This window comes from Curcuma longa, chromosome 13 (assembly GCF_044706935.1).
Source record: "Curcuma longa cultivar G26 ecotype Majalengka, Jawa Barat chromosome 13, ITB_CL_G26_1.1, whole genome shotgun sequence".
Taxonomy (NCBI): Eukaryota; Viridiplantae; Streptophyta; class Magnoliopsida; order Zingiberales; family Zingiberaceae; genus Curcuma; species Curcuma longa.
In genome coordinates this window covers 3,973,155-4,082,126 of record NC_133873.1, presented here as the reverse complement: position 1 = coordinate 4,082,126, position 108,972 = coordinate 3,973,155, and the positions used below count along the sequence as shown (strand labels likewise).

The window sequence follows — 108,972 nt, the reverse complement described above, 5'->3', positions numbered from 1 at the left end:
GAAAGGTAAGAAATTTGCTATTCCATTGCCTTTAAGATCGGTAACCCTCACCAGATATCATTCAGGTGCTTCATATATCATTTTTCAGGTCTACAAAGGAAAGCTTTCAGATGGGCAGATAGTTGCGATCAAGAGATCTCAGAAGGGTTCCAAACAAGGTGGACTTGAATTCAAGACTGAGATCGAGATGTTGTCCAGGGTGCACCACAAGAACCTTGTGGAACTCGTAGGATTCTGCTTCGAAAAGGGCGAAAGGATGCTGGTGTATGAGTACATCTCCAATGGAACTTTATCTGATAACTTGTCTGGTAGAATCTCCAAACACTGCCTCTGATGGAATTTTAATCTGCCATGGCTGTTTTCTTCCACCCTCACAGCAGTAACTTCTATCAATTGCAGGAAATAATATTCTGAAATTGGATTGGAAAAGAAGACTAATATAGCTTTGGACTCAGCTAGGGGATTGGCTTATCTCCATGATCTCGCTAAACCTTCGATAATCCACAGGGATGTCAAATCAAGCAACATTCTGTTGGATGATAACTCAACTGCCAAAGTTGCTGATTTTGGTCTCTCAATGTTGTTGTTGGACAGCGATCGAGGCCACGTCTCTACTACCGTCAAGGGAACACTGGTAACATCTCTACCTCCTGGTGTTCTAACCAAATTAGCATTCCTAACAATGATGCAATATTCAAAGAGCTAGGTTGATCTCCACAGGGTTACCTTGATCCTGAGTACTTCATGACCCAACAATTGACAGCCAAAAGTGATGTTTATAGCTTCGGGGTCGTAATGATGGAGTTGATCAACTTGAGGATGCCGATAGAGAAGGGCAAATACATTGTTCGCGAGGTGAGGACACGACTGGACAAGAGTGAGAAAGAACTCTATGGCCTGAAAGACATACTTGATCCAGCTCTTGTTGAAGATGGATGTCTCATTGGCTTCTGGAGGTTTGTGGAATTGGCTTTGCAGTGTGTCGAAGACTCATCAGAGGATCGTCCAACGATGAACGATATAATAAAGGAGATCGAGAACATACTGAAGGATGATGAACTGAAAGAGAAACCAAATTCAGCATATTTATCAGCCACCTCTGTTGAACATGCAAATGGTGCTCCCATCCAAGCTTACGATGAGATGCTTCTTAGTAGGGAAGTTAACACCAGAAGTGATGCCACTCGCAGTGATAGATACACGTACTCAGAGTGAAAAAAAAAAAGAACAAAAAAACAAAACCACTACTTGCAGCATTTGTATTTTCACTGACTGCAAATTGCAGTTCAAGGATGAATCACATGTACTTGAAGAATGCTAAGGGTTTGTATTATGATTTACAATGGCAGCAGCAGCTAATGTCGAAAAACAAGTCGAGATGTAATAAGAGCAAATTATGAGAGGAGCCAAGTGTAAAACTATGAAAATTAATAATGATAAGCTCTGAATATTAGTTTTTTAACCTGTAATATGTTATATTACATTATTACAATTTAAGCCCCAGAGAGTAAAATTTCTTCTCTGCAGGTTTAAGTCGTGTGGGGGATGTAACAAGCATGCTATACAGGAACAAAATAGTGTGATCTAAGGCATCCAACAAAAGAATTGTCATGGAACATTTAGATCATACCTTGACATTCTGTTTCGGAGTTGAATGAAGCATGGTATCGAATGCTAATCAAACCTCAACTACCATATGCAGATCAAATTTTTAACATGGCCATATAGTTTTGGGTCTACAATTCAACAACTGTACAAAGATGAGAAGTGGGCTTTCTTTTTTACAGGTTATATGGGTATACTAGAAATTAAAATTATATCGATGCCTGCACATATCATTATGCAGAAGCTTTTTATTGGATTTAGAAACTTGGAAGATACAGCATATTTTGGACAACACAGGCGGCCACTAGATGATATTGAAGTGGATATTGTAGAAAAAAGATCAGTTTACTGCCAACTTCCGCCGGCGGGTATCAGTTTCCAAAAATCGTACGTATTCTTTCTGTAACATCTGACCGCCATTCACTAGGTCGAAGCTGCACCTACGGAAGCTGGAGGAAGAAAAAATAGAATAAGGAGAGATCTTAGCACAAAGAAAATAAATCATTTGACTGACTTTTTTGATATAAAATGGTGAAATTAGAGGACATATGTAGAGTTCATAATAAAATTCAATCCAATACCAGTATAATTAACAAAGATAAAATTTAAAAGCAATATAATACAACCCAATAAAAATAATTTAAAATTTTCATCTTCTAAATTTTTATTTTTAAAAAAAAACTTAATCATTATGATTCCTTCAGCAAGCAAGCAAACATTTAATGAAACTTTTAACAAGACATTACTTGGATGTTGCAACTTTAAAAGGTAACAAAACGATTCATAGATAGATTGTTAAACCACATTATTTATATTTTTGTGAGACAAGAAATGGTACAAACCAATAGAAGAACTAGTCAAATTCCTAGTCTGCCCACTCTTTAAGCAAGGTGTTGCTGTAATGGTTATAGTTTAAGGGAGGGACGCAAGCAGATTGGTCGAAGGTTATCATAGACGAGTCAAGTGTAGTTGTGATAGATGCAAATATTGTATCCAACCATTAACTTAATGTGTCTCTCAATGCCAAGTGACATGGCTAGAGATGACAACAAAACTTCATCATATTTCTACACTTATGAGTGAAAATCTATTTGAGGAAGAACACAAAAATGAGGAATAACAAGATGTTTTTAATTTCTCTCGTTTCTTTTCCTTCTTTATATAAGGTAAGCATTTACTTTTTCATTCAACGCTTCCTTCTCTCAGTTTCCTTCCCTCCTTTCCTTTCTTTCTCTCTTACTTCCATCTAACTCTTGTTCTAGCTTCTCCACAATATCTGAAGACCTTCTTGTCTCCCAGGTTAGAACTGTATCTTATTTAGGTGACTTATTTCCATAGTTGCAAATAAGAAGGTGGCACCCTCCCTAATTAGCCATGCAGTGTGTTCATAAAAGCAATGTGTTTCCTTAGCTGACGCCTTACTTTTAATATATATTATTCTTCACCTAACCTTACCTTTAGTGGTGTTGAATTGTCAAGCACCAACAAGTGTACGAAATTGCCTACATCAGTTACAAATTACAATACCATTTTCTCAGTTCTAGATAAACTTCTCGCTTTTCTTACACCTAAAAGTTAACAGACATAATAGACTATAAGTTAAACACTCAAGAAACAGACTCAAAGACAAGCACCAAGATCTTCCATTCAAAAAGACAAAGGACAATTTGTAATGAAGAAATTTTGTTCTTACAAACTACTTATTCTAAGAGACGCTACATGAAATCTATAACAGAATGGTCCATAAATTCAACTGTGCCATGCAAGGATAAGATACATGTACCTATCCCAAATAGCTGGAACAAATTGACGCTTAAGAAATTTCAATACGATGGATACCATCAAACGACGATCAAACGGAGTTTTGGATCGTAGTTTTAGATTGTATGTACTGGCAAAGTTTAAACTTAAATTTGATATCAAAACAGCATAAGTAGTTCACAGAACAAGATTACTTAAATTGAACTTGGCAGAGCCATGTCAGGAATAAAGAAAATTCATGTTGCTGTGGAGAAATCAGCATGATAAAAAAATTGTAGGTTAAATCAAGTCAACTATACCTAAGAAAGGTTATTGACCTTTCGTTCACCTATCTCCTTTGTGTTCTTTCCACTTATTTCTTCTAGCTAGTATTCTTATTTTTAAGAAAACATTTAATTACCCAAGAATGTCAGGCAATAGCTTTCAGCACAATATCAGATAAGTATGCTGAGATATCATTCATCTGGAGTTTATTTAACCAAAGGATAACATACAATTGGTAATATTTCATTAAGTGGTGTATAAAAATATCTTAGAGAAGATAAACCTGACATGCAAATGGAAGAAATCCACCAATTTTGCTTTTAGTACAAGGTAGCATGATTAGTACCTGCCATCCATGCCAACAATCATAACTGAGTTTTGTGATCCAAAAGCAGCAATATAACGGGTGACCTCTGGCAAGTGAAACTGAGCAAAAGACCATTCGGAACTGAAATACTTAGGCAAGACACCTGATCAAACCACCCAATTAGAGAAGGCATGAAGACAGGCATCCTCGACAGATTAACAAAAATTCAAGTATCTAAAAATCAGTTTTTCATATTAAAAAACAAGGTAATTAAAAGTAAGGCTCGAATCATATAGAAGAGCATAGTCAAATAGTCAATCATTTTGGTGATTTTACAAATCATGAATTGTAAGATTAATGTTCAAATGATAAATAAGAAGAAAAAATATCTTACTATAATTTGTAAGAATATCATATTTAACAATTTTTAGCATCTACATTAATAAACAATGTCACAAATAATAAAATAGTCATATTAACTCTAAAAAATATACTAAAGTTTTATCTATCTTCTATATGACTGAATTACATTTACAAAAAATCAAAAAGACACATGTCACTCCATATCCTGTTCACGTGGGATATTATTATTTACATCAAGATATCATTATCTGGATCTATCATAGTCTTCCTTTTCCTCTTCAGCTTCTTTCTCAATATTTGCCTTCACTAGTAATTCACCCATATGGTTTGAACTTTTTCAATGCTAATCAAATTGAATAGTTCAATTCGAATCGTGAATCATACAAGTCTAATAACTATGCTGTTTATTGCATACAGTAGAACCGTTTGGTCAAATTCCTTTATGAACCAAAAACTCAATGTAGAACAATGGTATTATTTTTTAAAATTGAATGGGTGTTAAAGGCACACAATCAATCACCAAAATCATTGATATGGTTTTTATGGTATGAGTATCTAAACTTCAGCCCTGCGAATGCTTTGACATACAGTTTCACTTACGGTCGCTAGCACTCAGCAGGTTCACACCTTCTGGCAAATTGGTAATGTGGTCTTCCATACAATAATGATCTGAAGTTTCAAATTAAATATTCACATTGTCCTTCTCTTTGTTCTAGTGCTGTCTATTACTCTTCCACAAGTATGGACTTATCTAAACAAACTCTTTCGGTCAATCTTTTTTATCTAAAAAGGTTAGACAGTCAATATCTGAGTCCTATCCAATGAGAACTCTAGGCCTGAATTTTAAACCCAAAGTCAAAAAGACACTTTGCGCCATTAGGATTGAATAATAGTTTAATTCAAGGAATTGTTAGTATACCCTTAATAGATGTTGAAAGAAGTAAACGAAAATCAGATCAATAAATATGATTTATATTTTTAAATAGCTATTGAGCTGTAACACACAAGTCAGAACCACCACAAATCAACAATTCTTGACACATTCCTGGACTATAATAGATATTCTAACAGGTTTTTTTGCGTCTAAGAAAACAAATCAAACCGAATCCATTAATCAGTGGAATTATTCTAATAGGTATTGTTCCCATCATAAACAACACAGAAAAGAAAAAACAGTGGCCTAGGCATGAATGGCATACTTCTCATGAAATAAAGTGACGAGTTGGTATTTGTTCCAGTGTTTGTAGATACAAGGGCATTGAGACTACTAGAAGAGTTCTGATGAACAATTCCTGGAGCTTGAGCAGATGCAAGCTGGGTTGAAGCATCTTCTCCAGCCACTCTAACTCGAAGACTAAACACATGAATAGTTCCTTTGTCACTTGAAACAACCAGCCATTGTACATTTGGAGAAAGGGCAATGCTATATATTTCAGCACTATCTAGTCCTCTGCGTACCTATACTTTTATTGACAAGAAATATATAAGTACATAAAATGAGTCAAAACACAATTTAATATGGTTACCAGTCAATAAGCAAATATTCATCACAGACAGTATTAGTCTAAGATGGCAGATTGTTACAGAATGAAAGAAAATGCAAATGAATAAATAAATAAAATAAAAACATATAACTTCATAACACTAAGAAGTGACGCATTTATACTCTCATACTCTATGCAGATGACAGGCTTTAAAGCATAGTTAGAAGTTTAATATCCTTAAAGAAACCGGAGGGAAGCAACTTTAATGTAGTCAACTGTGAAATTTTAGCAAGCATTTTCCCAAAATTAGAAGAAAAAAAAGGAAAAATAAGACATAAAGTAAGCTAAACAACCAGCTAATCTAACTCACAGTCTCACACTAGACTATTGCAACTTTAAACACACTAAAAATCCAACATTTAGATAAATCAATTACTTAACTCACTCTATAAAATAACTTAGCTCTAGTAAAGTCTTGAACATGTAAAAGAACCCTTATGCTTTTTTTCACAAAAAAAAACCCTTAAACAACTAGCAATCATTGACTAATTTGTGAGCTTGTAAGAATGTGGATTATACATTCAAAACCATATGAAAGATACAAGGTTGATTATGCAAAAAAGGTTGAGCAAGATACTAATGGATATACTTTCCTAAGAGAATAGCAAAAGCATTGGGAGCAAGGAAAAGAGTTGGACTTTTTCTAAATATCTCACAGCCCAAATGTTTCCAATAAAATTTGAGCACTGCAACCAAAATAAGGAACCTGTTCTACTTCGTATCAGATCAGTAGCATAAGGCAAAGCTTGAAGTTCTACCTCTTGCAGTTGTGTACCATCCATGGTGTTGAATATTCTGATCAATGTGCCTTTTGTGCTTGCAGTGGCTAGAAGTAGCCCATCCAAGGTAAGAGTCATACAAGATATCTGAGAATCATGAGCACTAAAAGATTTTGTCATCTTCAAACCAAAATGTTCAACTCGGACATCTCCCTGACGCAAACCAGGGTATGCCAACACAGAGGTGCTGGAATGATGTGAGAGACAACAAAGTCCTTTAGGATTAGATAGAGTCTCTATTTGATGAAGTAGCTTCAAGTCTGTGAAATCATATACATAAATCTTATGCTCAAGAACTATGACAAAACGATCTCGTCTTAGTTTCACTCCTCGGACATCAGATCTATATGTAAATTCACCAATGCAACGACTCTGATGATCATCCCAGATCACTACTTTGTTAGGTGGATATTGAGTATTGGTACCACTGCCTACAAGAGCTAGGATATTGGAACGAAAAAACATTTCAACAATGCCAAAGCCCCCACTTTTCAAATCTCTCCTAAAGGTTTCTTTGAAAGTGTTGCAGTTATAAATCCTGAAACCATTGCTTGTTCCAACTGAAAAGCATCCATAGTCTTGATTCCAAGTCACTGATAGCAGCTCACTTTGATTACTATCATCACAGTCAGTTGGGTCCATTTGACTAGGAGTTGAAGATAGCCATGACTGTGGTGGTTCTGATGAGGCAATCCTCATTGGTGGATTAATGTTCCTTGTTGAAATTGTTGAGCTCATTGAGGCTGTAGACAAGAATAAAAAATGACAAAAGAAGTCAGGTCATTGTAAAGTCAGTGAGTCAACTTGGACTATACTGGATTTGCCAGCCTAATGTGAGAATGTAAAGACATTAGAAGTTAAGACCGCCTAAAATCAATTAAATTATCCTCAGTTAGTAGACTATAAGGAAAGATCAACACAAACAAATAACAAGAGAAATGGAGAAGCATGTTGTAGATATTTGCTAATTTGTTAAAGAATATTAAGTTGTATCATTCTGCCTACTGAATTAAACTTCAGTAGGCAAAAACGCTAAGAAACACTATGTTTAGGAATTAGGATTTGTGCATGATCCTATAAAGCACTGAAAACTAATGTCTGTAATCTGGTAGGTGAATTTAGCATGAGAAAGAAAAAGAAAACTAATCATAGAGAACAGAGATGTAAATGTGAAAAAAGGAGAGGGCATAAAAGCTGTTTAACTAGATACAACAATATCATTCTCTGAGATGAACTTAGCAGCTATCAGTTGCATCCAACATTGTGGCACAAAAATAAGTAATGGGAGTTTCTAAAGAAACTTGGGTATCTTGACTAGCCTGCAAAAGGGTCTACCATACTCAGAGGAAATAATCTAGATTATAAGGAAGACAGGTAAAATATAAATATACATGTACGTGAGTTGTTTCCTTGAGAGGATATATACATGGGAGGTTAGATAATTTGAATATTCAAATGAGAATTATATCAAAGATTTCTTTGCTCTTCTTTTTCACCGTTTCTCTTTCAGACATCTTCAGCAATCTATTTGCAACCATAGACTCTAATGCTGACACCCTCCGGTTGATGATTTGTCTTGATAAGCTACTACACACCTTCATATTGTTTCACAAGGAATTCCAGGCACTCATCATCGAACATGACACCCTTGTTACTCTATCACAGCTGGACCACCTGGTGATGGATTGACTGATGAGTGACAATCTCATACCGCAACCACTTGTTCAGTCACAACACCAACAACACCACCTCCTCGAGCCAAGGACCACTTGTCAATTCTTTAATTTATCGATCCTTCTCCTCTAGATACCTAATTGTGATTCACAGCATGAAAACCAAAGCAAGCCAACCTTGATGGTGGATGTAGGAATCAAGGAGCAACATGCTCACCCAATGCAACCACAAGGTTATCGCTACAATTAGGATCATAGTGCTCGTGTACACCATATAGTGAACATGATCCAATGTCAGTACTGCCACTATCGCTATTGGAAGAAGAATGATGGGAAAGGGAGCAACAGGAAACCAAATTAAGCACAAGGATAGAAGTAAAAATTTTGATTAGTTTTGATCAGATTTTGAGTGGATGTTATGAAGGATGGATGCTCAAATTCAACCCTTTGAATAATCCTCTTCCCCCTTCACCAATTCAAGGAAACACAAAAATGATGATCCATGAGAGCAATCCATAGCCAACATAATCCAATGTCAAGATTGCTTCTATCTCCACTGAAAGAAAAATAATGGGAAAGGGAGAGCAACAGCAAAATCAAATTAAGCACAAGGATAGAAATAGAAATTTTGATTTGTTTTGTTTAGATTTTGGGTGGATGTTATGAAGGATGGATGCTCAAATTCATCCATTTGAATTAATTGTCTTCCCTCTTCATCTATTCAAGGAAACAGCAAAACGATCATCCATCTGTTAACTTATCCACTGCTCAGTCATCCATCAAGTATCCACTGAAGGAAACATGGACTTAGTCTCCATTTAGGATTTCTAGCTCATACTTATGCTATCAGTTAACTTTTGTTTCGTTTCAGTAAAATACAAGTCTAATAAATAACATATTAGATGCCAACCAAATTTGACAAAAATACAGAAAATTACATTCTGTTTACTAAATTGAACAAAACAAGTATTCTGTTTTGGATCTTCTTCTCATGACAGTTCAAGACAGTTTTTTAGACATCCGACTCAGAAGCTAATAGTGATGAATAGAAAAACAAATTCTCTTTAGTGTGGTGAACACGAATCCTCTAGAGTAGTCAACACAGTGGCAAAGAATACGTAGCAAAACGTAAAGGCTATGATTTGTTCGTTTCCATGAATCAGATAGCAAAGTGAAAGATAAAACTTCGACCATCCAACTTACTCAAGGAGCTAGCGTAAATAATAAGAACATAAATCAGAACAACCAACATTCGTCTCCCAGAGAAATCTTAACGCGATTACGCACCAAATTTTTTTGGAATAAAGACAAACGACCGACTCCAAAACGAACGAGTCGGTCAGCAGAAAAAAGCTTCACTCTAACACAAGAATGAGGAAGCTATCTCTCTACCTGGCAACATTCCCAACTTTCCAATCGACCAAAGTTGGAAGTAAACAAATCAAGCAAGTAGAGGGAAACAGAACCTTGCAGATCGAAGTCGAATCCCCAAGAGAAAACCGGTCAGAGCTCCACGGGAAGCATGATTCCACCAGATCAGGGACAGTAAAAGGGGTAGTGAAGCAAGAGACAGAGAGAGACGCAGAGGACCTTGGCGAAAAGATCCAAAAAGACCTCAAGCTTTCCCACCATCCTCTCCCCCCATTTTTATTACGCCCGAGCGAAGGAAGGGAATGAGAACGAGGTCGAAAGAAAGGGCAAGATCCGACGAATTATGGTGCGGAGAGATCCTGTACAGCGTTCCCTCCTCGTTCTGGCAAAACTCGTCGTTTGCAATTGTGACGCCTGCCGTCCGTTCCTGTCACTATCACATGCACGCCGTCAGTTCATTTGCTCGGCTTGACCGAGAAGAACGGCGGAGATGATGGAGTTTCTCGATGAACGGATGTGATGATGTAGAGTTCGGCATGCGTGAGTAGAAATTTATTTTTTATCTGTAAATATAAATTTATTTTTTATCTTCAAAATTAATCCTGAATTATTTTTAAAAATATGGATTTCTTCCTCTGTCCCACGCACACTGAGATACATTCTACCTCATCAAATATAATGTACTAAAAGATCAAAATAAATGATGCACTTGGATTATTTCCGATTTAATATATATAATATCACATGAAAGAGGAACAATCATACGCTGTTGATCTACAAATCATCCAGAAATATCCTCAACTCTCTGACTAATGCATGTGGCTGCCAAAAGGTTAGGTGTCCTGACAATTTTTTTTCAAGGACATGCCAAAATGATCCAGCAATTTCACGAAATGGATCTAATCATAAAGATAGTATGTTTCAGACTCCCCTTTTTATAGATTTGCTTTGATATTCTTCATAAATCATGGTTTATCTTGGATTCTAATTAATGACTCATCAAAACTTTTATTTAGATAATACAGGTCCCGCAAAGAATTCCTTTTGTTATGCTTGATGCATGTGTTTTACCTTAGCAGTCCTAAAAATTGTAGTGGGTAAATTTTTTATAATGATCGGTTCCACCGTCGAAACGATACCATATCAGAAAACCCTCTTAAGGATTTTTTGGAAGCACGGTACCACTAGGTTGATAAAAGTATACTGCCTCAACAGCACCTCAGCCAACAAATACATGTTGCTAAGACTTGAATCGCGCAGTACCTCAGTCAACAAATACATGTTGCTATGAGGATTCGAGATAAGACACTTCAACAAAAAAATTATAGTGGGTAAATTTTTTATAGTGATCGACCCCACCGCCGAAACGGCCCCATATCAGAAAACCCCCTAAGGGATTTTTTGGAGGCACGATACCACTAGGTTGATAAGAGCATACTACCTCAACAGCACCTCAGCCAACAAATACATGTTGTTAAGACTTGAATCGCACAGTACCTCAATCAACAAATACATGTTGATATGAGAATTCGAACTCGAAACCTCAAGCAACATATGTCTCCATGCTTACCACTTGGGATAAGATACTTCAACAAAAATTGTAGTGGGTAAATTTTTTATAGTGATCGGCCCCACCGCCGAAACGGCCCCATATCAGAAAACCCCCTTAAGGATTTTTTGGAGGCGCGGTACCACTAGATTGATAAGAGCATACTGCCTCAACAGCACCTCAGCCAATAAATACATGTTGCTAAGACTTGAATCACGCAGTACCTCAGTCAACAAATACATGTTTCTATGAGGAATTCGAACTCGAAACCTCAAGCAACACATGTCTCCATGCTTACCACTTGGGATAAGACATTTCAACAAAAAATGATAAATCTCAGTCAGTCTCATGGACTCAATCCCTGGGGGTGGCTGGCCCGGTCCAACGGAAGTTTCCCACAGACCACCAGGGTAAATCGGGAAGCGCATACGACGGCCAATCTAGATGCCCAACATCCTTTGATTGCGTTCTCCATTTGGAAGAAAATTCTTACAAATACGCCGTAGCTGGGGATCGAACCGCGAGTCCCTGAGTCACAACTCGGATGTCCTACCGTTGCACTATTGCCCCGGGGACAATATAATGGTGTTTTCAGTATAATGGTGTTTTATCTTTAAACAATATAATGGTGTTTTCAGTAAAGTTTTATTTAAAGAATTTCTTGCTCCTGAAACCCCACTATTTCGCTTCTTAGATGCTCGTGACACCCAAAGCAGCAACAAGTAAGCAAAGCAAATGTAAGATCAATTTCGACTGGAAAAGCATCAAGAGTGAGTTATATTCTTCAAAATTCTGAACTCTAATCCTTTGCAGTCTTTAAATTAAATATATTGATCGAGAGCAACTACACAGCCAGCGCAGTGTTCATCGTACGAGCTAACTGAGTGCCGAATGGGCTGAGCTATCAAATGTCCGAATCAATCGAGTACCAAGTGGACTGAGCTATTGAGTATCGACCTTGTTGAGTGTAGAGTAGACTAAGTGTCGGAGTTGTCGAGTGGATCAACTATCAAGTGGCTTGAGTAAGTTGAATGTCGAGCAGTCTGAGTGGGTTGACTGTTGAGTGATCGGACTAAGTAGATTGAGTGTCAAGCAGTTTGAGTGGATTAACTATTGAGTGGTCCAATCGAGTAGGTCGAGTATTGAACAGTCCTAGTAGGTCAATTATCAAGCGATCTGAGTGCTAACTGAGTGTCAATTGTCAAGTTCGAATATCAACGATCGATTCTGAGTGTCGAATTGCTCGAGTGTTAATTGCCAAGTTTAAGTGGAAATCTGAGCTGAGATTTGTCAAGGTATATATTAGATATAATTTTTTTTGAAATAGATTCATTTCCTCATGTGATGCTTTGAGGTTATATTAGACATTTATTTTTGATGATATAACGGATTGACTACAATCATAATTTAGCATTAATTGTTTTTAATAAACTGAGCATGTATCTGAATACTATCATAGGGAAATGAAAAATATTATCACATTGGAGATTGTTGGAGAAAGAAGATGGATGAAAATTTTCATCCTTTCTGTCCAAAGTAAGAGCTTCGACTCAGGACGATATTACACCTATTGATTAATGACCGAATAAAAGTATTATTTGTCTTCACCCGCTTGGCTTGAAATGTAATAGTCAAACATCAATAGTAGGTCCTTATGCCTTAAAAATGATGATAAAACAATCCTAAGCTCTAATATCAATTAAAAGCAATAAGATACATCAAACAAAATCAATGACATGACATAGTTATCATCATCTATAAAGCAAAATAAAACTGAATTGAAACAATAACATTCCAAATACTGATCTGAATCCAGCACTAAAGCTATTGTTCCTTATTTATCACGAGAGAAGTTTAATAGAGTCTTCTATAGGAATGGACAACAACTAAATTAGTTCCCCCTCAATGAGGAAGAGAGGAGAAAGAAGAAGAAAGAAATCCATATAAGTTTGACTTCCTCCTTATATACCCTGGTCCATCTTGGGGAGATCATCTACTTAAAAGCTCATAAGCCGTTAACTATCTATTAGTTAACAAATCAAATTATTGAATCTACACATTGAATCCATATCCAATAATATAAATCCTCTTTCATGTAATATGCATTAGATCGAGATTTAATCTTAATGGTAATTATTCTGTTAATTCAAGTATAAGACTTGCGTTTATCATTCTGTGCAGGCCGGACTTCAGGTCCACTTCAACTTCAGCATCCACGTCGTCGACCGATTTCAGCTTCATCACCAGGGAACACACGATAAGCAAACATGAAATTAACCATAGATTTTACAACATGCTTGTAAATACAAAATACAACCTACTATTAGTAGTGCATATGGTTCAAAAGCTTGACCATATAGACATCCTTTTTCTTCTGTAAAAAAGGTGGAATCCGTTATAGACATCCTTAAATCTAGTGAAAAAGCGTAAACACAATGAAAAGTAAATTGCACAAATTGTATCATTTGTATCATCTCACGCAGTTGGAGTCAACTTGAGTACCAACTTCGATGCATAGATAAAGGCTTATCCATTTGTGTCCTCTATGTTTAATCCAACAGTCAAGGATAAGAATCAGCTCTTATCAGAGACTTGTGAGAAGACAACCTGTGGGATCTCTTAGACGGCAGCGCCTCGCTAGCAAAGCTCCTTTCTCTGATCATTTTGGAAACAGTGGTTGTCGTGCTTGATTCCACCATTGAAGTAGGTATTGCATTTTCAGTTGTATATTCCTGGAGCCGGAGGGCAAATTCAAGGTTCTGAAGGACATCGCCCATGGAAGGTCGGTCCACCCCAGCATCAGCCACACATTTCTCCGCAGTCTCAGCAAACTTGTCAAAACTTTCTGGAGCCATTCTACCCTTCAAATAGGGATCGATGATGTCGACAAGGTTGCCGTTCTTATGACAGTGAACTGCCCAATCAGCCAAGTTCACTTGTTCATCTGGAAGCATGTGCATAAGAGCAGGCCGGGCACAGAGGACCTCAAACAACACAACCCCAAAAGAGTAAACATCAGATTTCTCAGTGAGCCGGTGACTCCAGGCGTACTCAGGATCAAGGTAACCAAAGCTTCCCTTCACCATTGTGCTGACATGGGTGTCATCCAAGGTCAGGAGAGTTTTCGAAAGTCCAAAGTCTGAAACTTTGGCGACCCATTTTTCATCTAGCAATATGTTTGTGGTCTTGACATCTCGGTGTATGACGGTATGCTTTGCGCCTGTGTGAAGGTAATGCAAGCCTCGTGCAGCCCCGATGCAAATCTCAAGTCTTTGTTTCCATGAAAGTGGTGGCTTCTGAGAATTATAGAGGTGATCACGAAGTGTACCACGAGCCATGTAGTCATAGACTAAGATCATTTCACACTTCTCCTGACAGCAGCCGATCAAAGAGACAAGGTGTATGTGCCGGAGCTTTGAGAGTGTATCAATTTCAGTATGGAACTCATTGACACCTTGCTCGGCCCTTGGGTTACTACGCTTGATTGCAACCTTCATGCCCATGCCATTGATCTCCCCAAGATAGACCTTCCCAAACCCACCAACCCCAAGAAGAAGAGACTCATCAAAGTCTTTTGTGGCAGCCTTGATCGTTGCAATGGAGAAATCTCGACAAACATTAGAAGGGATTGGCGAGGCATAGCAACTAGAAGTTTCCTGGTAAGTGATGACTTTCTTCTTCCTTTGGCACCTGCAGAATAGAATTAGGCAAAAAGCAACAAGCAAGACAACAACCCCACCCACAATAGCAGGAACAACCTTATGATTCTTCCTGCTCATATCCCTGTTAGGATCGTCGACAATTTGATGGCTAACCGATTCTGGATTAAGACCAGCTAAACTGTTGCTGCCGATGTCTTGCAACTTGAAGACCTCTAGCCCATTTAGGATGGCATCATAATACTCTGGTTTCGTTGCAACGTTAGGATGAAGAGCAACCCACATGTCCATCTGCCCGCTTCCCATGGTGAACGCCACATAATCCTTGTACGCTGGGACACCTATATTGCCACTCCAAGCAATAACATCAGCATCTTTCTGCATTGTCTGGTTATTAATGAAGATATCAAAAACTCTCTGGTTTATCTTGGTCATGGGATACTGTATCTCACAGAAATGAAAGCGGACAAGGTAGTAGAAGCCAGCATCCACTGGAAGAATCCATGTAAGATTGTACTGCAAATTCACTCCTGCATCTGGACCCATTGACCTAGCTGTGCCATAGACTTCAGTCGGCGCAATGTAAGTCGGAACTTGAGGGGGGTATGCGATGCTCACGTTTGGATCATTTGAGTATGTCACGCCAAAAGCAGCGCCGAAAATATACTTTGAATCATCTTCCCAGGAGCGGAACAGTTCATCTTCGCCGGGGGATATTGCGCGACCACCCACGTTGAGCCGGTGAACAGTTTGAATAGCCCATTCTGGATCAATCTCATAAGGGATAGAATTCCCATAATTATCAGTGATAAGGATAGAGTTGGCGGAGCCAAAGATGTCAGGGATGGGCACAATCTCGATACCGTTTATAAAGGCAAAAGAATCGGAACTGGAGGAGGGGGTGAAGGTGAGGTTCAGGACGCCGGCGGACACATTCAAGGAAAATTCGCGGGTGATGTAGTCGAAGTTTACAGCATCAGCGACAAGAGAAGCACTGAAATTGTGAAGGAGGGTGTAAGGGCCAGCCGTGACAGAGAAAAAGGCGTCGGTGGCGGTGTAGTTGGCGTAATTGTAAGGGTAGAAATAGAGGCGGAGGAATACCCGACCGACGGCGAGAGGGAAGGAGTAGGTGGAAGGGGAAGTGAATACCCGCGCCGTCAAGTACGGAACTTTGGGCACCGACGAAGCTTGCTGTGGAGCTGCGACACTCTCACTGCTCGAGGGGAGAGCGAACTCGGAACCGGAGTCAGGAGTCCAACTTCTTCCGTCGAGGTCCGAGTCTGGCGCTGGAGCTCCGCAGTTGAGGAGGATTGAGGATTTACGGTCCGCAGCCACTGATAGCAGCATTATGAAAGCAGCACAGACGAGGGTGCGGGGAGGAATCAGAGGGTTCTTCATGGCAGAAAAGAAGCTCAAAACCTCGAACAAGATTTGGTCTTTGCACTACTCTGCAACGAGGCTAAACGAAAATGTTGGAGAAGGCGGGTTGATCGTTTTAAATTGCCGATGATGATGATTTTTCCAATTTTAAATATTTTTTTTTATTAATACCGCGGGCAGGTGGCAGCAGGACGACAAGGGAAGACTTGGAGATTCCACGCTGAATGCTTTTCTGTCTTTTTACCAGAAAGATCCTTGATGACTAAAACAAGTAAAGAAGCAAGAATGTTTTTTCCTTAAAACAAGAACCTTTTTTTCCTGATTTAGTTTCATTTATAATGTCCCATTCAAGGGAATTGTAAAAAAATTCTCATCATCTCCAAGTCCTTTTATTTAAAAGAAAAAAAGGAAAATATATATGATTTCACAAAATTGAGATGGATTTTATTTGTATAGTTTCAATCAATTTGACTTCTCCTCAAACCAAATCCCACTCCTTTGAATTTTCACCTGTCGGCCACTTTTACTTGAAAGGACAAGAAAAACGATCGACATTAAGATTATTAGTTCACACAATAAAATCCCCACGGAATAAAATAAAAATAATTAAAAGAACAACCTGTTTGTTTTCTTCTTAACAAGAAAACAAACAATCTATTTTTTTTAAAGAATATGATTTTATTTTATGGTCTAATGAATAATAGTTTATTATTTCTGAATAATTTTAGAGATCAATTATTTTTAATATGAAAGTCATAAAATTTATTTCGAATGATTTTTTTATTTAATTGGTTTATCATCTTTTTTTTCTCTTATGGTTTATGGCTCGTTTTGAGGAAGTTGCTTCCATTTGGAAACACAGGCTTAAATGCCAGTTCTCATTTGGAAACACAGGCTTAAAGAACAAGATATTTTTTAATTTAATAATTGAGTTCTCATATATTTTTAAAATTTGAGATTCATATATAAAAAACTCATATGCACTATATGCATATCTAATACATATGTATTCCGATCAATATATCATGGATAGGTTTCAATACCGATTCAAGGATTACTGACATACATGCTCCTGAGATGAAGTGATGGGGAGAGGAAAAGTGACCTGTAAAGTATTCAAAAAGAGAGTTAGAATGACACCGAAAGTGGGTCCCGGTAAGTCACTCCGACGCTCAAGTTAGGGTTTAGCGCGAGAAAGGAGATTAATGACTTGGGGAAGTTAGGGTTTATGCGTGCGTACCTATACCCATGGATATGAGTTACCTTTTTATAGTGGTTGATCTCTGAAATATTAGTATCTGTTTGAGAAATAGTCTGACATACCTCCTCTGTCCTAGAAAGATTCTGTCAGTTTATATATAAATTTGAGAATACGATCTTACTTCTATGGGAGAATTGGCTCTGTGCTCCCTAGTTTAGACGGGATGACCCTGTCTCTAGATAAGAATCACGTGCCACAGCTGCCCACCGAACATTGCGGCTTCGACCCAATACTAACACGCGGGCACAGGCCGAGATCGAAGCAGGAGGTTGGCTCACGCTGCCAAGAGCATGCTAAGAACAGAGCAGGAGGTTGGCACATGTTGTAGGAAGCATATCGAGACCGAAGTAGGAGGTCGGCTCACGCTGCCAACAGCATGCCGAGACCGGAGCAGGAGGTCGGCACATGTTGTAGAAAACATACCGAGACCGGAGCAGGAGGTCGACACATGCTGCAGGAAGCATGCGGAGACCGGAGCAGGAGGTCGGCACATGCTGCAAGAAGCATGTTGAGATCAGAGCAGGAGGTCGGCACATGCTGCAGGAAGCATGCCGAGACCGGAGCAGGAGGTCGGCACATGCTGCAGGAAGCATGCCGAGACCAGAGCAGGAGGTCGGCACATGCTGTAGGAAGGATGCCGAGACCGGAGCAGGAGGTCGGCACATGCTGCAGGAAGCATGCCGAGACTAGGAGCAGGAGGTCGGGACATACTGCAGGAAGCATGGTGAAACCGGAGCAGGAGGTCGGCACATGCTGTAGGAAGCATGCCGAGACCGGAGCAGGAGGTCGACACATGCTGTAAGAAGCATACCAAGACCGGAGCAGGAGGTCGACACATGCTGTAGGAAGCATGCCGAAACTGGAACGGGAGGTCGGATTTTTATATTCATGGAGAAATAAAAAATTAAATTGATCATCATGCTTACCCTACTTTCCTACATTTTTTCAACCCCATCTTTATAAAATATCCACGTCATCGTCCGAGACCCATACCAGATCAATATGTAATCAATAATTTTTTATCCTATCTTGATCTTTTTTGGATTATGCACCAAAACTTAGTTAGACATCGCTACACTCGTAAGTATTTGTAAAATGATTGTCTTCTTTTCACAACTATAAGGGTTTTTATCTATTATCTTCTCGGGTATCTTATTCAAAAGGTAATTAGTTGTTAACACAGCTTCCCTTCATATGTACTCTAGTAGTCTAGAGTTCAATAGAAAAAAGAATTCGTCATCTTGTACCATTTTAATTACTCCGAACTACTTTAATGATTCTATTAAGTTAGTTTTCAATCTCATTCTGATAAAGAATAAAATTTTTTATAATTTTATCAATAAAAATGAAAATTTATTTATTTCTACCACATGTCGATATACCCTTTAGATCGCACATAATATGGATTATATTACGACCCGTGCAAGCTAAGGGATAAATAACTTCTTGTCATTTGAATGTTAGGCTTGGATTTAAACGTGATTTTACATACACAATTTTAGAATTTTAATTGGTATATATTTTTTTTAAACAGCTAATCTAAAGGTTTATTCCGAACTCATTATTTTAATTATGAACTCCTCTTTTTCCCGACAACAGACCAAGAAGTTTTTTTTTTTTGTCTCAAACTTCTTAACACTTTCTTCCCAGGTGATTATATTATTTTGAGCACTTTCTTCCCAGGTGATGTAGGCGGATCTTGCAGCATCCCGCAAGAGAAGCACTGAAATTGTGGAGGGTGTAAGGGCCAGCCGCGACAGAGAAAAAGGCGTCGGTGGCGGTGTCGTTGGCGTAACTGTAAGGGTAGAAATAGATCAATCTTAATAAATAAGATTGCTTAATGCGTGCCAACTGGATTAGTTTAATTAAAAATATTAAGATGTATATGTATTAAAAACTAAAAAATATTAAATTAAATATATAAATTAAATTCACTATTAAAAAAATTACACCATCCCGTTATAAAAAAATTATTCCTTTTACATTTATTATGCCGATGTAAAATAAAACATTAAACTAGTAATAACATTCCATTATTATAATCAAAAGTTTAAAAATAAATAAGTCAATCTAATTATAATTATATTCTATATTTTATTCTACCATACCAAACATAATCTAGTGAATAAAAGTTTATATTATATAATAACTCCGTTGGACGCACGTTGTTAGCCAGTGTCGGTGCCAATGAGAGTTATACAGGCAGCTCTTTGGCAAGGAATGCTCTAGTAATAAATAATGTCGTTCTCTATCTATCCCTAAAGCAAATCATCCATTCAATCTACGGCTTGGATTTAATCTTAACTCTATCGTGAACAATCATAATTTTTTTTTTTAAGAATTAATATATAATATAAAAAAGTTTAATATGAAATCAATATGACACGCTCAATTGCATATATATATATATATACTGTATATGGATGTGGGACCTATTATATAGATGTGTCATGTTAATTTCATATTGAACTTTTTCATACTATCTTTCATTATTTTTTTTAATTTACTTTTTTATAAATAATTATAGAATCAACCATGAGACTGTTAGAATGATAAATTCTATTGATAGAATTAAATATTCAATTAAAATCGAATCAAAATAATCAAAATTGAACTAAATCAATTTTTTTAAATTAATCGAACCGATCAAATTTTTAAATAAAAATCAAACAAATCAAATCAATAAAATATCGATTAATTTAATTTTTGATCGAATTAATCAAAATTTTAAATATTATAAATAATTTATTAATTAATTAAGAATTTATAAATTTACTAATTTAAAATTTTAAAAATTATTTTTTTTATTTTAATTAATTCAGTTTATTTAATTTATTCGATTTAATCAAATAAAAAATTTTAAAATTAAATCAAATTAACTGATTTTTTAAAAAAATAATTAAAATTTTAAAATAATTAAATTAAAATTTTAAATTCGATCAATTTAATTAATTTATTCGATTTAATTAAATTTTTATTTCAAGAAATATTCTAGCGGATATTAATAAAGGCTATTTTAAAATTTCATAAATTTAAATAAAAAGGATATTAACGAGGGCAAAAACAAAACCAAACTCTTTTTCGGGCTTTTCCCAAAAATAAAAAAATTGAGGATTCTCTCCCATCCACTGTCACGTGAAAGGGGTCAGGAGAAAAGCAGCAGCGGGCCGGCTCGAGCGTCCGTCGCACCGAATGATTCACTTCTGGTTCTTCCTCCCGAGCGAGGTGGTGCTTCCGTCCCCGGCCCTTGGTCGCCTCCGATCGGAATGGCCGTCTCCCTCTCCCTCCCGTCTCCCCGGTCGCTGGCCCACCGGAGGAGGCCACCGCCGACGCTCCACCGCGCTGCCATCGTTAGGGTCCGCCCCATCTCCGGTACTAAGTCCGACGCAGGCGGTGACGGAATCAGAAGAGGCGACCAGTACGCCGTCCAGCTAACGTCGAAATCCAGGACGCCGTCCGCAGCCGTAAACGTTGATCTCCACGCCCGTCTCTCCGTCCTTTCGAAAGACCGCGCCGAGGACATGCAAGCGGAGGCGCGAGCCCTGGCCCGGGCAGAGAATGCTACAGCATATCACCCCGAGATCATCGCCGCGAAATACTCCTCTCGTCCCTTCAAGGTAAGCCACTGGTTGGAGGGGGCTTTTCGTCGTCTCCCGTTCGTCTAATGTCGGTGGCGTTTGGTAGTAGGTGGTCTCGAGGATGCTGGAGATCTTCACGGGGTTGGGATCCTTCGCGTTGAAACTAGCCGTGGACCAGAGGCGAGGGCAGCTCGAGCTGCGGAAGCGGCAGCGGGCGGCGGAGCTTACGGAGATCTTAACGCGATTGGGGCCGACCTTTGTGAAGATCGGGCAGGGTTTGTCCACTCGGCCTGATATCTGCCCGCCAGAATATATCGAGGAGCTCTCACAGTTGCAGGTTTGCTTGCCGGATAAAAGATTGCACTCGGTCCTTTTTCGTGATTGTTAAACCGTAATTATCAATCAATTCAGCTGTTTGACATTGCCCGACAGAGCAGGATGCACTTCCTACCTTTCCGAATGAGAATGCATTTGCCCTCATCGAGAGTGAACTAGGAGCACCTCTCGGTTCCATGTTCTCGGCTATATCACCAGAACCGATTGCAGCTGCCAGTCTAGGCCAGGTCTACAAAGCCCAGTTTAAGCACTCAGGTCAGGTTGTAGCCGTCAAGGTGCAAAGACCAGAGATTGAAGAAGCCATTGGATTGGATTTTTACCTTCTTAGAGGTCTAGGTTTTCTTGTGAACAAGTATGTTGATTTCATCTACACTGATGTTGTTGCTCTAGTCGATGAATTTGCAAAAAGAGTCTATCAGGAACTTAATTACGTTCAGGTGAATTTCATGAACTTTTTTTTAAAATGCTATCTAATCAATAGAAAACACTCAATTTCCCCATTTAAGAATTTACTTCTTGATTCAGGAAGGCCAAAATGCAAGGAGATTTAAGAAGTTATATGCTGACAACCAAGAAATCTACGTTCCAGATATATATTGGGATTACACCAGTGCAAAGGTACTAACAATGGATTGGGTGGATGGCATTAAGCTTAGTGAGCAAGAAGCTATCGAGAAGAGAGGTTTGAAACTGTTAAATTTGGTTGACATAGGTATCCAGTGTAGCTTGAGGCAGTTGCTTGAATATGGTTATTTTCATGCTGATCCGCATCCTGGTAATCTCTTAGCCACACCTGATGGAAGATTGGCTTTCATTGATTTTGGCATGATGAGTGAAACACCAGAAGAAGCGAGATCTGCTATAATTGGTCATATTGTTCACCTTGTTAACAGGGATTATGATGCCATGGCCCGTGACTACTATGCTTTAACTTTTCTAACACCTGATGTAGATGTATCTCCAATTGTACCTGCTCTCAGGAATTTCTTTGACGATGCACTGAACTCAACTGTAAGTGAGCTCAATTTTAAGACCATTGTGGATGGTCTAGGAATTGTTCTGTATCAATATCCTTTTAATGGTGAGTTTTCCTTGCCCCTTGTATCTGAATGTAAATCTCATTTTCAATATGCTACAGTGAGCATTTAGATATTCATAAAACTAGACATTTTTAACATTCACAGCTTTAGTAACTCTATGGTGCACTTTCTTGCAGTTCCTGCATATTATGCACTGATATTGAGGTCGCTTACTGTGTTGGAGGGCCTAGCACTTTATGCTGATCCAAACTTTAAGGTGCTTGCTGCTTCATACCCATATTTTGCTAAAAGGCTTCTGACTGATCCAGATCCTTATCTTAGAGATGCTCTCATTGAATTGTTGTTCAAAGATGGGAAATTTAGGTAGGCGCCAGCATTTCTTGTTTATCTGTTGGAATAATCTTTTGCCCAGACCTTTCTGTATCAGGTGTCTTGTCTGATTAACTTGCTTGGTATCTCTACCTAACATGAAGATGGAATAGGCTTGAAAATCTCCTTGTTCAAGGCCGCAAAGATCGAGATTTTACTACCAAAGATGCTTTGCAACCTGTTTTAAAGCTACTTCTGGGTCCTGGTGGTGAAGAATTACGAGCTCTTGTTGTGAAAGAGGCAGTTCGGGTTACTGAAGTGATTGTCCTTGGCTCTATGATAGATGCATATGATTCCATGCCGGACTTTATTAAGGTTGTGGTCCGTAACGGCAATGCAAATGGACCCTTTAAGCTAAGTGATGGTGAAAAAAGAAGTATGCTAGAACTTCGAGATAGAGTGCTCAGAGTATGGAGTCTTTTGAGATCCTCAGATAGCTTTGATCCAAGCCTTTTGCAACCACTTCTGCAGGTACTGCACAATGTATCTTTGATGTTTTTATTGCCTTTACAATTATAAAATGATTTAGATGTGGGGTTAGTATTGTATGTTTTATAGTACTCGCTGTAGTATTATTACTCAAAAAGGTAAAATATATGTATCTTTAGTCACATCTCCTATATAATCTTTTATATAGTAATGATATACAGCAATTTGAATACTTACCTAGCAAGCGCAACATTCTGTATTTGCTATTTGAGAATTTTGAAAGCCTATTCAACAAATAATTTTAAAAATAGCATTTGAAAATCTTTAAATATCTAAGATAAAATACTGATGGTGTCAAGATTTTTATCATACATTGTGTAAGTAGAAGTTGCGAAGATTTAAATAGTAAATAAGCAGAAATATTTGTTACAAGTAAGCTATCAATTACTGAAATGAAAAGCTTAGGCACTGAACATTGTCTCTTGCTACTAGATATAAGTCCTAGGAATGGATGGAAAAATAAATATTGTAGTTTACATCATTAAATTGTGCTAGTTCCAACTATTTGAGGTTGGTTACATATCTTATCCCTCCAAATCACTTTTAATTTTCATTAGCTAAAGTTTCTCTAGTCCCTCTATTGCTCACACCTTTTAGTTCTAACTCATCCAACTTATCTATTGTAAACTTTATTGGTAGTCTTGGAACATGTCCAAACCATCTTGGCCTTCTTTTTTCCTTCTCATTCTATCATTTGTTGGCGATTTTTTATTTTCTTGTAACTCAAAATTTGATCTTAGTTTTCTCATCTCTCTTCTATTACTGTCCTATTTTTGTTTGCTCACTACCTAATTCTTTGATCTTCAAATATAATAGGTTGTGTCACCTTCTTATAAAATTTGGAAGTTCAAGGAATAGCAGAATTATATGTTTTGATCAAGGTTGAGCTCCAAGTCATTATCTTTTACATTTTGCATTAGCATCAAATGAACTTATTAGTCAAATTCTAGATAAAGTCCATTGTTGGAGAATAAATAATCTGGTGATTGGATCAGCAATCCAACAAAGAATGAAATACATGCAAATTTCCCACTTTTTGATGTACAATCGTTTGTATGGACTTGTGCTCTTTCTTACCTTTTCAAAAGGTTTACTACAAGTGTTTGGATGCAGTCACTGAGAATACTTGTTGTTTAGGTTTTGGAAGAACCAGAAGCTCGTAACCTTAGCGGCCGCATCGTTGGAGGAATTACTCAACGTCTATCGGCCCGATTACTACAACAGATTCTTAGATCTCCTGCCACTGCTGTTGCTCCAAAATGACCAGCTGAAGCGGCTAAATGGTACATCTACACACAACGTTTTTATATATATATTTTTCTTAAGTTCATGATTCTGAAAAAGTCCAATTCTATTTATCATATCTATTCTTTGAAACTCTGTGTAGCCATATTGATCTGCTTCGGTTACTAAAAGAATGATTTCAGTTCTGGCTATGAATTTATTTGTCATAACCACAAATTCTTAGTTAACTCTGTTAGCTTTTTTAATTGAAAGTTTCAGATAGGCACAAACACATGCATAACCTGTGTTCTATTTCCTACCTAGAGATCTTATATTTATCCAAAAAAATTATTTATTATTTTCTGATGTCGAACTAATCTCACTAATTAGCAAGAGATGGAATTAGTTTTCTAAAAAAATAGAGAAATATTGTCGTTAGATTATTTTTTTTATATCAATTTGTCTTTATTTATGATTTTTTTTCCTTGTATAATAGATTAGGCAAATATTACAAACATAAAAAAGTGCAACAAAAAATTAGAATCCGAAACCAGTTGGAACTTAAAAATGCACTAGTGTTTAAGTAATGGTCATAAAGTTATTCTAAATGTACAATTCTAATTTATATTTTTAGCATTAATTGTTAAACCTAATCTTAAACTTTATATATAAATTTAATTTAAACTTTTATTTTTATATGTTCTTTCGATTTTATATCAATTTAACATACTATATGATATATTTTTAATTTTTAAATTAATAAACATGTTAGATTATAAAAATCTCATTTTTATAACATAATTATTTGATTATAATATTTTGTCACTTAAAAATTATAAAAATATCAATTTAACAAATTAGTTAATATTTTGATGACACATTTACATCACATTTTTATTGAAAATCTTAAACAATAAAAATATTAATATGTTAATTTTTATATTAAAAATATTTATTTATATTGTGATGTTCAAATAACTCAAACGCCAATAGCTAATTGATTTAGAAATATAAAAATATATTATGTAGCATATTAAAATTATAATATATTATATTTTATTATAAATTAATGTTAAATGAATAAATTTAAAATTAATTGTTAAATTTATTAAATTATTGAAACTTTATATATATTAGTACTTATCTTTACTTTTATAACAATTTTTTGGCGACGGTTTCACACTTTTTTTTTCCTTAAAAATCCCCATCTAACTTCCAAGGCCCTAATTTTTTCCTTCGTGTTTTATGTAATTATAAGTTATTGTGTTCAAGTGTATCGATACCGTTTAAATAACATTATCATCATTTTAATTAACAAATTATTTTTCAAGCTATTTAGTGAAATAATTCAACGGGAAAAAATTTATCATTTTAAATTGTAAATCATTTATCCCTATGTTCAAGTGTATCGGTATTAGGGAGATCAATTTTCACATAATTTCCATATAAATATTTGCACTAGGAGCATATTTTAATAAATGGTTAGGGAGAGCATCAAATGCATAAATAGCAGCGGAAAAGAATGTTTTCACAATCTTATTTGATTTAATTTGAAAATAGGATCATTAGGAGCACTACAGGAGGGTAAATAGCATCCATAAAACTTATATATATGAAACAGAATATGTAGCGGAAAATGACATAAGTACACGATTGTTTTACTTAGTTCGCAGCTACAGGCTGCTACTCTAAGGTTCACGATCAGAATCGTTTTCGACGGACAATCCACTAAGTAATTTCCTTCTTACGAAAGGGAGTTAAGCGCTTTACAAAATAAATAGGATTGGTAACAAATATACCATCCTAAAATGTAAGTACAAAAAGTAAAGTACTGAAAATTATATCGACAGAGTATGGATGCACAGATTTCAATTCAGCTCCTCGGTGTGACGATAGCGTTTCGGATGGAATCTCTTCGTATAAACGGTCGTCGTTAAGTCGTAATCAGATGCCTCGAGGGTTCCCCCTCGAGGCTGCTTTTATTGAGTGATCTAGGTGCCTGGAAGTCTTTCTGGGCGCCTCCACATTGTCCCGTCGCTTCATTTTCGACGCTGCTGATTTGACACTTTTGGGCGGTTGTATCCCTTTCCGGGTGCATATATGCTGACGTGCAGGTTCTGGATCAACCTTGACTTTGCAACGCCTTATCCAGATATGGACGCTTGGAACTTTTTCGAATGCCTGGAGGTTGAGGTGTCCCGACCACTGGGACTTTACCACCTCATCGCCTCGCTGGCCCATTTCGCTAATGTCCGATCGCTTGAAACCAATTCGGGCGCATGGATGTCCGATCACTTAGATCCAGATAAGGACGTCTAGAATCGAAAGTTCCAACTCTTCTTTTCCTATATTACAAGTTAGTGCAAAACACAAAAGTAACAAGAAAATGAACAGTTTTTCAAACTGTATGGTCTTAACTTCAGGTTTCTAGTGAAACTCTAGGTCAGGCCGACATTTACTGTTCCCTTTACTGAGAACACATCCTCATCCACTCCACTCAGGAGAATTTACTTTGTGTCAACCAAGTCCTTCAGATTTATTGGACTTTTGCTTAGTTTCAATCCTCGGCCCTCAGGACTTCCACGGCTAGACGTCCAGTCCTCCAGACCCGCCTAGACTTCCGCCTAGTACACTTGTTCCGTCAAGATTTCCTACTTAGTCCTTCTGATCAGGATTTCCTTGTCCAGTCCTTCAAACTTGGTCTTCTACATAATCCTCCAGATTAGGCCTTCCTGTCGAGCTTCCATCTAGGACTTCCACCGTCTAGCTGCAACTAGGGCTTTCTTGTGCCTAACCACAATTAGGACTTCCTATGCTACCTGCACTTCCAATTTAGCTCATTAGATTACTTCACACATTTAATTTGAATCCTTTGTCATTATCAAAATTTAGGTTCGATTATTTGATACTTTCTGCCCCAACACTTTTGAATCCTAATTAAAGATACTCTAGCACTTCAATTACCAACAAAGGCAAAGAGAATAACCAAATTTGAGATTACCAAATCAAATATATTAGTTTTGATATTTGAAAGGTATACATGAACGAGAACTTTGGTGTAATAGTAAAGTCATGATCGTGAATTCAAATTGTGGAAGCCTATGGCAATACAAGATAATAAAATAAATAATAGATGCCGATCATGTGGGACCATTGGAATGTCAGATTTTATCTTTTGCTGAAGTATAATAGATCACTCTCCGAGGCCCATATATATATTTTTCCTTTAAAAGGTATACATGGTGACGAATCAACTTGCCGAGGAGGTGATGAAGAGAAAACGTAGAAGAGGATCCTCGCAACCCTTACTGATCATATCACACAGTGAGTAGAGGGTCACTCTCAGCTTTCCCAAGTGCGTGTGGGGAACAGTAGTTGGTTTCCTAAGTCTTCCTAAGAATGATTAAACAAGGCAATGCAGGCAACCATCACGTTCTAAAAGGTCCCCAAGAAGGTTTCCTTTATGCACGATTGTAACAAAGACAGGAACGAAACCTTACCGTCCTTGATGAAAACTGCCTCCCACCTGAACCAGATAATGGACCAGACTAGCCCGGTCGATCGAATATCGAATATCGATCGGTTCGTGCTCAGACGATTTGGTTCTTGTAGCTCTCGAGTCGACTGAAAAGCAAGCATACCAATTAAATTGAGCTGCAGAGTTGCCTGACCATTAGTGTGTTTCAGTTGAACGATATTCATCTGTCTTCATGGATTTGCGAGGCACCTGTAGAGGAGGAGGAAGAGGAAGAACGTTACTGAGGTTCAACTTAAAGTTGGCTGTCGTCTGCTCAATTTTCTTGGGCATTGGCTCTGTGCTGTTCTTTGTCGCTAGAGGAAGCAGCAGCGCCGGCACCGGAGCTTGTTTAGGTGAGCCAGTTAATTAGAACTCTAATCTTTATATTAAGAAGCGTTAATCAATATTTGTTTGATTAATTATTTTTCATAACACATGGATCTTCCATCGCAGAAATCATCAGAAGCTGGAGCGAAGAGATGGAAGCCCTTCCTTTCGGCACTCCAGTTCTTAAACTTCATGTAATTAAGCTTTTACAATCTTCTATATCAAAAACATGTTTTATTATGTAAACAAGTTCATTTTCAATTTTTTAAAAATAAAAAAATAAAAACTGAAAAATACTGTTTAATCCTTATCGAGAGGTTGAAAAAAGTTAGGCTGGAAGCGCATTTTAGCAAGAACAGGTGGCCTCGTACTAAACTTAGCCGACTGAGGCGCAGATAAGCATATATATTTACGTTTGTGCTAACATGCGCCAATGTTTGGAATGTTATATTTTTTGCTGCAGGAGCATCTGCGACGGGGGGCGGTGGCGACGGGGCGGAGGGAACTGGCGGAGGAGGCAGGGTCGAGGCCTCCGATTTGCGCTTACAAGTGCGGGCGGTGCAGCCCATGCTCGCCGGTGCACGTGCAGGTGCCACCGAGTAGTGCGGCGGAGGGGGACGGGAACAGGAACAAGAACAGGGACGCTGCCGAGTACTTGCCGGTGGCGTGGTGGTGCAGGTGCCACGGCCGCCTCTATCAGCCGTAAACAACCACCTCCTCCATTGCCACCGCATGTACATACATACCTTTGTATCATTGTATGAGTGTAAAATTTATCACTGTAATGTTGTATTATTGTTGAAATAGTATTCAAATATTCAAGTTAATAATTTCAGAAAAATATGTTAAAGCATCAATCAACCTAATCTATCTTATTATTATTATTATTATTATTATTGTTAATAAACCAATAAACTAATCAAAATTATGATAAATTTGGTATTGTTTTGTATTTAGACTGGATATTGATGCCTTTTGTTGTCACTCTGAATAGTCATAATTTAAAAAAGCTGTAAATTTAACCCCTTTCTCAGTACTTTTTGCAGCAGTAAGGCATCTAAGCCCGAAGAAATTTAAACCCCCGACAAGCCAAGTCAATCTTCAGTTCGGTTATGTCTGACTTTCTCGGCTCGTTCATGCTTGATGTCCTCAGTTTGGTTATGATCGACTTCCTCAGCTCAACTACGACGTCCTCAACTTGACTGTGTCCGACATCCTCAGTTCGGCCATGCTTAACATACTTAGCTCGGTTGCACTTAACATCTCAGCTCGAGCAATACTGAGTGATTTCAGATCTTATCATTAATCCTCACAATAATGAAGAACATTGATATTGTAATAGACATAAAACACGAACTAACATGGGGTTCAAACTAGGGCATGTGGGCCTATGTGATAACCACACGATCTGAACGTAAGGATTAATATACAAAGAAATTTGTTCCTACGGACACAAGTAGGCACACAAGCACAACCTCTCCTCTTTTAACATTCTCATCTTTAAAATCTCTTAATTTGAACATCAGAGTGACTCCGTCAAGACACCTCTTGATCCAATTTTAATTCCTTCTCTAAGTTTTTCATATTCGTGAATCCTCATCGTAGTCCAAATCTTAGAAGTCATCACATCAAACCTAGCTCCATCATCGACGGTTTATTCATCCACATTTTTTAGCGGCCTTGTTCAGTCACTGGTGGTTCATTCATCCATGGTGCCAGAACACCGAGTGTTCAATTTGCATCTCGAAGATGGAACTTATCAGTTCTCCTTTTAATGGTGATTTGGGCAAGTATAGGAGGAAAGAGTTTTTTCTAACTGTGGCGTGTCAATTTCTCCAGCAGAATCTTGACAGATGAAGAAGGAAGACAACAGGGGCGAACTGGAGTAGCTTCTACGTAACAAGCTTAAGCAAGTGGCGGAAGTAAGCAGCTGTTGTTTTTGAAATATAGTTGAATTGATTATGATAAAATAGAATTATCGATAAAGATAAAACAATACTCTCATTGTGGTTAATTATAATTTTTCAATCTTTACATATAATTATATCGATGATATGAAACTGTTGAAATGACTAATTCGAAGAACAAGTAATTTGAAAGTCCCATCACATTTTATCAGTTCTCCGTGGACTAGGTTGCAAACAGAAGTTTCAAGTAAAGCGCACACCACGAAAGCTCGATCTGTCAGAGTTGGCAATCAAATATTGGATCTTTCATTGGAATGGTTGATAATCGTCGAGTGGGTGAAGAATTTAGTCACAAATGCGGAAGAATTTCAGTGAGAATTTCTAGCTTTGGAACCAGGAAATTGCTTTCTTACCTGCAGAAGCGTGGGAATTCGTTCACGGATGCTGGTTGAGTTCGATTCCCGGTTTCTCAGCAAAAGGATGTGCTTACGAGCGAATCGCGACGCTAGGGATCGAGGAAGGACTCGAATGCAGAGGGCGGCATCTGCTTCCCAAACCCTAGACTTTAGGGTTCGAGTCGCTGTTGTGTCGGAGAAAGAAGAACGATGAGAGGTTGGGGTGAGTATTCGGTTAAAATTGAATCGAATTAATCGAAAATTGAATAAATCGATTTTTTTTAACCAACCTAATTGATCGAATTTCCCAATAAAAATCGAACAAACCGAATCGAAATTTTATCAGTTAATTCGGTTTTCGATCGAATTAACCGAATTAATCAATTTTTTTTAAATATTATAAAAATTTTACTAATAAATTAGAAATTTATATATATATTTACTTAAAATTTATAAATTAATTTTTTTAATTTAATTAATTCGGCTAATTCGGTTTATTCGGTTTAATCGAATAAGAAAATTTAAAATTGAAATCGAACCGAATTAACCGATTTTTTTTTTAAAAAATAATCAAACTTTCTGAAATAATCAAACCGAATTAAAAATTTAATTTAATTTAATTAATTTATTCGATTTAATCGAATTTTTGTTCATCCCTAATATTAGGGAGGAAGCTCTCCAATCGCTCTATCATTTAGTATTTACGACTAAAGATACTGGACGATCATAGCCGTTCGTTTGATGGGCCCCAAGGTATTGAACGGTTAAAAGCAACTGTGCCTCCCATACATCATCAAAGAGGTTGTATGAGATCGCACCGAGCAGCGCCGAAACGAGAGCAAAAGCTGCTCTCGCTCACTTTGTCTTGCTCTTGCGATGGTGGCGATGCTTTCGGGTGATATCCCCCCGAATCAAACAATATACATCAACAATTTGAATGAGAAGGTCAAGAAAGAAGGTTAGCTCCATTGTATTGCACAGATCTTTTGTCAGTTTTGCGTTTTCCCAACACATGAGTTCTTCGGTTTAGGGTTTTTTTTTGGTTGATTTTTTCTTGTTTGTGAATGTTAACGGTGTTTAAACAGATTCAGTGGGCATATGAAAAGTATGTCTAATGGGTTTTAGAATACGAGATTTAGAATAAATTATATTTATTTCATACCTGAGCGTTTTGTTCCTCATAGGCAAAGATATAGTTTTGAAAGTACAAGCCCTCAAAGCTCTCTTGTCGCTCAGGAAACAGAACTCTATTGGGCTTTCTTAATCTCTGATCTAAAATTGCATCATGTGATAACGTATTTTATGTTCTTCCATAGGCTTAGCATTTCGTTGCTATAAGGGATAAAGGTGAATCTTAAATATTTTTAGTCTGCTTTGTGTTGATGAAAGTAATGAAGGAAAAGTTGGGTATGAATGTATTGTTGTTGTAGCTTACTTGTTTGCTAGGAATTTAATTGTATTCAATTGGTAGGTTTGGGGAATATAAATGGCATGCCATGGATAAGAATAGGTAGGGAGATTTGTAGTTTGCTCGTCATATGTACACAACTGTTCACAGATCTGTTCCGTTGTGATGCTATTACATTGGAGTAATATGTGCGTAACTTGCTATTTTCTGTGTTCATTTCCTTTATCAGGTAATTTCATAAGAAAAATATAAGGATTAAAATCAAACTCAAACTTATAGTTCATAAGTGTGACACAATTGCCTGGATTTGTGAATTTGAGAGTGATTAAGAAATTTGTTTCTATTTTTCCTTACTGCATTGTCCTGGTTTTTGTGCTACAGAACTTAAACGATCTCTCTATGCTTTATTTTCACAATATGGAAGAATTCTGGATGTTGTGGCCTTGAAAACACCAAAGCTGAGAGGCCAGGCATGGGTGGTATTTGCTGAAGTTACAGCTGCTAGCAATGCAGTACGACAAATGCAAAGATTCCCATTCTATGATAAACCAATGGTGAGTTTTATTTATCTCGAAATTCATGTTATTTTTTAAAACAGTAATTAGTTATCTTTTAGATAAGAGAACACTTAGTGATGCACAATTTTTTTTTCGTGTTGGTAGTTTAATTCTGGAGTGAGGCTTGTTTTCTGCAGTTATGTACAATTGATGACAGATATTTGCTTATATATTTTGTGCAGAGAATACAATATGCAAAATCAAAGTCTGATTGTATTGCAAAAGAGGATGGGACATTTGTTCCGAGAGAAAAGAAGAAGAGGCAAGAAGAAAAAGGTAAGCCCCTTTTTTCTAAGTTAATTGTGAAAATTTGATACATTGTGGAACATGGACTGTGCATTGTAGACCAAACATTACTGTTTTTGAGGTTCTCACTAACAATGCAATTTAATTTAATATGTAGAAAAGTGGTGTGTTGGTAAAGATAAGGAAATAAGAAAAAAAAATCTAAGCATGAGGCTTGCTATGAGGGAACAAGAGGCAGAGATGTATAGGAAATGAGTGTTATGTCAATACACTAGTGGTAAAAAAAGAGTTCAAAATATTGTTTGTAGTTGCTCAAAGATCATCAACTTTGATGATATCTTTGGGCCCATATGAAGTAACAAGTGAACTGCTTTGCATGATGAAACATTATCAATTGGGCTACAAGATTTTATGGATGAACACAAACTTGATCATCGGATTCGTGAATAAATAACTGAATATACAGTTGATTAGACTGAGAGAACTTGAATAGTCAGAATAAGTTGATAAGAGATACTTAATTATCTCAGCAGTGACTGTTTCAATCTTGCTTGATATCTTGAACAATGAACAGTCAGAATCCGGTATGGCAGTTCCAGCTGAAGTAATTCCTATGATTGAATTGATCAGATATTGTAGGAACAACTTGGAGGTTCTTGGTACAAATCCTTCTGGAAGAGGTTATAGGATAGTGACTTAACTGAGTGTCTTATCTGAAGTGATGGTTAGCCTTTGGTTATGATTGATCCCTGGTTTGATGATCAAACTCATTCTCTTGTCATGTTGGATTCCCTCAGTTAAGATCCGAAGCAGAGTTTGAAAGCTAAAGGATAAAACAGAAAGAAAGTCTCTGAATAGGCCTTGGAGGGTGATGCACCTGGTTGGTCTGTCGAATGGGCATGTATCTCATCCCTATTGGGCTGTCTTTGTCAAGTAAAGATTACTAGATTAGTCTATCCTCACCAGAGCTAAGATTAGCCTATCCTCACCAGAGCTACATCGATTCACTAGGAAAAGCATTAGCCTCTCGAGATAAATTTCACAAAGTTAACTTATGATCACAAGACAACTTCTGCTGCAGGAATTCTTGGTTGCAGTCACTAGATCTCATTTGACATCAAGTACTGAACATTTTGTAGTTATGGTTTCATCCCTAAAATATGATCACAAGACAGCTTCTGTTTTACATATGCAGGAATTCTTGGTTGCACAGTAGATCTCATTTGACATCAAGTACTGAACATTTTGTAGTTATGGTTTCATCCCTAAAATATGGTAGCTCAAAACTTTTCTTCCCATCATTTGCCCTATTATGGGCGTCAGGTTGCCTAATGGCAGTAACTGACCCCAAATAGCTGAGACTTGTTAGTAGGCTACCTATCTGATAAATTGAAGATCGTCATCTAGTGATTTGTCTTTACAGGATATTTTTTTTTTATTACCTTTTCAAGGTTCTTCTTCTTTGGAAATATAGTCTTTCTGCTGGCATTATTATTTCTGCATCATGAACATGATCTATCATTTTATTCCTTTTCATTAGCAGCTGAAAAGAAACGTAGAGCTGAGGAGGCACAACAGTCTGCAGCAAATGCTCAAACCAACGGAGGGCTGTCTGTAAGTTTAATTTTATTTATCAAATTCAATTTCTTTCATAAAATAAGTAATGTTGACTTGAACCATATAAAAAATATATGGTAAAAACATCTTCCTTTGGAAGCTATTATTCAGTTTTATATGGTTCCTTTTTACTTGCTATATGGTAATTTGACTAAACTTTTCCAGAATACAAATTGATTGTTTTCCCAATTAGGTATCTAGCTTTGTCTGTATTTGCTGAACTTGAATTAGGAAAAAAAATTAAAATGATAACAATAGCCTACATTTGTTCTTTTAGTACTATCAGATGCACTTAAAAAAGTTCTAGTAATGATTAATCTACTTATCTTAGATTGATCTCATAACTTAGCCAACCCCAGATACATGGAACTAACACCGCTTTGATGATTGTACAAACTGTGAAGATTGGTCTTATTAGTCACACCAAATTATTAGTATGGATTTTTTTTCATGTCAAGGGATATTTATGACTTCTCCTTGTTTTGTTTCTCAGTCTGCATTGTATGCACCATGACTGAATCTGGCCTACTCATGTCTTTAAGGTCATGATAACTAAACAGTCTCCCATCAGTACGGATTTGGTTCATTTATAGGGCAAATTTTTTTATTACAATAAATTCTATTTTTACTAACATAATTAGTCCATACAACCAGATATTTAGGTTTGAAATTAGAATCCCCAGACTCTTCTTAAGACGTGAAATCAAATATAGAAAAGCCAATTGAAAACATCAATCGCCAGGTAAAAGATCAAATGAATTTATTATCCTCAAAAGTATATGTGACGGATACTGTTTTAAGCATGAACACAATTTATCTTCATGATTTTACATGCCTTCCATATGCAAGTTGGATCTGGTTTCTTGATAGGTACAGAAATGTCTACTATACAATTTTAGAAATGATAAAGAAAAAAGGAACCCTCAAGTGTTTGATATATTGCAAGTAGAGGTGCAGATAAAGATTGGAGATATAGTGTAAAGTTAATTAGCATAGAAGATTGAAATATTATAATGATTTGATGGAAAGGCTAAATTTAATATCACCTTTCGTATAGGCAATAATCTGTTTTGATTACTTTGATGACCATATTTTGTATTTCTTTTTATTCCATGTTATTATTTCCGTTAACCACCCACATGAGTGAAAATTCTTTCCTGCCTCTTGTTGCCACAGGCTCAACATGAATGTATAACTGTTATTATTGGCATGCACTATAATCTCTATTGTATTGACAATCGGAAGAAACATGTTTCCTTGAATTCTGCTAAAGCAAACTCCATGTGTTTGAGAATTCTTTAGTAAGGGAAAAGAGAGAAGAGGAGAGAAGTGGACAAATAGGGTATTTTCTTGTTGGGATGCCAACACTTAAACTAATTGCATTTTTATTTGCAGGAATAGCTATTCCAGATGAATTCCAAGGAATAGTTATTCTTGCATTGAATGGCTTAATGAGTTTGGAGTAGTAATTCCATAGAATTGTTCTCCCTTTCAATCCTTATGATGTTCTATTATGTTGCAATAGCTATTCCATGAACCAAATTAAAGAATACTTATCGTATTCTATTCATATTTTACTACATCCCTAAGAATAACTACCATCTTTCACAAACCAAATATACACTAAAAGACTCTTAAACAAGGGCCAATCCTTCTCTATTGTTTTCCCTCCCGTATGCCCCCCCCCCCCCCCCTCTTTGGGTGCTTGTATTGTCAAAATCACATTGCTAACAACAAATAAGGGGTAACAACTCTTTAGTATCAATCTTATTACTGAAGTATGAAAGGATATACTTACTTGATTGTGCATGTTTTTTTTTTGTTATTGTTTTATTCCTTAATGCAGCTTTTATCACAAAAAATTCCGTGAGCATAATGGTAGCAAATCTTGCACTACTAAAAGTCTGAAATGGTTTTTTCTGAATATATTTCTGAATCTAAAGGGACGCTCACCATAAGTTGTTCACATTCTAGACAGTGAGTTCACATTTTAAATATTTTTGGCAGTCTTCTCAAGTTCCCCGCCATGCAAAGCCCGGTTCTCAGGAGCCTGCTGCTGCACCTAACAATATCCTTTTCATTGAGAATTTGCCGCATGAAACAACAAAGATGGTGCTTGAGATCCTTTTCCAGCAGTACCCAGGTTTCTCCGAAGTACGGATGATCGAAGCGAAGCCTGGTATTGCCTTTGTGGAGTTTTCTGATGATGTGCAGGCCTCCATTGCGATGCAGGCTCTCCAAGGTTTCAAGATCACTCCACAAAACCCTATGGCAATCACCTATGCAAAGAAATGATGATGATGTGTATTCCGTCTGCAATTGTCTCAATACTTGCGAGGTTTATTGATTTGTAGGATTTCAAGTGCTAACATGTTTTACCTTCTACAATGGATTTGCTTCCATGGATTGATCTTCTAGCAATATCCTATTAGCTGCCTTGGTTGATTCAATGGTGTGAACAACAAAACTGAGATATTAAGTTGGCATTCTGCCCTGGTCAAAGACTTGTTATAAGTATTCTTTTGCATGAAGATCTTCATGTAGTAGTTAGTTCAGGCCGTAGACAATTTTTTTATAAATAGATAAATAAATTTACATGTGAATCCTTAAACACCTAGTTCTTATCGTTGATGTTTGATTTCATTCAAGCATTTAGGGGGGATTTTGTGCTCATGATATGAAAGTACTTTTGGTTACAAAAATGACAAAATTAAATTCCTTATAATTATATGATATTTGACATCGACCTAGAATGAGCTATTTTCATTAAAAGATTTTTGTACCCTTAAAATTTCAAGAGAAAGATATTTAAGCAAAGATAGAAATATGCAAGAAAGGACGTTGAGCAAACATTTAGGATACTTCAATCTTGTTAGTTAATGAACAGAAATCTAGGACAATTTTTGGCACAAGAATAATTTGAAGGATATATATATATATCGGTGGGTCTATCCTGAGCACCGTTCGGTGAGCACCTGTGAGCACCGCCTGACGTGGCTTTTCCACGTGGAAATTCCATTCCTTCGCCGTGTAAAGCTCCTCCGCTCTGTTGCTCGCTCGATCCGCATCCAAAATTCGCCTCTTCACAGCGCCGCTACGCTAGGGTTTACTCTCCGCGCGCCGACGCTGCTCGATCCGCTATTTTCTCTCCGCCGTTGCTCCCGCCTCTCCTGTGTGCTGCTTGCCTCCCCCCAAACTCTCCTCTTCGCAGCGGCGCTAGGGTTTACTCTCCGCGCGCCTCTTCTCCGTCGCTGCTCGCCGAAGCTGCTCTCGCCTCTCCTCGCGCTGCTCGCCGAAGCTGCTCCCGACCCTCTTCTTCCTCGACAAAGCCGAAGCTTCCGACCTCTTCATCCTCGACGAAGCTCGGCGTCGTTCGAAGAGACCAACGCTGCTCGCGAGTGCCGAAGCTCCCGACCCTTTTCACCGAAGTCTGCTGACCAGTATAGATTTATCATCCCTCTGCCTTTTCCAGTATGAAATTTGATCATTAACCTGCTATTTTGGCTTGTTCTGAGTGTTCCAATCATCCATCTTAACCTTTTCTTGCGATTGTTAATAACTGAAAACTGTTTAATATTTAATTACTTGGCATTCATTCAACCATTATTGATTTAGGATCAGTTTACTCGAGGAGTGGAAGTTGTGATAGAGTGGAGACCAACGCTGCTCGAGAAGCCAAAATAGGTGATTTCATTCAACACCTAGTTCTTATCGTTAATGTTTGATTTCATTCAAACATTTAGGGGGAATTTTGTACTATATATTGCTCGTGCTATGTGACAATATAGCCAGTTAACCAGAAAATTCAACTCTAGCGGCAGCATCAGTGCTACATCGTTTTCTCACACCATGAACACACACATTCCTATCTCCAGTCCAGAGAAACGATAATAATGAGCTGTAAGGAAATGAGATGAGATTCCATCAACACCAGTCGTTAAAAGCACTACTCAATTCTTTAGCTTATCAACTTGTGCACAAATCACAAATCACAACTCTATCACAACTTCCACTCCTCAAGTAAACTGATCCTAAATCAATAATGGTTGAATGAATGCCAAGTAATTAAATATTAAACAGTTTCTAGTTATTAACAATCGCAAGAAAAGGTTAAGATGGATGATTGGAACACTCAGAACAAGCCAAAATAGCAGGTTAATGATCAAATTTCATACTGGAAAAGGCAGAGGGATGATAAATCTATACTGGTCAGCAGGCTTCGGCGAAAAGGGTCGGGAGCTTCGGCACTCGCGAGCAGCGCTGGTCTCTTCGAACGACGCCGAGCTTCGTCGAGGATGAAGAGGTCGGAAGCTTCGGCTTTGTCGAGGAAGAAGAGGGTCGGGAGCAGCTTCGGCGAGCAGCGCGAGGAGAGGCGGGAGCAGCTTCGGCGAGCAGCGACGGAGGAGAGGCGCGCGGAGAGAAACCCTAGCGCCGCTGCAAAGAGGAGAGTTTGGGGGGAGGCAAGCAGCACGGAGGAGAGGCGGGAGCAACGGCGGAGAGAAAAGAGCGGATCGAGCAGCGTCGGCGCGCGGAGAGTAAACCCTAGCACCGCTGCGAAGAGGAGAGTTTGGGGGGAGGCAAGCAGGACGGAGGAGAGGCGGGAGCAACGGCGGAGAGAAAAGAGCGGATCGAGCAACGTCGGCGCGCGGAGAGTAAACCCTAGCGTAGCGGCGCTGCGAAGAGGCGAATTTTGGATGCGGATCGAGCGAGCAGCGGAGCGGAGGAGCTTTACACGGCGAAGGAATGGAATTTCCACGTGGAAAAGTTACATCAGGCGGTGCTCACAGGTGCTCACCGAACGGTGCTCAGGATAGACCCACCGATATATATATATATATATATATTTTTGCACAATATGATATTAATGAGAAAGAGGATGCAACAAATGAAAATTAATTTTTTAATTATCTTATATTTTTTATAAATTAATTATTTGTAAATAATTCATTGCTTAATATGGTACTCCTTTTTAAATTTATAAATTTTCAACAAACTTTTTAATAAATTATTATTTTTAATAATAATTATATATCTGTTATATATAAAATATAAATAATATATATTAAATATACATCATGCTAAATTATATATATATACATATAAATGAAGATATGTGATATAAGAGTGAGACCCATTAAAAACTGATGGAGATTCTTTAAAAATATGTGAATTGTTTTGGGGTGCATAAAAACATTATTGGGAGGAAAGCGCAGGCGAAGCATGGCCACAATTTCACTTTGAACCCATATATTTTTTTTCCCATTTTCACTTAGCATCACTTTTTATTTTATTTTATTGTTAAATTTCCATGTTTTATATTCTTTCTTCTAGATTCACAACCCAACGTGGGTTTGAAACTTTCAGGGGTGTTTTGTTAACATATCAAAACCTTGAGAGGCAATTAGGAAAAGCAAAAACGCTCTGTGGGCTTCTTTGAAAAATTCCCATTTAAAATTGCCGGTGTTGGGCCTTCGAGAAATCTTCATGTGGTAGATATTTCTGTGTGATTATACCTTTTAGATTATTAAAGATTTAAGAAAAATATTTAAAATGATAAATAAACATTTTTACATTAAATCGTAAATCATTCAAATATTTACAATTTTCCATCGAATTGATTCATATTTTGATTTAATAAATACCTTTGATAATTGGATAAAATCAACATTGCAAAACGTTAAATGGAAAATACTTGGAATTATTATTTCAATTATTATCCATGATTTACAGACCCTTAACTTTGATATTCAAATTTGATCACTGAAGTTTCAGAATTACTTCATTCATGTCAATTAGATTTTACTTACCAACAAATAAACTGTTTAAAGATTCATCCATATCTTCACGTTAGCATATACTAATGATAATCTCAGTTAATCGCATTGACTCAATCCCTGAAGGTGATCAGTCCAAATTTCTCCATCGGCCACCAGGATAAATCGGGAAGCACACGACCGGCCAACCAAAATGTCCAACATCTTTTGATTGCGATATCCATTTGAAAAAAAATTCTTGTAAATACGTCGTAGTTGGGGATCGAACTCTTGTCCTCTTTTACAAATCTGTTCCGTCGTAACTAACTCAGTTATACCCTGAGCATACTAATGAACAATCTCGACGTCACGTTTAGATAACTAATTAATAAAATGATTAAGCAGGATGATTACGCCAACATGGATGCTTAGTAAATCAAATACAATTAATCCAAAAGCCAATCACCAGATTGCTAAAAGAAAAACTTTGACATGACGAATTTCTTCTCATGTCCACTGGGACAGTCAGTTATATCCTTGTAAAGTAAAACGAAATAAACTCGAGCAGTATGAACAATAATTTCATCAAGGATCATGATACAAGTAGACAAGTAACCATGTTTTGATTGCGAAGGAATTAATAGAACATTAAAAAGGTTATTATCATATCACAAACATAAAATAATGTATATGCCTCTAGCAACAAGAATTTAACTCTCCAAACTTTTGATAGAATAATATGTATAAAACATTGCAGTAATTGTAATGCTAAAATTTACAATTAACAAAGAATATGAAGGTAGTACAGATAATATGTATAGGTAGAATTCCGTAATAGATATACAACACAAGAATAAAGGATATTCAGAGTAGGAGGGTGATAGGGTATGTCTATATATAGGTTTGTTTAGAGAGCTTGAAGCCGGAAATCAATGCAGATAATCCACTAGAGACAAATGCAAAGAAGGCCATACTGATTGCAGCAGACGAAGAATCAGTGAAGATATTATCTGATCCTTCTCTCATGCGATTGGTAAGGGGAATAGCCGCAGATGCTCCAGAGATCAATAAGTAGGCTACCACCTATTTAAGAAAAAAGACAATTAACTGAGTTAATCAATAAAAAAAGACAGTAGAATGCAATGAACATTTTGTAGGCTTGTCATCAAACGTGATAGGTTTTTCCCAAAGTTTGCATGTAACGCTAGATTTGTGTATATAATCTTATCCTCCGAGCATCTATGCATTTTAATTAAATTGAAATTTTCAGCGTGAAGGATACAAGTTTTTAGTGACGCATAGTTCATGATTTTTTTACTCCTTGTACTCTCATGATAAATAAGGGCACTCCTTTATAGTCTTTACCGTGTACCCTACACACTTCTCGCGCATTAACCCATGTCTTTAGAATGCGTCCATACCACTCCTTCCACTCACCCGTCCACCTGGCCGAGTCTCTCCCTCAAGCTCGGTGCAAGTCAGACCATAGCTATGCGACTCCACCTTTAAGTCTATTGGCTTAATCCGAACTCGGTTTCGGATTGGACCTACATGGCTTTGCATTGACCAAGTCCTGAGCCCACCACATGACTCCTGCCATCTCCACCACATCACTGACCTTCACCAATCCCCACTGTTCATCTCCTCTCTTATCTGCTTGGGTTGGTTTCCTTTCTTCCCACTTGGGTGTGACTTCATATCATCTCATCATCTCTATATGCCTCTGGCGATATCATCCCCTTGTGCCTCTGATCTTCAATCATCCCTGTCCGTCTCTGTTGATAGCGCATTACATAACTTCTCTTTGGCCGCATCCTAGCCAAGATCTCCACATGCAATATTCTGTCATGTTGTTAGTCGCTGACCATCCCTACCCGTCTCCGACAATATCCAAGCACTTCCTCCTATTTACCCACATCACAACTGGAACTTCGCTCTATACTTTTTGTAGAATATATCTTCTGGAACCAACAAAAAAAAAAGGTGGATGGGAGTATGTTCATTCACTGTGTCACTTCGAAGATCAAAATGTGTACATAAAACAAAATCTCTGACAAACAAACATATAAAACCAATTGAAATTCCTTATATAAATGACAATTAGCACGAAAAAATAAAACTTTATACTGCTTTTGGCCCCCAATTGTAGTCATTCAATTACTCAATACTATCTGCAAAAGTTACTAATCCTTTGAGAGCTATATAATTCTTTTGCGGAAATAAAATAGCACAAAAGAAGATCAATAGAACCATCTTATTAGATAATGAGTTGAATTATAATCACTCTTTGCATCTGAAACAGATTTAATTTCTTCACTTCAGTTTACCACTAAATCATGAAGTTGTAGTGAACTTTTCATCTCATCTTTACTAATTCGAACCAACCAACCATAATTTCTTAAACCTAAAAAACATCTTAAATGCTAGACTCCAAGAGTTTATCTTTATTCCAAAAACACTTATGTTCAAGGTCCCAACTAGTTATCAAATAATTCAAAATTGCATCTTCTAATTTAACAGAGGGAAGCAATCTGAAATGACCAACCAGAATTTCTTCAATCAATATAATCATGTGTTGCTCAACTGCATTTTGTTCAAGAATTTATTGAGTGTAGTAATCAAACACTGACTCTCAACACATAATTTATATAATGAAAACTTTGTCCTTGAGTTAAACAAATTTTCCTTTACTACCTTTTATAGCTTTGTTTGTTGTGGTTGCTACCTGTCTCCTCAGTATCTTCTATTAGGAGCCATGAGTCATGGCTTCAAATAACAAAATTATATAAAAACTTCTATAACAAATTAACCAGAACATGCTATCATTCATCAAAAATAAAAAGTAAACAAGATAGATATTGACAAAAATGGGAGAAGTGATGTACCAAAGTAAAAGCAAGCACAAACAAGGGAGTTGGGATGCGAATAAGCAAAGATCTTGGTTGGGATGCAGGAAAAGAGATGTTAGGATACCACAATGGATGGGTAGGGATGATCAAAGACGAGAAGGGTGATGACCTATCAACAAAGAGTTGAACATATCATTGCAACAAGAGAGCTGACAAGCAAATATGGGAGAAGATCCTGATTGGGGTGCAAACAAAGATGACAATGCAGGGATATTGACAGAGACAAACAAGGATGGTAAAAAAATTGAAGGCACAAGGGGATATCGATTAAACAAAAATTCAAATTGAGCTACAGGCTGAGAGGAGGAAAGTTCGGATATGGACAGAGATGGTTATGGATGGGATAAAGATCAGAGGCACTAGGGATTTCGACAAAGGCAAACAAAGAAGGTAAGAGATGAGGCACATAAGCATTAATAAAGGAGACAAGATCACAGATGAGACGAGCTTGAGCAAAGAAGAGAGGTGATGGTGAAGAGTGATGGTGATTAGTGGTGATTGTTGACATAATGGGAGATCAGTAGCAAAAAGAAGACTAAAAAAGACACAAACGAGGTGAAAATGATTTGGGGTGTGGGTTGGCTTAGGGTTCTCGAAAAATTGGATAGAACAAATGGAGAAAAGATCATGTTTTGATTTTGTCTTGAATAAGGAAGTCTTACATGTGAAGTCATTTTTGTCTTCAGAATTACCAAGAATTTTATATTTGGTTGTGATGTGCAAGTGCAAAGTAATGCGGGCAGGCTTACTCAAGTACCATTATATATTATCACATATAGCACAATTTGTAGAAATGTGATCTTTCTCTATGGGAAATTGCAACATAGAACACAAATTGAGCTATGGTGGAGGGTGTGAAAACTCAAAGAGATCCAATCCAATTCAAAAAATAAAAGCAATTAGCTAGGTGATACCTTGTCTAAATGACAATCCCACTTGGCCAATGTGAGATTAAGGGGATTGTCTTGCTCTCTGATGTAATCATAGTACCATAAGCATCTTTTACCATCAAATGTGGTGGCAGTTATGCCATATACTTGAATGGTGAGAGAGACAATAATAGGTTTATAAAACAGAAATTAGAGCTAGAAATATGAAATGAGTCTGAAAACCCAGTTAGACACAATACTAGCTAAATCACAGTAGTAAGACATGTGATTCATGCACCTGCAACCCATAGACGATCTCATTTTCAATTTTACCGATCAGTTTGATTCTTTTTCATGAGAAAAGCATAGATGTTATAATTCTCACCACGAATTTATTTCCTTAATAAGATAATCCATTTGTTTGGAAAAAAATCTACGACGATGATCGATGATTCATATAACATAGTACAACAATGAAATGAGTTTGATTGATAGGATGATTGATTTGTTTTTCTTCCCTTTAGCGAATAGTATTAATTAGAGAGTAACTGAGGCATCTCTAATTCAATTAGACTCGGACGATAAACTTCAGCGTAAACATTCACGGCGAAATCACCACATTGAACATTCCTTCCATCAAATCAATACGTAAAAAATTGAAATTTCAACTAAATAACACCAAGAAAAATACCAACCTGATCTCCTGCAAAATCAACAATCCCAGCATAGTTTCTCGGTACCAAATCCCTCCCCGTGCTGAACCGATGCGCCTGCCTCCACACCTGAGCCGCCGAATACAATAACGCGAGTATGGAGACACCCAAGAGGTACCTGCATCCCCAATCAATCAGTAACCAAACGATTCGAATCGGAACCCCCACCCCCAACCAGAATCAGCTCAGATCAGAAGCCCCACTTGTACTCCTGATAGTGATCGAAGTCCTTCCAATCGCCGTGCTTGTTGGAAGCCGTGATTATGGAGGCGAGCAGCGAGAAGAGGAGGATAAGCGCGCGGAGCACCAGGCCACCTCGCTCCAACAGGTCCTCCCTCCGCCACCTGTCCACCACCGCCCTCACCACGCTGCCGCCCTCGTCCGCCGCTGGGGGGGCAGGTGCGGCATGGGCGGTCGACGGATCGCCCTTCTCGAGATCGGCCGGCGTAGGGAGGTTGCCCTCGGCGTCGGCGGCCATGGTGTTCGTTAGGCGAGTGGACAGAGAACGTTAACGCCGGAAGAGAAGGGGACGAAGGTAAAACAATTAATCAACAAACTGCTGAGCTGTCGTTACGTACGCGTCACGTATCGTGAGCTTTAATTAAATTATATATTTCATGTTTTATTTTATATATTAGCAAAATATGTTGCGCATATTTATCCTTGGAATAAAAATAAAAAATATATCTTATGAAAAATGATTGATAAAAATAGAACGTAATCTTCTAAATTTATGGTTTGCCAAGCATAATATTTTCTAATTTTATAATTAACTGATTGCCAATTTTATAAGAAGGGATTTAAAAATTAAGAGTAATCTATTTTTAAATTTATTTAAAATTTTTCAAAATCTTATGGAGCTATCCGAAGTTTTTATAAGATCAATAAAAGTATTGTTATATTTAGAATTCAGTACCAATAAAATATTATTTTTTATTTTGAATAGGGGTGTAATTGAATCGAGCCAAGCAGAACAGTAAGAGGCTCGAGCTCGAGCTCGGTTCGTTTTTCCTAAGCTTGAGTTTGACTCGAGTTCGATTCGAGCTTTAATTCTTAAGTTCGAGCTCGGCTCGTAATGAAATTAAATAGTTCACGAACGGCTCGAGCTCGGCTCGAAAAATGCTCGTTTTAAAGTTAAAGGAATTCAGTTCGAGCTTGGTTCAAAAATAACTCATTTAAAAGTTAAATGAGTTTAGTTCGAACTTGGCTCGTTAATATATAATATTTATAATTCATGTAATATATATATATATATATATATATATATTCGCGAATCTCTTAACAAACACGTTCATAAGCCTTTAAACGAACATGTTCGCGAACATATTCGTGAGCCTTTAAACAAACATGTTCGCGAACTCACGAATCAAATACTGTTAAGTTCGAGCTCGGCTCGATAATATTTTCGAGCTCGAAATCAGGCTCGAGCTCGAGCTCGGCTCGTTAACTTAATCGAACGAACTCAAACGACTTTTTTTTCGAGTCGAGACTCGAATAACTCGTAAGCAGCTTGGCTCGTTTACCCCCCCTAATTTTGAATGTAAGGTATATATTATTTTTTTACTTTGGTCGATCAAACAATTTTAATTTGGTAGAATAAAGAACGTAACTACACGGATGATAAAATGGCTATCACGATAGTTGTTAATTAATTAAACTTTTAATTGACAAATAATTTTCTTTTGGCCGATCAAAGATCATGAACTAGCACCCATTCGTATTCTAATTGTTGGAAAGGATGAAGATCGGATCAATTTGAATTCTGAAAATTATTTTCTCTATGGACTTTCTGAAAATATATCAAACCTTTTCTCTTTAACTGAATGTTTTTTTGTATATTAATTTCACATTGTAAAGAGAAGAAGAGTGTGTTGAAGTTTTTGTGAGATTTAGATGAACCTTCTATTTAACTCTTTCTCCCTCTAATTTGGTCCTTTAATCAATTCTTTTTAATAAGACAAGTGTCCAAGATTTCATTTCAGTAAAAGGTGGAATCCGCCATCCAGCGGTCTCACATATTCGGTCACACGACTATCTGTGAGGAAGTAAATCAAAAAACACATTCAATTTTCCTTCCAAAATTGAAACCAATACCTCATATCTTGTTCTTTATCAGCTGCAGATGCATACACTTTCTTTGCGAGTTGGTTCGAGAGGTTCCTCAATATATGCACCGTGAATTCTATTGGAAATGTGAATGGAAATAAGGAAATGGAAGGATGGAGAAGGCCCTCATATGGAGGAGTTTAGTCCCACATTGATAGTTGATGGGCAACTTGGTTGATTTATAATGTATCATAAGCATTAATGTTGTGAATAAATGCATGAGGAGAGGCTCTCTCTCATGTGTAGGTGCTTAGCGAGTGCAAGGACTTGAATTGCAATATAATTTATAATCCATTAATTACATCGTTAATTGGAGATTAATAGGAGATTGTTTTACCAGTCTTGTTGTTGTGTCCTAAAAAACAATCATCCATCACCTTCGAAAGCACTTAAGAGGGGACACCAAGTAGTGCTCCGAATCGTCCGAGTACTGCTGCTCCTCTTTCTTGCCCAAGTACTGCTCCGACTCGGCCCAGTACAGCTCCGACTTGTCGGAGTACCGCCAAGTACTCTTCTTTTTCGTCCGAACATCATCGAGTTCTGCAGCAACTCGGCCAAGTATCGCCAAGTACTCTTCTGCCTTGTCTCATTGTCTGAGCATCTCCTAGTACTGCACCAACTCGGCTGAGTACCGCCGAGTATTACTCCGCCGAATACTACTCTGCATCGTCTGAGTACCGCCGAGTACTGCTCCGATTCGTCTGAGTACCACCACGTACAAGTACCACGTCCGAGTCTTTCCGACGTCACGGAAAGAGCTATTGGAAGCCATTGCTACAGATCTCCCCTCAGAAAGAAGCCAAATTTTCTAACAAATTCTACATCGCCGGAGAGAGCTATGCTGGTGAGCAGAACACTATGATCGTGCTTTTTTGTTCCAAACTACTGGTGACCGAAATTGATCGTTTCTTAAATTGTAAGGCATTATGTTCCTCAACTTTCTCATCTTGTTTACGAAAAGAATATCGGAATTCAGAATCCCACAATCAACTTCAAGGGATTCATGGTAAGATCTGCAAGTGATCTGCTAATTTGTCCCCTTCTTGTGACTAATGAAGCATGAACTCTAAATGCAGGTGGGCAATGCAGTTACTGATGACTACCATGACTTTGTGGGAACCTCTGAGTACTGGCGGACTCACGGCCTGATCTCCGACTCGACTTATCGAACTCTAAGGATTCAGTGCGATAATGAAGTTTCTGAACACCCTTCAAATGCGTGTGCACAAGCTCTTGATGCTGCCAGTGCTGAGATGGGAAACATTGATCCTTACAGCATCTACACTCTTCCTTGCAATGTATAGTACTTATCTATCTTCATAACCCCAGGCATATAACAGTGATACCGTAGGAGCAAACTGGGGAGATGCACCTAAATCCATGCTTCCTATTTACCAGGAACTCATTTCAGCTGTTCTAAGGCTATGGGTTTTCAGGGGCATTTAAACTCTGATACATAAGGAACAACCATACATAATCTTCATGTTATGGTCAAGAAAGACCATTTGGTGCAGATTTGTATCTGATTTCAACTGAACAAAACCTTCTCGCAGTGGAGATACTGATTCTGTAGTTGTTCCCCTGACTGCAACAAGATACTCCATTGATGCTCTCAAATTGAAGACTGTTAAGAATTGGTACCCTTGGTATGACAATGGAAAGGTTAGTCACGATGATCCTTTTCTTATGCTACTTTAGTCATGTTCAAGTAGAAGTTTCTTAGGATCAATTGAGTTTATTTTTGTGCCAATTTCTTAGGTTGGAGGATGGAGTCAAATCTACCAAGGCCTGCCCTTTGTGACGGTAACAGGTGCAGGACATGAGAGGTTCCTCTTCATCGTCCCCCGCAAGCTCTCTCATACTCTTCAAGCATTTTTTGAAAAATAAGTCAATGCCTGAAGGTTAGCCAAAAGAAAAATAGTATTTTATTCAAGATTGCCTTGAATAAATAGGAAGAGTATGACTTATGTAGTTAAAAACCATGGAATAAGTCGACAAATGCTATTGAACATTAAACTTTAGGCCATGATTCAAGAATTATACCATGAATTATCTTTAAACTTTGATAATCAACAGTGTTTTTCTTTTTCCAACTAGAATGGTCGTTGGGGCGCTTTTCTCCTCCCCTTCCGCCGTGCTTCAGGGGGCAGGGGGTGCCAGGTTGCTCGCTGCCCTTCCTAATAGGAACTCGTAGTAAAGAAAAGGATAGAAGAAAAAAAAAATGAGAAGATCACTTTGAGAGCATCATCGATCTTTAATAATTAAAATAAATTAATTATTTAATTAAATCATTTCATTATTTATCTTCATTATATAATGATTTTATATATAATTCTATAATAATATCTAATAATCTATTAAAAGATAAATATTAATAAATTTAATGATTTTATTTAAATTAATAAATTTAATAGCATATTTTAAATGATAATATTTTGAGGAGTTATTTGGATAAGTCTGGCATATCCCATCACTTCCCGCTTCCCCATACCTCGAACCTCGACATCGCCAACCCTAGCACCCCCTTCATGTCCTTCGACATTGGAAGGATCCATCGCCACCTCTTCCTCCTTTTCTACCTCTATCTATGCCTCCTTCGGCGGCCCTCCTCGAGGAGTTTGGCATAAATAGCCGCCAGATCCGATCATTTCCTCTTCCTTGTGGCATTGTGTCTCTAGTAAATCTAGACATATACGTCGTAGATACAATATCATTAGACAATTACTCTTATCGGAAGTTATCACTGTTGATTATGTGAAGTCAAAAGATGCCTAACAGATTTCTAATCAAACGATTAACTAGAGATTTAGTTGCAAGTTCATTGTGAGAGACGGGCTTGATGTTGATGGAAAATATTGGTGCAAATGAAACACAACCTATGCAGACTAAAGATCTCGAAAATTAGGTTCAAAGGGACAACCTAATTGTACCAACTAAGTAGCTCACTGTGGAGGAATGACCTAATGGATCAGTGAAATGATGAAAGTTAAGCACACAACTTTTAATGATCCAGTAGAGAAACGTGGAATATTCTTGAGAAATCACCTATGTGAGAAAAAAAAATGAGGTCACTTCAAAGAGAATTAGAAGTATAATTCTTAGAACTTCTCACAGAACTAGGCATGTTCATGGCCAAGAACGAATATATCCATAAGAACTGAGTTGTATCAGGGAAAGTCCTAGGTGAGATATATCAATGCTTACCCAAGGAAGAACATTTCAAAAATATCGTATCTACTGTCAGCCAGTAAACAAACATATCTTCACAAGGGAAAGTTCAAAAGGTAAAACATGCATGTCCTATATTGAACTTAATTAATTGTTGAATGTTATCACATACTATGTTTCTTTCATGTAGGGGATTGTTGAAATTTTAAATGGAAATAATAAGAGATGGATGAAGAAGACTCCATTATGCATGAGTTTTTAGTTTCATATTAGGAGTTTCATGCTCTTATTATTGATTTATATTGAATCACATGCATGTATATTGTAAACAAATGCATGGGGAGAGACTCTCTCTCACGTATGAGTGCGCAAAGGGATGCAAATTCAGAGTCCGAATTGTATTGAATCAAGTTGACGACTGTCGAGGCAAAATTAAGCTGTTAATGGTGTATCCGTAACCTCCCGAGTGAAATGGTCTTAAATGGTCATTTTAAATGGCCATTTAACCTTACCTAAGGTTTAACAACCTCGAAGCACTACCGGCGGTGGGATGAATCTATTTTAAGGAAATTGCATTGAACACAAACAATTCGGCTCTCTGTTTCAAAGCACTTGGGGACTTAGAGTCGGCTACTCGGACTCAATGGCTCAAACTCGAGGATTCGGACTCGGCCATACAAGGCGGTCTCCAGTCTTCCAAGCAACTCAGCAACATCCAAGCAGCTCATCCAACATTATAGAAAATTTTTTACAAAATATTTTGATGGTTGTATATTATTGGTTATCTTTATTTAATTCTCAGATTGTTGCTGATCCTTTGCCTATCTTTTGTCTCTCTTTACTTTTTCTTCGATTCCTAGTGTTAGATCCCTGCCTGATTTTAAAATTTTAAAAGTAAAATCCAATCTAAAGATTTCTTGGCAAAGAGATTTTACTTTGTTAAAAAAATTTATTGATCGTCTGGTAATAACTCATTTTTAAGTATTTACAATCTGATGTCATTCCTCTTAGAGAAGAACTTTGTGAAAATCCCTAATGCTCCTTTAATTTGATAATTATGAATCTCTTACATGCTTCAACATGCCTTTTTCAATTGTAAGTTCAATGCCAAACATTACTTTAACCTGAACTCCATCAGCAATTTCTCGAAGATCTTGCCCTTTAGCCTCATAGATATGATTCCATACACGTCGCCCACATATTATAGTTTTGATGTTTGAGCTTCTTTATGCGTTCGATAACTTAAAGATCACCCATTATGGTCGGCTTGCCTAAACACTCTGCGATACAAAATTGAACCACTAATGACAAGCCTAAACAAACTAATGCTTTGCTTATTAATTAAGCATGATATTATGACCTATTTATACTATTCAATACTCGATATCCATTAATTACTCCTATACTTTACAAACTATCCATTAGGTACTAGCTAGCACTACAGTTCTGTGTTTCACTAAATAATTTTTCAGTCCTAGCAAAAACAAATAAGAATCAGAAGAACAGAACAATTGAATTTGTCACTACATGGATCTTGTGTCCCACTTAAGATCAAAGACAGTGCATGCTTTTGTCCAATCCTCAGCCACTGCTCCATAAATTATTATCTCCTTCGACTGAACTCCACACGCAAGCAAGGAATAGAAAAAATTGAGACATCAGCATCATCTGATTTACCTTCACAGTACTCGGCCCCTTCAGCCACATTTAATCATTGATAAAGTCACTTTCAGCATGCAGGGCTTGGATTTGATGGATTACGAATACCTTCTCACTGTTCATTATTCCTTAATCACTACGTTGCAGATTTCTTGTCAGAGACGAGTACAGTAGCATAGTGTTGCATGCTTCTATTTCTGCTATTATTTTAAATTTATCATCCACGGGGAGTTGGATGATTGCTTGGAGCCTTGAAACTCTCGTGTTGCTTGAGTCCAAACTCCAAATGTCTTCGACGCGTGTGATATCTGATCTCTCTCCGGACGATGATATATTTTTGATGTCTCTCTCTGCATGTTGGTCACTGACACAAGCAAGGTGGTGGCACGCGTTTAGGTTGCTCTTCTAACGTAACTGTGCGAATTGGAGAAACAACGCGCTTGCTTGTGCGCCTTTACTTCTGGGAATATGAAACAGCCAAATCAGGCAAAGCTCCATGATCAGTTCTTTGTTTGCTTATCAAAATTCCATGATCACTTAACAGTTCTGTTTATTTGTTGGAAGAAAATTAAGCTGTGTTCTTTCTTGGGCTGTTTATTTTGCTGTGTTGGCTTCGATCGAGCAATCATGAAAGAGATGGTGGGATAAGGGAATATAGTACGGAGTGCTGTCGATGGAATTGAAGATTCACGGGCTTCCAGTCAAAAGTCACTGATTGTACACATGCGCAAGGGCCATTTTTCAACAAAGTAAAGTTCACGAGGGTAATAAATGTATGCATCGATCGTATATACGTTGATTTCTTGATTTGAATTTGAGCGAATTCAAACTGATATGAAAGGGATTCGCACGAAGCTGAGAGTTCATTTGTCAGCGGTGGAATTTGAACAGATTCAATCATTCAGTCGAGGTTGGAGATTGAATTTTACTGGAATGACTCAGATCTGATAACTGAAAGAAAAGGATGTTCTCGGTTCATAAGCTGGCAAGAAGGCAGGCGTCGCGTCTACATGAAACTACGGCTGAAGAAGAAGCACTGAAACTGAGGCTGCTGGCTGCCGTCGTAAGCGTGATGGCACCCTCACGAACGCAGCTCTCTGGCCCTGCGCTTCCTATAAAAGCAGTGGGAAACCACCACCTTGCCTTTCCGCGTTGACAGATAGTCGCCGACCCCATCAGATCCTCACTCCTTCCCCATATCTTTAATCAATACTATTCAATTCACACCTTGATCAATTCTCTCCCCCATCAATTCTATCCCCTGCTGCTGCTCCTAGCTACTTCTAGTCGCTTCACTTGATTATTCCATGGAGCATCACCTCCGCCACCTCCTCAACCCTTACCAAACTCTGAATCCCGGCACAGTGGCAGCGGCGCAAGACCCCGACGGGGGCGGCGGAGGTGGCGCTACGGACCAGCGGCTCCCGCAGTGGAGCCACGAGGAGACGCGGGAGTTGCTCGCCATCCGAGCGCAGCTCGACAAGAGCTTCACGGAGACGAAGCGCAACAAGCCGCTTTGGGAGGCCACCTCCTCCTTGCTCCTCCTCAAGGGCTTCTCCCGCACACCCGACCAGTGCAAGTCCAAGTGGAAGAATCTCGTCACCCGCTTCAAGGTCTTCATTCTTTTGCATTTAATTAATTGCCTCAGTTAGTTCGTCGTCGTCCTTTGTTGGTTAGTTGATGTTTATGTGTTGAGTAATTTGGTGCAAGTGAGTAGCAGGGGAGCGAGTCGTTGACGGAAAGCGAGAAGCAACACTTCCCCTTCTACGAGGAGATGAGGAGAATATTCTCCGACCGGGAGGCGGCGCCGCCGCCGTCGGAGAAGGGGAAGCAAGCGGTACTGCAAGTGGAGGAGTTGGACGAGAAGGAGTTAGCGTCGGAGGAGTTGGAGGAGGAGGAGGAGAGCGGGAAAACGGGGAGGAGGAAGAAACGGAAGCTTGATCGCCAAGTGGCAGCGGAGAGGTCGAAGCCCACGGAGGCGATCAATGTGGCGGTGCGAGAGTTCATGCGGCGGCAGATGGAGATGGAGGCGCGGTGGCTGGAGGCGACGGAGTCGCGGGAGGCGGCGCGGCGGGCGGAGCAGGAGGAGTGGCGGCGGCTTATGGAGGGGCTGCGGGCCGAGCGGGCGGAGATGGACCGGCGGTGGCGGGAGAGGGAGGAGGAGCGCCGGGCGAGGGAGGAGGCGCGAGCCGAGCGCCGCCACCAGCTCCTGGTGACCCTCCTCGACAAGCTCATCTCTCAGAAAGATTAAGATTGCTCACGATAATGGAAAAGTGCGAGATAAACTGACATTGGATGAGCAAGTATATTGAGAGAGAAAAGAGAAAGATAGAAGAACGAAGAACAAGGTTAGTTTCTTCTATAAACACACACAAGAAGCTTTACTCCTTGCTAAACATCTTACTTTTTTGAAGAAATGCAAATGAAGATTTTTGATTATTCTGTTCGAGAAAGAAGATAAAGATCTTGAGTAGCTTTTGAAGATGCTTTGCTTTCCAGCTTACGATAGGTATCAGTACATTAGCATGCAAGAAAATGCTTCATCTGGCAATGTAATTAGCTATAGCTCTTTAATTTTAGCTATAGCTCTTTAGTCTCTTCCCACTTTTTGCCATTACTTTTGGAACCATAATCTAGGGGGGATCTGAAATAAAGAATCTAAATCTTGTGATCACAATATGTGGCATTCCAAGGTTTGTAAAATAGTTCAGAAAAACTTGAACTCAACTAGGATATATTACATGAATACATATTATAGCTTTAATATTGAAAGAGTTTTTTGTTTGTTTGCTATTGTTTATTGAAGACTAGAATCAATTGCTCGGTTCGATCCGTAATTTCAGTGGTAGAGTACAAGGAGTTAATGATCATTGTCTCCTTGTCTAATTGATCATTACTGTTCAATATTAATATCTGTTCCAATTTTAAAAATGAGTAGATAGATCCCTAGAGAGCCTACCTCCATAATTAAGATCTGTAACTCTCAATTCAAGCTGGAGATTCTAAAGGAATCTAATATTTCTTTCCTTTACATCTGTTCATAGAGGAGAGAACCAGATTCAGTGCTGATCACGCAAGACTTTTGCAGGCTCTTTGCTATATCTTCATTCTCAATCCTGTAAATATCATTTTACAGGATTGCATTTGGGGCTCAGTCCTGTTTTTCGTCAGTAAGAGTAAACCACATTACAATGATGAAGCTTCTGATCATCTGACAGGTCGAAGAGCAGCAGCTTTAAAGAGAATTAAGGAACTTGTGATCTGTGAAGAATGGAGCAACACAGAGGGAATGCTTTCGTAGGCTTTTACTGCAAGTTTCAGAGCATTTGGCTCACCATGGGAACTTCTTGGAAGTTAAGTATCACATGTGGTAAAAGTCAAGGAATTGTACAAACCTTGATTATTGATCCTGTTGTGTAAGAGGTGTATTTTTAATCCTTCAAGATTAATGTTCAACTTTATTGATGATTGCAAATGAAAAGTATTAATCAACAAGAAAAGAAATATAGACTGCAAGTTTCAATTGCTCTAGAATTTAGTTTGTTATGAGGCACGCAAAAGGAATGAGGGACAAGTGATCGAGTCACTAATCACTAGTTCTTGTAGCAAGTGTTGGTAACACAAAAGGAATGAGGGAAAATATCTTTGCTTCTTCATTATTCATGCATATAACCATTTTTGATACATTCTTCTGTATAAATTATGAGTAATAGTCAATAAGAACAAACTTTTCTTTCATCTGCACTCTCATAAGGAGAGCAATAGGTTCGATGAATGTGGAAGAAAAACATAAGTAAAGGTGGACTAATTAAAGAGAGAAGAACCATGAACAGATAATCTGGCTCTTGTGTGATATAGAGCTTGTATCATCGCCGCAATGATCAGTCCTCTGTCACGCTGCAATGATATAGAGCTTCGGGTTGTTGGAAAAATTGCCGTGGCCACTGTCAAAATTCCGAACTTTGATGAGAAAAATCAGCTAAAAGATTAGAAGGAAGAAGCGACAAAAGATTCCTGTTTTGATATGCAGATAATCATACCAATCGTGGCCGAGAACGAAGAGGGCCCAGAACATGGTCCCCTGAGCTACCCAATAGAGCGGCCATGCGAACCAATTCTCGAGCCGCGCCGCCGCCACGGCGAGCCCGAGCACGATGGCTACGTCGCGGACAACGTAGCTCATCGACCTCCAGGGGTCCTTCACCCAGCAGTACTTCGGAATGGAGGACGGCGGCTGCATCCCGGGGTCGAAAGCCTCGCTCGGCTCCCTGTTCGCCACCGCCTCCTTCACGGTCGCCATCCTCGCCGGTGCGCTCACACACAGCGCCCATCCGCTGAGGCGGCCGAGTCCGACGGGGCGAAAGGAATCAGGAAATCCGTCACCGCTGGAGACGCTCCTCAAATGCGTAGTACCAACGGGAAATCGGAGATCGGATCTAGAACGATGGAAGGCGGCACGCGGGAAGGGGTCTGAAGCCACTGCATCCGAAAGAAATGACCGAAGTCGCCGTCCCAAGATCTCTCCTTTCGGTTCGCCCCTTGCGTAGAATTCCCTTTTACACAAATTTGCAGAGGAAAGGAGAGATCTTGATGGACGCCGCAGAAGAGATCCAAATTCAAATTCCGCGGCGTCTCGCTGGATTCGGAGCGTCTCATGCTAAGGCAGGAACTTCGCGGGTTACTCAAACAGGAAACAGGAAACAGGAAACGTGGCAAAGAAAAGAACGAAAAGACGTAATCATGACATCGTGGAACAACTAAATCAGACGAATTTACAAATCCCTGTCTCGAATGAGACAGCGTTTGTATAGAGAATTTGTGAGGGCCTTTTGAATTGACGATGTGGCCGGCGCCACAGTGGGAAAAATGGAAAATGGCGACGCAAGCACGTGCGTCATACGGAACGGTGCGCAAGCGGAACCATCCCCACGTGGCAATTCATGGTCAACGGGGCAACAGAATTATCCGTCTCCACCGTTGACTACGTTTTTTAAGTTTTTAGGAGGCAATTATCGATGGTTTCTCAACTGAAATTTGTAAAGTTGTACCTTAAAAATAAAAAATATATAATTAAGTGCTTAAAAGGTTTTTAAAAATTAATGATATAGGACTAATCTAATTTTAAAACTTATAAAGAATTCATTTAAATTTTGACCAAACTCTATTTGATTGATAACAAATATTTTTTAAAAAAAAGATAATATATTTTACAGTTATTTAGTACCTCTAATATAATTTTTTTAAAAATATATAAACTATATTTTAACAGTCAATTTAGTTTGGGTCAAAACTAGCTACAGTGGCAAAATAGTGCTAATATATAGATTAGTTGATTAATGGTTCCTTTGAAATGTTATATTTTAAGTTACGTTTTAAATTTCTAAGGGATGACTGTAAGCATGAATCAAGTTGGAATACTAAAAATTGGTCAAAAGTTAGTTTTGCATTATTCTTTTCATATTTAATATGTGATAATAGAGATATACTTAATGACAACTCATGAAATTGGAAGGAGCTTTCGAAAGATCATCCTATCTTAAAGTGGTTACTTTTGATCTTTAGATTGTTCCAACGACAGCAAAATAATGACAATGACTGTGCATTCAAATTCGATTTATAATTTTCATCGTTCACATTTGGTTAAATCCCCCGCGTGACCCCGCTGTGTGATCAGCCGACCTTTCGCCGTTCATCGCCGCCGTTCGTCACCGTCCGGTCACCGCCGACCGCCATCCCGGGCTCGTTGGAAGCGCAACTCGATGGCGCACACACCGGCATCGGATTCCGGCCGAATTGGGTCGGAATCCGGCCGAAACAGAGCAGACGGTTCTGGCGGCGATTTCGTCGGAATCCGGCCGAAACCGGCCAACAGACACTGTTGGCCGGAGTCCGGCCCCGATTCGGCCGGAATCCGATCGAATTCCGGACGAAATCGGCCAATAGACACCTCCGGCTCGCCGTCGAGTTGCGGTTCCAACGGGCCCGGTCCGGCGGCCGGAGGTGGCTGGACGGCGGTGAACAGTGGCGGAGAAGCGGCGAAGGTCCGGCGTCGGATATATAGTGGCCAAAATCTGACGTAATTTGGTCAGAAACAGCCGTCCCCCACTGCGTGACCACAGTCGACCCCGACTTGGCAAACAGTTCAACTCCGACTCTCCGACTAGCAAACAGTTCGACTCTGACGCCCCATCTCGACAAACAAGTCGACTCTGACTCTCTGACTTGGCAACCAGCTTGACTCGAAATGCAATACCCGACTACTCTACTCGGGTTCAACACCCAGCTTTGGGTCTAGGCCTCCCAGCTAAATCTCCACTCGGTCTCGAGTTCCATCTCAGACTACGTCTTGGTTGTCGATCTTGGCCAGTTTCGGCCTGGACTCTCTTTGTCGCCTAAGCTCCACTCACCTAGTTGTTGATGCAGTTTGTCCCGATTGTTATTTTGATGTTGACACCGATTTAAGTTCATTTTAATTGTATAAGAATTAAGTTCAATATATTCAGATTTATCAATGACGGATTGAGATCGGAGAGGGCTCGGTAGCTCGTTCTCCGGATTAGGTCAGAGAGGGTTCGGTAAATCGTTCTCTGGACCGGATTGAGCCGGAGAGGGCTCGGTAGCTCGTTCTCCGGATTAGGTCAGAGAGGGCTCGGTAGCTCGTTCTCTGGACCGGATTGAGTCGGAGAGGGTTCGGTAGCTCGTTCTCCGGATTAGGTCAGAGAGGGCTCGGTAGCTCGTTCTCTAGACCGGATGGAGTCGGAGAGGGCTCGGTAGCTCGTTCTCCGGACTAGGTCAGAGAGGGCTCGGTAGCTCGTTCTCTGGATCGGATGAAGTGGGAGAGGGCTCGGTAGCTCACTACAAAAATACAGGCTTTTTGCGACGAAACTTTGCGACGAAATATTTTCGCCAATTAGCGACGAAATTGGCGACGAATTTAACGTTCGTCGCAGATTTACAACGAATTTAGCGACGAATTTAGTTTTATTGCAACTTTGGGATGAATCAATTTTTGTCGCCAATTTCATCGCCATTTCGCGACGAATAAGCTATTTCATCGCAAAATTTACGACAAAAATAGTATTTGTCGCAAACTTTGGCGACAAATGGAAGGATTCGTCGCAGAAACGGCTAAGAAAAAGGTCCCGGCCCGAAGTTACGACCATACGACATCGCCATTTGGCGATGAATTTGTGTTTCATCGCCAAATTGGCGACGAAATTTGAGTTTCGTCGCCAATTTGGCGACGAAACAGTAATTCATCGCCAAATTGGCGACGAAAATCAGATTTCGTCGCCAATTTGGTTAAGTTAACGAAGCTTAACGGGTGACGAAACAGTTTCTGCGCCAATTAAGTTAACGAAAAATAAATTTTCGTCGCCAATTTCGTGGCCAAATTGGCGACGAAACAGTTTTCGTCGCCAATTGGCGACGAAATTGTATTTTCGTCGCCAAATTGACCATAAAATTCCCTTCTTTGCTCGTCCACTATGGCGACGAAAGAGATTTTCGTCGCCAAAATTGGCGACGAATTCTGGTTTTCATCGCCAAATTGGCGATGAATTCTGATTTTTGTCGCCAATTTTGGCGACGAATTATGATTTTCATCGCCAAATTTAGCGACGAATTCTAATTTTCGTCGCCAATTTGGCGACAAAATATATTTTTGTCGCTAAATTTGCAACGAATTTATAATTTTTCATCGTCGAGAGTTGCGACGAGCTATTTGCAACGAAAAAAAGTTCGTCGCAAAAAAATTTGGCGACGAAAATTTGTGATTTTTTCGTCGCCAAATTCATCGCAAAAGGCCTATATTTTTGTAGTGGCTCGTTCTCTGTACCGGACTATAGTCGAAGAAGGCTGGTAGCCTGTTTTCGAACCGGATCATTGTCAGAGTAGGCTTGGGAGTCTGTTCTCTGAATACATGATCCAACTCGGGTGAGACCCAAGTTAACCAAGTGATCAGATTGAATGAGTTTTGGTTTCACTCTGGTTTAATCGATCAGTGAATCGATTAACCAAGGGTAAGATGGTTAATCGATCTGGTGATCGATTACATAGCATTCTGTAAGACCAAGGTTAGTGCTTAATCGATCTGATGATCGATTACAGAACATTCTGTGAGAATTCACAAAACCCACAGAACACACCATAATCGATTGGGCAATCGATTATGATGAACTGTAATCGATCAGGTGATCGATTACAAGCTTAGTGAGAAACTGGGTTAGCGACAGGTAATCGATCACCTGATCGATTACCATACCTTAATCGATCAGGTGATCGATTAAGGGCTTGGGTAATCGACTGCTTGATCGATTACACGGCTTACAGAGGAGAGAATTACGACGTTTAATCGATTGTTTGATCGATTAAGGTATTTCTGATCGTGTTCAGGTTTCTGCTCTGATTTCTGTTGCTTCTGATATTGCTGTGCTAATCTCTCTGATCTTTGCAGATGGAGTTTGAATTTGATGGAGAACAAGAAGAGTCAAGGGATTGCTTTCTTTGTTCAGGGTTTGTCGAGTTTTGGTTTTACCTTGTTTTCAGGTAAAAGACAACAACGGAGCTCTGAGCTGCACAGGAGGATGATCAGGTTGGTCAGTGAGCGAGCTGAGAGGAGCGTGGAGCTGGTAAGCTCAGATGGCTCTGTTAGGATCGGTTGGTTCGCTAGAGGGGGGTGAATAGCATTTCTCGATTTTTCTTGATCTTTCTCTGCACAGAGATTAGCGGAAGCAAAAATATAAAAGAGAAAACAAGAGATCAACGCTAACCCGGTTTGTTTACTTGGTATCCACCTCCGCAGAGGTGACTAATCCAAGGATCCACACGCACGCACACACCCGATGCACTATGAATCTTCTCCTTCTCGAAAACCTCGAAGGCGGAGAAACCTTTACAACTCTTTCGATCTCCTCAAGAATGATATGAAATAGTGTTTGAGAGGAGAGGAAGAAAGCAGAGAATGGAGAACAAACAAGTTCTCAGAAGAAGCACAAAGTAATAAAAGAATAGCGAAAAAGATGAGTTGTTCTCGTGCAGGCTTCTTTTATAATCTCTGCAACATCAGTCGACTGCTGGCAGGGCCAGTCGACTGATGCCTTCAATCGGCAACAAAATCTCGCATTAAAGCGCATTAAATGCTTGCCAATTTTCTGCAACGTTCAAATAGCAGTCGACTGTCCAAGACCAGTCGACTGGCAACAGTCGACTCACCATAACACCAGTCGACTGCCCAGTCGACTCCTGTCTTCCTCTGGCTCGACTGATTTTTCTGTGTGCGTCTGATTTATGAGCAGTCGACTGCTGGCAGGGCCAGTCGACTGGTGAAGCTGAAAAATCACATTTCAGCTTCTCTTGACCTAGACCTCGGCCTTCAAACATCTCCCACAGCCTCATGCCTTCCCTGCACTAGCTTGAGATGCTTCCATCAGCTTCGTCATGTCAAGTCCTTGCCAAGACTACCCACTTGGACTTTTCCTTGCCAAGACTACCCACTTGGACTTTTCCTTGCCAAGACTTCCCACTTGGACTTTTCCTTGCCAAGACTTCCCACTTGGACTTTTCTTTGCCAAGACTTCCACTTGGACTTTTCTTTGCCAAGACTTTTGGACTTTTCTTTTGCCAAGACTACCCACTTGGACTTTTCTTTGCCAAGACTACTTGGACTTTTCTTTGCCAAGACTACGCTTGGACTTTTCTTTGCCAAGACTACGCTTGGACTTTCCTGCAAACTTGCATCACACATGTTAGATCACAAGTATTGCCTAACTTCAAACATGGTTTAGCCAAACATTGAAACTCAATGCACTTGGGGCAAAGATTGCACCAACAATGGCTCAGTGCAGTGGACTCAGAGAACGTTGAACAAGGAGGCTAAAAGGAAGAGAGGAAGGAGAAGAGAGACTATCCTAACAATTCGAACAATCAGCTGGTGCTTGCTTGTGGTGTTCTCTGCTTGCTCGTGTGCTCTTCCTTGAAGCTCTCTGCCTGAGGTGGTGCAAGGTGTGTGCCTTGCTCTCGGGAAGGTCAGCTTGAGGTTTCTTACTGTTTGATTAAGGCTGTGCTGTAAGTTGTATCTGTTGGCCTTAATCTTTCCTTCTATAATCTCTGTGTTTAACACATCTATTTGTGAGATTGGTTGTGGAGAGGTCACTCCACCGAGAAGGAGATTCATTTAGCCGGATTCATCCGGGGTTCGATCTACCGAAGATCAAGGGATCGTCCACCTTACGGACACGCCGAGGAGTAGGGGCAAGTTATCCCCGAACCTCGTATATCTTCGTGTCTTCCTTGATTTTAGTTTGTTAGCTATATTTTTCGCTGCGCACTAACACTTTTGTAGGAGAAAATCGATTTTCGAAAGGAGGTTATTCACTCCCCCCCCCTCTCTAGCCATCTCCGATCTTCAACACTAGTGTCCTACTCAGTGTTCAATTAGCTCGATCCCTCCGAGTACGACCCCTGACACTCCTTCATTCAGCTTGTCAGACTGCCACCAGAAGAACACGTGCTATGATATGATATTTAGGGCAGCTCACCTACCCCATTAATGCATCATGATTTAGAATGACATAGGCTGATACCGTACCAGACATGGGTGATAGAACTCTTCGCTACAGCGATGTCGGCGATGAGATAGTCTCCTTACCAGTGATGAGATGTCTCTTATGATAAAATCTTCACTGATGGGATATTCTCCTTAATTAAAGTAGGACTTCTTTTTCTCTTGTAATTCTATATATAACAACCCTACCTCTTGCGGGTGCAGCTCAATGCTCAGTGGCATGTCCGAATCCAACGTTCTGCTCCTCAACTGGTCATGGGTACTGCTTTGGTGAGTCAACATACCAGTCAGATGTCCGATGAGCGATCCACAGGAATAATTATATATATAATCAAACAACTAGATGAAGTTTTTGTTTTAAGTTTTGTGTTTTTGGAGTCAAATGGATCCCTGGCTCTGACTGTCGTTTTACTCTTCCTTCACATCACCTACTACTTCTTGTGTCACTAAAGATTGCGATGCGGTGTCAACTATTTGTTGGGAGTTCATATGCTCTAATCAAACTAATGTCCTAACAACCTGCTATAGTGCTTCCTCATCTCCTAAACTTAATTTGCAAGCATTAATTTTTTTCTCCAATTTTGTTCAGCAGTACGTACTTAATATATGGCAAGCCTTAATCTTCAGTGATTATTTGCCACTGTTCTAGTATTAACTCTTAACATCCTTCCCTATTTCTATGCTAAAGTCTCTTGCCAACTTCTTCATCAAGCTGCCTGCATGTATAGTGAGTTATATTCCACCCCACCAACCCTATCAGAAACCTCACCACACAAGCAACCATCACTTAACTCCTACTTCAATTTATATACATTTTTTTTGTAGTAAACAAAAAAAAACATATATCATGGTCTCTGATATATATTGTTTCACATGAAAAAGAAGTGATTACATTCCAAATCTACTTTGTTTAGACACAAAGCTATTGGTCTCTCTTCCTTGAACAGGTGGTGTTGGTGCAATCACTGACCATGTTATTTGGTGGCCTGTTCGTTTCAGTTGAACAGGAACAAAAGCAAGTCAATGGGTTAAACCAGTTGGCGTTTATTTTAATCCAAGTAAACAATTTTAAAAAACTGACAAATTGAATTTATTTATACGTACGAGATCATTAATTATGCTTCATGTGTGGGCTTGGATTATTATCATTTTGGGGTTGTCAGTATAATTTGTACTCTACAAAACATAGTTTAATCATCTACAAGTCAGCTTCATTAATGAGAGGGCATCCTTAGAGCCACTAAATTACATACAGGACATTGATCTCCACAGTGCTTGATCTAATCTGAGTTGATTAATTTGGGATGTTTGACTTAAGGCTAATTAATTGTAATTATATATGTCATTAGCCGTTTTGGTTAGCACAAACTAGCTATTTGATAGCAAAAATTTGAACATTAGTTACTTAATTATGTTTCTTTTAATACGTCAATCTCCTTTTGATTTTTTCTGAAGCTTATTTTTTACTCCTGAATGAGCCAAGAGAACAAGAAAGCTTAACCACAACGAATCCCTTTGACACCTACCCCTTTAATCTCTTCTCTTTAATCTATTCTATCATATTTCAACTGCTCTGTCTCTACATCGATCGATCCACCTCTCTTTCTATCTATTTATCACAAATTCTTGAAGCTTGACTTCAAGCTTTCTACGTAGAGAGAGAGAGAGAGAGAGAGATGATGATGATGTTGCCTCGCCGGAAAGCGTCGGTTTTGGCTTCGGAGACGTTGGGAACGAAGCAAGGCTCGCCGTTTATCGGCGGAGGCGGCGGCGGCAGGAAGAACGGGAAGTACTCTGTATTCGTGATGCTCATCTCCGTCTTCCTCTTCGTGACCTTCATCTACAACGAGGACGTGAAGTCGATCGCCGAGTTCCCTTTCAGCAGCAGCAGAGGCGCAGGAGACAAGCTCGCCGGCGTGGTCGACGAGCTCGGCGTCTTCGTCGTCGACCCGATGATCAGCGACAAGGAAGCAGACGCGGCAAAGGCCGCGGCGGCGGAGGCGTCGGCGGAGGAGGAGCAGGAGGCGGAGGAGGAGGAGCGGAGGGAGGAGGCGCGGCGAGTGGTGGTGGACGTGCCGGCGAGCTGCGATCTGTTCAACGGGCGGTGGGTGTACGACGACGTCAACTACCCTCTCTACAAGGAGCCGGCGTGCGAGTTCTTGACCGAGCAAGTCACGTGCATGAGGAATGGTCGCCGGGATGACGACTACCAGAAGTGGCGCTGGCAGCCACAAGATTGCTCCTTGCCCAGGTAAAAATAATCAAATATTTATAATTAACTAATTATTTTTTTTTTAATTTTCAGAATTTTAAAACCTTCAAAAATAAAAGATTTGATGCGAGGGTGATGTTGGAGAGATTGAGGGGGAAGCGGTTCATGTTCGTGGGCGACTCGCTGAACCGGAATCAATGGGAGTCGATGGTCTGCCTGGTCCAAGCCGTCGTCCCGCCCGGCAAGAAGACGCTCACCAAAAACGGTTCACTCAACGTCTTTCGCCTCCACGTAATTAATTAGTTGGCTGATTAATTAAATTATAGTTAATTAGAAAAAAAAACAATTTAAGATGAATTAATTACGTGATTAATTGGACAGGATTACAATGCGAGCGTGGAGTTCTATTGGGCTCCGTTCCTGGTCGAGTCCAACTCGGACGACCCGAACCAGCACAGCATCCTGAACCGGATCATAATGCCGAAGTCGATCGCCAAGCACGGCAAAAATTGGAAGAACGTCGACTTCCTCATTTTCAACACTTATATTTGGTGGTTGAACACGCTCGACATGAAAGTCCTGTATGTTGAATTTTGAAAATATTTTATTATTATTATTTTTTAAATGATTAAAAAGTGTGAATTAACTCCATCGACTTGGTTAGGCGAGGATCATTCGATCAAGGATCGACGGAGTACGACGAGGTGGAACGGCCGGTGGCTTACCGGAGAGTGTTGGATACGTGGGCGAATTGGGTGAAGAAGAACGTGGATCCGAACCGAACCACAGTGTTCTTCATGAGCATGTCTCCCAACCACATCAAGTAAGTTGATCTATATATCATTTTTTTCCTTTTTTAATTAAAATGATATATAATTAGATCTGGCGGCGGGGCGGCGGTTGTAGGAGCGAGGAATGGGATAATCCGGGGGGGATCAAGTGCGCGATGGAGACGCAGCCGGTGGGCAACCTGTCGCACCCGCTGGACGTGGGGACGGACTGGCGGCTGTTCGAGGTGGCGGAGGAGGTGGTGAGAAGGGTGAACAAGAAGGTGCCGGTGTCGATGGTGAAGATCACGGCGTTGTCGGAGCTGCGCAAGGACGCGCACACGTCGGTGCACACGCTCCGGCAGGGGAAGCTTCTGACGCCGGAGCAGCAGGCGGACCCGGCCACCTACGCGGACTGCATTCACTGGTGCCTTCCGGGCGTCCCCGACGTGTGGAACGAGTTCCTCTACGCCCGCGTCGCCTCCGCCCCGTGGCCGCCGCTCGATCGATCGGCCAGCAATGAATGAATGAATGAATGATAATTATCCTTCATCGTCCATGCAAAATTTTTCAGATTTAAAAAAAAACTGTTTCCTTCTTTTGAAGGGAGAAAGAACAATTGCAAGTTATCGAGTTTCGCAGGACGTATCATCAATTCGTGTGGAATCATTACCGTTGTACGTACATGGAGATAAAGATGATCAAAGATCAGACAAATTATATTTTGATTATAATATATATTCCTTTTGTTTCGATACATTTTACAACAACTAATTGGTTCTTATTTTTTTTTGCGGAATTAAATTTAGCTTTTCCAGAAAAGATCGACCAGTAAGGCATTCCTTCCCTCTCTTCCTTATTCTTCTTCTTGCAACAAATTCTTCTTCAGCAGCGCAGTTCTTTTCTTTTTCTTTTTTTTTAATATGAAAAAAATCATTTTTTATCTCTAAAAAATATTATTGGATAATTATTTATAAATTTATTTTTAATATGATCAAATGAAATTAATTTCAAATATAAATTTCATCTCTAATTTTATTTTAAATTCATCATTCGTCTCAAATTATATAACAAATATAAGATTAATCTAATAATTATATAAATTTTATTTTTAATTTTATTTTAAACTAGTTATTAATCTGTTTCATATAATATATCAAATATAATTTTAATTTATATATTTATAAATTTATTTACAATTCTATTTATAAATCCATATTTAAATCAATTACTACATTTTTATTATATTATATTTCTATATTTCTAAATATCACAAACAATTACAAAGTATTTTAATCTTTATTTCGTATATCAAAATCGGGACTAAATCCTCCTAGATACAAATGATTTGTATATCTTATTTCTTGAATCATCTTACAAACTATCTCCTTAAGATTTTCTTCTCTTTATCTATTTTTTTTGATAAGTTTTTCTTCTCTATTTATTTTCTATGATAATAAATTTTATTTTTATTTTACTTTCAATAATTTCTTCCTCCATCCTCTTGCTAGTAGCACACATGTCTTCAATTTCTTCCCTTTTACCTTTCCTTGTCTTTAAACTCCATGAGATAAATTGCTTCTCTTGTACAGATTAATGAACCAATTTGTTGAGACAATCTAGTAATTCAAAACATGAAAACAATAAGTCTTTTTTTAATATAAATAAATTGAGATTGTACAAAAGTCATAATTAACATCAATGTTCATCTGCTGATTAGTCCATAGTTAGCCGTCAATGCTAAAGAATCAATAAGTATGTTCATGAACACTCTTTGGCATCACAAAACCATGAACATTAGGTCAGTGTGAACAAATATTTAGGTCTGAATCCTAAAATCTTTAAGTATAGATAACAAAATGGAATACAAGAGAATTAAGGCTTAGCTTGTTGGTCTTCTTACTGCACATTGATCAATTTAAATCACAAACTAAAAAAACTTAATATCCACAAACACAATACCACATGAACTCTAAACACTGTCAAGAAATAATCCTGTAACATTAATAAACAAAAAACTATAGCAGATAGTAATCAAATAGTACCAAGCAAAATGCTATTAATCACCTCAAGGCACTACCCAATCTTATCAGCAATGCCAGTTCAAAGAAGTTGTCTTGCATTTCAAGTAAAACCTGAAAAGCCCCAAAAGCAAAATCATCAAATACAGAAGAGGCCTTTGAATTGAAATTTGAACATTGAATAACACACTTAGAAAGCAGAAAATTTGAAATTTGAACTGAAATTTGAACATTGAATAGCACTCTCAAATCAATTAGGTTTAGATTAAGGCTTCTTTCACACTCTGTGATTAGTAGAACATTGTGGCTACAAAGAAACAATATGTAACAACTTAAAATACAATAAACACTAAACATAGAAATGAGATAGCAAAGAGTACGAACACTACGAAAAAAGGAAAATGACAAAAGAAATTCTTGTGAATAGAAAACACAGATCAGAGAGGAAGAAAAGGGATCAAGGCACAAAGGAAAATGCCCTAATATAAGTTTCATCCTCGCGCGACCTATCGGCAGCAGGCGACATCGCATGACCACAAGGTGCGCGACCTATTGGCAACAGGCGACATCGCGCGATCGCAAGGTGGGCGACCTATCGGAAGCAGGCAACATCACGCGACCGTAAGGTGCACGATCGACCTCACGGTCGCATGAGGCGCGCCGCGTGAAGCGGCCGCAGACCTTGCGGCCGTGAGAAGCGACTGCAGTCAACCTCGAAAAAATGGGAAACTTGCTTTAAAATCCCCAATCTGAAAGAAGTCTTCGCGGTCAGTCCCCAGGCATCAATTCCTTCGCATGCACTCCCCATTCTGCCGAAGGTTTCAGTTTAAACTCCCCGACAGATGATATGACTAAATTACCCTTTCCCTCTCTCCTGTCCTCCCGCTTTGCTCACCACGTCCGCAGAGCGCTTCTCTTCTTCTCCGCAAGTGGGCGCGAGGTAAGGCTTCCCGGCGACAGTCCGACTTTCTTCTTCTTCCCGCGACACCTCTCTTCTTCTGGCCACCTGTTCGGTAAGGTTTCGTTGTCCATTTATTCACAACACAATAATACCTATTTTCTTCTCAAAACCCTAAACGGCACACAAATTTTACACAGACGAAGAGATTGAAGCAACACGTCGAAACTGAAGGAAGCGGCTAGATCCATCAACCGGGAGCTTCAGCAAACAAAAAAATAGTAAATTTGTTGATTATTTTAGTTGTTCGGTAAAATAGAGGAATTTCCCCCAAATCCCCTTCCCTATAATTTTCTACAAGTCTTCCAATAATATTGTAGGGATTATAGATTAATGTGGGAAATTAGTTCCATTATAATGGTAAATTGAATTGTTCTTAAATCGACCTTGATTTAAACTTTGGAAAAATAAATGATTTCTACAAGTTTCCCATGATTTAAACTTGCTTGGTTATAGGTAAATGATAATGAGTAGGAGTTGTCTTAAATTTTACATGGACATTGTGATAGTTGAATATTTTTTAGCGTAATATCATAATAAATTGTAAGAGATCACACTTAATTATTCAACAAATGTTAAATAAACTTCATCTGATTCAACAAAGGTTTTGAATGTTATATAAGAATACCAATGAGTTTTGAATGTAAGAGATCACACTTAATATAGATTTATGATTTTTTTCAATTATCCTTTAGGTGACAGATTTGTGTTCAGTTTCTTAGAACCATGGAATCTGGATCTGCAAATTTTTCATTTCTGGGTAGTTGCAAGTATAAAGAAGACCTCTATATGATTTCAATTCTGAATGGATTCAGTCTAATGGAAGTGTTTCTTAATCTTGGGAGAAAATGTGCCGAGATTACTCCACACAATGTGGTATTGCAGTAATTTGGATCTCGTACCTTTCCTCGCTAATTTATTTCATGGGAGGATTGCTTGAGTCATTGAGAGGGGCAGGAAAATTGTCTAGTGACTTTCAATAGGGTGAGAACTTTTGTTTAGCTTGCACTCCATCATGTCTAGTTAATCTTGTATTCAATTCTGAGTGATTTTGAGGCCAATCCAACTTCAAGCGATTTCTTGGATTCTCAAAATCTACGAAACCATGGTAGTCAAGTGGAAAGTCAATCAGATTTGATGGTGAATCAGTTGAAATCAGCTAAAACTAGAGGAGATTAACCAAATTAGAGTGATTTTGTTCTGATTAAATAGAGTTATGTGATCTCAATAAGCAATCTATGTATTTGATAAAGTAAGGTTCAATGGTACGAGGCTCTACTAGTGGTAGACGACGAGAATAACAATTAAAAATTGAGGTATTGCTTGATTTCCTTCAGTATTGTGAAGACTAAGGTTAAGAGTGAACAAGCCAACAAGAAAAGGAGAAGATTGTTGTTTTTTAGCATTGTCAAGCACATCCAAGCAACAAGAAGGTGAGCACGAAACTTTATTCAACATTGAGGAACAAAGCTTCCTTTGGGCGTTCACAAGGAGTTAGGAATTGGAATTGTTAATTAATATGTAATTATCATAAACTTATATCTTATAAATAGTTTAAGAATCAATATTAATTATTTTATTCTTTCTTCTGATTGTCCAAGTAAACAGAATGAACGAAATAGAATGGAAGTGCTCAATATATTTCATTATTTTCTGTTCTTTGCCGTTCAAATTACTGCATTTCCTTCTATTGTCCTTGATTTGGAAGAAACACAGCATACTACTTGCAAACTGTAGTTTCAGGTAAAAGTCAATCTCATTGAGGAGCCATCTTGAGTTTGAGGGAAAAATATGATAATTATATCATTTTAGATTATCCTATTTAGATGATCTGATATTCATCAGATTCCTTCCACTGGATTCTGATATTCATCAAATACGGCATATTCTGTCTGGAACTGCACCAACATTTTACTTGCATCAACCTTTTACCGGATCTGGTAAAGTTTTAACCGAATCCTGACGTCAAAAAGTCCCAGATTACGTCACCACTGGCACACCGTACAGGTGCTGTCCTACTCGATCCCGACCGTTGAAACGTTACATCGCAGTCAAACCTCCAACTAACGATCTAGATGTGGAAGAATCTAGTGCTTCCCGACACGCCCAGATTTAGCCGTTGCTCTTCCTCATCCGTCAATTTATTTCCCCATTTGCCATCACGCGCTCTACGCAGACTTTGCCGGACGACAGCAGTTAGGAAGGGGAAGATGATGCGGGTAGGAAAACTAGCCGTTGGCTTCCTCCCGAGAACCAAACAATAATAATAATTAGCACCAAGATTCCCTCTCTCACAATTTATAATCCCATCCCTTTCCTTCCCAAAAATCCAATTAATCTTCCTCCTCTTCGCCCTCGATCGCTCTATCTCTCTGTTCCTTAATCTTGTTCTTCGTCCGCATTGATCTAGCACAGAGCAGCGTGGATCCCTGCTTCATGGATCGATCAACACTCCAACGGCAGCCGCCGACGCCGCTGGTGGTGTTGATTTTACTTGCATTGGTTGCGTCGAGATCGGCGGTGGGAATCGAGTGGGACGGGGTGGCGATCACCCAGACCAACCTCCAGGGGTTGCAGGCCATCAAGGCGGAGTTCGCCGACCGCCGGGGAGTGCTCCGGAGCTGGAACGGCACTGGCATTGACGCCTGCACCGGCGCCTGGGTCGGCATTAAGTGTGTCCGCGGCCAGGTGATCGCCCTCCAGCTTCCCTGGCGCGGCCTCACCGGCCGCCTCTCCGATAAGATCGGCCAGCTCGCCGCCCTCCGCAAGCTCAACCTCCACGACAATGCTATCGGTGGGCCTATCCCGGCTGCCCTAGGCCGCCTCCGTGACCTCCGTGGCATCTATTTGTTCAACAACCGCTTCACCGGCGGTGTGCCGCCGTCCATTGCGGGATGCGTCCTTCTGCAGACGCTCGACCTCAGCAACAATGCGCTCTCCGGTAGCATCCCTGCCGCCATCGCGAACAATTCCATGCTCATGAGGCTCAATTTGAGCCACAACGGCATCTCTGGTTCGATTCCTGTAGCCGTCACTCGTCTCCCTGCTCTTGTGTTCCTCTCCCTCGAATACAATAACCTCTCCGGCTCTGTTCCTGACACATGGGGAAGCAACAAGAGCAATGGATCAGCTTTCCAGCTCAAAAGCTTGCATCTCGAACGCAATTTCCTCTCAGGCAGCATTCCGATCTCCCTCTCTCGCCTTCGAATGCTGGAGGACATTGATCTCAGCAACAATGCGCTAGAAGGCAGCATTCCTGAAGAATTCGGGACGTTTCCGAGGCTCAAAACGCTCGATCTCTCCGACAACTCCATTGCTGGAAGCTTCCCTGCTTCGCTCTGCAACCTGTCGTCCTTGGTCGAGCTCAAACTCCAAGGTAATGTTCTCGAAAGCCCAATCCCAGAGTCCATCGATGGTTTAAAGAATCTATCTTTATTAGATCTTAAACGAAACCAATTCAATGGTCCAATCCCTCCCACCTTGGGGAACATCTCCGACCTCTCACTGCTGAATTTGGCGGAGAACAACCTCACCGGAGGAATTCCCTCTTCCATTGATAACCTCACAAGCCTCACCTTCTTCGATGTGTCCTACAACGATTTATCCGGCCCTGTTCCTGTTCTTCTCTCTGAAAAGTTCAATTCGAGCGCTTTTGTTGGAAACCTCCAGCTCTGCGGTTACAGTGCCTCAACTCCATGTCCTTCTGCTCCTCCGACGTTTCCACCGTTTCCCTCCACCGCGCAGGAGCTGCGCAGCCGAAGAAGACTCAGTACGAAGGCTCTAATACTCATCGCCGTGGGGATCTTCCTCGCGCTCCTCTTCCTTCTCTTCTCCGTTCTTTTCTGCTGCATGATCAGAAGCAGAGCTTCAAAACAGAGCACCGCAAGAGAGGTGGCGGCCGGAAGAGGCGAGAAACCAGGGACGGAGACCAGCGGAACGGAAGTCGAGGCGGGCGGCGACACCGGAGGGAAGCTGGTTCATTTCGACGGCCCGATGGCCTTCACTGCCGACGATCTCCTGTGCGCCACTGCGGAGATCATGGGGAAGAGCACTTACGGGACGGTCTACAAGGCGACGCTGGAGGACGGCAGCCAAGTCGCGGTGAAGCGGCTTAGAGAGAAGATCGCGAAGGTTCAGAAGGAATTCGAAGCGGAGGTTGGTGTTCTTGGGAGAATCCGGCACCCCAACCTGTTAGCTATGAGGGCCTTCTACTTGGGGCCTAAAGGGGAGAAGCTTCTTGTCTTCGATTTCATGCCCAAAGGAAGCCTTGCAGCTTTTCTGCACGGTAAAAGGCTCGATTTTTCAATCAAATTCAAGCGATCTTTGAATCTGATGTTGTATATCATCGAATTTAACATTCTCCACTGCTCCTTTGATGTCAGCTCGCGCACCAGATAGCATGGTGGACTGGCCGACGAGGATGACGATCGCCATGGGAGTAACCCGTGGCCTTCACCACCTCCACACCGAGCTCAACATCGTCCACGGCAACCTCACGAGTACCAACGTGCTCCTGGACGACGACTGCAACGCCAGGATCAGCGACTTCGGCCTTGGCCGCCTCATGACAGGCGCCTCCAGCTCCAACGTCGTCGCCGCCGCGAGCGCGCTCGGGTACCGTGCGCCTGAGCTGTCCAAGCTCAAGAAGGCCAACGCGAAGAGCGACGTGTACAGCCTCGGCGTGATCCTGCTGGAGCTGCTGACCGGGAAGTCGCCGGCGGACTCGACCAACGGCATGGATCTGCCGCAGTGGGTGGCGTCCATAGTGAAGGAGGAGTGGACCAACGAGGTGTTCGACACGGAGCTGATGAGGGACGCAGCGGCGGGGACGGCGACAGGCGACGAGCTGCTCAATACGCTGAAGCTGGCGCTGCACTGCGTCGACCCCTCGCCGGCCGCAAGGCCGGAGGCGCAGCAGGTGATGCAGCAGCTGGAGGAGATCAAGCCGGAGTTGGCAGAGCCCTCCAAGGGTGAACCGGCGAGACCGAAGGCCGATGAATAGAAAGTCAAAGTCAAAGAAAGTCAAAGAAGTTTAGGGTTCAGGTTAGGCCCATTGTTTGTACATGTCGCGGTTCTTGATATTCTTTTCCAGTTTTTAGTTATTCTCATTAATTATTATATGACGTCATCGGTTGAATAAAACATTAAATTCATGTAACGGCAAGGATGATATTTTGACTAATTTGAGATTTAGATATTGAATTTCTATAAATGGGTATGAACTATTTTAGTGGCCCTCTATGTTTTTTTTTAATTTAAATATTTAATTTTAAAGATTTAATTAATCTTAAAGATGATCTTTAGTCTATAAAATTTTTTTATCACATTTTATGGGAAAAGTACATAATGAAATGGTACACAGTTAAAAGATATAACTCTTCATGTTTCATGAAAGGGTACGTACTATTGTATTTATAAATATCTTCCATTATAAAACAATGAATTCATCTTCTACTTAGTGTATTGTGTGAGTTGAGTTCTTTAAATGTTTGAGAGTGTGAGAATTTCTTGTTATTGCTAGACAAGAAATTCATAGAGGTTTCATCGTATCCTGAGGGAGTATCGTCATTAACCCATAACAACTACGTGTGGGAGTGAATATCTCTCTAAGGATAGCGATTGATTTCGTGCCTTTAAACCACAATATTCAAGTTTTTGTTCATCTTCCTCGAGCCTTCCACCTAACAATCTCTCCTCCTCGTGATTTAGTCAGCGTCAAGGTTCCATCACATTCTCCTCTATAGATTCCCAGACGACCTTGATTTTGTTGGATCTGGAGTAGAGGGACTTAGGTGCGGCAATTTTAAGTAAAGTTATGCATAGATTTTATTTTTCCAATAAATTTTATCATGAGGTGTTCATGGTTAAATGATTGCTAGGTTGAAGCTTTTGGATCTTGATACCTTTGTCGAGGGGTTCTATATATTAATAAATCAAACGTATTTTCTAATTTTTTTTCTAGAAAATAGAAAATAATATATCCTACTAAACCCATTTTTTTTTTCTAAAAATTAAATAAAAAAATAAAAAATTCAAATCAAACGCCCACTTAAACTTTTCCATGCGGGAAAGTAATATTATTTTCTGACAAACAATGCTTTCCGGTAACGATTAATAGAGATATTTATGGAATTTACAAATATTTTTTTATTAAATGTATAAATTCAAATTTTGACGGATATTTTTTATTAAGTGTATCAATTTTACCGGAAAGAATTGTTTGTCAGAAAATATAAATTAAAATAAATTGTGGCGGTTAAAAAAACTAAAAATATCAGTCAAAATTTATTTTAACAAATAATTAAATGATCAAAACTTACTTTGTTGGTATTTTTTAATATTTTACTCGTGAATATTAGGTTTGGGTACAGAGTAAACTGACCAATTTTATTTTGGCCTGAAAAATTACATTAGTAATCCTTTAAATTTTAAGAAATAAAAATTAGCACATTGTTAAAATTTTATAAAAAATTACTACCAAAATGAATTTTAGATGATATTTTTTAATATTTTCCCGGTCAATATTAATTTTGACCAGTAAAATTTATATGATAAATTTAATAATTAATCTCAATTAATAAAATTACGACAAAGAATATAATTATTTTGGTGTTTTTTTACAACATATATATGTCTACTAATTAACAACCACAAAAACGTATTAATTTATTTTATCTCAATTAATATATCTTATATCTACTTTATCTTAAATGATCGTTGAAATACTATTTCAATTGAGATATATAGTGGAGTCTACACGTTGACACGTGATTGTTGATGGAATATCATGTGGTCAAGAAATCTATATCTTTCAGATCTTGATGATAATCACCTTTAAGGTATAGGATTTAACCTTTGCACCTATTCACCATCACGCTCCAATTCCATTTCGGTCTCGATTCTCCACCTCGAGTTTCCATTTGGCATCACGTGTTGACCCCATCTCAGGATAGGGTCTCGACCTTGAGATCCGATCTCGGCAATCACTCGGTATCACGCGCTGACCCTATCTCGGCCTTGAGTCTCGCGACTCAAGTTTCAATCTCGGCACTCACTCGGCATCCTAACCTCAAGTTCTGATCTTGATACTCACTTGGCATCACGCGCCGACCCCATCTTGACCTCGAGTTCCGATCTCGACAATCACTCATTTAGCATCATGCGTCGACCTTATTTCGGCTTCAAGTCTCGACCTCGAGTTTCGATCTTGATACTCACTCGGCATCACGCGCCGATCTCATCTCATCCTCGAGTCTCAACCTTAGAGCCTGCTTAATTTAATTACGGAGTTGGTCGCCCGCATAATCATGGGAGCCTAAGACTATTTCTTCTGGATAAATAGGAAAATATTCCCAAAAGACCCGGGCGATCAGAATCTTTCTAAAATTGGAACAGATATTTTGGAATATTTTATAAATGGATGCTAATATTTCGTAGATCAACTCTATAAAAGGTTGTACATGTCTATGGGCACAGGTATTCACATATCAACCCTAATTTTTTTAAATCATTAAACTCTTTTTTCACGTAAAATTCTAAATTGAATGTTGGAGTGGCTTGTCATGACCCATCCTTGGTGCTATTCTAATTCTCTTTTTAGTACTTTTCATGTCTCTTCATCTTTCTCGATAACTATCTTCAAAGAGCGTACATATTAATGATTTATTAGCCGATGACTTAATTATCAATTGTGTATTAGCCGGAACATCAATGCGCAAAAGTTCTTGCTGTTTTATCTTGATAAAACTTCAGGGCACACAGATTGCACACGAAGTTCTTGATCAAAGGTTATCGACGCATCTTCATGACGCATCTCCAGATCATTAATTTCAACAAACCACTTTACTAAATGATATATATATATATTCTAAAAAGTATGATCTTCAAGATCTTCAATCACGTACCATTGCAATAAAGTGATCGACGATCAGTCGGTGGCAACGAGACAAATGCTCGGATTACAAGCTCACCTACTCAGACGATCATGAGATCCCCATGAATTAACATGTGATGGTCAACTAATCTCCAATAATTTATCAGACACCAGCAGACAAACAATGAATTAATGATGAACACCAACTGCAATGCTGATTAAAGAACACCACCAATTATGAACAAATAGCTAGCATTGCTAGCTCATTATTCACTGGGAAAATTTCTCAAACTAATGGTGAATCTCTCTCTCTCTCTCTCTCGCTGTACAGCTTCACCCTCATCGAAATCTACTTTCATGTATGTGGAGACGCCATAACATGATCTTGGAGCAATCTGCAGGGATGCCCTTCATCTTGGTCTCGTCTTCCAACAGCACTTCTTGCACAAATCTCATAGAATCCTGCAGCAAAATGAAACTCGAAGAGAAGTGTAAATAATGGAGCTGTAAACTTCGAGTAAAAGTTCAGCAATTAACTTTGCATTCCATGCGAATTGTCGACTTTGGAAGACGGACCTGGGATGTGTCTGGGACAGAATTAATGGAACGACCCCATCTCTCAGGATCCCACAAAATGGAGCTATTGAATGCGAAGCCTGAGATGTTGATCTTTGGAGGCTTCGCTTTGATCGTTTCTGCACTCTTCATGATCAGATTGCTGAGACTAAACTTCGCATTGGACAAGTCCTCAGATATCCACCCTAGAACATTGGAGGAGTTACAGATTGGTCCGTCCACCACCACTCTCTTTCTGTTTGCTGACACCATGGCCATTGGCCAAGCCCCAAAAACCCTGCAGAATTAAGGGATCGATCGCTTAAAATTATTACTGATTATTAGATTGTATAAAGGGGGCACTTTTGTTTTTTGTTCTAGCTGGATGATGAATGAAATGATGAAGAGAAGGAAATAATTCTTATACTCGACGTTTCTTAATTCTTGGAAGAATTGGAGATCGTAGACATTGGAGAGGTCGGCAAAGTGCACGATTCCGGCGAGCCGATGGCGCTCGATGTGGCTCAGGGCCACGTTCCTCTGGTGGTCGTCCTCCGCCGCTGCGTCAGTGAGGTTCTCCTTGAACGCCAAGTGCCGGTACATGACGCCGGTCTTCCTCAACACCTCGGCGGTCGCGTCGGAGTCGGAGGCTGCCTGAACGACGACCCAGAGCAATGGCTGCTGTACTAGCCTCAATGTCCCGGCCATCCTCCTCATCAGGGCATCCTGCCACCGGTCGCCGGAGCGGGTCGTGGTCACGACGATCAACTGCCGGCGGTCATGATTAGAGGAAAAAGACCCAACAAGGGGCTCGAGCTCGGCCATGAGGCTCCTGTTAGTGACTGCCGCGGCGTCGGTGAACTTAGCTCGAAGAGCTTCAGCGTTGCGGCTGGTGAAAAGGGAGACAGAGCTCGTCGGAGCGAAGCCGGTGAAGAAGCCCATGACGAAGCAGAGAGCGAAGTGGACCAAGGCCTTCTTCCACAGCTGGATTCGCTTCTTCAACCGGTCGCCGGAGCCCATCTTAGCTTGCCCGGCCTGAAGAGAGAGAAGAGGAAGCATTGGTTTTATTATTCCGGGAAAGGTGGTGGTTGGATTAGGAAAAGTTTAAAAAAGGCGGGAGCGGCTAACGGTTGAATTGGCTCTCATTTGTTAAGGCAAATTAAAAGTACGTGTTGGTGATCGATGACACCTTTTTGTTCCCTGTCAGTTGCCCTTTCAATTTAACACCATGTCACCTTCCATTTAATCCAAACAAAAATTAAAACAAAAAAAAAAAAAGAAAAGAAAAGAAAGGTGAGTGTTTTAATTATCACCTAGAGAGAACGCTATGGTTGGCAAATCAAGTCATCACTTTAAGCTAAAGAAAAGGGGAGATGTACCAATTGTAGGGTAAAGGATGGGCAAGCCCAACTAATGGCGACTTCATTGCTTGGAGTAAGCAAGCTAATCCATTAATTTTCATGGGACACAATATTGTGAGGAGGAGCTTTAGAAGAATAAGATGGGACTATAACTATTGATGACAATTCATTTTTTATGCACTACACTCTTGTTTGTACTATTTCAACCACCTAAAAGTTTGAATAATAATTTTTTCTCTCTCATTGAGTGAGAATAAAAGTGATTTTTTAATAAAAAATGATAAATCTCAATTAGTTTCATTGACTCAATCCCTAGAGTGATCGGTTCGACTTCATGGAAATTTCCCATCAGACCACCAGGGTAAATCGGTAAGCGTGCAACGGTGACAATCCAGATGCCCAGTATCCTTTAATTGCGATTCCCATTTGAAAGAAAATTCTTACAAATACGCCATAGTTGGGGATCGAATCGCGGGTACCTGAGTGACAACCTGAATGTCCTACCACAGCACCATGGCCTTGGGGACAAAAGTGACCTTTTAATGGATATACTTAAAGTGCTAATATAATTCATTGAAGTAATTAATCATGTATATATTTTATTTCTTTTGCATGAAATTGAACAAATTGGAAATTGGAGGCGAGGGGTTTTGGCTTCTAGAACCATCCACAGTATGTCGGTGGAAAGGATTTGAACGGACTAGACTAGAGGGGGAGCAAAAGGGCGGCGCGATGTCGAACAAACTCATCAGCCAGATGGGTCTTCCCTCTTCCCTAGCGAACGTCTTCGCGGCTCGAAACATCTTAACCGCCAAGGCGATCTTCTCTCCCCGCACCGAACCCTCCTCTCTTCTTCCTGCTCTAGGGTTTCTCATCGTCCTTCCACTCGCAGGACGCCCTCTCGCTGCCGGAGTTCGACCTGGTGGCGCTTCTGGACGTCGATCGCGACCAGGTCAGGACCGCTGTCGCACGCATTAGCGAAATCGCCTGCCCTCCCTGGCGAACGGTGCATTTCGGATCTCGATCGACGACGATTTTCTGTCCTGCTTTCTGCTTCTCTAGTTGATGCTTCGGCGCTTCTGCAGGCGCTATCGCTCATGGAGGACCGCGCGGTAACCGGGGGCTACCTCCCTACGCGTCTTCTTGGGCTCGACCGCGCTCTGCGTGGCGGAATTCCGTTTGGTTCTCTCACGGAGTTGGTCGGTCCATCAGGAATTGGCAAGACCCAGGTGTTGAATCTCTTCTGGTCGTTGTATTGTAGTTTCTGTTTTACTTTGACGATGAACTGCTACATTTGACATATGGTCTTAAGGTATGGTTATACTTGTTTGGGAATGTATGTTTCCGATGATATAAGAAAAAAAATTTGGACGCAAACAAAGAAGCTAAACTTTCGTTCTCCAATACATTCATGATAATCTTATGCTTAGGTCTGCTCAATCTATAGTTGAGTATTTGGTTAAGCTGGGATAAAATTGTGAAAAAATTACAAATAGCTTGCAAAGCTAAATGCTAACGCGTGCACTAACTATTTCATAATATTTAATTAATGCTTTTATTTAGTGTAAATAGCACATCGGTATGAATGAAATATTAATGTAAAAGAAAATATAGACAAAGATTATCACTAACCTACAAGCTTAGATTTATTCTAGCACTTACCCATTGTTAAATGCCAATTATGTGTAAGGGCCTCGCAAGGTAGTCATCTCAAATTGTATGCTTATATTAGGCATTTAAAATACATTAGGGTTTGCAAATGAGATAATATCTTTAATGATAAAATTGTCTAGTAAAAATAAAAAAGCAATTTTAAAAGCAAAAGTTTTTCACCAACATCTCATTGCATTGTAAGTTTGACTTTTGACAAAAATGTTATTTACGTTGAAGGTTTGAATAGCAAACCAAATGATGTTTTGTGATAAACAACAATTTTTAATCAACATACTACAAATAGAGTTGATTATCTATAATTTTTAAAGATTTTTTTTACTGACAACTCCTATCAGGATTTAATTATTCTTGAGTGCATGGTACGCAGTCTAAGATCTTTTATCCTTGATCTATTACATAGTTTTTCATCATCGAGCAACATTCCATGAGCTTCTGAGAAAGAGTGAGCAAAAGAGAAGAGGTGAAACAAAAAATTTCTGAAGTCAATTTATTAATGCTCAGGAGACAAATCCATAGATGGGAGCTTTTAAATAAGATAATCAATAGATTAAGAAAAGAAGAAAAAACTTCACACAGTTTTTCTTGACCTGAGGAGAAACTTGTGACATGATTTTGGCACATTGACATACATTATAATATATGCCAATTTGCTGAAAGACATATTATAATGTATGGTCACCGGTGTCATAACAATAGGGATTGTAACTAATAATTTTCACATGGGTTACTTAGGATATTGTAATGATTTAGCTAGTTTTAAGCTGAGTGGAACTCAGAGTACATATATTAAGTATAACTTTATCTGATGTGCGTATTTGTCATGCGAACAATTAAGAAGAATAAATAAATATATTTGGTTTTAATTATTATTTGGATTTTTATAATTAATATTAACATTGAATAGGTTCATTGTTGACTAAGTTATTCAAATAGTTCCTCTTTTCTCTAAACTATAGCAATTTTCATATGAGTTTCAAATAGTTGTGAATTGACAATGACTGATTCACTATTTCCAATGAAAGGATACTGATATCTATAAGCAAATCTATCATTCTTTTCATAATAATTGGTTGTACAGATTTGCTGCTAGCTTGTGTGCATCAGCCAAGACTTGTAATATCCATAATATTCAGCAGTCTATCATGCTTAGAGTAAGAACTTTTATCCATGTACCAGATGCATTCCTTGGAACATTGCTAAGTATTGTTTCAAATAATTATTTTACTATTTTTTGTTTCTTTTCCTTAGAATTAAATATTACAAATATGATCGTATTTAATTGACAATGTTCTTGTTGTTCTCAATTCAGTTTTGCTTAAAGCTGGCTCTGTTGGCAGCCTTGCCACCTAGCTATGGAGGATTAAATGGCCGAGTAATTTATATGGATACTGAATCTAAATTTCATTCTACCAGGTATTGCATTTGACTCCAAATTATGTAAACATTTTCCACAAGTGTCCTTATCATCTGATTTGAACACTATGACAGGTTGATAGAAATTGGTAGAAGTAGTTTTCCTCACATATTTAATTCAGAGGGAATGGCTCAAGAGGTCTATTTATAGTTGTTTTTTCTTGAATGTTCTTTGTCCTTGATACTACCTGGTGTTGCTTTGTACCTCTTCTTGCACAATCATTTAGCAAATACCATCCAATTGTAGGAATATGATGAAAATCAGCTGAAAAGACATGCTGCAATTTGTTTTTGGCAATATTTATTTGCCAAATAGGACATCAATCTAATTATGGCAGATAAGTGTTTTAACAGGCGATTGATGGGTTCCAACTTTTTTTCCTTATTTTAATTTTGCAGATGGCTGGAAGGATCATAGTTTTGCGACCTGCATCATTAGATGAATTGACTGAGAGGTATGTGCAAATGCTTTGAATGTTGGAGGGAATTTCCCTTAGTCATTTGATATATCATAACGGAAATGCCAAATGGACATTGCTGATTCTTATCTATTTTAGTGTTCTGTATGATGAACTACTAACAGAAGTTGTAGTTAATTTTTATGTTGCAGTTTGCAACAGATTCAGCTGATTATTCTCCAACATGATGTAAAGTTGCTGATTGTTGATAGCATGGCTGCAATTCTTTTGGGGTGATTTCCTTTCTTTTACAGTTTCGAAGGCTCATTATGACTACATAATGTGTGAATATCAATGATTAATACTATGATTTTTGACTTAAACATGTTTATGTAATTATAGAAAAATTTTATGATGTACAATTATATCATATCCAATGTTGAGCATATTGTTTTACTTCAACTGCAAAGTTATTAACTCTCCTTGCCTTCCCTAAACCTATCCATGTCAGATAAACTTAGACTGGTTGTAAGGGGCTTCAATGTTGTTAATCTTACTTGAAAAACAACCAGTGTCCATTGTCATTAACAAGAATGATATGCATCAATTTTGCACCCAGCTTGTTCTTGATGTATGCTAATTATGTGGAAATACTTATCATACATACCATGTTGTATTAAAATTATATATTTGTGTTAACAAAGGCTGGTGCTTCGAAAAAGGAACTTTCTTATGCACTAGAAATTTGGTATTCTGGGCTAAGTAGACAGCACTATCACACTTCACAGCATATATCGGCCATGGTTGTGCATAGTTACAATGTTCTCTCATTATTCTCATTATTGTTATCTCCTTCAGATTCATTGTATGAATGTATCTTTTGTTGATAATAATAAACAACAATCAATTATTTTGTATATACTAATTTGTTGAAAACTTTCTTACAAAGTTTGTTTTTTTCTTCTTTGAAATGCATGGAGAGTGAACCTAACCCATATTTAATCAAAGTTTTCAAGTATGTACAAAAGATATGTGTTCTCAAGTAGGAGAACCAGATAAAATGTAAACAAAATTATAAGAAACAGATCATGAATAAGTCCCATGTTTGATTGTTCTAGTTGGCAGCTAAATCAAAATCATTAGATGAATGAAATGAGAAATGAAAGAGTCGACATGCAAACACTTCTTGATAGTTTGAGCTATTCCCACATGACAAATATGTCTTAAAGTTGTCCCCATGAATTTGGCAATTGTTAACTTTGTGTATGGCTTGCATAGGGAGAACAAAAGGAGCACAACTGGACAGAAGCAACATTCATGTCATTTGCCACTTTCATTTCTCAAGTAAAGATTTTTCCTGCCATTATCAAGGCTTTAACATTTCGAGTCCCAACCTTTAGTGTCAAGTTTCAAAGTTTGCCATCTATAGGATAAACCCTTCTAAATGTATAGGTCCCTAGCTGAATTTTCACAAATTCCTATTGTGGTGACAAACCAAGTGCGCAGTCAGAATAATTATGAAGTTGTTCACTTTCCATTCCAAGGTTAGATGGATGTGTTTCCATGGGAGGTTATCTTTTGGTTGGTTGTGTACTAACTTAAATTGCTAAATCTTATGTTAATGTTCTACAGGTAATATGGATACGACAAGCTGCAAGCTTGAAAAGCTAGAGTCTCACTTAATTCCTGCTTTAGGGATCCAATGGGCTCATGCTGTAACCATCCGTCTCATATTTGAGGCTCACTCAGGTCAGTATACTCATATTTTAGATTAGAATCAATTATTTTCAGGCTTACCCTATGCTCCATTAAACCAAAATAACCAAAATGGGCAAAATTGTTCAGAATTTGTGTTGGAAAACTAACTTATTGATGATCTGCTTTAACAGCATCAGTCATATGACTTTCTAATATGAATTTTCTTCTGAGCTGAAAGTATTGTGACAATGTGTTTCAACTATCAGACATCTTAAAGAAAAAGGCTAAACATATTGAATTGTTACTCTACAAGATGCTTAGGAAAAGGATAAACTATCCATTTCTCAGCATTTCCCTCTTTCTTCCTCTCTCTACTTCAGGCGGATGAGTCCAACACCCAAGGTGTTCTTTGCCATCTCAGCCACTCAAATCATGCCACTAAACTACGGAGAAGAGAGTGAATCTATGCCTATCCTTTCCCATGGGTTAAGAGGTCCTAAGTCTCGGTCATATTAGATAGGTAACATAGGCAAAATAGGGATCAAAAGAAGAAAAACATTAATAAAAGAAGTAATGGTATCTCATATACCAGATAACAAAGAATGTTTAAAAATTTTACAATGTATGTTAATTACATTTTTGTCATATTGTTAATAAATAATACTATTTAAATAAATAATAGAATTATTAAAGTTGGATGACTAAGACATAATATGCTGTTGGAATATTAAAAATATCATTTATTATCAGTTTATTATATTAATATTATTACATTGGACACGTTTGGTTGTGTCCTTAATTACAACTTAATCATGTTTTATTTGAAAGGAAACTTTATGCCCCTCTTAAATGAGAGAAATCAAGATAATGATCATGAGTGAGATTTTGTAATGCGTCCTTTCTTAGGGCAGACAAAGGAAAGGATGAATTGCATAAGGGTCGAGTCACTTTCTCTCGTTTACTTGATGTAAAACTAAAGAGAGGATAGATTTTAAATCCATCTGCGAATTAAAATCCATTTTCTTAATTGATTTTTATGTCATTTTTTTGTTTGTCCAAAATCAAGCGGGTGGAATCCTTCCTCTTGCTAATGCCAACAACCCTAACTTCTGTCCTAACTTTGTTTTCATGAATCCATACTTTGTAGTTCCTAGCGGCCAGCCAACTCCCATTCAGTGAACCAATAGCTTGACTCGTAGATTTTAGGCAAGGCTGCTAGCTTGCAACAACCAGAGCAGGCTACTAGTTGTAACCTGCAAAGCTCACGACTACCTCTTGGAGGTCAGGCTTGGCCGTGAGCTTGTGGCTGCCTCACAAAGGCTAGACCTAGCTGTGAGCTCTCGGTAGCCTTGTAATAGCTAGGTCTGGTTGAGAACTTGTAGTTGCCTTGTGATTGTGAGGTATGGTTGCGATTGATGACTTTGACTGCTGATGTCACATAAGTGAAAGTGAATATGAGTTCTTGGAAGTTCAACAAGGAAAAATATTGTCTCTTATGTTTTTGACAAGTGCAAGGCAAGCTCATGATGGTTTTGCAAAACGGAATGTATGCATGGATTGGATTCCTGAAAATAAAAAGCATAACTATGGACTCATTTTAGGATTTTGACAATTGAGCCATCAATTTTTGTTGTTGTTGTAAATGCAATTTGAAGGGGAGCCTCGACGTAACGGTAAAATTGCTGCCATGTGATCTTGAGGTCATGAGTTTGAGTCGTGGAAACAACCTCTTGCAAAATGCAAGGTAAGACTGTGTACAATAGATCCAATGTGGTTCAACCCTTCTTCGGGACCCTGCACTGGCGGGAACTTCGGGCACCGGATTGCGCTTTTTGTTGTAAATGCAACTTGATACCATACATTAATAATATTATAGAAAGAAAAGCATATATGAGCTTTTATAGTCTTAAGGAGTAGAAGCATCACGATGTCTTTGCAAAAACATTTTGATGACCAAAAATGAGTCATTTTGGCAAAAAAAATTATAAAAGCACCTTCCTAGGAGTCTAGGCCTTGTTTGGTTGGGAAGTTGTATAAAACTTTTTTTTTTGTTTCTTGGAAAATAAAATTTAAAAGATGAAAAGGGAAATTCTGTAAATATTTAAAATTACTTTTTAAAACATGCATGAATTTATTAGAGATGAATGATGTGGGAGCTATTTATTTTTTATTAAAATTTCCGATGACTTTTTTGGAATAGAAATTTTTCACAAACTACACAAGACCTAATATTTTATATTATTTTTGTTGAAAAGAACCATGACTAAGTAAAAATGACCATAAGGTATTTTCCAAAAAACACTTGGCTGTCTTTTTTAACCATCTTAACTCAAAAATATTTTTGCTTTGTAGATACTTTTATGAGTCCAATGATACTTTCTTTTGTCTAACATGTTAGAAAGAAATAGATTTAATTCAATGAAGCTAGGGATATTTTGTATGTAAAATGTAGGTGCAGAATTTATGAAAAATCAAATTGTGGTGTGTGATTTGGAAAATACTAAATGCATTATGCGTCCTTTGGGAAATTTTACCTATGATGAAACTTAGGAAGCTTAAATCGCAAAGGTTTCTACGTTATTCTCCTCCACTATTGAGAACTAGACTTCGACGAGTTGAATGGTTATATAGCTGGAACGTGATTTGTTACATTTTATTTTGTTTATTCAACCAAAGGTTATTTTTTCCAACAGTTTACCAATTGTGCTCTCCTTTTAACTAGAGTAAGCATAGAAGTCATCTAGTTTTTGCGATAGTGAGTGGTTGATCAATGTTGGTTTTGTCAAAGGGGTTTGGATGGTGTGGGTGTTGGTGTTGGTCGATGATAGCATTTAATGCGAAATGGCATTTGGATGAGACAATATGAGGGAAATTGCAATGGTGGAAGCCCGATGTTGATTCAAATGAAAGATGATTGAAGGAAGATGAGGTTTTTGGCAAATGACATTCAAGGGAGTTGTGCTGGATACTGAAGGGTGACTTCAATCAAGGTTGATGATTGTAAACTTACTATTGAAGGAGGCCATGGACCAAACAAAGATGTGGATGGATTAACTAAAGAAGTGTTATAGCAGCAATTGTTGCAAGAGAGAATTGCGCAGAGCGAGAAGGAAAGGTGCTGATAAGGGTTAATATAATCGAGGAGGTGGTCTACTATAGTAGTGGTTGATTAGGCAGTGCTGGTGCAAGTGAGAGTAGGGCAGCACTTTGACATTGTGAGACTATGGTTGCAGGACTACGGATGATCTGGGAGGTAATTATAGGATAGGATAAAAAGGTGAAAGAACTATATCTATGAAATGAGTAGTATGTCTACATTCATCAAGGGATCTCACAATAATGATGTGACTATGGATGATACGGGAGAGAAGGAGATGGATACGTTGTGTGTATGGAATGAATAGTTTGTGTACCTTCAACAAGAGAACAATGGTGTGTATCTGTCATGACAGATCTGGTGCCTTCCTTTGACACCTTCATGTAGGAGCATGGGTTTGGTTCTAATGTCATTGATGCAGTACAAGATTCTGTGCTTCAGTCAATGATACGATAAAAAAGGTAAGGAGCAAGAGGAATATCTCGACGATCTGTTGAAAAATGATTTAATTCATAATTCCATTGCCGTGAAATTATATATTGCACCAAAGGTAAACATAATAATAATAAAATGTTGACTTAGCTAATTGACTATTTTTTTAATCTTTATTTTTAATTCGTGAAGGTGTCTTACTATGTGAATACACACATGATCTTTGTGTTGTTTCTTGCCTCTTCAAAACAAGGACTATTTGGAGCTTTTGCACCATCACATCTTGAAATTGATCTTGTCATGTTTGATTGTGTTTTTGCATCACTATCAACACTATTTATGCTGGCAAGTAATGCCCAGAAAAGTTGACTATTGGGCTTGTAAAACAGCAACCAGCAGTTTGTCTCAACTCTTTGGCGATCCTCAAATCACTATATCTTTTTTAGTTAATGTTAAATATAGTTGTACTTGGTTTTCCTTTTGCTGCCATATTTTCTATTCTAATTGATTCAACTTAACTAACTATAGATTATGTTTGAACTTACTAAGTCGTTGCAAACGTGAAATAAAATTTGGCATAATGATCCCATACAGCCATCTCAACCTTTTTTGTCTTTGCTATATTAAATTATTTCTATTGCTTTAATTCTCTGTGTTATTTCAACTTTTTTTTAATATGTTAATTTTTTGTCCAACATTCTGACCCATGATTTTATCATTTTGTAGGTCAGAGGTTTATTAAGATTTCAAAATCTCCCACATCCCCAGCAATAGCATTTCCGTTCCTTGTGAAGTCCTCTGGAATTGCATTGCTAAGTGATGAAGGTCTTGAAGTTACAGGCTCGGAGATGAACACAATACGATGTGAAGGTGTGTATTTGAGAATGCCACTATCTCAACTCCTTTCAATTACTATAAGATTAACTTCTATTGTAAATTTGGCTTGCTTCTATAAATACCAGGCTTAAACGTTCTTGTTGAGGGAGCTGAACCATTCCCTCATCTTGGATGCTAACCAACGGTTTGTTGCTTAGTGGCAAAGTATATGTTTGTTTTGCACTTAGCATCAAGAATTTTTTGTCTTGTTGGGTCTGTTTGAAAGACGCACTTGTTTGGTTCCCTGTGGTGGTTTTATGTTTTGTTTTCTTATGCTGTATTGTTTGTTTATTGGGATTGACTCCCAAAATTTCTCCAAAATGGGCATTTCTAAACATATAGCTAGCTTGTATAATGGAATTGCTGCATCATGAGTAAGAATATGCTCTTTATTTTTGTCCGGAAAATACTTTGAAAGCCAGATACATGTTTTGCTTATGCTTCATGTGGTTTACTTCTTCCTGAATGCTGGAATTCATTATCTATAAGAAAGTATTTAACTATTGAGCTATTTGTTGAAGGCTGATCCCTTGCTTTTTTCTCAGTTGATTTCCTAGAATAAGTTGCACTGTCTTGTTCTTTGATCTCATCCTTTGTGTGGCCATTATATCTACCAAAGAATTTGCATACATCTGCAACTTTCAAAGTTGAATATGCTTCTGGGATCTTCATGCATCTTATGCAATTTCATTTTTGGATGTGGATGTTCATGTACATGTATTGATTCTTAACATCCTCAAGAGATGTAAATTTGGAGTTAAATCTGCATTATTGAGATCCTTGCCTTAGTGACTAATCCTTCTCGCTAGTAACATATCCAATGGCTTCATTTCATCTCTTATAAGAATATCTTGTTTCTCTTGCTCGCTAGTAGTTTCCATGACCAAATGAATGAAGTGCCAAGTAATGAATATTTGCAATGAATCGGATATACTCTTCAACCTTGGCTAACTAATTTATGATGCCTTGAGAATGTGGTTAAGATTTAGTTTATAACACTACTCGTCATTTAGCACTCTTATCTTTGCATGACATTCTAAAATTTGATTTCGTCGACCCGTGTCGAATGATGTTATCTGCAATATACAATATGACACTGCTTTTGTAGTCTCCCACAGAATCCTACTGCACTGACAATTTTAATACCTACAATCCCAATAGAAGAATTGGACATATCATTGTACACCTAAATAGAAAACCTTTGATGATCGTTGTGATATCTATGATCTTTCAATAATCTATGCCTCTTGGCTCTATTAGGAAGCACTTCGTGCACGTATTGTTCAAGATCAGGTAACACAACTTACGTGTTTTGGTACATGGTAGTCAAACACTACTCTAGCACCACTTGTTGCTATGAATCAATTCGAAGTGATTCTTTCAAGATCTAATTAGATGGTTATAAAATATGGAATCACCTTCACCAAAGGCTCTTAAGTAATTCTTTAAGGATCTAGTTAGCTGCTTATAAAACATGGAATAGCCTTCCCATAAATTCAAATAAAGAGGAGTATTGTAAAATGTTTTGGGTGCACATTTGAAACCAACTGGCAGCTGAAGTTGTGCATCTAAAATAATCATAAATTCTCCAAAGAGGGTTTAGTAGCCTCGGCACTCTTCTTGGCGCATTGTGGATGGCCTTGGCCCAGCTTGTTGAACATTCATTTGGTGAGATTGCTGGATCCAGTCTCATTATGTGCTTTTCTTTATCTTTAAGAATTCGAGTTATATTTACATTTCCTTTTTTACCTTTTTTTTCCCCATTCCGTTGCATCATGCCGTTAGGTTTCAACTATTAATTAAAGGACTTCCAGCTTTTGTGCTGCCAGTTAAGCAAAAGAATAGTTCGATATCAATCTTTTTTTTTTGGGATATTGCAGAATTTTAAAAAAATAATAATAAAGATCGAGCTTTCTTTATTTCCACTAGACTTGGACTTCTTCCAGCAGCATCTCTAGGTTCAGTGTATCGCAGGCTATCTGGACCTTTTATTTAACTGTTAGTGGGCAAGTTGGGAAGAGACTGCTCATATCAACAAGTTGACGAATGAGTGAACGCTTTCTCTTTCCTTTTCTTAGGAAATAGTAAGAAATTTGTGTGGGGTTTCTCTAGCCGAGAAAACTAAGTTTTCCATGAATGGCCACGCAGCGCCCACGTCTGTACCTCGTACACTTCCTTCTGCCGACAGCATCTATCCCCCGCCGAAATGGCAAGCCACTTGCCAATTTAAGGATTGTTTGAGAATGAAATAAATCTCATCTTTATCTGCTATTTCTATTTCAAGCAGCCATCCATTTTAGGAGCAATTTTGTTTCACACATCCAAGTCTTATCTACTTTCATGACTCGGAAATATAAAAAAGGTAAGGAAGGTATTTAGTTAGGACGATCTTATCTTCATTTCTATTTATTATATTTATTTTTATTTTTATTTTCATTATGTATTCAACTTTCATTCTTATTTTTATATTTACCGAACTAATTAATACTATCCAACTAATTAATACTATATCTAAAAAATATATAATACGACACGTGAATTTGGGAAGGTAAGGACGTGGGCAGAGGGTGGCCGTAGGCAAGTTGAATTTGGAGACCCGTGCACAGTTCGACACGTGAGTCAGGTTCTTATTGCAGCTTGACTAATTGGGCGACGTAGTTCACATCCTGCTAGGTCGATCCAAGTCAAAATGATACAACTATAAATTTAAAAATATATAAAACAAAAAAAAGCAACTTTAAAAATAAATATAATTCCCATATATATTTTATCATAATTATTATTTTACCATTAGTATTTCAAACAGAAAATCCGTTTTAAAATAAATTAAAGAAATTATTTAGTTTTCTCGGTAACTATCCCTTTAAAAAGAAGATTTAGTTCCCATTTTAAATTCAAAGATATTTACCTATAAAATTAAAGAATTATGAATACGCATTTAATTTAATGTTGTAATTCTATTTTTAGATTGAAAAATATATACAAGATAAAATAAACAATTTTGAAGGTCTGATTTGTACATTTTTTTTAGACCCAGGATACACATTTATATATATCGTTATGAAATAAGATATTAATATTTTTAATGATAATAAACTACAAAATTAAACTCTCAATTTCTGGTCATCTAAACTTCTGTTTTTTCTTCAACAATTGCGGTGGAACTCGGATGTCTGATGCTGTCGCGTGCAAATTTACAGAGATGATCCATTTTTACGATTTAATTGATTTTAAAATGGATCGATTCATCCAATAATTAATATTTTAAATTTTTTTATCCCATTAAAAAAATATTTTATCATAATTATTTGAGTAAATCATTGAGCCTCAGAAATAGATACATATTATATAAATATACTTTAAGAGTTAATTACTCGAATCAAAGTATATAAGTTTATTTTGGAGTTTGGACCTCTACACTTGAGGTAGTTCCTTTTATACGTCATCAACATCAAAACGCATCATTTGGACACATGTTGTCCAATGTGACACATTCAATCACTTATATACTTTCAATACTGAACTCTTCAACATCAACCCCTAACAAATAATGTATTCAATAAAATCATAAAAATTGATAAACATAGAATATCGGATGATCATAAAAAATCGGGACCTCCATTTACTCAAGCATGGTTGAATCATTGAGTAAATACATTGAATCATGAGTAAATCATTGAGCAATACATTGAATCATTGCCCGGGACAAATTTATGGCTTTTGAAATCAAACCGGTGCAATAATATCTCATTTATTACAAATACACGCCCGGAACTTTACGAAATTTCGCCCTGTCACTTGCGGACAGGCTGTACTTGTTCGGTTAGGTTCACAGTAACCGTCCGATCGATCATCATAAATGAATTTTCTAATGAGTGGCTCAGATGATGAACAGTAATTAACAAATTTGGTCCACCTCGTGATCCACGTGACGACTCTTCGTTTTTATTATTTTATTTTATGCTGTTGGCCTCTCAATCATGGAGGTCTTGCGTTTGATTCCTTAGGAGCCGGCCGGAAACCTATTAATTCATCCAACTTATGCTTGGCGAGCACAATTCACATGTTATTATTCTATCATTGTCATTATCATCATCGTCGTCGTTGATATATAACATCGATGTGGAGTCCACCGACTTTTGATCCGATCGATCGGCTTTCAGACTAACAAAGGGTAAAAGTCTCAATCACACACGATGGGCAACAAGGAGGGGGAAAAGGGTCATGCCCTCGCAGAATCTGTTGCTTTCCTAGGTTGAATATAATTCATTAATCTAAAATTTTAGTATTTAATTAAGAATTTTTATTTAAAGAATTAAGGTTTTCAAGAATTTTAAAAGAACAGATGGGAGTTTGCTTTCATACAAACTGTTCATAATTTAATACGTAGTACAAGGAGTCACCTTCGTATCACACAATACACCAAATAATAATAATAATCATAATAATAATAAATTTTGTCTTCTATTCCATTTGATGATCATCCTTTCCCGCTGACTTTAGATGTTTTTTAAAAAATAAATGATCGATTCCTAGCGGATAAAGTTGATTATCGATTGTTTGTTTGTCTAATTTTTGATTGGTGCGAAGTGGTTGGGTCCCATGAAAATAATGGATCTGATTGGGACCTAAAGTGGCTCTCATAATAATTGATTATTTTAATTGTGGTAGATATGTAGGGATCTATATGCGCGAAAAACCGATTAAACCGCATATAACGCAGCGGAAAATAGGATCCTTCCAGAAGATCCATGCGAAAACATACTCGTTTGATGATTCTACCTACTAGAATCGAGTTTACCTTCGATGCGTGCCCTTCGCAATCCCGACAGCAACTCTTGCCTTCAAGGTCGACGGATCTCAGCACGATCAGTGCGTTCGTGCCTCCACGGTATCCACACGAACACTGATATGGAGAAGAACCCAACTGTGGTGCTAGCCACAAGGGAGGATTCGGCCAAGAGAAGAAGAAGAGAAGAAGAGGGAGAGCAAGAGCATCCAACAACCCCTTCATCAAGAGCCTCTCACCCTCTTTTATAGCCCACCATGAGATATAATGGATGAAGGAAAAAATTAATATAATATTAATTCCGAAATTAATATTTTATTAATTCCAATGCATCTCATGCAAAAGATCTTTCTCCTCTTTTAATGAAAGATCATGCATCTCATGCATGACAATCTTTCTCTTCTTTTAAGGAAGATAATGCAGCTTTTTAATTATCATGCATCTCATGCATGATAACCTTTTAGTCAAATTCGAATTTGGCTTGTGTGACTTGAGTCCAACTCGAGTCTCACACAATCTGAGCTGACTTGAGTCCAACTCGAGTCCAACTTGAGTCCAGCTCAATCCGAATTGACACTAAGGGCTAATTTTAACAAGATAAGCCGCACAATGGACCTAGACAGAGCACGTGATTGGATGGGTGATTACTCTTGAATTCATATTTTCAACCTTCGGGATATAATTGAGTTAGTTAAGATGGACACTGACGGAGCCAGGTATTATTCTACCTGAGCTCTAGTCCGAGAGCCCAAAAGGGTTAAAGGAGAATTATAGTATAAATTTACTATAGAGAAAATAAAAAATATATGTGAAAGAGTGAGATAGTCCGGGGGCTTTCGATCAGCTCGGAATTACTCCGGAGGCTACGAAATTTCTGGCTCCGCCATTGACGACGGAGTAGAGTAGCAGATATGGACAAGGATTTGAATCTCGATAAAGCCGAGATAATATCCTTTTTCATCGTAGTCAACTGTAATTTTTTGATTTATCTATTTACAAATGATCATAAAATCATTGAAATGATGAATTTCACCTTTTACATCAATTGAATTCGTATTTCCATAATTGGACAACATCTACTCTTATTCAACGTATGCACATATAAATTTGACGAATTCAATCACGTGATTTGAGAAATATGCACATCGTCCATTTGGAATCTTTCTTTATGCGGTTTAAGGCTATTCGCGCGTCCATGACAGTGACCGCTTGGTGCGAAATTGGACGAACGAGATTTCTTGGTGGTGGAGTGGTTCTGCTCTTACAAGCGTTGAAAATGGATTGGTATTTTGACCGTTGCCATTTGTGGGCTCCTCGGAAGTTACCAACTCGTTATTATTTTTCAAACTGGTTTAAAAAATATTTAATTTATATTTAAAATTATTAAATTTAAATATGTCTAATAATTTTTTAAGTTGAATTTAAATTTATAATATTTTCTTCCATATATATTATTTATGAGTAAGTCATGAATTTTTATTTAATATTTATATATTATTATATTATATAATAAATATGGTGTTAAGTATAATACTTCTGTAAGTAAGGATAAAAAAACTGATTATTAATAATAGAATTAGCGATGAAATTTAAATTTCATTCGTAATTAATGATTAAATATTAATTCATCAATCGATAATTTTATCAACTTACTCCATAATTTTTTGATATCTTGATATATACTTATCTTACACAATCTCATTAGGCAAAATATTGATTAATAATTTAGTTACTTTTCCATTTGCCATGACTTTTTGAGCTTGTTCCTCGCTCCATTTATTTCTTCGAAAAATTTTCTTTTTTATATATTGGAGTTTCAAACCCTTCCATTAGATTAAACCATTGTTCTATATCCATCTTCAAGAAATACTCCATCCTTACTTTCCATGAAGCAAACCTTTTTAATCTGAAAGGCGGAGGTACTCGAGTGTCATATCCAAATCCATCTCAGGGTTCTATCATGAAGTTGAGCTTCATCGATGATTAGTTCTTTGACTTATTGATATTAAGATCTCAAAATTTCAGCTTCTTCTTCTTTCCTTTAGCTTGAGCTTCTTCCGGTGATTAGTTCAATGAAGAGCAGCCTCACTTTGATACCACTTGTTAGGACTTGCGTGAGCTAGAGGGGGTGAATAACTTCAATCTTTTCTCTTTTTGATATTGTGCTCAATTTTGACTCCAAATCGACACCATATGCACAACTCCAGAATTTTACTTAGTATTGTCTCCTTGAGGCGACTAATCCCAGGGTCCACTCTTACAATTTCTCTTCAGTATGAACTCCTTTTTAAACACCTTCCAAAGACGGAGAAATCTCTTACAACCTTCTTCTTATAAGAACACACTAATACAACAAGAAATACAAATGCAAAATACAATCAAAATAAACTGCTTAGCATGATTCTTGCTTTGAGCACTTTCTTATTGTTTGGAATTGTCTCTTGTTAGTCTAAAAATGCATCAACACTTCATCCTCAAACCTCTAAGAACCAGCGATGAAAAACTCCTCGAAACCCCTCTTTTAAAGCTTTTAGGTTGAGACTGATTTCCATCCATCAATCAACTAATCTTACCAATCAGCCGATTGATATGGTATCCAACCCGTTGAATGACCTTTGAACCTTCTGAAACTTATCTGATTTTTTTTATTATTTGAATATCAGTCGATTGATATTAACATCGATCGACTGATTACATTAGTCGAATCAAACAACTAATTTGATATGCTTATATTCGACTTCTGATTGACATTAGTCAATTGATGGAATCATCAGTCAATTAATTCTATCAATTAAATCAAATAATCAAATTTGACTTACTTCTGTTTATTGTAAATTAACATCAATCGACTGATACAACCCATCAATTGGTTGATTCTATCAATCGAATCAAACAATCAATTTTGAATTGCTTCTATTTGCTTTTGATTGGTATCAGTCGACTGATGCCCATGATCAGTGGAAAAACAAAGAGCTTTGAATGAGCTTCATTTCGTACTAAAGATCATCTTATTTTGATATCCGAGTCAAAAGTTATGACTTTCAGAAGTTTGCTTTGTCGAGACTTCCTATTGCCTAATATCTGGTCAATCTTGATCTGTCAAGACTTTCTTGTTGCCTATTATTTGGTCAGTCTTGATCTGCTAATACTTTATCATTGCCTGACAGTCAGTTAATCTTGACTTGTTGTCTAACATTTGATCAACCTTGACCTATCGGGATTTCCTCGCTGCCTGACATTCGGTCAACCTTGACCTGTCAGGACTTTTATCATCACCAAGTGTTTAATTAACAGTCATCCACTTGAACTTCTTGTCTCATGCCAAGTGTCTGATCCTCCATGACTTATTTAGACTTTCCATCACATGGCAAGTGTCCGGTCAACATTGACCCACTTGGACTAATTGTCTCATGCCAAGTGTTCGATCCTCCATAACCTACTTGGGTTTTCCATCACATGTCAAGTATCTGATCAACTATAACTCATTTGGATTTCTCGTTTTGTGCCAAGTGTCCAGTCCTCCATGACCACTTGAATTTTCTATCACATGCTACGTATCCAGTAAATCGTGACTCGCTTGGACTTTTCATCTCGTGTTAAGCGTCCGGTCCTCCATGATCTACTTGGACTTTTCATCTCATGCAAGTGTCTAGTCCTCCATGACCCACCTGGACTTCCTCTTGGATATAGGATCGTGGATGCGCGCTAGAGGGGGTGAATAGTGAGTATGTCGTTCGTTCATTTTCGTTCTATCAGAAATAACTAAGCATCATAATTAGTAAATTAACACAGAGACTTGCGAATTTTACTTGGTTCCTAACCCCCTGGGTTAGTACATCCAAGGCCTATGTACGGGAGGCACCCGTCCACTAGTGGTCTCCTTTCCGAACCTTGTTCAGAGGTGAAGAAATCCGTCTTACAGTCCAAATAAAGATAACAATAAAATACAGAAAGTAAGACAGAAATAAAATCAAACACTTGGTCGTCGATCTAGAAGTTCTGAGCGCCACACACTCCTCTTGGATCTTCCCCGGTTGTAAGAGTCTGACCCCGTTCGCGTTCAACAACACCACTAGTCGAAGAGGATTGCTTTGAGAATTGTTTCTTGTTGTGCACGTTCATCCTCCTTATATAGCCCCTTCGGGGTTTGTCCGAGAAGGAGAGGATATAGTGGAAGAGTGAACCGAGTGAAGATCCTTGGATTAGTCGCCTCAAGGAGGTGGATACTAAGTAAATCCTCTCGTGTTAGCATTGTTTGAGTTGTGAGGGAGTATAGAGAGTATTTTCTTCAGCGATGAAAGTTTAAGCTTGATCGAGTTAAGCTATTCAACCCCCCTTCTAGCTCACAAGGTCCTTACAATTGGAAACCTTATCCAGGTGACTAGATATGATCCGATCTGATCTTCTCGATCTTATCCAGGTTGAATCTTCCTGATCGAGTTGCCTGGACCATCTGGTCGACTGAATCAAATAGAGTCGCTTGGATCCAGTTGCCTCAGGTTTGACCTGAGTTGACCCTGGGTTTAGTTCAGCTGACTTTGTTTGCTTCACTTATGCTTTCTCCATCTTACTTCCAGCTCCTGATTCCTGCAAGACAAGCATACAAACAAACAACCTAAATCTTACCTTATGAGTCTAACTTCGGATCTCTACCGAAATCCTGAGTTAGTCTGGCGCCCACTATTCCTACACTAGGAATGCGCCTTTACCCACTCCACTCAGGAGAGTCTTGCCAACAAGTCCTTCATTTCTCACTTAGCCATGATCCTCAGCACCCAGGATTTACTGCTAGGCTACCGGTCTACTTGACCGCTTAGACTTGCACCAATCATCCGGTCCTCTTGACCTGTTTGGATTTTCACCATACTTCCCGGTCCTCCTTACACTGCCTGGACTTGCACCTGATGCACTTGACCTTGCTAAGACTTCTGTCTGATCTTCCAAATCAGGACTTGCCTTTGTCTAGTCTACAACTAGGACTTTCTCTGCATAACTTTACTCACTAGGACTTCCTTGTCCAATCTTCTAGATCAGGACTTCCACTGCCTAGTTTAACCGACTAGGACTTCTTGCTAGTCATCTGATCAAACTGATCTGACTAGACTTCACTCACATCTAAACATCAGACCCTGTTTGGATCAACCCTTGATCAAACCGATCAGACCTAGGTGTTTTGTCAAACATCGAAACTCTAAGGCCAGACCTAGTGCACCTTGAACCAACATTGCATGCCAAGTGCCCAGTCAACTGTGTCCCACTTGGACTCTTTTTCACTGTCAAGTACTTGATTAATTTTGACCTACTTAATATCTAACTAATATATTGATCAAATATCGAAACCTCAATTTGAGTCAATTTAAGCTTGGTCAACTTGATTAACCTTGACAAGGTGTCGATTGCACCAACTGTCTTGATTGCGGGTAGCGAAAATTTTGAAGTGACACAAGCATCACACACACAATGCTAACTCAGATGATTTTACTTAGTATCTACTCCATAAGATGACTCATCCAAGGGTCCACTCTTCTCTATCCTCTTCCACTAAAGCTTCTTCTTCTCGAATAAAAATCGAAAGCGGAGAAATCTTCTTACAGTAGGATTACGACAAGCTTGCAAAGTTCAACAAACAATGAAGCAACAAAAAGAGAACAAATAAAGAGATTACAAGTTTAACTCAGTTCTTCTTCTCTTGGTTGCTTGAAGATCGTGTAGATGGAAGCTTGAGGCGGATGGTAAACTTAGAAATCACAACAGAACAGTATCCTCATCGGTGGAAAAGCCCCCTTTTAAACAACTCAGAATTGAGTCATTTCTGTGCTTTTTGCCACTACAAATCAATTGACATAACTTACTAATCGATTGTTTACTATTGATTGTCCATTGAACGGTCACTGACTCTAGATCCACAACTGAGATTAACCTGATTTTGAATTCCAATCGATTGAACCAATCGATTGATATATCCTAATTGATCAATCAATCGATTTGACAGACTTCTATTCATTAGAGAGAAACCACCAATCGAATGCATCAATCAATTGACAATACCCAATCGATTTGGCAAGCCTTTGTTCACTCGAGATACTCTTCCAATTGATTGTCTGAATCGATTAGCAACCCTCAATCGAACAGACCAATCAATTTGAGTAGCTTTTATTTGCTCGAAATTGCTTACCAATGGATTGATATAACATATCAATCGATTGATACAACAATCGCATAAACCTCGAATTCTGGATTTAACCCGATTGGTGTTAAAAAAACTCGAGATTTTGATTTAGGGTTTTAGGATTTTGGCTCACCAATTAATTGTTGTACCATACTAATCGATTGGTGAAACCTAAACTAGGGTCTTTATCCCTACCCTTAAAACAAAGCTTCTCTTCAAGCCTAAGTTTTTCTACCCTCGTTTCCTGATTACCTCATGTCAGATGAACCTGTTGTTACCTGGAATTTGTGCTTGGAAAATCTTTGTCTCTGGGTCTTCATCTACATTTACATTCGATCTTTTGATTTGCTTAGGTTCTCATCTTTTGCCAAGAATCCAATCATGTTTGGACTTCCTTTGCCTTGCATTTGGTCTTCTGACCTATACGAACTTCTTCTTGCCAAGAATCCGGTCTTCAACATTCTTGGACTTTCCTCGCCTTACATCCGGTCTTTTAATCTGTGAGGAGTTCACTTATCCTGCACATTCACGACACAAGTGAGATTCACCTTATTAACATAACTTAGATAATTGTCAATCATTGAAACTTCTCATTTGAGGCATGATTGCACCAACAGATTGATGCCACCAACTGAGTTTTCCAATTGATTTTTAAAAGTTTTGTACATTGTAAACTATCATCAATCTACTGATACAACACATCAATCAATTATCATTGCAATAAATTATTGTTCATGATTACTGTAGTAACATTGTAGCAATACTTTGTACTGTAGCAATCCTATTTTTGGAGTTTTGCGCTATTAGTCCATCGATACACTCTATCAATTTATTAATATTCTTGTTTCAACCTTATCAAAGTTGAATTCTCATCTTATCCAATATATAATTGATCTCAACTTATTAGGACTTTCATTGTCCTACACCAGTCAACCTTGATTTGTTGAGACTTCTCGGTACCTAATATCTAGTTAACCTTGACTTGTCGAGACTTCCTCGTTGCCTAGCAGTCGATCAATCTTGACCTACTAGGACTTAACGTCTCATACCAACTTTCTGTTGGACTTTCGACTATCAAGTGCCTAGTCAATCATGATTCATTTGAACTTTTTTCATGTATCAACTCCATATTGGACTTCTGATCGCTAAGTGGTCAACCACTCATGACTCACTTGGACTTTCCACTTGTTAACTCCTTGTTGAACTTTCAATCACCAATTGTCTGATCAACTGCGACCCACTTAGACTTTCCATCTTATGCCAACTCGACGTTAGACTTCTAATCACTAAGTGTTCGACCAATAGTGACTTACTTGGACATTCCATTTCTTTGTCAAGTATCCAATTAACTCTGACCTACTTGACTTCTACTCAATCAAATTAATATATTGATCGACTGTCAAGTATTCGGTTAATCTTAACCTACTTAACGTTTTACTCGATCAACTAAAATATCGATCAAATATCAAAACTCAACTCGAGTCAACTTGAGCTTGGTCAACCTTAACTAGAAGTCGATTGTACTAACATTGATTGTTGACACTATAACACTCAACTGCTCAGTTGAATTGTTGGCTACTAGTCTACTATTGGAATCCAACAATAAACTGCTAGTAGTATTTAAGCAAACATAATGTTCCCAACTCAACTGATGGTTTGACTGGAGGCTACTAGTAGTTGATTGTTATGGTTCGACAATCGACTAATGGTAGTCAAACTAGTCAATTGGTGAAGTCTAGCAATCAGCTGGTAGACAAAAATCAACTCGAGTAACAACCTTTAAACGAGGATTTCGAGGAAAATCGAAGACGCCGATTCTTGAAAGGTTGGAGATGAAGTGTTATTGTATTTTCTACTATCAAGAAACAATTCTTCAAAGCAACAAAGAAGCAAGTAAAGTAAAATTTTCATTGTAAAATAATTTTACGCTTTCATTTATATTTGTATACTTATTTCTTGTTATATTGTGTGAAAACAAATTGTAAGAATCTTTTTCACCTCCGAAAGGTATATAAGAAGGAAAAGAAATAGTGGTAGTAGTCGTTAAGATTAGGTCTTGAACGTAGTCACCTTGAGAGGCGGTGCACCAAATAAATTATCCGAGTTAGAGATTATGTGTGCTATATTTTGACATAAGTTTGATTTAAGTTTTTTGTTGTGAGACGAAGTGATCGAAGTTGTTCACCTCTTTTAACATGCACGACTCATCCTAACAATTTAAATATCTAAAATGTGTAACTTATATCAATATTATATATGTACTACTTCATTAATATTAATAAATACTAATGATATTTATATATATCCAATTTGTAAATTTATTTCCATTATTATATGCATCATATGGCACTTGTGCATTACACAAACTCTGCAACCATTTGATCCACCACATGCCCGCACTATTTCAATTTGACTTGCTAGCTATCGAACACGTCCCCTTTTTTTTATCAAATTATTTGCGTTGCTTTCATTAATATCCTATTTAATTTTCTCGCTTTCGTTGGGACACTTTGTAAGGCAAGGCAAGATTAATGCTCTGTCTATTTAGAAATATGAAACGTGGAAGGAGGAAAGGAATTCAAAATTGGAGATAATAATGGATAAAGTCTGTTTAAAAAATTGTGAAACGGGTGGTGGTCGAAAATAAAAAAATAGTGGTCGAATTAACAATTAATTGCAGGGACTAAAATGATTAATGCTGTGTATTTATAAATAAACGGGAATATATATAATTAAAATTATAGAATAATATATATATATATATATAATTAAAAATTATTGAAAATTTTTTCATAATTTTTATTTCTTTCCTTCCAAGTAAACATAGACTAAGGGCCACGTACCGACATGAGGAAAATAAAAAAGACAGGTGGAAGGTCATTGTTGGCGCTTACTTAATTTAATATTATTAGTTTATTAAAATTGCACGTGGAAAGGCTATTTTGTCAATTTCTTATTTCTTCTGCCTCAGTGTCGGTTGGCCACGTGTTACTGTCAAAATAAATGGATGGGAAAATGAAGAGGTTTGATCATTACGATAATTGTGTTAATATGATTGGTAGCTAGAACACTTTGACGAGGTCAAACGTAATTATCATTTATCATTATCACTCTTGTTACCGAACACCACCAAGATTTTGACAACCTATGCTCGCCCTATAGTCATGTATCAGCATTGTGTTGATGCAATTGACGATCAAAGTTGATTAAATTTATAAAGTTTGATTGATCAAATTTGAGTGAATTTAAATTGAATTTTAATATCAATATATTAGTTAATTGAATGAGACATTAAATTAAATAGGTTAAGATTAATTTAATATTTAACAGTAGAGAAATTTAAATAGATTATGATTAATCAAATATTTAATAATTAAAAATTTAATAAAAAATTGACAATGATGAAATTTAAATGAATTGAAATGGATCAAATACTTGATAATAAAGATAATCTTTATAAATTATAGATGATGAGATGAAAAATTTTGACATCCAAGTTGGAAAGATGTGTTAGAGAGATGTTAGGAATAATAAAATTCTAATAAATCAAAGTTGATGAGACATGAAGTCCGAACACCATTAAAATTTTGCCAGTCTATTTAAAATGCTGGTCACGTAGTAATTGTTAGAATGCAATCAAAATTTTACAATTGAAAATACATGAAAAAGATCATAAATTTATAAGATGAAAGATATTTCCATCGGTACATCATCTCAACAGTCTCCGTCGGCCCTATGACTATACGTGTGGAGATAAATCAAAATTTTTTTAATTATCTCCGTATAATTCAATAGGTTTACAATTAAGGACAATATTTTAAAATGTAGGTTAATTTCCCAATCTACCCTTAACTGATACATAATGCTTTTGTAATCCTTTAATTTTTTTTTCATTTTTATTGGACAGCGGCCGCCGTTATCATTTAGAAGTCAATAATATTTAAATTAATTAGACTCAAATAAAAAGCAATGATTTAGTTGATTTTAAACTCAGTTTGACTTAATTAATTATCAAATAATTATAAACAATATAATATTTTATCTAATTAATTTTATTTACTTTTGTTGATATTTTTATTAAACTCAGGGACCATCCTTACCCCTTTTAAGCCATCCGAAAATTGTAATGCCGCCAACTAACTTAGCCGTTTTGACCCACGTGAAAGCATCGTGTGGGACCCGCTCTTCCTCCCCCTTGTTATCCCCCACGGCGTAATCGACGACTCGGTTAAAAAGGGGTAAAGATCAGAGTACACGATTTGTCCCTGTACCAGAAATTGGCCACGGTACGTGTACGGCTCTGATCCTGTCGTTCCTCCGAGGCAGCAGCTATTTAATTAATCTGGAGTCGCGTAACGCAATTTCGTCCGTCCGATCTTGTGCGACGGTTGCGATATCTTGTCCGCACGGCCACCATCAGAACCGGGAAACCGGCTTCGCGGTCGACACGCACGCCGAGTTATTGCGGCCGCCTCCGCTTTATTTATCGGTTACTGCTCTCCTCTGTAAGAATATATCGGTTGTTTGTTGCGTCGCCTTCCACCGCCAACGACGGCCGCCGGCGATCTCTCGCGCCGTCACTCGTCGGCCTTCTCGATTTGCGCGTTGCGCCCTGGGGCTCATTCGCCTCTTTCGTCCCCGTCTCGGTGAGTTTTGTTCCTCCGGTTTCTTTTTGTCTTAAGCAGATGATTCCGCCTTGTACTTCTACCTGTGCCTGCTTTGCTTTGGCTCTTCTTCCGAAAATAACCAAGAACTCGATTCGGATTGTAGACGAGTAGCTGGAAAGCAACCATTCGAGTAAATAAAGTTGGAAAGTTGGAAAGAAATGTTGGACCTCAACGTGGAGTCTTTGGGGGAGCCGACGGCTATCCAAGAGAGGGCATTTGCCGAAGTTAGAGATGGTGGTGCGCTGGTGGTTGCCTCGGAGACGTCCGAATCTTCCGTCCTTAACGCTGAGGCTTCCGCCAATGCTCCGGCCGACGAGGACTCGTGCTCTATCGTGCCGGTTGCTGTCACTGCCTTCAGATTTGGTATTTTGAAGAGCTCTGAAGGCAAGAATGATGTGGAGATAGAGGAGGATAGAAACGAATTTTCGAAGGAGTCCCGCATAGTCACCAAGCTGCTGTTTCCTCCGGAATCGGCAGTAGTTGTGGCGCCTTCCTTGCCGTCATCATCAAGATCGCAGTGGATGGATCATAGCTTCTACCAGGATAATTTTTCGTCACAAGCAGGAGTTTGTCAACCGCATCCATGGCAGCAACATCAACGGCCACAGCCACAGCCACAGGCACAGCCAAACCAACAACAAGCGAAGAAGAGTAGGAGAGGGCCTAGATCAAGAAGCTCTCAGTACAGGGGTGTCACGTTCTACCGGAGGACAGGAAGATGGGAATCTCATATCTGGTCAGCATCTTGTGCTTGAATCTCTTTTCCTTTGTGCAATTTGCAATCAATTAACTAAAATTTTCTAATCAACAGGGATTGTGGAAAGCAGGTATATTTGGGTAAGATCTTCATGAACTATTTTATTATATTTTGTCAGATTATTATAGTATGAAATTCTCTAACAGTATTGATTCTTGCCGGTTGGTATGCTAATAGGTGGTTTTGACACTGCTCATGCCGCTGCAAGGTTGGAATTATCTTCCATGATTATTGGGATGATTGTTTTTTCTTTTTTTATGTTTCAGTAATTTTAACTTTTCTGAGATTGTAATCGCAGAGCATATGATCGAGCTGCCATCAAATTCAGGGGACTTGATGCTGATATTAATTTTACTCTCAGCGACTATGAGGAGGATATGAAACAAGTAATTTTATGCGATGGCATGCAACGTTTAGTAGTTCTGATAAATGGATAAGCAAAACTGATCGACTCCCTTTTTATTTTTAGACGAGAAATTTGACTAAAGAAGAATTTGTGCACATACTTCGGAGACAAAGCAATGGATTTTCAAGGGGAAGTTCCAAATATAGAGGGGTGACTCTTCACAAGTGCGGTCGCTGGGAAGCTCGAATGGGGCAGTTGCTAGGGAAAAAGTAAGAAACTCAGTCTGTTTCTTTTTTTGGATAATCTTCGTATGTTGTAATGATAAATTTGGTATCATAACCTTTTTTTGAGAAATTCGAAATATGAAACCCATAGTTTGCCCTTGAAACACAATGCTTGGATGTGCAGGTACATATATCTTGGGCTATTCGACAGCGAAATAGAAGCTGCAAGGTCCAACTGAGCATGAAATTTCTTCATTCTTCATTATAATTCTCTTAGACTCAAACATGACTTGTATAAGGTGCATTTCTTTAACGACAATATTCTTTTTATTCTTTCTTTGTTGTTCTTGGACATCAGAGCTTATGACAAGGCAGCTATCAAATGCAACGGGAGGGAGGCTGTGACCAATTTCAACCTGAGTACATATAAGGGAGATCTTTTTACTGAGGTTGACATTGAAGGTGTAGTCCACAACTGCAGACTGTTGTTTATTTCAATCATTGATAGAGGAAATTTTACAACTTCAAATCAAAGATCTGTTTATGTAGCTGTGGATTTGGCATCCTTTCAGGCCCTAACGTCGATTTGAACTTGAGAATTTCTCAACCTTCCATGCACAGTCCAAAGAGGGATCAAAATCAGCAAGATTTTCTGATCCATGATGCCTCATTCGATGTCGCTAAAAAGGTAAAGAGAGTAACTTGTTACTGTTGCATTTGTTTTACCAGAGACTAGCATGGATAATTTAATATCACCTTCGCCAATCCAATCTTTCCTCCTGCTTAAGTGGATGATTATAGAAATTATCTATTAACATTGTTCTCATTTGTTAAAGTACGAATACCTTTATTTTTCTGGTTGCCGGCCAGAAAAATTCGTTCAACAGTAATTGCTACTATTTGTTTAACTGTAAGATATGAAAGATCTTTTGGCAGAAAATAGCTGTCATTGATGTTGATCGGCATCAATCCTCTTTTCTCTACAGAACAATCATCCTCATCTGGAACCAGCACATAAGCCCCCTGAGCATTTCGCTTCTTCGACCGATCAAAATCCTGCTTTCTGTTCTAGCATCGAGGTAATTATATTAATACAAGTTCTTTCTGTTTTTCTTTGGTGTTGTGATCATCATTCTCTCGGCGGTCAACATAAAAAACTGAAACTGTTCTATGCACTTGCTTTTAGTGTATTTTCTTAACAGGCGCTCAATGATGCTAAATTGATCTAGATGTTTGTATGATGTCTTGACTGTCACTACTCCAATTGAATGTAGCTTTGACCTGCCAAATTATGTGCTTGCATAGTGCATATTCCTCCCAGAGAAAAATTATTATGTGCCTGTGCACTGAGAAAATACTTATCATTAATTACCTTGAATTGCATCTAAGCTGGTTTTGGTTTTGGTCTCTTCATTTGGAGATTTGTCTATCCTTCACATTAGATATTCTCCACGAAATGCAGAAAAGAAGAAGAGAAAAGAGGCCCATGGTAGGATTGCAATCTCTCCCAAACTCGACTTGGGATGCCACCACAAGAGCTGCCATTCCGCCTCTGAAACCATATCCATTCCCATCCAACTGCCGTAAATAATCAATATAACAGAAGCTTAAGATGATTTTGTGGCGGCGGGGGATGCAAAGCAATCACAAAGAATTTCATGTATGCAGGCAGGATACTGAAATATGATGGTCGACTACAATAAGACTAATCAAGCGCGGTGCTTGTTCTAAAAAACAAGATGCAACCTTGACTTTAAATTACTTTACAGTTCAGGAATAAGGCATAATATGCTCTCTGTTTTTCGATAGCCCCATTTTATTGTAACTCATAAATTTCATTTGGGTTTACTCCCTACTTAATGGAGACAAAATATGAAAAAATTCGAAAATTCAAGGTGGTCACGATTCACAATTTGAAATCATCGATTCACGATTCACTTATCATGGTTTAAGATTATTACTATTTAAAAATTATAAATTTATATATATAAGTTGCATATGTATTTCTTACAATGATTTTAAAGGAGTATCTTAAATATTAGAACCATCACCATCAGTATTTTTTTATATCTCGAATGTGAGAACTTACTCGGATTTATCATTGACAAATTGAATATCGAGATTCTCATTTGAATCGACTATTTCCTTACTCTAATGTGAGAACTTAGATTTATCATTGACAAATTGAATATCGAGATTCTCATTTGAATTAACTATTTCCTTACTCTTTGGAGACCAAGATGATGAATCTCCTCCTTTTTTTATAATTGGATAATTGAAGTAGAAATCCATCGAGATTTCATTATTGAGAGAGTAGAGAAGATAGTGTAAAAATAATGAATTTAATGTTTTATTAATAGAGTTTGAAGAATAACGAATACTAAATCGTAGTTATTGATAAAAAAATAATCAAATAATCTCAATTGTTAAAAATTAAAACAAATAACCCCCTCTTCCCCAAGTAGAGAAGATAGTATGAAAATAATGAAATCAATTCTTTATTTTTAGAGTTTGCAGAATAACGAATATTAAATTATAGTTATTGATAAAAAAATAATCAAATAATCTCAATCGTTAAAAATTAAAATAAAAAATCTCCTCTTCTCTAATGATCAGAATTATTTTTTACTTCTTCTCTCTAGCTTTTAAATTGCACTAGTATAAACAGACTATTTCATATAATACAAAATTGAAAATCTCTTACTATTTTTCCAACTATTAAAAATAATAATATAGAAAAAGAAAATTATTGATTAGTTATTAAATAATTAACTAATACATAAGAATGTTATAGTCTAGTTGGTTAGGATATTCGATTCTCATTTGGGAGACCAATGTTTATGTCCTAGCAATGGAATTCTTTTTAATCGCCTGTTTGGTTAATCGCCAGCTTGAACCACCCTAGGTGGAAAAAAAAACATTAGACATTTCATCTTCTGAAACCAACACTTTTGCTATGTCTATTATGGATTTGTGCGAGCAAGGGGCAGGTCAAGATGTCTACAGTATCCCACATGTTAGGATTAAACCACTGTATACAAATCATTTTCCTTTGTTAGGGATAGAGATGCCTACAAATTTATTTTCTCTGTTAGGGATAGACGCCTACAAATAATTTTGCTCTATCATGGACAGAGTCGTTGCCCGAGACGTGCAAAGAATAAATAAAACTAGAAAACAACTAAAAACTTATCTCTCCATTGATTCTTAATCAACACTTCAAAGATCGTAAAAAGATAATTACTTAGGACTATCAAATTTACAATGATCAAGGTATTCATGAACTCAATTCTTACATAAGTTAACAAGTATAGTGATTTCAATCAACTTGAATAAACTAAGAATGATATAGCTTCACAAGTTAAGTATTGTTGCTCTCACTCTCAAAAAATTTTATAAAGGTAGAGTTACATTCAATGCTACTCACAACATTATACTATAATATGTTTGTTTGTTTTCTACACTAAATATAGGAATGCACAAATCAGAAGCACCTATTGGAGTTGCAATGGGATAAACAGGAACCAAAAGAGAAACAATATTGGTGTAAGAAAAGAAACCAAAGAGAATAAAAAATGGAATATTAGAATGATACACATGATGAGTATAACCAAGTAATCCACCATAAATATCCATCTAAAACTCTAGCACTCTACTTTCTCTGTATATTCTTAATGTGATAGGTAAACAAACCACCTATCACTTATCCATAATGTGAATCCTCATAAAACTCTGGGTTCGTGAGAATCTCCCAATCGTTGCCAAAGCAAGATTTACTAATAATTTATCACATTTCAAATAAAAAATGCACGACCTATCCATAAGCCGAGTCCTAGTATAGGTCCAGACTCCGCCACTAGCATGATAACTGTACTTCTTCCGAGAGTGATTGGAGTCACCATCGGTGGCTCCTCCAGAAATCAGATTAATGATTACCCGAATGAGCGGGTGGTTTTGAACTGATGCCTTTTCTTGCTATCTAACTATTGGATTATTCTGGTGTGGTTGTGTTGGCCAAGGAGGACTCAGGTGGCCCTGCCGTAGTGGATACTAAGGAGGTTGTAGTTGTTGATACGATGTTGGGCCAATCAACAGGCCCTCATTTAAGGATGGATCCCAATGACTTGCTCCAACTCTTGGTTCAACCCTTGGCAATTGTGGGTATTATGCCCATATTTTTGATGGAAAGTGTAGAAGGTGGGAGTTTGCGGCCTTCGAGACCCTCGCTTAGAAGTCTCGGGTCTCCTCAAGAACTTATGTTCATCACAAATTTGGATCACCCTCGCCTTGGGTGGCTCTGATACCACTATTGAGTTTCTACATACGTAATTTACAATTTTAATTTCTTATATCATGGCAACAAAAGTGTAATAAATAATTTTATCACTAATTACATAAAAACCCATCCAAGGAATCAC

At 38.3% G+C, this 108,972-nt stretch overlaps 14 protein-coding genes and 1 pseudogene across 17 annotated transcripts in view; 10 read left to right on the top strand and 5 right to left on the bottom strand.

The window, feature by feature from the left end:
* Window positions 1-1,215, top strand: part of LOC141843908 (leucine-rich repeat receptor protein kinase HPCA1-like) — a 3,568-nt gene extending 2,353 nt beyond the window's left edge. Inside the window, exons 2-4 of the mRNA XM_074731929.1 lie at window positions 89-303; window positions 508-634; window positions 721-1,215. Coding sequence (XP_074588030.1) covers window positions 89-303; window positions 508-634; window positions 721-1,215 — 837 coding nt within the window. The remainder of the gene's footprint in view (window positions 1-88; window positions 304-507; window positions 635-720) is intronic.
* Window positions 1,216-1,672: 457 nt separating this feature from the next.
* On the bottom strand, window positions 1,673-10,038 carry LOC141843851 (autophagy-related protein 18d-like). The gene is made up of 5 exons (XM_074731868.1): window positions 9,763-10,038; window positions 6,603-7,366; window positions 5,500-5,758; window positions 3,977-4,100; window positions 1,673-2,054 (listed from the first exon to the last, which is right to left on the bottom strand). The coding sequence occupies exons 2-5, from the start codon at window positions 7,359-7,361 to the stop codon at window positions 1,946-1,948; spliced, it is 1,251 nt and encodes a 416-aa protein (XP_074587969.1). The 5' UTR covers window positions 7,362-7,366; window positions 9,763-10,038; the 3' UTR covers window positions 1,673-1,945.
* A 3,609-nt stretch (window positions 10,039-13,647) lies between these two features.
* LOC141843906 (receptor-like protein kinase FERONIA) lies at window positions 13,648-16,273 on the bottom strand. The gene is made up of 2 exons (XM_074731928.1): window positions 15,728-16,273; window positions 13,648-15,649 (listed from the first exon to the last, which is right to left on the bottom strand). Exons 1-2 carry the CDS (start codon window positions 16,271-16,273, stop codon window positions 13,778-13,780), a joined length of 2,418 nt encoding a protein of 805 aa, XP_074588029.1. The 3' UTR covers window positions 13,648-13,777.
* A 4,509-nt stretch (window positions 16,274-20,782) lies between these two features.
* LOC141843850 (protein ACTIVITY OF BC1 COMPLEX KINASE 3, chloroplastic-like) lies at window positions 20,783-24,754 on the top strand. The gene is made up of 7 exons (XM_074731867.1): window positions 20,783-21,133; window positions 21,204-21,431; window positions 21,532-21,867; window positions 21,956-22,511; window positions 22,647-22,833; window positions 22,944-23,310; window positions 24,466-24,754. The coding sequence occupies exons 1-7, from the start codon at window positions 20,783-20,785 to the stop codon at window positions 24,589-24,591; spliced, it is 2,151 nt and encodes a 716-aa protein (XP_074587968.1). The 3' UTR covers window positions 24,592-24,754.
* Window positions 24,755-28,172: 3,418 nt separating this feature from the next.
* LOC141844165 (uncharacterized) lies at window positions 28,173-29,163 on the top strand. The gene is made up of 3 exons (XM_074732190.1): window positions 28,173-28,422; window positions 28,523-28,590; window positions 28,860-29,163. The coding sequence occupies exons 1-3, from the start codon at window positions 28,263-28,265 to the stop codon at window positions 29,100-29,102; spliced, it is 471 nt and encodes a 156-aa protein (XP_074588291.1). The 5' UTR covers window positions 28,173-28,262; the 3' UTR covers window positions 29,103-29,163.
* A 2,348-nt stretch (window positions 29,164-31,511) lies between these two features.
* On the top strand, window positions 31,512-37,032 carry LOC141844164 (U2 small nuclear ribonucleoprotein B''-like). 2 transcript variants are annotated; one of them, XM_074732189.1, is made up of 5 exons: window positions 31,512-31,656; window positions 32,488-32,660; window positions 32,846-32,939; window positions 34,453-34,523; window positions 36,534-37,032. In XM_074732189.1, the coding sequence occupies exons 1-5, from the start codon at window positions 31,575-31,577 to the stop codon at window positions 36,819-36,821; spliced, it is 708 nt and encodes a 235-aa protein (XP_074588290.1). In that variant the 5' UTR covers window positions 31,512-31,574; the 3' UTR covers window positions 36,822-37,032. The 2 variants fall into 2 exon arrangements, with proteins under 2 accessions (XP_074588290.1, XP_074588289.1); XM_074732188.1 differs by having other exon boundaries at window positions 34,450-34,523.
* Window positions 37,033-41,003: 3,971 nt separating this feature from the next.
* On the bottom strand, window positions 41,004-45,310 carry LOC141843804 (CASP-like protein 4B2). The gene is made up of 3 exons (XM_074731829.1): window positions 44,974-45,310; window positions 44,753-44,888; window positions 41,004-41,362 (listed from the first exon to the last, which is right to left on the bottom strand). Exons 1-3 carry the CDS (start codon window positions 45,246-45,248, stop codon window positions 41,171-41,173), a joined length of 603 nt encoding a protein of 200 aa, XP_074587930.1. The 5' UTR covers window positions 45,249-45,310; the 3' UTR covers window positions 41,004-41,170.
* LOC141843905 (serine carboxypeptidase-like 27) lies at window positions 45,247-48,782 on the top strand (annotated as a pseudogene).
* A 4,162-nt stretch (window positions 48,783-52,944) lies between these two features.
* Window positions 52,945-55,168, top strand: LOC141844348 (trihelix transcription factor GT-3b-like). Of its 3 annotated transcripts, none has more exons than XM_074732393.1 (3): window positions 52,945-53,316; window positions 53,424-54,051; window positions 54,922-55,168. In XM_074732393.1, the coding sequence occupies exons 1-2, from the start codon at window positions 53,011-53,013 to the stop codon at window positions 53,952-53,954; spliced, it is 837 nt and encodes a 278-aa protein (XP_074588494.1). In that variant the 5' UTR covers window positions 52,945-53,010; the 3' UTR covers window positions 53,955-54,051; window positions 54,922-55,168. The 3 variants fall into 3 exon arrangements, with proteins under 3 accessions (XP_074588494.1, XP_074588492.1, XP_074588493.1); XM_074732391.1 differs by having other exon boundaries at window positions 53,421-54,051; XM_074732392.1 differs by having other exon boundaries at window positions 53,421-54,051; window positions 54,840-55,168.
* A 427-nt stretch (window positions 55,169-55,595) lies between these two features.
* On the bottom strand, window positions 55,596-56,003 carry LOC141843904 (sn-2 acyl-lipid omega-3 desaturase (ferredoxin), chloroplastic-like). The gene is made up of 2 exons (XM_074731927.1): window positions 55,744-56,003; window positions 55,596-55,647 (listed from the first exon to the last, which is right to left on the bottom strand). Exons 1-2 carry the CDS (start codon window positions 56,001-56,003, stop codon window positions 55,596-55,598), a joined length of 312 nt encoding a protein of 103 aa, XP_074588028.1.
* Window positions 56,004-63,890: 7,887 nt separating this feature from the next.
* LOC141844120 (xylan O-acetyltransferase 1-like) lies at window positions 63,891-65,773 on the top strand. Its single transcript, XM_074732127.1, has 5 exons — window positions 63,891-64,518; window positions 64,599-64,770; window positions 64,861-65,060; window positions 65,144-65,302; window positions 65,386-65,773. Exons 1-5 carry the CDS (start codon window positions 63,944-63,946, stop codon window positions 65,771-65,773), a joined length of 1,494 nt encoding a protein of 497 aa, XP_074588228.1. The 5' UTR covers window positions 63,891-63,943.
* Window positions 65,774-70,661: 4,888 nt separating this feature from the next.
* LOC141844399 (probably inactive leucine-rich repeat receptor-like protein kinase IMK2) lies at window positions 70,662-73,311 on the top strand. The gene is made up of 2 exons (XM_074732456.1): window positions 70,662-72,510; window positions 72,608-73,311. The coding sequence occupies exons 1-2, from the start codon at window positions 70,662-70,664 to the stop codon at window positions 73,225-73,227; spliced, it is 2,469 nt and encodes an 822-aa protein (XP_074588557.1). The 3' UTR covers window positions 73,228-73,311.
* A 3,126-nt stretch (window positions 73,312-76,437) lies between these two features.
* LOC141843903 (beta-1,4-xylosyltransferase IRX9-like) lies at window positions 76,438-77,673 on the bottom strand. Its single transcript, XM_074731926.1, has 3 exons — window positions 77,081-77,673; window positions 76,675-76,951; window positions 76,438-76,560 (listed from the first exon to the last, which is right to left on the bottom strand). The coding sequence occupies exons 1-3, from the start codon at window positions 77,671-77,673 to the stop codon at window positions 76,438-76,440; spliced, it is 993 nt and encodes a 330-aa protein (XP_074588027.1).
* Window positions 77,674-78,734: 1,061 nt separating this feature from the next.
* On the top strand, window positions 78,735-87,973 carry LOC141844333 (DNA repair protein RAD51 homolog 2). The gene is made up of 12 exons (XM_074732369.1): window positions 78,735-78,830; window positions 78,907-79,020; window positions 79,100-79,243; window positions 80,998-81,101; window positions 81,177-81,240; window positions 81,501-81,556; window positions 81,712-81,792; window positions 82,778-82,843; window positions 82,952-83,043; window positions 83,132-83,248; window positions 87,453-87,596; window positions 87,689-87,973. Exons 1-12 carry the CDS (start codon window positions 78,747-78,749, stop codon window positions 87,739-87,741), a joined length of 1,119 nt encoding a protein of 372 aa, XP_074588470.1. The 5' UTR covers window positions 78,735-78,746; the 3' UTR covers window positions 87,742-87,973.
* Window positions 87,974-103,383: 15,410 nt separating this feature from the next.
* On the top strand, window positions 103,384-106,424 carry LOC141844308 (APETALA2-like protein 3). Its single transcript, XM_074732346.1, has 10 exons — window positions 103,384-103,963; window positions 104,039-104,064; window positions 104,162-104,192; window positions 104,283-104,370; window positions 104,454-104,599; window positions 104,739-104,783; window positions 104,913-105,016; window positions 105,127-105,242; window positions 105,541-105,633; window positions 106,017-106,424. The coding sequence occupies exons 1-10, from the start codon at window positions 103,386-103,388 to the stop codon at window positions 106,143-106,145; spliced, it is 1,356 nt and encodes a 451-aa protein (XP_074588447.1). The 5' UTR covers window positions 103,384-103,385; the 3' UTR covers window positions 106,146-106,424.
* The last annotated feature ends 2,548 nt before the right edge of the window (window positions 106,425-108,972 follow it).

Coding starts and splice junctions, on each gene's coding strand:
- LOC141843851 (XM_074731868.1), bottom strand. CDS start 7,361: ATGAGCTCAACAATTTCAACAAGGAACATTAATCCACCAATGAGGATT. Junction 4,101..5,499: donor GTCACTTTATTTCATGAGAA/GTATGCCATTCA, acceptor TGGTTTGATCAG/GTGTCTTGCCTAAGTATTTC. Junction 2,055..3,976: donor ATTGTTGGCATGGATGGCAG/GTACTAATCATG, acceptor TTCTTCCTCCAG/CTTCCGTAGGTGCAGCTTCG.
- LOC141843906 (XM_074731928.1), bottom strand. CDS start 16,273: ATGAAGAACCCTCTGATTCCTCCCCGCACCCTCGTCTGTGCTGCTTTC. Junction 15,650..15,727: donor TTATAAACGGTATCGAGATT/GTGCCCATCCCT, acceptor ATCCCTTATGAG/ATTGATCCAGAATGGGCTAT.
- LOC141843850 (XM_074731867.1), top strand. CDS start 20,783: ATGGCCGTCTCCCTCTCCCTCCCGTCTCCCCGGTCGCTGGCCCACCGG. Junction 21,868..21,955: donor AGGAACTTAATTACGTTCAG/GTGAATTTCATG, acceptor TTCTTGATTCAG/GAAGGCCAAAATGCAAGGAG. Junction 22,834..22,943: donor TTCAAAGATGGGAAATTTAG/GTAGGCGCCAGC, acceptor CCTAACATGAAG/ATGGAATAGGCTTGAAAATC.
- LOC141844165 (XM_074732190.1), top strand. CDS start 28,263: ATGGATTTGCGAGGCACCTGTAGAGGAGGAGGAAGAGGAAGAACGTTA. Junction 28,423..28,522: donor CGGCACCGGAGCTTGTTTAG/GTGAGCCAGTTA, acceptor CTTCCATCGCAG/AAATCATCAGAAGCTGGAGC. Junction 28,591..28,859: donor CTCCAGTTCTTAAACTTCAT/GTAATTAAGCTT, acceptor TTTTTGCTGCAG/GAGCATCTGCGACGGGGGGC.
- LOC141844164 (XM_074732188.1), top strand. CDS start 31,575: ATGGTGGCGATGCTTTCGGGTGATATCCCCCCGAATCAAACAATATAC. Junction 32,661..32,845: donor CATTCTATGATAAACCAATG/GTGAGTTTTATT, acceptor TATTTTGTGCAG/AGAATACAATATGCAAAATC. Junction 34,524..36,533: donor AAACCAACGGAGGGCTGTCT/GTAAGTTTAATT, acceptor TATTTTTGGCAG/TCTTCTCAAGTTCCCCGCCA.
- LOC141843804 (XM_074731829.1), bottom strand. CDS start 45,248: ATGGCCGCCGACGCCGAGGGCAACCTCCCTACGCCGGCCGATCTCGAG. Junction 44,889..44,973: donor GATCACTATCAGGAGTACAA/GTGGGGCTTCTG, acceptor TTGGGGATGCAG/GTACCTCTTGGGTGTCTCCA. Junction 41,363..44,752: donor TTGATTTTGCAGGAGATCAG/GTTGGTATTTTT, acceptor TTTCTTAAATAG/GTGGTAGCCTACTTATTGAT.
- LOC141844348 (XM_074732391.1), top strand. CDS start 53,011: ATGGAGCATCACCTCCGCCACCTCCTCAACCCTTACCAAACTCTGAAT. Junction 53,317..53,420: donor ATCTCGTCACCCGCTTCAAG/GTCTTCATTCTT, acceptor GCAAGTGAGTAG/CAGGGGAGCGAGTCGTTGAC.
- LOC141843904 (XM_074731927.1), bottom strand. CDS start 56,003: ATGGCGACCGTGAAGGAGGCGGTGGCGAACAGGGAGCCGAGCGAGGCT. Junction 55,648..55,743: donor TTCGTTCTCGGCCACGATTG/GTATGATTATCT, acceptor GAATTTTGACAG/TGGCCACGGCAATTTTTCCA.
- LOC141844120 (XM_074732127.1), top strand. CDS start 63,944: ATGATGATGATGTTGCCTCGCCGGAAAGCGTCGGTTTTGGCTTCGGAG. Junction 64,771..64,860: donor TCAACGTCTTTCGCCTCCAC/GTAATTAATTAG, acceptor TTAATTGGACAG/GATTACAATGCGAGCGTGGA. Junction 65,061..65,143: donor ACGCTCGACATGAAAGTCCT/GTATGTTGAATT, acceptor CGACTTGGTTAG/GCGAGGATCATTCGATCAAG.
- LOC141844399 (XM_074732456.1), top strand. CDS start 70,662: ATGGATCGATCAACACTCCAACGGCAGCCGCCGACGCCGCTGGTGGTG. Junction 72,511..72,607: donor CCTTGCAGCTTTTCTGCACG/GTAAAAGGCTCG, acceptor CTTTGATGTCAG/CTCGCGCACCAGATAGCATG.
- LOC141843903 (XM_074731926.1), bottom strand. CDS start 77,673: ATGGGCTCCGGCGACCGGTTGAAGAAGCGAATCCAGCTGTGGAAGAAG. Junction 76,952..77,080: donor CAAGAATTAAGAAACGTCGA/GTATAAGAATTA, acceptor TTAATTCTGCAG/GGTTTTTGGGGCTTGGCCAA. Junction 76,561..76,674: donor CTGTCCCAGACACATCCCAG/GTCCGTCTTCCA, acceptor ATTTTGCTGCAG/GATTCTATGAGATTTGTGCA.
- LOC141844333 (XM_074732369.1), top strand. CDS start 78,747: ATGTCGAACAAACTCATCAGCCAGATGGGTCTTCCCTCTTCCCTAGCG. Junction 83,044..83,131: donor TGTTCACTTTCCATTCCAAG/GTTAGATGGATG, acceptor AATGTTCTACAG/GTAATATGGATACGACAAGC. Junction 83,249..87,452: donor CATATTTGAGGCTCACTCAG/GTCAGTATACTC, acceptor ATCATTTTGTAG/GTCAGAGGTTTATTAAGATT.
- LOC141844308 (XM_074732346.1), top strand. CDS start 103,386: ATGTTGGACCTCAACGTGGAGTCTTTGGGGGAGCCGACGGCTATCCAA. Junction 104,600..104,738: donor GGGCAGTTGCTAGGGAAAAA/GTAAGAAACTCA, acceptor TTGGATGTGCAG/GTACATATATCTTGGGCTAT. Junction 104,784..104,912: donor AGCGAAATAGAAGCTGCAAG/GTCCAACTGAGC, acceptor CTTGGACATCAG/AGCTTATGACAAGGCAGCTA.